General features: G+C 56.7%; 6 protein-coding genes and 1 long non-coding RNA gene across 20 annotated transcripts; 4 read left to right on the top strand and 3 right to left on the bottom strand.

Moving 5' to 3' along the window:
* Positions 1-262: 262 nt before the first annotated feature.
* On the top strand, positions 263-4,914 carry GFAP (glial fibrillary acidic protein). The gene is made up of 9 exons (XM_065650867.1): positions 263-717; positions 1,101-1,161; positions 1,855-1,950; positions 2,012-2,173; positions 3,064-3,189; positions 3,402-3,622; positions 3,810-3,853; positions 4,503-4,588; positions 4,873-4,914. Exons 1-9 carry the CDS (start codon positions 263-265, stop codon positions 4,912-4,914), a joined length of 1,293 nt encoding a protein of 430 aa, XP_065506939.1.
* Positions 4,915-8,196: 3,282 nt separating this feature from the next.
* On the bottom strand, positions 8,197-9,438 carry FAM187A (family with sequence similarity 187 member A). Its single transcript, XM_065651358.1, has one exon. It carries the CDS (start codon positions 9,436-9,438, stop codon positions 8,197-8,199), a length of 1,242 nt encoding a protein of 413 aa, XP_065507430.1.
* A 2,044-nt stretch (positions 9,439-11,482) lies between these two features.
* On the bottom strand, positions 11,483-15,546 carry CCDC103 (coiled-coil domain containing 103). The gene is made up of 3 exons (XM_065651264.1): positions 15,318-15,546; positions 13,599-13,731; positions 11,483-12,040 (listed from the first exon to the last, which is right to left on the bottom strand). Exons 1-3 carry the CDS (start codon positions 15,455-15,457, stop codon positions 11,582-11,584), a joined length of 732 nt encoding a protein of 243 aa, XP_065507336.1. The 5' UTR covers positions 15,458-15,546; the 3' UTR covers positions 11,483-11,581.
* Positions 15,547-16,419: 873 nt separating this feature from the next.
* EFTUD2 (elongation factor Tu GTP binding domain containing 2) lies at positions 16,420-42,157 on the top strand. Of its 2 annotated transcripts, none has more exons than XM_065650863.1 (28): positions 16,420-16,455; positions 16,778-16,883; positions 17,968-18,133; positions 18,588-18,666; positions 20,810-20,885; positions 21,857-21,922; positions 22,168-22,203; positions 23,077-23,167; positions 24,139-24,221; positions 24,668-24,834; positions 25,716-25,840; positions 27,430-27,493; positions 27,846-27,936; positions 28,390-28,525; positions 29,519-29,646; positions 30,630-30,823; positions 30,966-31,077; positions 31,277-31,417; positions 31,786-31,887; positions 33,356-33,438; positions 34,513-34,599; positions 34,877-35,003; positions 36,019-36,106; positions 37,072-37,190; positions 38,248-38,342; positions 39,121-39,274; positions 40,211-40,318; positions 41,513-42,157. In XM_065650863.1, exons 2-28 carry the CDS (start codon positions 16,779-16,781, stop codon positions 41,606-41,608), a joined length of 2,919 nt encoding a protein of 972 aa, XP_065506935.1. In that variant the 5' UTR covers positions 16,420-16,455; position 16,778; the 3' UTR covers positions 41,609-42,157. The 2 variants fall into 2 exon arrangements, with proteins under 2 accessions (XP_065506935.1, XP_065506936.1); XM_065650864.1 differs by having other exon boundaries at positions 16,441-16,483.
* Positions 42,158-44,873: 2,716 nt separating this feature from the next.
* Positions 44,874-69,060, top strand: GJC1 (gap junction protein gamma 1). Of its 11 annotated transcripts, XM_065650872.1 has the most exons (6): positions 47,192-47,396; positions 61,894-62,081; positions 63,483-63,933; positions 66,064-66,171; positions 67,660-67,735; positions 67,860-69,060. In XM_065650872.1, the coding sequence occupies exon 6, from the start codon at positions 67,879-67,881 to the stop codon at positions 69,058-69,060; it is 1,182 nt and encodes a 393-aa protein (XP_065506944.1). In that variant the 5' UTR covers positions 47,192-47,396; positions 61,894-62,081; positions 63,483-63,933; positions 66,064-66,171; positions 67,660-67,735; positions 67,860-67,878. The 11 variants fall into 11 exon arrangements, with proteins under 11 accessions (XP_065506945.1, XP_065506948.1, XP_065506940.1 ...); XM_065650876.1 differs by lacking the exons at positions 47,192-47,396; positions 61,894-62,081; positions 63,483-63,933 and adding exons at positions 44,875-44,945; positions 59,935-60,058 and having other exon boundaries at positions 67,663-67,735; XM_065650868.1 differs by lacking the exons at positions 47,192-47,396; positions 61,894-62,081; positions 63,483-63,933 and adding exons at positions 44,875-44,945; positions 59,935-60,058.
* A 7,320-nt stretch (positions 69,061-76,380) lies between these two features.
* LOC135998126 (uncharacterized) lies at positions 76,381-92,015 on the top strand. 2 transcript variants are annotated; one of them, XR_010607516.1, is made up of 4 exons: positions 76,381-76,529; positions 82,917-83,025; positions 84,038-84,182; positions 87,111-92,015. It is a non-coding gene; the product is annotated as an uncharacterized LOC135998126 (long non-coding RNA). The 2 variants fall into 2 exon arrangements; XR_010607515.1 differs by having other exon boundaries at positions 82,914-83,025.
* A 14,252-nt stretch (positions 92,016-106,267) lies between these two features.
* On the bottom strand, positions 106,268-118,354 carry ADAM11 (ADAM metallopeptidase domain 11). Of its 2 annotated transcripts, XM_065650848.1 has the most exons (26): positions 118,297-118,354; positions 116,565-116,746; positions 114,788-114,864; positions 114,224-114,290; positions 113,001-113,086; positions 112,853-112,919; positions 112,650-112,698; positions 112,486-112,553; positions 112,124-112,198; positions 111,972-112,043; positions 111,236-111,402; positions 111,075-111,159; positions 110,904-110,994; positions 110,747-110,798; positions 110,491-110,590; positions 110,093-110,164; positions 109,924-110,016; positions 109,702-109,782; positions 109,573-109,623; positions 108,017-108,080; positions 107,825-107,924; positions 107,630-107,749; positions 107,388-107,556; positions 107,197-107,311; positions 106,807-106,897; positions 106,268-106,372 (listed from the first exon to the last, which is right to left on the bottom strand). In XM_065650848.1, exons 1-26 carry the CDS (start codon positions 118,352-118,354, stop codon positions 106,327-106,329), a joined length of 2,298 nt encoding a protein of 765 aa, XP_065506920.1. In that variant the 3' UTR covers positions 106,268-106,326. The 2 variants fall into 2 exon arrangements, with proteins under 2 accessions (XP_065506920.1, XP_065506919.1); XM_065650847.1 differs by having other exon boundaries at positions 109,573-109,782.
* Positions 118,355-120,244: the final 1,890 nt, after the last annotated feature.

Genomic DNA, 120,244 nt, shown 5'->3' with positions numbered 1-120,244 from the left:
TGGGTCTCCCTCACACCCCAGCGTGTGCCCCAGGCCCCCCCAGTCCCCCCAGCCCCGCGGGGGGTGGCGGCGGGACAGTCCCACGCCACAGCGCCCGGGCCGGGTGCCAGGTCCATCCGTCCCCGCCGGGCGCCGTTCAGCCCGGCCTTTGTGTGGCCGCTGGCTCGGTGGCCCGTGGCCAGCACCGGGGTGGCCGCTGGGCCGGGAGCCCCCGGGATCCATAAAACCCCCCAGGCCGGGCACATCACGCCCACTCCTCGGCATGGAGAGCCAGCGGCTCTCCTCCTACGGCCGCCGCTTCGGCCCCGCCGCCCCGCTGTACCGGGTGCTCACCGCCAGCCCCCCGACCCGGCTCCGGATCCCCCGCAGCATCCAGCCGGGTCCCCGCGCGGGCTCGGGCAGGATGGACTTCTCACTGACCGCGGCGCTCAACTCGGAGTTCAGGGAGACGCGCACCAACGAGAAGGTGGAGATGATGGAGCTCAATGACCGCTTCGCCAGCTACATCGAGAAGGTCCGGCTGCTGGAGCAGCAGAACAAGGTGCTGGTGGTGGAGCTGAACCGGTCGCGGGACCAGGAGCCCTCGCGTCTGGCCGACATCTACCAGGAGGAGCTGCGGGAGCTGCGGCTGCGCCTGGAGCAGTTGGCCACCGCCAAGGCGCGGCTGGAGATCGAGAGGGACAACCTGGCAGAGGACCTTGGTGGCCTCCAGCAAAAGTAAGGGACTGCTCTGCATGGGGGAGTCTGGGGACAAGAGTGGCACCAGGACCAGGGTGGTGATAGGGACCAGGATCGGGACCAGGGTGGTGATGGAGACCGGGTGGTCCCCAGGAGCAGGGTGATGATCAGGGCCAGGCTGGTCACCAGGAGCAGGATGGCCCCAGGGACCAAGGTGGCCACCAGGACAGGAATGAGGGTGGCCACTGGGATGGTTCTCAGTGTGACTGGACCAGCATCAGGGTGGCCACTGGAATGGGAGCCAGGGTGGCCATTGGGACCAGAGGGGCGCTGGGGACCAGGGTGGTGACAGGGACCAGGAACAATATGGGTGGCGGCCTAACGAGCGCTGGTGCCTAACGAGCGCTGGTGTCTGTGCCCAGGCTGCAGGAGGAGGTGACGCGGAGGCTGGAGGCCGAGGGCAGCCTGGCTGCCTGCAGGCAGGTGAGGGCAGGGCCTGATCCTGCACCCCTTGCAGCGGGGGGCGGGCTGGGGTCAGCACCCTGGTGGGGACAGGTGGGGATGGGCAGGGACAGGCAGAGATGGAGAAGAATGGGCAGGGACGGGCAGGGATGGGCAGGGACAGGCAGGGATGGGGAAGGATGGGCAGGGACAGGCAGGGATGGGGAAGGATGGGCAGGGACGGGCAGGGACAGGCAGGGATGGGCAGAGGTGGGCAGGGATGGGCAGGGACGGGCAGGGACAGGCAGGGATGGGGAAGGATGGGCAGAGACGGGCAGGGATGGGGAAGGATGGGCAGGGACGGGCAGGGACAGGCAGGGATGGGCAGAGGTGGGCAGGGATGGGCAGGGACGGGCAGCGATGGGCAGGGGCAGGCAGGGGCGGGCAGGGACAGGCAGCGATGGGCAGGGATGGGCAGGGACGGGCAGCGATGGGCAGGGACGGGCAGGGATGGGCAGGGACAGGCAGCGATGGGCAGGGATGGGCAGGGACAGGCAGCGATGGGCAGGGATGGGCAGGGACGGGCAGGGATGGGCAGGGACAGGCAGGGGTGGGCAGGGACAGGCAGCGATGGGCAGGGATGGGCAGGGATGGGCAGGGACGGGCAGCTCAGGAGGGGACACCGCCACATGGCCAGTCCTTAGGACAGTCCCTCCTGTCCCCCTGCGGTGTCAGGACGTGGATGCTGCCGCTTTGTCCCGCCTGGACCTGGAGCGGCGGGTGAGGACGCTGCAGGACGAGATTGCCTTCCTGCACAAGGCCCACGAGGAGGTAATGGCGAGGGGGGGTCCTGGGGCATGGGGGGGACAGACTGACCCCGCTCTGTCCCCAGGAGCTGCGGGAGCTGCAGGAGCAGCTGGCGCAGCAGCGGGTGCATGTGGAGGTGGACACCAGCAAACCTGACCTGACGGCCGCCCTGCGCGACATCCGCAGCCGCTACGAGGCCATGGCCACCAGCAACGCCCAGGAGACCGAGCAGTGGTACAAGTCCAAGGTGCGGGGTGGGTGGCTCGGCTGTCCCCTCCCCGGATGTCACCTCAGGGCTGGGGTTGGGTGGCTCTGCGTGGTGGTGGTTGTCCCCTCGTAGGTTGTCATCGTCTTGGGGTGGGGGTTGGCCACCCCATGGTTGGGTGGTTCTTCTTGGGTTTGGTGTCCCCGCTGTCCCCGCTATGTCCCGTGTCCTGGTTTGGTCACCGTGGGAGCAGGGATGGTGAGGCACACGGGCACGGTCCCTTGGGAGTTGTGTTCACAGTGACATGGCCCATGCACCCTGTCCCACAGGAGCAGGGACACGTCCCCAGTAACATCCCGCAGCACCTTCCATCCCACCCTCAAAGCAGGAACATGTCCCCTGCCAGCAGGGATGTGTCCCACGGCCACTGCCCCGTCACCCCAGGGGAGCAGGGACATTTCTCCGTGACTCATGCCACACGGCCCACGTGCACTGTCCCCTCCACCCACAGGAGCAGGGACACATCCCCAGCACCATGTAACATTGGGGACATGTCCCCAGTGCGCTGTCCCTTCCTCTCGTGGGAGCTGGATATGTCCCCAGGACATGCCCTTCGGGGATGTCCTACGTGTCCCGTCCTACTGCAGGAACAGGGACATGTCCCCAGTGCCACACCAAGTGCACGTCCCATGTGCATCATCCCCTCCTGCCACAGGAGCAGGGACGTGTCCCCCAGGACACCCAGCACTGGGGACATGTCCCACGTGCGCTGTCCCCCCGCCCTGCAGCAGCAGGGACGTTTCTCCACATCATGTGTTACTGGGGCCACATCCCTCCCGTGAAGCAGAGCAGGGTCGTGTCCTCATGCCACGTGCCACCGGAACACATCCCTGCTGTGTGGTCACATCCCATGGCACGTGTCCCCCCCCCAGTTTGCAGACCTGACGGACGCGGCCGCCCGACACGCAGAGGCCCTGCGTGCGGCCAAGCAGGAGGCCAACGAGTACCGGCGGCAGCTCCAGGCCCTCACCTGCGACCTGGAGAGCCTGCGGGGTTCGGTAGGTGCTGGCTGTGGGGCACAAGGGGAGGGACGTGGCCTTGGGGAGCAGCCACCACCACGGGGATCCATGGCACAGCGGTGGGGCCACCAGCCAGAGCTGGGGGAATGGCTGGTCCCTGAGGATGGGCGATGGAGAGGTGCCATGGAGAGCCCTTAGCTCCTGGGAGAAGGTGGCCGTGCGGGGCGTCACGTCCCCCCATGTTCCCCCAGAACGAGTCGCTGGAGCGGCAGCTGCGGGAGCTGGAGGAGCGCTACGCGCTGGAGACGGCCGGCTACCAGGACACGGTGCTGCGGCTGGAGGAGGACATCCGCGGGCTGAAGGAGGAGATGGCCCGGCACCTGCGCGACTACCAGGACCTGCTCAACGTCAAGCTGGCCCTCGACATGGAGATCACCACATACCGCAAGCTGCTGGAGGGCGAGGAGAGCAGGTGATGGCAGAGCGGGGGGTCCATCCTGCTCCTCGGCCCATCCCCAGCCGTGGCCTTGTGGTCCCTCTGGGGTGTCCGACCTGCTTGGGGACCGTCCTCCAGCCCTCCTGCCCCAGCCCTGGGCAGGTGGAGCTGGGGGTGGGAAGCAGGAGCCCCCGCTTGTCCCAACGCCCCATCGCTCCTGTAGGATCACCATCCCCGTGCAGAGCTTCTCCAACCTGCAGATCCGAGGTGAGGCCACAGCCACGTGTGGGCCGGGGAGCTGGGGTGGTGGCACAAGCAGGGGTGGCTTCTGGGGTCACCATCTTAGCTGTCCCTGCCCCATCCAGCAGGACCAGGTGGTTTCTTTCTGAATGTCAAGGAACAGGGACTTGGGTTCTCCCAAGATGGGGGGAGGAGTGCGTCAAGGCCACATCCCCAAAACCGAATGTGTCCCCAAGGCCAATGATGTCCCTAAGCCTGACCACATCCCCATGTCCCCACTGTCAAACACATCCCCAAAGCCAATGACATCTCCAAGGCCAATAGTGTCCTCAGTGCCAACTGTGTCCCCAAGGACAGCCCTGTCCCCAAGCGCAGTCACACCCCCAAAGCCACCCATATCTCTATGGCCAGTCCTATGACAACTGTGTCCCCAAGATTAATCACTTCCCAAAGCCAGACACATCCCCAACGCCAACCATGTCTCCAACCCCATCCCAAAGGCCAACCGTGTCTCTGAGGCCAGCAGTGTCCCTGACACTGGCCATGTCCCCAGGGCCACCATCTCCCATGGTTCTGGGCTTTCCAGCCCAAACTGTTCCCCTTGGGCCCTTCCAATGGATGGAGGGGCTATACCCCAGTCACTGTGTCACCGCCATGTCCTGCCCATGTCCCCTAGAGACCAGCCTGGACACTAAGTCTGTGTCAGAAGCCCATGTGAAGAGGAGCATCGTGGTCAAAACTGTGGAGACCAGAGATGGAGAGGTGGGAAGTCCTCATCTGTGTCAGCCACGCTGCCTCTCCTCCCCGCCGCCTCCCCACGGGGTCACTCGTTGTGCTCTTGGGGCCACCACCCCTCAGCCCCAGGAGCAGCCCAGGCAGGGAACCGGTGATCCCAGTGCCCGGCCAGCGCGGCACGAGCTGGCTCTGCACCACGGTGGGGCTGAGCCTGGCAGCTCATAGAGAAAACCGTCCCCGTCCCTGTCCCTAAGCTCACTCAGAGCCCAGGAAGGCCCAGCCAGGTGACGGTCCCTCTCCCTCCCCTCCAGGTGATCAAGGAGTCCAAGCAGGAGCAGAAGGAGCTGCCGTAGGGCGGCTGAGCCGCAGCACCGCACGCTTGTAGCTGCAGCTCCGTAGGTCCTGTCCGATGCCGCGCAGGAGCCCCCGGCCCGCGGATCTCCCTCCCACCAACCCCTCACCTCTCCCACGTCACCCCGAGCTCTGGGCACTGTGGACCTCCCGCTCAGGGCTGGCAGAGCCCTGTCCCCTGCCAGGATGCTGCCTGTCCCCAGGGCATGGAGGGGACGAAGGTTTTGGGGCGGTACCCACGCTCGCCCCAGGTCTCCGGCTCCCCAGTGGGAGAGAGTCCATCCTGGTTCGATGCCCATGCACCAGTTGGACAAGATGACGGTGCCAAGAGCATCTCTGCCCACATCCCACCTCACTGCCCACCCTCTGGTCCCTGAATGTCCCCAGTGCACCCAGGCCCTGAGCACCCGTGGTGGGGGGCTGCAGGGTGCAAGGTACTGGCTGGTGAGGGACACGTCCCTGTCACCGAGTGCTGGGTGGGCTCAGCCAAGAGGCGCAGGGAGGATGGAGAAGCAGGGTGGTGTCAGGATGTGCCAAAGGTGACAAAATGGGGATAACGAGGGGTCATGGGGACACTGGAGTGTTGGCGGGGGTTGTGGGGCCGGAGCAGAGGTGGGCACAGCAGGCTGGGCAGCCTCAGGGGCTTCTCCTGGCACAGAGATACGGGGGCTCCTGACCCTCCAAGGTGTCGGCCACCAAGGTGTCCCCATGGCTGCGGTGAGGAAACACAGTCTTGAGGTGCTCGTGGTGAGGGGGGACACAGCTGTGGGCCAGACCCCTTGCCTGGGGGGTCCCACGCAGGTGAAGATGGAGAGGAGGGGAGTGCAGAGGAGGAGGAGGGTGCTGGGGAACCCGCGGGTGCTCTCACGGCCGAAGGTGCCTCCCGTGACCCAGGAGTGATGGGGAGGACAGACAGGGCCATCCCTGTCCTGCCTGATCCCCCCAGGCTCACACCAGCAGCTGGGGGGGACAGGGAGCAGGGCTGCCCCTGGCAGAGCCCAAGCCCACCCTTGGGCATTCGGGATGGGGTCAGAAGAAATCCCTTGTCCCTGGGTTACACGTAGCCCTGTCCCCCCATTTGTCCCCCAGACCAGCACATGCCACCACCCACCCAGTGCCATCACCCAGCCCGGGGGTCCCCACAGCCGTGTCCCCACCTTCCATTTAGTTACTGACCATGAGCGAAACCTGCCCTGATACCCCCAAACGTAGCGGCAACCACCCAGCAGCTTCTCGTACCCCGTAAGCCCTTCGGGGTGAGCACACGGGTGCCACTCGGATGTCACCGCCCTTGTCACCCCCTTCTCCCCCAGCTCAGGCGCTTTGCAGCTGCTGACCCCAGAAGGGCCGTTCCTGGGGCAGGAGACATGGGAGACACGGGTGCTGCCCAGGTTTGGCACCCAGAGCTCCGGGGCTCTCAGTTCCCCGCCAGCAGCCGCTGGCTGGAGCTTTGCAGCCCACGTTGCTGCTCAATTAACGCACTAACACCCGCGGCAGAGCGAGATGAGAAATAAAGCTAACGCAAGCGCTGTGCTCCCGCGGCCGTGCCTGAAATCGCCTCTTGCAGCTGGTACTGCGGGTTTTTCGGGGTCAGCCAGGGTGGTGACGCCCCTCGGGAGCGCAAACCGAGCTCAAAGTCACCAGCGGACACAGCCGTACCCCAGGGCATGGCCAGCGCTCCGTGGGTCAACACCCGCCAGGGATTGGAGGTGCAGGAATAACCCCCCGGAGCCGGCACCCGAGCAGCGGGTGGGAGAGACCCCCTTACCGGGAGAGAGGGAGAGAGCAGGGATCTGCTCGGGGTGTTCAGCCCCAAACACAGCTCCTGCCCCACATGAACCCGGGTTGTGGGTCTGGGCAAGTTCCTGGGATGGGCTGCGGCTGCCAGGGTTGAGGGTGGGTGTGAGATCCGGCACATCACAGAATCATTTGGGTTGGAAAAGCCCCTTAAGATCATTGAGTCCGACCATAACCCACCCCTGGCACTGCCCCATGTCCCTGAGAACCTCATCTCTGTCTGTCCAACCCCGCCAGGGATGGTGACTCCAGCACTGCCCTGGGCAGCCTGTTCCAATGCCCCACAGCCCTTTGGGGAAGAAATTGTTCCCCAGATCCAACCTCAACCTCCCCTGGCGCAACCTGAGGCCGTTTCCTCTGGTCCTGGCGCTTGTTCCTGGGGAGCAGAGCCCGACCCCCCTGGCTCCCAGCTCCTTTCAGGCAGGTCAGAGATCAGAAGGTCTCCCCTCAGCTCCTGTTCTCCAGCTGAACCCCCAGCTCCCTCAGCCGCTCCCATCACACTCGTGCTCCAGCTCCTTCCCCAACTCCGTTCCCTTCTCTCAACTCGCTCCAGCACCTCCTTTCTTGTTGTGAGGGGCCCAAAACTGACCCCAGGTGCGTCATCTACGTGGTTCAACACCAGCACAGGGTTGGACCCCCAATGCTGCCCCTGCAGAGACCAGGATTTCTCTTGGGAAAGCTGAAATCCCCAAGCCACATCCGTGGAAAAAGGAGCGGAGATGAGCCCCATGGGGAAGTTCTTCTCCATGTTGAGGAGCAAGTGACCACCTAAACCCTGCGGAGATGCCATCCTCTTTGGAGGATGTGCATAATAATTTTATGAGGCATAAATATTGACTCACAAGTCTGCGTTGAGTCAGTTGAGTTAAAAAAACCACCCAAAACCCAGAGAAATTTCTGAAGAAAATCACCAGATTACTTTGAAAATTTTTTCTTTTTGCCATCAAAAATGAAAAAAATGGTTAAACCATGGTTTTAAAAAATGGATTTGCTCCAGCTAAGGAGCTCAAAGGAACACTGAATGTTTTGAAACGCTGGCACGCTAAGTTCTCAGCAATGAAAAAAGTAAAATAAAGGGGTAAGAAAAGCAAGAATTAATTGGATTAAAATAATTTGGTGGATCTTTTTAGCAGCCCCTTAGAAAAACAGCTCTAATAAATCACTGATGCGGTTCGAGAACTCTGTAGAGCTTGGCCAGAAGATTTTGTAACAGCTCCAAGTATTCTTTTGAAAAGGACTGTATTGAGCCTAAAACCCTCCCCAAGCCAGCGGGAACAGCCATGGGGTGTGAAACGTCCGTCTGTCCCTCCAAACTGCACCAACCTGCAGCGCAGGGACTTTCCCACATCCGTCCTCGCTGTCCCACTCTCAACCCAAAAGGGAGGATGAGCGGGTGCTGGCGGCATTTTCATTTCTAGTGGTCAGAACATTGGAAATTTCTAATGGGAGGATGGTCCGAGGTGTAAGAGTGACCCGCGGTGGGGACGCTACGTTGCGGCACGGCGCCAGCACCTCCGCCAGCAGCAGCAGCCGAGGTGGATGGCGACAAAGACGGCGCCGATGATGATGTAGCTTCTGCCGATGATGTTGGCCGCATAGGTCGTCTCGGGGTCGTAGAGCGTCCGCCGGCGCCAGCGCCGGTAGAAGACGCTGAGCCGGAACCCGGCCACCATGGTGCCCTCCCGCCAGCAGAAGTAGGTGCCTCTGTCGGTGATCTTGACCCGCTGGATGTGCAGCTGGTTCCCGTGGTCGATGAAGATCCGCATGGTCCCGTTGACCCCGACGAGGAAGCGGGAACGGTAGAGCCGGATGGAGTTCTTGTCCCAGGCCACGGCGTGCTCCGGCCGGGCCCCCGGGCACCCGAGGATCAGTTTAGTTCCAACAGGCTGCTTGTGGAACTGCGTGGGGACGCGGGGCACCCAGGGCTTCTCACCCATCTTGGAAATGATGTTGGAAATGGTCTGCACGCCTTCCTTGGGAACCTCCTTCTTTTGGCAGGAGGTCAGGCAGCTCCGGATGGCCACCTCAGGTCTCCGGAGGTGGCTGCGGGGCCGCAAATGCCAGGGGACAGCCCCCGAGCCGCAGGAGGTGACGTTGGGGACAGCGGTGCGGTAGCGAGGGTGCAGCAGGGCGCTCTGCAGGTAGCAGAGCCCAATTCGCCGCTGCTCGCCTCTCACTCCGCAGCGGTCACACTTGGTCCAGTCCCAGAAGGTGGTGAAGAGGTTGAGGACGTCCTCCGTGGCATCGTCCTGGACGTGCTGGCCTCTGTCCACAAAAGCCACCACGATGCGCCAGGTGGGCTGCACGTCCACGTCGTAGCCATAGAAGAAGTCCCCTCTCTCTGTGCCGCACAGGTAGTGGCCCGAGTCTTTCTCCTGGGCTCGGAAGACAATGAGACTGAACATGCGGATACTGAAACGATTCAGCATGCTGCTGCCCGAGCGGATGTGGCCCGAGTCGACAACCACGGTGCCGGAAAAGTCCGTCAGGACTGAGGTTTCGTGGCCGCCCATGTTCTTCTGGAAGTACCAGACGACAGAAGAGACCGTTTCAGGTTTGCAGTTGCAGGGGAGCTCGAAGGTCATGTCGGCCAAGTACGCGGCGTTGTCGAACATCAGGTAAGAGGGACATGCCATCCTCGCAAACGTGTTTTTCTCTTCAGTTGCAAAGGCGTGGAGAACATCTACCATGCAGAGGAGAATGGTGGCTCCCGGAATCTTTGCCAGCATGGCACCGGGCGGTCTGTGCAGTCAGCAGAACCAAGAAGCCACCGTGTTCTCAGCGGGGACAGCAGGAGCCCCCGCGTGGGGTCGGCAGTGCCGGCGCTGAGCAGGGACAACACACACGTCACCTCGCTCGCCAAAGATGGGGTTTGCAAATGATCCCTCGCCCGCAGCGCACGTGGGTGACAGTGGGGATCAAACAGCGGCTGGAATATCCCATCCCAGCCAAATACCTGCGCGGATGGCCTCTGTCCTCCCTGGGCAGGCTGTGCCCCGGGACACGGGCTCCAGAACCTCTGCTCTGTCCCTGCTGCTCTAGAACATTGCTGTCTGTGCCCCGGACAACGAGCGGGCAGGTTGCTCACGCAGCGCAGCCACAGAGGGGAGATGCAGTGATGGGAAGTGTGGTGGGAACAAGGGAACCGCTGATGTCTTGAAAGACTCATGTGCAGTAAGTGTTAATTATTTCTCTGAACACAATGGATCCAGAGAAGACCCTCTTCCAACAGCAGCTGACGTCTGTAGCCAGAAGAGGTTTCAAACACGGTATTTAGACTTCTACACCCTCCCCGTTGGCTTTCCAAGGGTTTGTGTGCTGAAGACCCTCCGCACAGTTTGAGATTCCCCCTCTCTGAGTGGTCAAGCGAGGCGTGTTGTTCACATCACCCTTGCCTGAGACCAGCCCTGGAGACCTTCAACACCTCTTTCCTACACCGGAGATGAGCTGTTCGCTCCCCGCTCACTCTGCACGGACTTTCAACTCAGCTTTTGGCCCTTCTTGAGTAGATGCTCAGCTCAGACTGTTGAGAAACTGATCCCAGCTGGTCCAAGAGCTCGCCCTCCCGTAAATGTCCACACGCATTCCTGTACTTCATTTCTCCTGAGCCATCTCACCAAACCACAGGGATTTTGCCCAACCCCAAGCGATGGGGATGCAGCAGGCGCCTTCCGTCCTCAACACACGATGTGAGAACAGACCCTGAGCCTCAGGACTGCTGAACACAGGGTCGCTGCTCCCGCTGGAGCTGGAACAGTCGTGCCAGGGCTGTTCCTGCACCAACATCATCCATCCTGACCCTGGGAAGCTCCAGGATCTCAGTTGTTTTGTTTAAGACTTCAGCTCTCAGCTTTCTGCTGGTGTTATGCAAAGGCCAGAGGAACAGCACCACAACAGATTGCAAGGACACAAATATCCCCAAGATAGGTGCCACAAAGCAAGTGCGAGACCTCAGAGGATCATCCATGAGGCGCCCAGTGCTTTCTACAGAGAAGGTGGGAGAGGGATGGTCATAATCTGCCCGGGGCACTTGACCTTTTGCTCCTCTAGCTGGGTTTTGCAACAAAATGGACCTGACAGTTGTTTTAAAGCTGAATTCAAGGGAGTCTGAGCACTGTAACGTACATTGGGCTCCTCAGCACACTTGGGAGAAACTTGAGGATCCTCCCAGACCAGGATTGCAGGAGAGCTTGGTGGGAAGGTGCTAAGCTGTGCCATATGAGGGTCTCTGCAGCCAAACCAGCCAGGCTGCTTGATTTAGACACGGTATTAGGCAGTCCTGGAGTCTCTTTGTTGGACTGATGCCTGTCAGCTCTTTCTAAATCTCAATTTATGTGGCATTTCAGCAGATCAGGTACTGTCTGAGATCACAGGACCATAAGGGGACAGGATCTCAGAGGTTTACCCCATGCCTTGCTGGCTGGGGTAGAATAAGAAAAAACTAGCTGGTTGGATCAGTCCCAGCGTTTCCACTCCCATCGGCCCGTTCTGCATGGTCAAACACCAAGTGTCACTGATGACATTTCTTAAAACCCCAGAGTGACAATGGACAGAGACACAAAAGGGAAAGGACTATTTGCGGTTTGGTTTCTCTTTCTCTTTCCCCTTCCCTCGTTTGTTCTCCTCACGTAGGAGATTCTGACAGAGCTGTTCCGTGAGGACACCCTGCCCCAGAGATCACAACATGCTCCTCTCGGTAACCAACCTTTATTTGTGCAGAACTGTTGCTCTGGGTGGCTCCCAGGTACAGAGAAACACGCAGCAATGCTCCACAAGTATCTAATTTATTTGTCTTATGCGATATCTGATGCCAAAATCAAGCTTTGAGCCACTTTTTCATTTGTTTCTGCACGACCTGGGTGATTTGCTCCTTCAGTTGACCCGGTAACTCTTCATCAGCTCCATCACCATCCTTTCCTCGGTTTCTTTTTGCAAGCCGGTGTCGGTGAGGCGGGTTTCCCTCTCTGCTCCGCAGCCGGCAGGGCCAGTGGTCCGACCATCCCTGCTCACACACTGCAGCTTCCTGAATAACTCCCGGCTGCTCTCCTGCTCCGACTCGCTCAGAAGATCCACGTTTAACCCAAAGCGCTTGGTGCCCGAAAGGCTCTGTAAGATCTGAAGGATGGCGTCTCGGTCTTCACGACAAATGTTCTCTGCCAGCACCGTGAGGAATTCACCCAGGAGGCCGAAGCCCAAGTCAGCCTGAAAGATTCTGCCCAGGGCCTCCCCTCCGAGCTCAAGCAAAAGCTGGTATTTGTCTTTTCCGCTTTTTAAGCATCTGCGCCAATCTCTGTAAAATTCGGCGGAGGTTCTGGGCAGTTGACCCAGTTCCTGAAGGAAAAAATAGTTACTCACTTCCTTTTGTTTTGTTCCCACTTAGAGATTTTGATCACCCTCACTCCAATCAGCCCGTGGATGGTGGAGATGTTTTTAATACAGGCTGTGACAGCCCAAAGGGCTGCACAAAGCTTGTGAGGTGGCAAAATATAGAAAAAGACAAAGAAATATCAGGTTCCTCATAGAAACCAGAGAACTTGAGGAGAAAATAATGGAAGAATGATGAGACACGAAACCCAGCGTGGATAAACACAGAGCGGTAGGGGGGTAATCCCAGTTCTAACCAGACCCAGATCCGCTGCCCAACGTGGATCCATCATCACCACTTGGGAAGGGATCTGGAGACCAAGGTGGCTCAGAGAAAACCTCTGCTCCATCTCAAGCACCATGAAGTAAATAAAATGGGTGAGGAGATAAAATAGATGAGATGTAAAACCCAGAAAATATGCAGATGGTCCTGACACGCTGTCTCCTAACGCACGGCATTCGTACGGTCCGCGGCGGAGTTTGCGCTAAAAGAGCCAAGCTCAATGTGGCATCTCCAGATAAAAGGAAATCCTGTTTCATATAATAAGTAATTGAACTGCTGAACTCATCACCACTGATTTAACTGCCACACAGACTGAAGGAGGATTAAAATGTTTAGGCTTTTACACAGATAGTGAGAACAAGGCACAGCAACATCAGGCTGTGTCTAAACACGAAACAGAGAAGCCCTGGAGATCAGAGCCCAAGCGCTAACGGGATTAGGAACAGGATTTGCTCTGGGGAGATCACGGCTCAGCCCAAGCAAATGCAGAGCTGCCTAGAAGAGCTGCAAAAGGATCTCCTAATAAACAGTGAAATTAAATTCAGTGCCAAAAAATCCGTGAGAAACATCTATGGGGAAACATCCCTGGCTACATGTCCAGTGCCCGGGACCCTCCAGCGTGGGCAGAGCCCACAGGAGGAGACGGGACAGATGTCACTGGAATCACAATTGACCTGCATAGAAAATGTTTAGTCACTATTTCCCACAACTGAAGAATGAAGGAGCATCCAGTGAACCCACCAGGCAGCAGGTTGCAAACAAAACAGCACTTTTTGCATATCATACATAATTAAACCGTGGGGTGAAAAAGAACCGGCTGCGTTCACAGCAGATCTGCGGCCTGTGGCTCTTAAACACGATGCTCCAGATGCACAGCCCTGGCTCGCGGGCTCTGAACCGCGGCCAGCTGGAAAAGCGCGCTCAAGGGAGGGCGTTCTTCTCCAAGAATCTGTTGCTGGCCACCATCAGAGGCCGGGTGTTGGGAGCTCTGCTCCGGCACTGTGCAGCTGGGCTCAGAATCCCACAGGGTGAAGCAAACTCCTCGTGAAGCAGCTGGTGCTGCTGTTATCAGATGCAAAGTAGGGGCCAAGATGAAGCCCCGTAGTTCTCTAAACACCAGTGTTCCTGGAGACTCGGAGGGTTTGCTCATGTGTAGAGATAGTTCTGAATAATTCTTGCATTTTAAAATAATACCCAACTTATTCTGGAGTCATTTTTAGTCCCAGAAAGCGTCTCCCTCACCTGGGGTATCTCCACGTCGCTGGCTTGCGGGGCCTTGCCGTGGGCTGCACAGGGGTTCCACAGCACGTTCCTCCTCTCGCCCATCTTGTCCTTTTTCTCCAGGGGCTTCAGGTGTGAGGCCAGCACAATGTTCCTGTGGGCAGCAAGAGGGGATGGGGTACTCAGTAACAGCAAATAGTTGGAGGCTTTCAGCTTCTTCTCTGCAGCAATTTCTGAGTTTGGGCTGTATGTATCATCCAGAGGGACCTGGGCAGGCTGGAGGTGTCCCTGTGAACATCATGAACTTATAGAATCATTTCAGTTGGACGAGATGCTCAGGATCACCGAGTCCAACCATAACCCAACTCCAGCACTACCCCATGTCCCTGAGAACCTCGTCTGAATGCCTTTTAAACCCCTGCAGGGATGGTGACTCCAGCACTGCCCTGGGCAGCCTGTTCCAATGCCCGACAGCACTTTCCGGGAAGAATTTTTTCCTAATATCCCATCTAAACCTCCCCTGGTGCAACTTGAGGCCGTTTCCTCTCATCCTATCACTTGCTACTTGGGAGAAGAGACCAAGCCCCTCCACGCCACAACCTCCTTCCAGGTAGTTGTAGACAGCAATGTCTCCCCTCAGCCTCCTGTTCTCCAGGCTAAACAGCCCCAGTTCCCTCAACTGCTCCTCAAAAGACTTGTGCTCCAGAACTGAACAAGGCCAAGTGCAAGGTCCTTCACATGGGTCGGGGCAACCCCAGTATCCACATGGGCTGGGGATGGAGGGATGGAGAGCAGCCCTGCGGAGAAGGACCTGGGGGTGTTGGTTGAGGAGAAGCTCAACGTGATCCGGCCGTGTGCTCACAGCCCAGCAGGTCGATCGTCCTCTGGGCTGCATCCCCAGCCCCGTGGGCAGCGGGTTTGGGGGATCCTGCCCCTCTGCCCCGCTCTGTGAGACCCCCCTGCAGGGCTGGGCCAGCTCTGGGTCCTCAGCACAGGACACACATGGAGCTGCTGGAGAGGGGCCAGAGGAGCCCCAGAAATGATCCGAGGCTGGACCAGCTCTGCTGGGAGGACAGGCTGAGAGAGCTGGGGGGTTCAGCTGGAGAAGAGAAGCTCTGCGGAGACCTTCGTGCGGCCTTTCCGGACTTAAAAGGGGCCGAGAAGAAAGATGGGGACAGACTTTTGAGCAGGGCCTGTTGCGATAGGACAAGGGGTGATGGTTTGAAACTAAAGGAGGGAGATTCAGGCTGGACATGAGGAAGGAATTGTTGGCCCTGAGGGTGGTGAGAGCCTGGCCCAGGTTGGCCAGAGAGGTGGTGGCTGAACCATCCCTGGAGACATCCCAGGCCAGGCTGGACGGGGCTCTGAGCAACCTGAGCTGGTGCAGATGTCCCTGCTCATGGCAGGGGGGGCACTGGGGGAGCTGGGGAGGTCCCTTCAGCACAAAATACTCTGTGATTAATGAAGAGGTTAATAGTTTTGGCCTCCTTACTGGGGAGGGGACCGCACTGTGCAGAGGGGACAGCGAGCTATGTCACTGCTGTTCCACAGCTTGGCCACCATGGGGACGTGCCCTGAAGTTGGCAGAATCTGAGCTCCAACAGAACCAGCCCCAAATCCCGCCCGTGAGGTGGGTTGGCCCCGTGCTCAGTGTGACACTGAGCGAAGCTGCGGTGACAGCGGTGACAAAGCCCTTTGAGACCACCCAGCCTCCCCTTCCCGCCATGTCCCCCGTGTCACCTGAAGTCCTGGTAGGAGGGGACGCGCTGGCGCAGCGCCCGCAGCTTGGCCGCGTTCTCGCGCTCCTGCCGCTCGTCGGCCGCCACGGCCGCCCGCAGCTCCCGTGCCAGCGCCGCGGGGTCGGGGGCTCCGGCCGCCATCGTCACCCAGCGGGACCCGCAGGGACCTGTGGGGACACGGGGACAGGGTCACGCCAGGTGTGTGGGGACACCACTCCTGTCGCGACAGCCCTGTAGTTATCACGATAGTCCTGCCAGCGCTGGCCCCAGGGTCCCCGCTCATGTCAGGATGGTCCTGCTGGGGCTGGCCCTGGGGATCCCGCTCCTATCGCGATAACCCCGCACTTATCGTGACAGTCCTGCTGAGGCTGGACCCAGGGATCCTGCTCCTGTCGTGACAACCCTGTAATTATCATGATAGGCCTTCCGGGGCCGGCCCCAGGGACTCCACTCATGTCAGGATAGTCCTGCTACGGCTGGCCCTGGGGATCCTGCTCCTGTCGTGATAACTGTGCACTTATCATCACTTATCACCTGCCAGCGCTGGCCTTAGGGACTCCACTCTTATCGCGACAGCCCTGGCAGGCCACACACACCACCAGCCCCAGGGACCCGCACTCCTGTCGCAACAGCCCGGCCGGGCTGCGCATACAGATGGCAACAGGGAAACCTGCTCCTATCGCGACAGCCCCGCCGGGCCAGGCCCGCCGCCGGCTCCGGGGGACCCTCACTCTACCGTGACAGGGTCCCGCCCACCGCCTGCCCCAGGGGACCCTCACTGTATCGCGACAGGGCCCCGGGACTCTCCTCTATCGCGATATCGCCGCCGCCCCCGCCGAGCTCCCGCCGCGGCGCGCGGGCCCCTCCCGTCGCCATAGCGACCGGGCAGCGCGGCCGAGGCCCCGGTGGGGCTGCCCCGGCCGTGCCTGACAGAACCGGCCCCGCCGCCCCGAGCGGCCCTGCCCGGCCCGAGGCCACCGAGACCCCGCGGACATTGTTCCCGGTCTCGTCCGTGCCGCCCGGCTCTTTCCAGGCGGAAAAGGCGGGCGCGTGGGGCTGTGTCGCGACAGGCGGCGCGGGCAGCCCGGGGGCCTTCTACGGCAGTGTCGGTGGCGCCGGCGGCGAGGGCAGCGCGGCGGGTGAGAGCGGGAGCGGGGCCGGGATCGGGTGAGGCCGGGGGGGGCGGTGGAGCCGGGGAGGGGGCGGTGGCGGTGGCGGTGGCGGTGGAGCTGGCGGGCACTTGGCGGGCACTTGGCGGGCACTTGGCGGGCACTTGGCGGGCAGGCCGGGCCCTGGGGGCCGTGCAGCGCTCCGGGGAGCGGCGGGCGAGCCCGGGGGGTCGCGCACGGTGCAGGGCCGGGCCGGCAGCCCCGGTGCGGCGGCGGGTGCTGGGGGCGGCTCGGGGGACCCCCGGGTGCGCGGGGCAGAGTGTGCGCCCTCCGACCCTCCCCTGTCCCCCAGCATGGACACCGACCTGTACGACGAGTTCGGGAACTACATCGGGCCCGAGCTGGACTCGGACGATGACGATGACGAGTTGGGAAGAGAGTCCAAGGACCTGGACGAGGTGAGTGGGGGCGGTGTCCCGGGGGAGCCTCGTCCTGCCCGGGACCCCCACGGGATGAACACCACGGGCTTCACAAGCTGCCGGTGATTCCTTCCCCATGCTGGACTCAGATTCTGCTTTGAGGTTTTGTTCGGTGGTTGAGTTTGGCTCCTGAGGATCAGGGTGGGTTTGGTTTTTAAAGGATTCAGCAAATCAGTTTGTGTTGAAGGGCCCTTCCCAGCTCCCCCAGTGCCCCCCCTGCCATGAGCAGGGACATCTGCACCAGCTCAGGTTGCTCAGAGCCCCGTCCAGCCTGGCCTGGGATGTCTCCAGGGATGGTTCAGCCACCACCTCTCTGGCCAACCTGGGCCAGGCTCTCACCATCCTCAGGGCCAACAATTCCTTCCTCATGTCCAGCCTCAGTCTCCCTCCTTTAATTTAAAACCATCACCCCTTGTCCTGTCACAACAGGCCCTGCCCAAAAGTCTGTCCCCAGGGAAGGGAAACACAAAATTTTGGCTTGAGTCGTGGTTAGAACTTGGAGCTGCACTTGGCATTTTTATTTGTGTTTAGTGGAATGGAGGATCCGTACCCATTCCGTGAGCTCTTCAAGCCTTTAGTAACACGCACAACAGCACAGCAGAATTGCAGGGAGCTCAGCTCCTTGGTGTGAGGGGAGAACAAGACTCCACAGGCTCTAGAGTAGAGCAGGGAGGGCAGCAGAGGCTGCTCCACCACACTGGGAGAGCATTGAGCACCGAGGGAGCCCCATCTGGTGTCCTGTTCCTGCAGTTCCTCAGGGTTCTGTCGTGTGGGTGAGTGAGGGGTGGGAGTTGTTGCTCCTGCAGACCTCTCTGTGGATCTTCTTGCTGTTCGTTTTCAAGGTGCTGCTAAAATTTGGCAGGAATGGGTGTGTTCCTTGCAGAGGACACCTCTGCAAACCGCTCTGGGCTGGGTGGGAGGTGCTGGGGCCGCCTTGTTGGTTCCCCAGCTGGGTTTGTGTTTCTCTTTCCCCATACGACACCGAGCCTGTGCCTCCTGGGGTGCCCGGTGTTTGTAAAGCGCTTTGGTGCCGACAGCAGCTCAGTGTGAGCATTGGTTGCAGCTGGAGGACGACGACGATGATGATGACATGGGGGACCACGATGAAGACCACCCGGGGATGGAGGTGGTGCTGCATGAGGATAAGAAATACTACCCCACCGCCGAGGAGGTGTACGGACCCGAAGTAGAGACCATCGTACAAGAGGAAGACACACAGCCCCTCACTGGTGAGTGGTGGAGGGAGGAGAAGGCTCTTAATGGATCCTGGGGAAAGGGAAAATAGTGTTTCATTCTGTTATAATGCCCCTTTCGTATTCCCTCTCAGCCCCAGGAACGCGCAGACTCTTGTCTGTCCAGCAATGCGCAGATTAGGGCGCTTAGAAGTGCCAAACAAACTGCCTTTTGAACAACAGATATTGAAAAACGCTGGAAAGATGCTTAAGGAGAAATAAAAATGTGTTGAAGTCGTCTCATTTGACCCTTCTGTTAGATAATAAAATGGTTCAGTTGGAAGGGACCTGCAACAATCATCTAGTACAACTGCTATTATAAAAAAACTGAGAGAATCTGTCAGCTTGAAAATCGTATTTTTGTCTGCAAAAGTCTCTGTGACTGTTCCTGAGCCTGCTGGGCTCAGGGTCTCTGGTAACAGCAGTTTATTGTTCTTTCTCTTGTTTTCAGAGCCAATTATTAAACCTGTGAAAACCAAAAAGTTCTCTTTGATGGAACAGACGTTACCGGTCACCGTCTATGAGATGGAGTAAGTTGGATGGGGGGGGTTAACGCGTGGATGTTGGCTCAGGCCATCTGTGCTGCAATTTCCTCGCTGGCTGTTGTTTGCAGGCAGATTTCGGGGGGCAGAGGGTGTGTGCTGTGTGGGGGAGGCAGATTTGGGGGGCATTTGCTTTGTTTCTTACCAACACCAGCAGCAGAACTGAGAGTGCAGCCGTTTCCCAGATTTTAAATGAAAAACAAGAGGAAGACAATACAAGACCAACCATTTTACAGATATTTTTCCTCCACAGCTGCAGCATAAGGCTTATTTTTCTGAAATAGAATGTAAATCTTACCTCAACGACTGATCTAGAGCTTCATAATCAGAAACCCTCATGGTGCAGATTTGCCGAAGTTCAGTTTTCCTGACTGGCTCAAGAATATTTATACGGTTGGCATGTGGCACATGTTGTACTGGGACATTTTGGGTTGATCCCAGTGACCGCTGCCCTACTGCTGCCTTAAATTAATTCCCATTTATCCTGGAGGGCTTTCCGTGGGGAATTTTCACTCTGCTGGTTGTACGTACAGCCGCGCGTAGGTCAGCACGACGCTGCAGTGAATCTGCACCCAATCATCCCTTTGTGTTGTGCCCCACCAGGATTGGGAGGAAACCTCCTGGAAATAAATCCAAATGAATTTAAAATTCGAGACATCTCACGCAACTTTCATAAGGAATAGAAACACTTGTTTACTTTCTCTATTACAAATATAATCTCAGCGTCAACGTCGGCTTTTTGCCGATGGGTGGAGGGCTCTGTATCCTCGTGTGCGCCGCGTTTCTGTACGTTGTCTATTTGAGGATGAACAGATTGAGCTGCGTGAGTGTCTCGTTAGGCTCAGCTTTCCACACACCACTTCAGGGCTCGTCAGAGCTTTTTTCCCATTTTTAACAGTCGTCTTCAGGTGTAGATCCCAGACCTCGCTGCGTAGTGGTTCCCCGTGTGCCGAACACACTCCGGCGTGTGCAGTCACCAAAGATCCTCTTATTTTCCGGCAATAAAATTTTGCTGGAGTTCGTGTTCCGTCACTTGGATGCCCAGGACCCTTTTCTCCTTGGGGTCGTGTTCATCGATCAGAGATTTTTCGATTTGGCCAGATTTAAACCACAGAGCCCACTGGGGTTGATTTTTCTGAGCAGCCCCTTTCGCTCTTAGTGACCTCTCCTCTTTGTTATCTGCCGCCTTCCTGATCTCCATGTCCTCTGCTCGTTCCATCTGTAATTAATTCTTCCTCGTCCTGTTCGTTGCTATAAATGGTTTGGATGGGGCCAAGAGAAATTCCCTGTGGGACGTAGCCAGAAACCTGCAAGCTTGGTATTGATTTCCCATTTAGCCTTATTTTAAGACCAATAAGCAAGCTTTTAATCAGTATTATCATTGATTTTTTTATTTTTTAGCTCTTAATCAAGATGTTGTACGTTAAGGAGTCTACGGCATTGGTGAAAATTAAATCTTTTTAAACAGGAGATTATCTGACAGCACTTATTTTGTGCAGACCCACAGCAATATGCGTGTGTTTTATAGCCTCCCATTATTGTTTCGAGGAGTTGGTAATTTAGGATCTCAATTATATTTTGGCCGGGATCCAGACAGAAGTGACCGGCCCATCATTTCCCAGCTCAGTTATAGTTCTAAAAAGGTTTAAATTCCATTCCTGTTCCCTCGAGTCCCTAGTAACATCACTGTTTTAAGACCTGAAAAGCAGAATTAATGGCTCGTGGAGCCCCGTGGCCACTTTTTAAAACTGCGTGGGGTGCTCGTTATCCAGCTCTCTGATTAACTTGACGACCTGCCACTATTTGAGTGGAAGTATTTCATCATCTGAATATGTGGATGTGACTTTTGCTCTAATACTGAGTAGAAGAGATGAAAAATCTTCAATAATATTCCCTTGCTGGCAGTTTCACCAGCTCCGTATCCTCCCACCCACTGCCATCTGTCTGGGACTCCAACTCTCTCGTCCTTCCCATCTGGAAGGTGGGATTCGTCCTCCGCAGGGCAGCGCCGGAATGAAAATTTGGAGAGGATTCAGGGGGCACTTTGAAGAGAAAGCGGAGCTGAAATGGCACCTGCTTTTCTTAGATGCAGCAGAAGCCTCCAACAGTCTTTTGTGTTTTGTTTCTCCAGTTTCCTGGCAGATCTGATGGACAACTCGGAGCTGATTCGGAACGTGACTCTGTGCGGGCACCTTCACCATGGCAAGGTAGCGGGAGGACCCGCGGGCATCGGGCGGTTTTAACCATCGGTTTGGTGCTTGGACCGTTGCTCCTGAGCCCTCCAGCTCTCAGCAGCGCTTGCTGTCCGCTCCTCTTGCTCATGTGGTTATTTCATAGAATCACAGAGTATTTTGTGCTGAAGGGACCTCCCCAGCTCCCCCAGTGCCCCCCCTGCCATGAGCAGGGACATCTGCACCAGCTCAGGTTGCTCAGAGCCCTGTCCAGCCTGGCCTGGGGTGTCTCCAGGGATGGTTCAGCCACCACCTCTCTGGCCAACCTGGGCCAGGCTCTCACCACCCTCAGGGCCAACAATTCCTTCTTCATGTCCAGCCTGAATCTCCCTCCTTTAGTTTCAAACCATCACCCCTTGTCCTATCGCAACAGGCCCTGCTCAAAAGTCTGTCCCCATCTTTCTTCTCAGCCCGTTTTAAGTCCGGAAAGGCCACACTAAAGTCTCCGCAGAGCTTCTCTTCTGCAGCTGAACAGCCCAACTCTCTCAGCCTGTCCTCCCAGCTGTTCCAGCCTCGGATCATTTCTGGGGCTCCTCTGGCCCCTCTCCAGCAGCTCCATGTGTGTCCTGTGCTGAGGACCCAGAGCTGGCCCAGCACTGCAGGGGGGGGCTCACAGAGCGGGGCAGAGGGGCAGGATCCCCCCCAAACCCACTGCCCATGGGGCTGGGGATGCAGCCCAGGGGACAATCGTCCTGCTGGGCTGTGAGCATACGGCCGGGTCATGTTGAGCTTCTCCTCAACCAACACCCCTAGGTCCTTCTCCGCAGGGCTGCTCTCCATCCCTTCTTCCCCAGCCCCTCTCCAGATCCATTTGCAGGTTTTCTTTCATCCATGTGGAAATAATAACGTGCCCGACTTTCTGTGTCCTGCTGCTGGAGGGACGGGGTTGCACCTGTGTTTCTCTGAACACACTCACCTCCTTTCTCATGTGGTTTGATATTTTTCAGACGTGTTTTGTTGACTGCCTCATAGAACAGACACACCCAGAAATCCGCAAGCGCTACGACCAGGACGTAAGTGAGCTGTGCGTGTTCCTGCCCTGGAACACGGGTTGTGTTTTACACTCGGAGGGCGCAGGACTGTACGTGGGGAAAACAAGGTTTAGTGATAATAATGTAGGGTTGGGAAGCCAGAGCTCAGTCCTGATTCTGTCTCCGTCACCTGCCACCTTCACCCTGTGTAGAGTTATTGTGTTCTGCTTCGAACGTGATATTTGCTACCAAAATGTGATATACTGGCTTTTGTTTTGTCTTTGCAGCTTTGCTACACTGATATATTGTTCACAGAGCAAGAGGTGAGTTTTGTAGAATAAGCAGTGACTTTTATCCAGTTGTCTTATGCTTTACTCATAGTTAGTTACTGTTGGCAAATTCCTCTTCCATTTTAGCATCTTCTTGTGCTTTCCACATTTTGATTATTTTCTTTATCAATAAAATGATCCGCTCCTCTTGTTTGCCCCAGTAAGATCCTTGGTCCAACTTTGTTTCATTTCCTGCACCTCTCATCTCCACGTCTGATTTTATTTATCAGGACAACCTTTGTGATGTTGAAAATCTATAGCAGAGTTACCCCAGCATATGGGTAACTCTTATTTTCTTTGAGAGAAAGAAGTGGAAGGGGTTGGCAGCAATAGTGGCTGAAGAGAAAAACTATTATTTCAAAATAAAGATATTTCTCCTCGGTTTCCTTTGATGGGAACTCTTAGCTCTGCCTCCATGTGGTTGAGAATCTTATTTTGTCCTACTCGCTAAATATTGTCATGACCAGACCAATCCTATGAAGCATTTTTTTCTTTTAATCTTAGCACTTTACTTTATACTCTGGGTGATCAAATCTGCTGCTTTGTGGTAAAACTCGATAACAGCAGAAGTGCGAAAGCACAGAAAAAACAAGCATTTTCTGTCTCTGGGGTCGTGTCTCATACTTCCTCAGCTGAAATGAGGTGGAGATTGTGCTTCCCAGTCTGAACCAGTATGGATGGAGGAGCTGGGCTGGGGACCGCAGCGCTCAGAGGTTGTTACTCCTTCTCTGAGTGCGGGAGGTTGGGCTGTGTGGATGTTCTGTTCTCCATCTCTCTCATTTTTCCTTGGCCATCTTTTACATCTTTACATGGTGATGTGTTTTTGTTTTTTCTTTTAACGGATAATCCCGATTTCCTGCCTTTCAGAGGGGAGTGGGGATCAAGAGCACACCAGTGACTATCGTGCTGCCGGACACCAAAGGAAAATCTTTTCTCTTCAACATCATCGACACCCCAGGTGATGGTGTAATCCTGAAAATCCTGGTTTGGGATGCACTTAGCTGAAGGCAGCTCCATGTGTGGGGCAGATATGTGACTATATGAACCCAGATTTCTCATTAAGTAACCCCTTTGGTCCTCCGTATGGTGCCGAACAGAGCAAACACGAACAGGGATGTTTAATTAGGGTTTCAGAGAGTTTTTGTCTCAGTTGCAGGTTTGTGTAGTGTTGGCTCTCACAAAAACAAAGAATCTGGACCCTGAAGCCTCAAAGATACAGCTGGAAATGTCACTTGGGTGCGGTGAAACCCTGAGAAGTTTTTGTTCGCAGGTGCGAACGCATGTTTTGTGGTTTTTATAGATGATCCCAGCCTAGTCCTGAGCCTTTAGCTGAATTCCTTCTTCCAAAATCACTCCCAGCTGTAAGGACTGTGCAGCTGGCTCTTAGTCAGGCTTATGTCTCTGATTAGCTGACCTAATTGAGAGCTAATGAGGCTGAAAATGTGTTCCACTCAAGTATACAAGGAGCTGGATTTTCCAGGTATCACCATGCACAGCGGGAGCGGTGCTTTTTTTCTTGCCCCAGAGCGAGCCTCAGCAAGTTCCCTCCAGCCTCTGACAAGCTTCTGTGGGGGGAAAATAATCATGGATCAACTTGTTGTAAGAAACTAAGGCCAAACTTTAGGAAAGAGGGTCTTGAGACACATCTGTTGAGTTGCAGCTCAAGATGCGGGAGGTTAGAGCGCAGGAGGAGACTGGAGGGAGAGGCATCTGTTGTTCTTTGGTGAGAAGTCATCTCCCTCCTTTTCCTGAAGTACTTGCACAGAGCTGTGAGAAAAACAGTAACAAATGTGAGGAAAAGTGCCTCTTAAAGGAGTTGTTGTGTTTATTCTCAAAAAATAGCATTAAAGCTGAAGCAAATCCCTACCCCTCTGCGCTGCTGGCGTCAGGACTTACTCTGGTTCTCATCCTCGCTTTGTGTTTTTGAAGGTCACGTCAATTTTTCTGACGAGGTGACAGCTGGCCTTCGCATTTCGGACGGTGTCGTGCTCTTCATCGATGCGGCTGAGGGGGTGAGTGCCGGGTTCTCCTGGGTTAACATCCAAATCTCTTCCTCTGGAGTCTTTGATGGGTTCAGCTTTCCATGCTGAAGGGTTTTTGGAGGACGGTTTGGGAAGCGAGAGTGTTTTCCAGCCAAAGCAGCGAGTCAGGCCTCTGGCTTCTGCATCCAGGGCTGATGTGATGACCTATAGGCTGATTATCTAACTCATTTGCGTCTCCATCCCCAGGATACCTAAAATCGAGCAGGTTATTTATATCAGGGGTGTCCAAGGGGTAGAATTCAAGGAATTTGGTTGGGTTAGCACCTATTTCCGGAGGACTATCTGAGCGCTGGTGGCTGAGTTCAGGCTTTTCTGCCGCAGCGCAGTGTAAGGGTCGCTGCTTTGCCTGTCACGCCCCAGATGGCATTTTGCAGAGGGCTTTTCCCAGCGGTGTTGATGCTGGTTATTCCCCGCAGGTGATGCTGAACACGGAGAGGCTGATCAAGCACGCGGTGCAGGAGAGGCTCGCGGTCACTGTCTGCATCAACAAGATAGACCGGCTGATCCTGGAGCTGAAGCTGCCGCCCACCGATGCGTATTACAAACTCCGACACATCGTAGATGAAGTTAACGGCCTGATCAGGTATGGGTGGTGGGGATGATGCTTCGTTAGTGTTTGCTGTCCCTGTTCTTTTGCAGCTGTGTTTCTCTGCCTAAAACCCCACGAGTTTATCTCTTGATGTGTTGAATTATAGAAAACAGGGCAGAAGAATGACTGGAAATTCATCTTAGCCAAAATATTGAATTATACAGGAAGAGCTGATCCTGCCTGAATTCTGACAAACTTCTCGGGATCGGCTCTTTTTCCCCCCGTTAAAAAGTAGCGAAAGTGGACGTATGACCAGAGTGGGGAAATTCTGTGCTCCCAGATGTCTCAAATACACTGAGATTTTCCAGGCTGTATCCTTATTTTGGCTGTATCCTTATTTTGGTTGGAAGAGACCCTTAAGATCATCGAGTCCAACCATAACCCAACTCCGGTACTAACCCATGTCCCTGAGAACCTCATCTACACATCTCCAGAGATGGTGACTCCACCACTGCCCTGGGCAGCCTGTTGAACTCATTAAAACTGTTTCGACTCAATTCTATCCCTACATTTTTTGCCTTGGATCATCTTTTTCCTTGCTTGATTGAGCAACTTTGCTGCCTTTTTTTTAGGGGAAGAAAAACTCTTACCTGGCAAAAAATACAAAGCACTTGTGCTGGTAACTTTTTAGCTCTAGGTCTTTAAATATTTCTTTGTGCAACAATGCTTTGAGGTTTATACTCATAAAATGATGCCGACCCTGAAATTCCAATGGCAAGTAAACTGCAGCTGGTTTTAAGATGCTGTTTGGCAATGTAGAAGCCTTGCCTATCACATACTGCTGTTGGGTGTGGGAAGTGGATTTAAGTGTCTTCCTTGGTTTGTAACATTGATTTTATTTCTTTTTCTTGTCTCTGACAACTGTCTCCTCTCAGCATGTATTCCACCGACGAGAACCTCGTTCTGTCTCCCCTTCTGGGCAACGTGTGTTTCTCCAGCTCACAGTACAGCATCTGCTTCACGCTGGGATCTTTTGCAAAGATTTATGCAGACACATATGGTGAGGATTATCCAGAAACCTTGTACACTTTAACATCTCATTTCCTAACCTTTTTTTGGTGAGGCTTTCTGAGCCTTTCAGCTGCACAAACACGGCCAGTATGTGCATTCTTGAATTTCTAGGAGTTGAGAGGTGCTGCAGATCTGAGCCCTGGGTGGTAAAAAGTGAAAAATACTGTTCTAACTTGCTTTTAACTAGATAGTTTCTCCTGATAAATGTTTCTTGAGTCAGAAGCCAATATTTTATACATACCCTTAAGCAGCAAAACAAGTCCTGCTGTGGCAGTTGAAGGCAAGTGGCTGTGTCGTGCTTTCCCTCCTGACCCGAGCAGCTCAGGAGCGAAGCGGTTAAGCTCAGGCTGCCTTTTCACAAAAGCCTCCAGAGCCTGAGACTCAGCTGCAGCCGGGTGCAAGCTTGGCCCACAAGGTTTTGCACTCTTGCCCTCTTTCTTTTTTAAGAAACTATCTTTTGCTGGCTTTGATTTAATTTCCAGTTCCCCAGGTGCCCGCTCAAGGCAATATGCCGCTTGTAAAAGCAGAGCCTTGCGCTGGCGTTACCCAGCTGCGCGGCCCAGGCTTTTGAAGTCTCACACCGGGGAATTCGGGGTGATCTGCCGGAGCCGTGAGCAGGGGAAGGAGGATGTTGCAAAGCAGCTGGTTTAGCTCTGGCAGAGGAGCGAGCCTGAGGGGGATGGAGTTGTAGAGGTCAGGGACTGACGTGTCAGGGCTATCGTGCGTCCTCGTGAGTTTGGAGAAATAAATGAGCTCCCTGGTTGTCGCAGTGTTAACTCGCTGCCTGCGAGTGCAATGCCCCTTCTTTGCAGGGCTGATAAAGATGCAGGCGCAGTCGGAAGGAGACGTGATCCGCGTGGGGCAGACACGAGCCGAACGGGTGCTTGAAATCAGTAACGTTCGATTGTGGCCACCAGGGATTTTATGTGCAGCCACCACACTTCAACTAACATGAGTTATAAGAGTTTAACTGTCAAAACCGCAGCCACCGTGAAATTTCTTACGCTTGCACATCTGCCCAAAGCAAAAGCTTGTTTGGGAACTGCTGTAAATTATCACCGCTGTCTTATTCTTTGTAAATCTACCGTGACAGCCGAGCACTGCACTGTTCCTTCAGCGCTTGGGTATTGGGCTGTGTGCTTAGCGCATCAGCCGAAAAAGAGAAGAGAACCTGGAGATGTTCAGCAAGGCAGAAAACGCTTGCGATCAGCCTGCGGGGCAGATGGGGTGTGAGCCATCACTGCACCTTGGCACTGCAGCATGAGCGGCAGGAAAATGAAGCAGATGTAGCCGGGTTCCTGCAGCGTGGCGTCTGGCAGCCCTGCGCTTCTCGGCTCTAACCTTGGGTGTAATTAAGAGTTGAAATGTTCCTGAGAAGTCAGTGTGTGAACTGGCCTTGCTAGGCTGTTTTCTGCCCACCTGGTCAGGGCTTAATCATTTATTCAGAATTAGGACCAGCATTGGTCCATTAAATCGAGTCCTCAGGGTTGTTCTAAAAGCCTAAACCCAAAGACTTGCAAGATGAGAGAAATCCAGAGTCATCTGAGAGACTTTTGTCATTTGCTTTTTTCCCTTTAGGAGACATCAATTACCAGGAGTTTGCGAAGCGCCTCTGGGGTGACATCTACTTCAACCCGAAGACGTAAGGAGCCTGTTTAAATGTCTATTACTTTATTGCTCGTTTTTTCTTCCTTTCTCTGGAAAACGTGGGCAAGATGCCCACCCAAGGTCCTCTCCAGCCTGAGTTGTCCTGTGATGGAGTAATATCTGGGAATGGTTGAGTGAGGCTTCTGCTTGGTGTGAATCCACGTGGTTCTTTTGAATCCCGTAAGCGGGAGCAGAGCCTGCTCTGGCTTTTTTTTGGAGCACGTGTGACTCCTGCATCCGTGAATGCTTCCCGGGGGGACTGGGAGGGAGAAGCTGACCTGGGGAGAGCAGGGGCCGTGTTTGCAGTAGTTCTTGCTCCTCATGTCTCTCCTTTTGTCCCTCAACAGCCGCAAGTTCACCAAAAAGGCCCCAACGAGCAGCTCCCAGCGCAGCTTCGTGGAGTTCATTCTGGAGCCCCTGTACAAGATCTTGGCTCAGGTGTGTGCTGGTTCCTTCTTCCCGCAGCTCCCAGTAGGAGCAGCCAAGGGCTGAACATGATGCGATGGTGTGTCTGGTGCCCGTGGGACTTGCCCGTCCTGTTATATAGTGTGATCTTCACAGATTTCTGGGTTTGGAGTGCAGCAACCCCATAACAGCTGCTCCTTACAAATACATCCTTGCATTGCATGGTTAATAGAGCTGCCTTTGCTTTTCTTAGTGTGCCTTAATATCAGCCAAGTGATAATGATGATCTTAACGGTCTCAAAGATGATCTTAAGGGTCTCTTCCAAGCAAAATGATTCTATGATAGTTTGAACCAACCAGTTCTTGTGTGAGCACTAAACCAGAGCAGGTGAGGAGCCCCGAGGGTGACACTGGTGAAGCCGCGCCTGGGAGTTGTTGGCTCTGACACTGACAGTGAAGCTGAGAGCGGTGCTGCTTGTCTTGCAGGTGGTGGGGGATGTGGACACGACCCTGCCCAGGACGCTGGATGAACTTGGCATCCACCTGACCAAAGAGGAATTGAAACTGAACATTCGACCCCTCCTGCGGCTCGTCTGCAAGAAGTTCTTTGGGGAATTCACAGGTAAATGCTGTTGGTCTTCCCCTCCACAATCCTCCCAATACCCTCGTCTCACATCCAGCAGAGCTCAGGGCTGTGTCGTGGTTTAACCCGAGCTGGCAATACAACCACGACAGCTGCTCACCCACCCCCTCCCCAGCCCGCAAATAGGGGAGAGAATCGAAAGGGAAGGGAGAAACTTGGATTGAGATAAACACAGTTTAATAAAATAACAAAATACTAACATGCTACTAGTAAGTATATATATAATAGAAATAGAATATTTAAAAAAGGTCATTCCTCATGACCTCTGTCCACGCCGAGCAGCCAGTCCCAGGAAGCAGCACCTGGTCCTGAACAGCTGATCCCAAAGAGAGGAAAAAAAAAAAAAGAAGGCAGAAAGGCCCAGAGGCCTCTGCAAAATGGCAAAAGGCTGAACTGAACATCCTGAACAGAACTCCCCCAGCTCTGACAAAAAGAGCGAAGAGGTGAGAGAGAGACCGGAAGGTCCTGACTCTCCTTAAATCTGAAGCCTGACGCTAACGGGCTGGAACGCTCTCATTGCTCAGTCTGGGTGTCAGTCCAGCTCTGTCCGTCCATCCCCTTCCTCGCTGCCTCACACCTGTGGGCAGAGCTCAGAGTGTCCTTGGCTCTCAGACCAGAGCAATTAAAAACATTAACTCTGTGCTGGGCTGTTATCTTCTTGTTCTCAAACTAAGTCCAAATAATGACCATGAAATAGGAAGGTTCCTAACTGCATGAAGAAAATTAACTCATTTTCAGCCAAACCAGCACGCTGTGTTGCAGCCAGGGGGGGCTCACTTGCACAGACCCCTTCTCAGCTTTCCAAATGTAAAATATTAAACCATTTGCCCAAAGCACAGCTTGAGACACTGCTCACATCTTCCCCATTGCTGTGTGCGCACTGCCGTCCGAATGGCTTTGTCGTGTGTTTATTGGAGTCCGTTTCTTTACGCTGCTTAATTGTGTTCTCATGAAGCATTATAACTTTTCCAGGCTTTGTGGACATGTGTGTGCAGCACATCCCTTCCCCGAAGGTGGGAGCCAAGACGAAAATCGAACATACCTACACCGGTGGCGTGGACTCTGATCTAGGGGAGGCCATGAGTGAATGCGACCCTGATGTAAGGAAACTCTTCTGCTTTGCTCTGCGTGTCCCAAAGCATGGCAAATACGCCCTCCTCCCATTGCCCTAACAGGGCAGCTGCCTCCCAGCAGCCATCTGCACACATCTGACTGCCAGCGTTTCGAAACCTCTCATCCGATACTGAAACAAATCTCTTTGCTCTGAGAAACTTGCGCTGCCTGCCAGGGCAGCCTTGAGAGAGAGAATTGTTTGACAGTGTTCAGAGAGGAACTGCGCTGGGTCAGGACTTCAGAGCACGTGGGAACTGCAGGGTGATTTTGTGTCCTTTTGCTGCCTTTTTGTCCCTTTTCCTTGAAGTTTGATTCTCTCTCCAAACTCTGAGAAAACGGATCTGAACTCTCCTGATTAAAAATAACCCGACGTTAGTTAGTCAGCACCTTTCGCATCAAAGCCTTGTGAAAACCTTCCTCCTCAAACAGCTTGTGCTGAGCTGTCAGAGTTGTCTCGAGCCACCAACGCCAGCCAGCAGCTCAGTGAGGAATGTGCCCCTGGCTTTTGCTCTAATGTCTGGAGAGAAAATGAATCTCTTATTTTAATGAGTTGGGATTACTCATGTAAAACTAAACAGTGGTGACTGTCACCAGATCGCCAGTTGTCGAGTGACCTTATGGGACATAGAGCTACGATCTGCGGGGGCTCGGGTGCTCTGCCCTGAGCTGGTTTGCAGGCCAGCAGGTGACATTTCTTCTCCTGGCCTTGTCCCAACCACTGTTTTCTGTTCCACAAGAGGGAGGGGAGCTCCAGAAAAATCCACCAAAGCCATTCCAGGGTCTCCGTACAGGGCAAGGAGATGTAAGGCTTCCAGTGAAAGGAAATACAGGACTTTGCAAGTCAAAAGGGGTATTTCTAAATTCCAGCCTTTTAATCCTTTTGTATCCATGAGTCCTACCAGGTCTGTGTCTGGTTTTTGACTGACTGTATTTTGAAAGAGGTTTATTTCTCTCTCTTTTTCCTGAAAAGGGTCCACTGATGTGTCACACAACGAAAATGTACAGCACAGATGACGGCGTTCAGTTCCATGCCTTTGGCAGAGTGCTCAGTGGTACCATCCACGCTGGGCAGCCCGTGAAGGTCCTCGGAGAAAACTACACCCTGGAAGATGAGGAGGATTCCCAGATCTGCACTGTCGGACGCCTCTGGATCTCAGTTGCGAGGTGGGTAAAGCTCTGGTGACTTGTTCCTTTGGGAGAGGAGTTCCCTGGAGTCGTTCCTGCTGGGAACAGGGACAAGGACAGCACTGCAAGGGCCTGAACCTGGCAGCAGCAAGCGCTGCAGTGACAGTCTCCGGCTTTTTAGGTACCACATCGAGGTCAACCGGGTTCCTGCTGGCAACTGGGTGCTGATTGAAGGAGTGGACCAGCCCATCGTGAAGACTGCGACGGTCACGGAGCCTCGGGGCAACGAAGAGGTACGGTGTGTGGCTTACGGAGCCGAGGTGATGGAGCACAGCCCAAAAGCTCCAGTGCTGAGGTTAAAGAAACCTTGTCTGGGAGGAGCGAGGGCACAGGAGCCACCAAAGAAAAGAGAGCAGCTTCAAATGCTGCGTCTGACTCCAGCGGCCAGTGAACGATGCAGAGATCCAGCTCTTTGTCCTTATCTGGTTTCAGGCTCAGATCTTCCGTCCTTTGAAGTTCAACACCACATCCGTCATCAAAATCGCTGTAGAGCCCGTCAACCCCTCGGAGCTCCCCAAAATGTTAGATGGTCTCCGCAAAGTCAACAAGAGTTACCCCTCGCTCACTACCAAGGTATTGCTGGTGTACGTGTGGCTGTTTGCACCTCATGCTGTGGGCTACCTTGTAGCCTGATCTTAAAAGTAAATATTTTTTTACTGTGGCTTGGTTTCTTTGTTGTGGGTTTTTTCATGCTGTTGCAGTTGATCTCATAAATCATGTGGAAATAGCAGAAAACTGTAAATCTAGCAGAAAACCACACCCCTTGCTGTGCCAGGGAGCACATCAGCACTTTCTGCTGGAAAGGGCTGTGGGAGGTTTCCTTGGGGGTGCTCTGATCCCAACCAATTTATTTAAAGCTGATCCTTTCTCGGGCTTATGTAGGAGCCTGGAAGGGCCCATGAGCAGTGATGTTCTCAGTGAAACCCTCACTTGTCTTTCAGGTGGAAGAGTCTGGGGAGCACGTGATCCTGGGGACCGGGGAGCTCTACCTGGACTGTGTGATGCACGATCTGCGCAAGATGTATTCAGAGATTGATATCAAGGTGAGGAAATGAGAAGGGTTTTTGCAGCTGGGAAGTGGGTTTTGTGCCCTTATCTCAGAAGAATGGGAAAATAAACCGAGCTGAACATACAATATGAATTTTTTCAGGTCCTTTTAAAAGGAAAAAAAGGGCTGTTAGGATGCAAGGGCTGTTTGTACCAGCACTGGTGTGGCCAGCAGGCCCAGGGCAGTGACCGTCCTGTGCTGGGCTCTGGGGAGGCCAAACTGTGAATCCTGGGGGCAGTTCTGGGCCAACCTGCCAAGAAAGGCCTTGAGGTGCTGGAGCGAGTTGAGAGAAGGGAACGGAGCTGGTGAGGGGCTGGAGCACAAGTGTGATGGGAGCGGCTGAGGGAGCTGGGGGTTCAGCTGGAGAACAGGAGCTGAGGGGAGACCTTCTGATCTCTGAACTGCCTGAAAGGAGCTTGGAGCCAGGGGGGTCGGGCTCTGCTCCCCAGGAACAAGCGCCAGGAGCAGAGGAAACGGCCTCAAGTTGCGCCAGGGGAGGTTGAGGTTGGATCTGGGGAACAATTTCTTCCCCAAAGGGCTGTGGGGCATTGGAACAGGCTGCCCAGGGCAGTGGTGCAGTCACCATCCCTGGAGGGGTTGGACAGATGGAGATGAGGTTCTCAGGGACATGGGGCAGTGCCGGGGTAGGGTAATGGTCAGATTCAATGATTTTCAGTGTTTTCAAACCAAAATGATTCTACGATCTTATTAAAAGTAACTTTACAGCCTGAAAGACTGAGGGAGCTGGGTGTCTTTAGCTTGGAGAAGAGGAGACTGAGGGGTGACCTCATTAATGTTTATAAATATATAAAGGGTGGGTGTCACGAGGATGGAGCCAGGCTCTTCTCGGTGACAACCAATGATAGGACAAGGGGTAATGGGTTCAAGCTGGAACACAAGAGGTTCCACTTAAATTTGAGAAGAAACTTCTTCTCAGTGAGGGTGACGGAACACTGGAACAGGCTGCCCAGGGAGGTTGTGGAGTCTTTTTCTCTGGAGACATTCAAACCTGCCTGGACGCCTTCCTGTGTAACCTCACCTAGATGTTCCTGCTCTGGCAGGGGGATTGGACTACATGATCTTTGAGGTTCCTTCCAATCCCTAACATTCTGTGATTCTGTGACTCTGTCAGACTAGCGTGACTGAAAGCCTGAAAACTGGCTTGGACAGGAATGTGTGAGCATGTTCCAGCTTTGTGTGTGCTTCAGCCATTGCCTGGCTGGCATCAAATAAATGAACTGAGCATAATTTTTCATACCTGGAATTAGTTTTAAATGTTCCTGTCTTGTTTGAATGAAGGAATAAGTAAACCTGTTTGTGCAGGCCTCAGTGGGTCGCACACGGGGCTGATTAAAACCCTGACAGATGAACCAGCTTTTTCCCGTAGGTGTTCAAAGGTTTCAAACAGTCTCTTCAAAACAAAAGCATACTTGACAGCCTCACAAACGTTGTCATTATCGCAGGTTGCCGATCCAGTCGTGACATTCTGCGAGACGGTGGTGGAAACGTCCTCCTTGAAGTGCTTTGCGGAGACACCCAACAAGAAGTAAGAGCCCATGGGTGAGCTGAGCGGTGGAGATGGGCAGAGTTCAGTGGAGACTGGACTTCATCCCCTCCCCAAACTTTTCATGAGCAAAAACTTTGCCTTCTCTTATCCATACTTCATCTTGAAATGGATTTTCTTCCTTCCTGGTGGTGCACTGGGGTTCTTCCTCCCCCAGCAAAGCATTAGGAGTTGAATGTGTTTGAAAGAGGGAGGCCTGGAAGGGAAGGTGGGCTGAATAACCAGGGTGAATTCTAGGAGCACAGGAGGTTGTAGCATAGAGGGGGTTGGTCTCTTCTCCCAAGGAACGAGCACCAAGACGAGAGGAAACGGCCTCAAGTTGCACCAGGAGAGGTTGAGGTTGAATCTGGGGAACAATTTCTTCCCCGAAGGGCTGTCGGGCATTGGAACAGGCTGCCCGGGGCAGTGGTGGAGTCACCATCCTTGGAGGGGTTTAAAAGGCGTTTAGATGAGGTTCTTAGGGAGGTGGTTTAGTGCTGGATTTGGGTTATGGTTGGACTTGTTGATCCTGAGGGTCTCTGCCATATGCTGCGGATGGCTCTCCTGTGTTCCCCTGTGGTTTCTGGTTCTTCTCACCCTCTTCTATTCCGACACACTCTCTCCATGTTTGCAGCCTTATTTCAGGGAGCAGAATGGTTCCAGTCTTAGGTCAGGCTTTGAACTGTTGGACACATGGAGCGAGCTGCTCCGGGGGCCGGTTCCTCGCGTTGGTGGGGTTCTCCAAGGCAACATCCTGCGTGTGGGACCCAGCGAGCACTGGCTCTGATAGAAACATATTCCTGGCCCACAGGCTTCCTTGTCCAGCCCGGGCGAGCGCTGGACACCTGGCAGGAGGGACAGAGCCGCACTGTCCCTCAACAACCTGGAGCTGAACAGGCTTCAGAGAGCAGTTGTTAAGCGCCCGGGCTGTCTTTGCATGCAAGACGGTAACAGCGAAGGACACGGATGGCTTCCTCTCCTTCGCTGTGTTCCAGGCAGCATGCCGTCCCTGAGGTCCTGCCAATTACTCCCATTTCGATCATCCCGCAGACTAATTGCAACTGTCTCTCTTCTCAGGAACAAGATCACGATGATCGCTGAGCCTCTGGAGAAGGGACTCGCGGAGGACATTGAAAATGAAGTGGTCCAGATAACATGGAACAGGTGTGACCAATCTGGGGAGAGCAGGAATCATAGAAGCAAATAATTGGGGGGATAAAAAGGGAATGTGGCATCTGCAAGGTGCTCGGTATCAGCCAACAGCTCTAAGCAGGAGTCCTGGTCCAATATTCCTACCAGGTATTCCGGGATCATCCCTCTCCAGCAAATTATTTGCTCCACGTAAAATCTGAAGCGTTTTATGCCTGAAGGGAACAGGGATGTAAATATGTTGTGAGTGCAGGTCAGATACTTGTTTCCTAAAGTTTCTTCTCTTCTACAGAAAGAAGCTGGGTGAATTCTTCCAGACCAAATACGACTGGGATTTGCTGGCTGCCCGTTCCATCTGGGCCTTTGGGCCAGACGCCACTGGTCCCAACATCCTAGTAGACGATACGCTGCCCTCGGAGGTGAGAAACACGGGCGGGGGGTTGTGTTTCAGTGAGACATTTGTCCTGCTCCTTCCAGAACCTGCAGCAAGGCCCCGATGCTGTTGGAGTGCGTGGTGGTTTGGCAGGTCTCAGATCTGCTGTGTTTTCTCCACCGTACTCTGGTTTGCAAATACTCTTATTCTTCAGGCATTGCTATTTGGGCCAATGTCCTCAAAACCGGCAGCTAAATGTCCTTCCTTTCAGGATCCCTGTTTAGGACGTTTCTTTTCCCTAGATTTCCCAATTTAGAGACTCAGGCATGGATTCCAGAAACTCTTCCAAAATAAATAATTTTTTTGCAAGGTAGCTCAAGCTGGGACCTCAAATAAAGAGAAGCTTATGCAATTATACCCCTCCAATCCAAGCCTCCCGCCCCGCTGTGTGTCACTCCAGGCCAATTGCAAAATTAGAGTCTGGAGTCTCCCCATTCTTCATTAATGTCTTCATTTTCATCAGGCAGGCAGTCCAAGTCCTGACCTCCAGCTGCTATTTTGCACCTGCACCTGGAGAAAAATAAGTATTGACAGTAACCAAAACATTCTGGTTTGTCTTTTTTTAGATGCTGTTCTGTTCCTTTACTTATCTCCAGGGATGTGTCTCCCCTTATCTTCTAACTTGAACCACTCTGAGGCCTTTTTTGCTTAATGAAGCAGGAAGTTCAAAAGTTTACAGCTTGCAGTCTAAACAAACTTACACTAAGTGAATTTTATATAAGCAGTTTCTAAACAAGTTCTGTATGAATAATTCAATAAGCTAAGGCAGTCAGTTCCCTAACAATTACCAAAATACGGACTCGTTTAATTTGTAGCATAGATGCCGAGCTCTGAAGATGATGCTCCTGAGCTATGAGAGGGAGGGATGGGCGCTGGGGATGTGGGACGTCACTGCTGCTCTTCTAGGAACTGGCCGTTAAACACCAGGGTCTGTCCATTGCTGCCTCCCGATGCAGGTGTGGTCTCTGAAGCTGTCTATCTGTCTGTCTATCTGTCTGTAGGTGGACAAGTCACTTCTGGGCTCTGTGAAGGACAGCATTGTGCAGGGGTTTCAGTGGGGAACCAGGGAAGGGCCTCTCTGTGATGAATGTAAGTAGGACCTGGGGAGAAGTGGAGCTAATAATGTACTTTAAATTCTTCCGTCTCTTAAGAGTTCAAGTGATTTTACTGGTGTGGTCCCTCAGTCATAGAATCACAGAATATTTTGTGTTGAAGGGCCCTTCCCAGCTCCCCCAGCGCCCCCCCTGCCATGAGCAGGGACATCTGCACCAGCTCAGGTTGCTCAGAGCCCCGTCCAGCCTGGCCTGGGATGTCTCCAGGGATGGTTCAGCCACCACCTCTCTGGCCAACCTGGGCCAGGCTCTCACCACCCTCAGGGCCAACAATTCCTTCCTCATGTCCAGCCTCAACCTCCCTCCTTTAGTTTTAAACCATCACCCCTTGTCCTGTCGCAACAGGCTCTGCTCAAAAGTCTGTCCCCATCTTTCTTCTCGGCCCCTTTTAAGTCCAGAAAGGCCGCACTAAGGTCTCCCCGCAGCTTCTCTTCTCCAGCTGAACACCCCAGCTCTCTCAGCCTGTCCTCCCAGCAGAGCTGGTCCAGCCTCGGATCATTTCTGGGGCTCCCCTGGCCCCTTCACCAGTTCCCTTCACACGCCACAGCCAGGGACGGCACTGGGGATGGGTGATAAGGGAGATTTAAGATCCTCCCTGTTTTGCCTGGCTGCAGTTGCCACCCAGACACTGGCATTTGCTGTCTGCCTGCAAACCAGGGCCTGGTAGCTGGCGAGCTGGCTCCCTGACCTCGGCTCTGCTCCTTGTGTAATTCAGGTGCAGATCACTGAGCACCCTGCAAGATGCACTGCCGAATTGTTCATGTTCGATGTGCAGGGTTAGGACGTGGTCATACTTTCCCCGCTGGGATTAAATTTAGGAGAACTCGTGTGGCTCCAAGTCTGTCCGGATGTTTCCCGTGTCTCTGGGCATGCACAGTTGGTGCTGGTGTGGCAGAGAACATCCTCCTCAAGTCAACTTACTGTCATTCTGCCCTTCCCCAGTGATCCGCAATGTGAAGTTCAAGATCCTGGATGCAGTGATTGCTCAGGAGCCCTTGCACCGGGGCGGCGGACAGATCATCCCGACGGCCCGCAGAGTGGTCTACTCCGCGTTCCTGATGGTGAGGACCGTGCTGTGCGTGACGGAGACCGACCCTCGCGCTGCGCTGGCTCCTGCGGGCCCCAAGGAGCGCGGGTGGCACGTGTGCTGCCGTATCTGCCCCAAAGACGTCAGTTTAAACCGACTCATTTAGTAGGTCAGAGAGGTTCTCCTGCCCCTCTACTCTGCCCTGGTGAGACCATATCTGGAATATTGTGTCCAGTTCTGGGCCCCTCAGTTCCAGAAGGACAGGGAACTGCTGGAGAGAGTCCAGCGCAGCCACGAAGATGCTGGAGGGAGTGGAGCATCTCCCGTGTGAGGAAAGGCTGAGGAGCTGGGGCTCTGGAGCTGGGGAAGAGGAAACTGAGGGGTGAGCTCATTCATGGGGATCAATATGGAAAGGGGGAGTGTCAGGAGGATGGAGCCAGGCTCTTCTGGGTGACAACCAGTGATAGGACAAGGGGCAATGGGTGCAAACTGGAACACAGGAGGTTCCACTTAAATATGAGAAGGAACTTCTTCCTGGTGAGGGTGCCAGAGCCTGGCCCAGGCTGCCCAGGGAGGTTGTGGAGTCTCCTTCTCTGCAGACATTCCAACCCGCCTGGACACCTTCCTGTGTAACCTCATCTGGGTGTTCCTGCTCCGGCGGGGGGATTGGACTGGATGAGCTTTCGAGGTCCCTTCCAATCCCTAAACATTCTGTGATTCTGTGATTCATTCATCCATTAATGTTTCCAGCGCCCTTGTGGGCTGGCAGATGGGTTTTCCACGCCGTCATGTTCCAGCCGGGCTGCAAACTTGCGTGCATCTGCTCTGTCTCCCATTTTTGCTGCTGTTCGGCTTGCTGGGAAGGGTGGGCGTGCGGGAAAGGGAAGCATATGACTCACAGCCAGAAGGAGAAAAGCTCCTTTCAACGTTTGTTTCATGTCGGTTTGGGCAGCTGTGGGGCCGCAGGAGCCCTTTCATCCCCAGACAGGCACCGCCTTTGACCAGAACACACCAGTCCCTGACTTTTAATTGAACCCAACGGTGTTGGTGCTGCTGGAGGCTCAGTGGCTCGTGTCCATTTGTCCCCACAGGCCACCCCTCGCTTGATGGAGCCCTACTACTTTGTGGAGGTGCAGGCTCCCGCTGACTGCGTGTCCGCGGTGTACACGGTGCTGGCGAGACGGAGGTGAGCTGTGGGCTGCTGTGGGCTGCCAGAGACACTCATAGTCCTGGCGCTGCTTGTGAAGTGAGGGGAGAGGGGGAAATCTATATGAAGTGCCCACTCAGAGCTTGTTCCACTGATCGCAGCCCCTGTGCCATGTGGGGAGGGGGCGCCCAGGGTCACATGCAGCCTGTGGTTTGTGCCTGGTTCTTCCCAAGTGCCAGAGCGGGGGAGATATAAAGGGACATGAGACCCCACAGGAGCAACGTGTTCAGCTCTGGGTCCCCAGCACAGGACACACATGGAGCTGCTGCAGAGGGGCCAGAGGAGCCCCAGAAATGATCTGAGGCTGGACCAGCTCTGCTGGGAGGACAGGCTGAGAGAGTTGGGCTGTTCAGCTGGAGAAGAGAAGCTGCGGGGAGACCTTAGTGCGGCCTTTCTGGACTTAAAAGGGGCCGAGAAGAAAGGTGGGGACAGACTTTTGAGCAGGGCCTGTTGCGACAGGACAAGGGGTGATGGTTTGAAACTAAAGGAGGGAGATTCAGGCCAGACATGAGGAAGGAATTGTTGTCCCTGAGGGTGGTGAGAGCCTGGCCCAGGTTGGCCAGAGAGGTGGTGGCTGAACCATCCCTGGAGACATCCCAGGCCAGGCTGGACGGGGCTCTGAGCAACCTGAGCTGGTGCAGATGTCCCTGCTCACGGCAGGGGGTTGGGATCTAGATGATCTTTAGGTCCCTTCCAACCCAAACCATTCTGTGGTTCAATGACACACAGGCAGACTAATCTCTTGACATGTTGACAGAGGCCACGTGACACAAGACGCTCCGATCCCGGGCTCTCCTCTCTACACCATCAAAGCCTTCATCCCGGCCATTGATTCATTTGGGTTTGAGACAGACTTGAGGACCCACACCCAGGGACAAGCTTTCTCGCTCTCCGTCTTCCACCACTGGCAGGTGAGTCCGTGCCCTGGTGAGATGGGAAGAGGGACACGGTAGGATCAGGCAGAGCTCAGTGCCACAGCTCACAGGGCAGGACAACTTCTCTGGGGAACATCCCCAAAGGATCTCGAGTTGGGGAGATTTGTATGCTGCCTGTTAAGTGTCTGCCAGAAGCCAGGAGCTTTATTCTGAGTCACATCACCCTTTGTCCTAGCGAGGGAGCACTGAACGCTGCTGCTTGCTGAGCATAAGGGTCCTTTGGTGCCTGAAGAGAGGACATCCTTGTCTGGGAGAGGAGAAGCTGTTCGGGTGCACTTGGTGCTCTGTAGCCTGGGGAGCAGAGCTTGGAGCAGGGTTTGAGAGATCGTTTTCCACACTTTGACGTTGCCTTTCAGACAAGGCTTTTTAAACCTGTGGAAAACAGGGTTTTGGATGGATCGCTATCCTCTGGTTTCTTCCCTGACTCAGGCAAGTCGAGTCTTGCAGGAGCTGCCGCTGCGAGGTGCACAGCTGCTCATGGTGCAGCCAGGAGAGAGCAGCAGCAGCGACTCAGCCCCCAGAGCTGGTGTAAAGGTCAGGATATAAAAGCCTGAGGCTTGGCTCCGAAAGAATAAACACACCTGACTTCTCGAGAGGGTTGCGCTGACTGCGACCCGCGTGGGGTGTTTGCTTAGCAGGTTTTTAGAGGTCTCGGTACAGCAGCATGTGAGGAAGGTGGGATGTGTTCTTGGCTTGGGTTAGTAACACTGTATTAGTGACTTCTCGCAGGCACGATCACCAGTAGCGATGTGACAGTTTTTCTGTGCCAGGAGAACAGATGGGGTGTCGGGGCTGTCACACCGAGGCTGGGGCTGTCCGCTGGGCCCAGGGTGTTTCCCCCTGTAGTTCAGGGTCTCCAGGAGGTTGAACCGTCCCCCAGCATCGCTCTCACATCCTGGCGCTGTGTTTCAGATTGTGCCTGGTGACCCCTTGGACAAGAGCATCGTCATCCGGCCCCTGGAGCCCCAGCCAGCCCCACATCTGGCCAGAGAGTTCATGATCAAGACCAGGCGCAGGAAGGTACGTTCTGAGAGTGATCTCTGTGGCGTCCGTCTGTCCACCAGTACCAGCAGCTGCGCTGTTGCAGTGTTGTCCATTGGCTATGCCACGTCCCCTCTGTGTTCCCAGAGTGGACCAATGTCCTTTGTGCACCAGGACTTCCTTCGCTCTTGATCCCCCCACTGCTGCCTGTTGGTGCCTGTAATCGTCCCATGAATCAAAGAATCATTTTGGTTGGAAAAGACCCTAAAGCTCATCGAGTCCAACTATTCCACAGCCCTGGCACTGCCCCATGTCCCTGAGAACCTCATCTCCGTCTGTTCAACCCCTCCAGGGATGGTGACTCCACCACTACCCTGGGCAGCCTGTTCCAATGCCTGACAGCCCTTTCCAGGTATCAAGCTCCCCGTTGGGAGGGCAGGGAGCTGGTACCTGTGATCAGCAGCAGCAACCACACATGGCAGCTTCCCGAGAGACTGGGCTGCATCCCCAGCCCCGTGGGCAGCAGGTTTGGGGGGATCCTGCCCCTCTGCCCCGCTCTGTGAGCCCCCCCTGCAGTGCTGGGCCAGCTCTGGGTCCTCAGCACAGGACACACATGGACCTGCTGGAGAGGGGCCAGAGGAGCCCCAGAAATGACCCGAGGCTGGACCAGCTCTGCTGGGAGGACAGGCTGAGAGAGCTGGGGGTTTCAGCTGGAGAAGAGAAGCTCTGGGGAGACCTTAGTGCGGCCTTTCCGCACTTAAAAGGGGCCGATCAGAAAGATGGGGACAGACTTTTGAGCAGGGCCTGTTGTGACAGGACAAGGGGTGATAGTTTGAAACTAAAGGAGGGAGATTGAGGCTGGACATGAGGAAGGAATTGTTGTCCCTGAGGGTGGTGAGAGCCTGGCCCAGGTTGGCCAGAGAGGTGGTGGCTGAACCATCCCTGGAGACATCCCAGGCCAGGCTGGACGGGGCTCTGAGCAACCTGAGCTGGTGCAGATGTCCCTGCTCACGGCAGGGGGGGCACTGGGGGAGCTGGGAAGGGCCCTTCAACTCAAACTGTTCTGTGATTCAAGCCACTGATCAACGCCTGATCCCTTGCAAATTCTCCTACCTCCTCTGAAGCCTGAAAATTTCTCCCACTGTGGGACAGCAGGGCTTTTTGTGGGATCTCTGCCGCAATGGCTGATGAGTGGCTGGAGGAATAACCTCTGGTTTTGCGCTTACCCTGCAGGGCCTGAGCGAGGACGTGAGCATCAGCAAGTTCTTCGATGACCCCATGTTGCTGGAGTTGGCCAAGCAAGACGTCGTCCTCAACTACCCCATGTGAACGTGCTGCTGCGGCGTGCGGGCTGACCTGAGTCCCGCCCGGTGTCTGTCTGTCCTTCCCCAGCCCGCTTGCCCGGCCCTGGCTCCTGGAGCTCGGGGCACGCAAGGAACCACTCCTCAGGTCGCTCCTTCACGGCTGTAGAAGTCCCTGCGCATTTTTGGGCTGTGCACTCAGTGCCTGCCACCTACGGGGAGCAGTCCCAAGCGCTGATACTTTTTGTGTTATTAGTTTTCAGCTGCTGTGGCCTCCAATGAGGAGATTTTCCCTTTTTCTCTCCCAGGCACACGGGTTATCCCCGGCTGCAGCAGAGCAGTGTGAATATAATGTCAGGATTACTAAGGACTGAGCCTAAACATGCATCAAGCATTTCAGCTTTTTGCGAACCGTCTCCTGGCTGCCCGAGGTGTTTTGCCTTGGGCAAAGCACATTTTTGGGCAGCTGAGGGAGGTGGGGATGCTGGAGCGAGGGGAGAGACAAATGTGGCTTTTACCTTTTTTTGTACACCTTTCCTGAACCCTTGTAAACGTTTAATACAAAATTCCAGGTGGAGCTTTGTCTGATTGCGCCAAGAGAAAGCAGCGCTGGGAGGGGCTCTGCTGTCACCGGTGCTCAGAACACACACTGTCCCCATTCCGCGTGTCCTCAGTGCTGTCCCCCCTGCGAGGGCTCCGTGTTCCCCCGTTCAAGGGCTCTGTGTCCCCCCCAAGGGCTCTGTGTCCCCCAGCCATCCCAGTCCCACCTACAGTAGCCACCTCACCCACCAGCCCAGGACACTCCTGTCCCACACTGAGATTTTTCTTCCTTTCTCACTGGCTTTGGGGCTTCGACCGTGTTTTCAGGGCTCTCACCAGCTGCTCGTGCTCCCTGCTCTGCGTCGGGACTCAGCTCTGTGTCCCTCTCGAGCTGTGCGGTGAAACCAGGGCTGGTTCACATCTCCTGGGGACGTTTACACCCTCTCTGTCCCCTGGCCCTGCTCTGCTGCTCCAAGGTGTCCCTGGGCTTGCTCTCGTGCCGCCGTGCTGAATTTGGCCACGGCTGCCTGGTCCAGCCCAGCTTCACCTCTGGGAACCTGCCCCAGAGCATCCCCGCGCTCACAGGGGCTTGGGACGGCTCATGGGGCACATGGCACCCCAAGAGCAGAAGGTAAAGCTGAGACGCCCCCCCCTAAACCTCCTAGCCACTGGTGGAAACTGGGAGGCACTGGGCTGACATAGGCATTGGGGGATAGGAAGCAGCACGGGGAAAGCGTGTCCAGCCGTCCCGCGGCGAGCCGCGTCTGTGGAAACTGGATATCGCGGGGGGATAATTTGGGCCCCCACCCACTGGTGGGGCTTGGAAAATGGGGAGGGGACAGGATTTCCTGCCGCTGCAGGGACACGAGGTCACCCCTGTGTCCCGGTGGGAGGGCACGCAGGGCTGGGGGGTCCAGCCCTATCTCTGGGCTCGGCCTTTCCTGCGGGCAGGGCTGGGGGGTCCCCATCACCCCCCACATCCGTCCTGGCACCGCAGCCTCGGCGGCGGCACGTCCCCCCCGTGCCCTGGCGTGCAGCGGGTTCAAGCCCTGCCTGGTGCAGGGAAGAGCTGCCGTACCCCCCAGCCAACCCCCCTGCAGCCTCGTCAGGGCTGTTTTCATCTCCCAGTAGATCCCAGTGCCAAACTGGGCCCCTGGGGACCAGGCCAGGCACCTCTGGGAGCTGCGCAAGCCCCGAATTGCTGCAGCAGGTCGGTGCCCGCGGGGCCGGCAGCGCTCGGTGCTGCACAGCACGTCCCCACGCTCGGGGATGCGACCCCGGGGCCAAGCGCTTGGCTGCTCCGTCCCATTGCAGCGAGGGGTTTTGTCCCAGGAAGGGGACACGTGTCATCGTCCCAGGGTGGCTCTGATCCCAACCCTGGGCTCTCCGGGGCTGGAGGGTCCCACGGGGGCACCTGTAGCCATCACCGCTGGTCACAGATGGAGCAGAACCGCAGGGCTGCGCTGCCCGGGGTTCCCCACGGCTCTGGGCACCCCGGGGTGGCAGGACACACGGGGTGGCGTGGGAAGGAGCCGGTTCTCATGCGGCTGTTCCAGCGGCTGGAAAACGCTGACCCGCGGTGGAGCCCAAACCCCAGCCCTGCGCGCGGGCTGGGAATTTTCCGCGGAAGCAGCAGTTCCATGGGAACGGGGCTGCACGTGGCCGGACTCCGACCCCGACCCCTTCCCAGGCGAAGGACCCGTGCTGGGTGCAGGGCGCCCCAGGGTGGGGAAGGTAAACTGAGGCACGGCGGCACGGGACCTGCTGGCTGCATCCTCGGCACGAGTTCATCGGGGATCAGCGCCAGGACCCGCCAAGGGGGCAAATACCCCATCCCCAGTGGGGTGACAAGCAAGGAGTGACGCTGCACCGACCCCTTGTTCCCCTTTGTCACCATCCCCACTGGTTTCACAGTCCCTGAGGGGACGCGCTGCCCTGGTCCCAGTGTCCTTGTCCCCATCCTGCTCCTGGTGTCCTCATCCCTGTTCTGCTCCCAATGTCCCCATCCTGCTCCCTATGTCCCCCATGTCCCCATCCTGCCCCCAGTGTCCCTGTCCCCATCCTGCTCCCTATGTCCCCCATGTCCCCATCCTGCTCCCTATGTCCCCCATGTCCCCATCCTGCCCCCAGTGTCCCTGTCCCCATCCTGCTCCCTATGTCCCCCATGTCCCCATCCTGCCCCCAGTGTCCCTGTCCCCATCCTGCTCCCTATGTCCCTCATGTCCCCATCCTGCCCCCAGTGTCCCTGTCCCCATCCTGCTCCCTATGTCCCCCATCCCCACCCTGCTCCCTATGTCCCCCACCCTCATCCTGCTCCCAGTGTCCCTGTGCTTGTCCTGCTCCCTATGTCCCCCATTCCCACCCCACTCCTGGTGTCCCTGTCCCACAGCCCTGCTCCCAGAGCCCCTGTCCTGCTCCCCATGTCCCTGTCCCCATCCTGCTCGCAGCGTCCTTGCCCCTGTCCCGCTCCCAGTGTCCCCATCGCAACCCTGGTGTCCCTGCCCTTGCTCCCCGTGTCCCCGCTCCGGAGGGGACCCCTCTCCCCCGCTCTCTGAGGCCACCGCTCGGTGTCACAGCCGTGTCCGTGTCCCCCCGCTCCGCAGCGCCACGCGTGGCTGGTTCCCGCCCCCTCCCCCGTTTCCGGGCCTCCCACGCGTGTCACCCCCGGGCGGCACGTGGCGGGCGGGTGGGTGGGCTCGCAGGGCGGGCGGGGGCGAGGCGGCTCCGCGCATGCGCCGCGCGCCCCCCGCCCGGGCTCGGCGGCGGGAGCGGGGGCGGCCCAGGGGCCCCGGCGACCACGGGCCGGAGCCGCGCGGGGCGGCGGCGTGAGTGGAGGAGACCGGGGGGGAGACACCGGGGGGAGACACCGGGGGAGACACAGCGGGGGAGACACCGGGGGGAGACACCGGGGGGAATGAGCGGGGGCAGGCGGGCGCTGCGCGGCCCCGCGGGCTCTTGAGGGGCAGCGGAGCCGCGCGGCTGAGGGGAGCTGGGGAGCCGGGAACTCGGAGGGAGCCGCGGGCCGGGGGGCACCGAGCGGCGGCGCTGGGGCGGGGGAGAGCGGGCGCCCGCGGGCTGAGGGGCCGCAGGGGGCTGAGGGGAGACGGGAGCTCTCGTGGGAGCCGCGGGGCTGGGGGGGGCGGGGGCAGCGGCGCTGAGGGGCCCGAACCGCCGGGGGCTCAGCGGCCTGAGGAGCGGCGGGAGCTCTGAGCGCACCGAGCCGCGGGGTGAGCGGGACCGACCGAGCGCCCTGGGGCCGAGGGGAGGCGGGAGTTCCGAGGGCAGCGAGCCGCGGGGCTGAGGGGAACCGGCTGCTCTGGGAGGAGGCGGGACCCCGAGTGCAGCCGCGGGGGCTGAGGACACCGAACCGCGGGAGACACCGAGCGGGGCTGCGGGAGCTCTGAGGAGCCGCGGGCTCCGGGGTCACCAGCCCCGGCGGCTGAAGGGACCGAGCCCGGGGGGCTGCGGGGCGCTGTGGGAGGAGGCGGGATCCCGAGCGGCCCCCGGGGCCGGGGAAGGCGGGAGCCGCGAGGGGCCCGAGGAGCCGTCGCGGCCGCGGAGCCCCCGGCGCCTCCCGCGGGGCAGGGCCACCCCGAGCCCCGCTGGGTCCCCGCCGCGGGGCCGGGCCACCCCGAGCCCCGCTGGGTCCCCGCCGCGGGGCAGGGCCACCCCGAGCCCCGCTGGGTCCCCGCCGCGGGGCAGGGCCACCCCGAGCCCCGCTGGGTCCCCGCCGCGGGGCAGGGCCACCCCGAGTCCCGCTGGGCCCCCGCCGCGGGGCAGGGCCACCCCGAGCCCCGCTGGGTCCCCGCCGCGGGGCCGCGCGTTGCTGATGTGCCCTCCCCAAGTGTCGGAATGCAAGCCCTGGTCGCGGCTTTCTGCCATTAGAGAGGAGCGTGCTGGGAGCGTGCAGCCTTCACTGGCAAATTTTGCTTTTTGCTGTGACGGTGATTGTAGTTCCGAGTAACGGGTATTTTTTTTTTTTTTACTTTGAGAGACACCAGCTGTGTGTCCCCTCGCTAGCGAGCGCTCCTGGCACAGGCGGCTCAGCCGTCCCCTGCTCGCCCTGGCAGGTCCCTGAGTGTTGGTCACAGCAGCACACGCTGTTGTAGCACCAACACGAGCAGAGAAACAAACAGCTCCTTGCTCTCCTTGAACAGATGAACAGTTATAAAGCTGTTGATAACCTGAGTTGACACCGTCTGGAGCTACAGCCGCACAGTTCGACGTGTCCATGTGCTCCATCTGAATGCAGAGCACCAAGAGGAAAAATCCACCCTGCTATTGGATAACGAAAGTTTTGGCTCCCTTGGGCCGAACTTTCACAAGAATGACATTTGTACGGTTATTTTCACTGGCTTTTTTTAGCCAATTCTCTTTTCTACTGGCAGGAGTTAGTTCTGAGTCTCTCTGGTCATTGCGACCTTGAGTCCCAGGGTAGTGCTGGTTTTGTTCCACCGTCAGATTGTTTACAAATGGGAGATGGCACACAGAGATTTAATTAGGGCATGGATGTACCCTATGGATTCTCGAGCAACAGTTGGTAACCCCGGGCTCAGCATTTTCAGTTGGTATTTAGAAACAAGAGGAAGAACAAAAACTTCGCATTTGACAGACAGCTCATTATTCTTGTTATTATTTCCATGTCTTCTGCCAACTGTAAGTTGAGGATAATTGGTAGAAAAAAAATCTGTCCCTTTCCGTTAGAATCCATTTCACGGTCATGTTCAGCAACCCAGTCCGGTTACCAAACCCCACCTCTCTTCAGGCCATTTAGGAGGGGAAAGCTGCTGTTTTCTGTCAGGACTTGTGATTAGGAAAATGAACAGTGCCCTTTTCTCTCGTTTTCTGTTTTTTCCAAGTATATTCTAAAGTTATGCCTGTGCTTTCCTGGGGGAACAAGTAAAGTCCGATCTACAAAGTGGGGTATGTAAGAAACCGAATCTCCAAACACACAGGTAGTTTGAGCCTTATTCCTTATTCTCCCCGTACGCCTGTGAACAGCTGGAAGTCCCGCGTTTCCAGTAATCCTCATGTTAACTCCGGCTTTCTTGCGGTTCTCCAGAGGCAGGAGGGGACGCGGGTTGTTTTCCCTCTCGCGGGGGGCTCAGCGGTGGGTGGGGTGACCCAGTGCGGTTTTTGGTGTGTGACGTTTGCGGGCTGCTCCTTGTCCGGCCTCCTCCTCCCTCTGGGCAGCGGCAGAAGCTCCTGACAGTGAAGCCGGATGGTTTGACTGAGCGGGATCCCGCGCGGCCGGAGGATTCTGCCCATGTCTGCGGGTGAGGTAAGAGGATGGCGACCCGGAGCGAGGGGAAAGCGGTGACTTGAGTGATTTTTCTGAACTGAAATGGGACAAAACAGAGCAAGGGACGCACATCAGCACGCTTTGACCCAGATTTTTGAAGGTTTGTGTTTCAGATCAGAGTTAAACTTGTTTTACAAGACCCTCTCTGTTTTTTTTTTTTTTTTTTCAACTGTGGTGCTGCTTGTTGTGGCTGCTGGGGTTCACCACCCAGCTTCTCCTCCTCGCAGTGGCTTCTAAAACTGGCTTCATCACATTTTAGATCACTCAGAATGGTGAAAAGTTATTAAAATTGGAATGGCTGCCTGTACCCTTATCAACGCGACTACCTTTAGTGCTGCTAAGACTAGAATTGCAAGTTTGTATTATCGCTGATGCATCGGAGTATTCAATTATTGCTAACAGACAACATTTTCATTTAAAAAAACTAAGTGTGTCGTTAGTTGATGCAACAACATTATTTGGTTTTTTAAAGCAACTCCTAGGTCTGAATACATGATTATAAATGACGAATTGTCATTAAATACCTGCTATCTACATTTTTAGCCCTTCATTAGTGATTATTTTTGCCTGTTATTTTGAAGCAGGCATCCGAGTCAGCACAGATAACCTGCAAGTGATGCCCATATCTGTAAATAACTGAAAAATTGGAGTCACAGACTGTTATAGAAGAGCCCCAAAGGGGTCAGAAGCCGTGCTGACGGTGAGGACTTGCGGTCCCGTCCGTCTCCTGACAAAGGGAAGGTTAAAAGAAAACTCGATAACAGTTTATTTTTGTGAGGACAAAGGTGTAGCAAGGCAACTTTAGACCCATGTTAAGAATTTAGTGAAGATTTTAGTACTGTACAGTTTTGATTGTAGACACAGTTTTTGTAAAGAATTTTCTGTGGTTCAGAAGGTAATTGGTTTGGAAACTGTTGCGTAGGCGAAACTTTATCTTATTAGAAAGTCTTTTTCTGGCTTTAATCTGTATGTTTTATAACTGACAAGGACAAGATTTGAGAGGAAAAAAATCTTAGAAACTGTGAAATCTAATTGCTGATGGAAAGTTTGTGATGAATTCTAACACAGACTTGTTGACTTGGTAATTTACTGACTGGCAGCAACTTTTGTAAGTCTAAAAAAAACCCCCAAACTCTCTTACGCCGTCGCTTTTTGCTGAGGATGAGCTCCCGAGTGCTTCTGCCGTTGTGTGTAGGACCAACAACCAACCCAGAATCGCTGTCATGAGTCGTTTAATGCTGAAAGCACTGACGTGGCGGGTGAGTTCCAGGCTGGGAGCCGGAGCCTGCGGGTGCTCGCGGGGCGGCCGGCGCTTCGTTTGTGCCCAAGCCGCGATGCCGGGGGCGAGGACACGTGCTATCGCAGAGAGCTTTGCACCGGCTGCTGAAGCACAGCGGGATGTGTGAGCTGGGAACCCGGGCAGACTGTGCTCACCAGGTTCCGTTTGGGTGATTTGCCAGCGTTCCGCTCGCTGTCGTTAGTACCTGCGAGGGGTCGCGTGGCTGAGAAAAGTCCCCAAATCAGTTGGTGGCTTCACTTTTAACATCGAACTGGGCAGAGGGAAACGATGTTTTGGCTCTTTCCTAAAGCCACTTCAGATTTTTACTCTTTTAAACACCAGCAATGCACAGCGAGGTGCGGCGGTTATGCCTGAGCCTTATCGCTCAGCCAGGATTCTCGGCAGAGCCGGACAAATTTGGACAAGAGCAACAATCATTAAATAGTTGGAGTAAAATCCAGGGCAGATAATGGAGCCCTTTGTTGTCTGGCCCATGGGACGGGCGCTGCTGGCTCGTTAGGAGGAAGGTGATCCTCTCTTCCCACCCTGTTTCCAGCTTTTGTTTTTTGTGCTTTGTGCTCCAGATCTATTTATTTTTAATGTGGTCAATAGGAAGTAAATTATTCCCGTGAAAAAATCTCCATTAATATTCCCTATTGCTTTTCTTTAACACTGCTGACGTTTATGGAGAAACACGTTCCGTCCCAGCATCCCTGCCCAGCACAGACTCCCGGAATTACGGATGCATCTCCAAAAACACATCTCTGGATCACAGCCCGATCAGCCCCTGGCCATGCAGGGAAACGATCCCGTTTGCCGTGCTGTGTGAGTTCATTTTTTTATTGCAGGACCCCACGTTGTTATCGGTCTTTCCAGCTGGTCGTTGCGCTTCCCGCGAGCAGCAGGACTGGAATTCCACTGTCCTGTATTTATGCCGTGTAATAACATGCTGTGCTTTTTTTTTTTTTTGACTCACGTTGAAGTTAGTAATGGCCAAATTCTATTAAACCACATTTCACTTGCTCTGTTCAGCATTGCTCAGTGTCTAAATTCTACCACTGAAAAAAACCCATACTTTAAAAATATCTAAATTATCCACTGGCCACTCTTCGTCATGGTTTTGGTAGCTGCTTTCTTTCTGTTAAAAGCCACAAAAATGAATTTATCTTCAAAGTGCTCCTTAGAGGGGAAGAAGGAGACGTTAGGTTTCCTTTTCCGACCTCCTCATACCATAAATATAAATCGTTATCACTGCTTGGGCAGTGACGCACAGTTGTCCCCAAATTGTGGACTATCTGGAAGTTCTGGCTTGGATTTTTAAAAACTTGGCTGTCTTTTGTGTAAAAGATTTTAATGTGAAAGTTCCTGGATGCGCTCGGGGCTAAATTGGCATACGGCGATGTATGGCTGGGCGGTTATGATGTTACGGGTATTTCTGGAGAAGAAAATACTGAGGAAAGTAAATTCTGTTGGAAAAAGAAATCCCTTTTCCTTCTGCAAGTGTAGGTGACTCAGATCCATACCTCACTATTGGCTAATAATTCCTTAATGATTACATCGCAAAGAAAAACCGAGTCTCTAAGTAATAGCACAAGTTACAAGGTTTTCTGACTCTATAAATAAAAAGCTATATTTGGAAGGAAAGAAAAAAAAACTAATAGTGTATTTATGGACAAAACTGTATCAAGGGAAATGTGATGGAAAAATTGAGTCAGATGAGCTGATGTATGAGGCATTTCCCCGTGGAGTCATTGGGCTGAAAAATGTTTTATGTGCCTAAACTTGAACAGATGCTTCGACACACACACACACACACATACAATCCCAGTTTAATATTAGCAGTTCTGTTCATGCCACTGTGATTAATTCACGAACCAGCCTGGTTTAGTCTCTTTTCCGGGGGCTACGGGATATTTCCAGATCATCCAGGTACTTAAGCCTGTGCCTAACTGTGAATATGCAAGCGGCAGGGTTATTAGCAGGATTTCTTTCCAGTTTTACATTAGGCATGTGCTTAAATGCCTCACTGAGCTGAGATTTACATTTTTACACAGGAGTGAAGGATTTCTCCCTGTTACCTTGCTTGGATGAGAATCGTTGGAGTCAGCCAGCTTTTCTGCCTAAATAAGGACATGATACCAGCTTTCGCCTCTTACGGTTATTAGTTCCACCTTTTTGGTTACAAATTTGTCAGAAAACAATTCAGTGTGTGTGCCTGACCTGGTTTGAGATCCCGTTGCAGTACCGAGAGCAGACATCCAGATGGATGACCGGCAGATCGTGCCGACTGTTCTTTTTAGTCCGAATGTTGCGTTTGGCGGTGCTGGATCGGTGGCTAAAAGTCGCATTTTATGCTTTTCCTTTGAGCACCCGTTGCTGGGTTCTGCTCATCCCCTAATCCGCTTTCCTGGGGGTGTTTTATTTGCCTCGTAGATGCCTGTGTGCAGTGCGTCTCTTTTAAAAATCCCCAAAGCCCTCCCAAAAAATGCAACGCGTCAGAGGTGGTTTCCACTTTTTGATTGAGCTAAACTGATGAAGGAATGTGGAAAAATAACTTCTGGGTCTAAACCTGGGTCTGGCCTTGGGAATACGCGGTTTACGGGGTGAGCGGTGCTGCCTGTGGCATCGGGACGCTGTCTCCCGCTCGCGGGTGGTGTGTGCCACATTCAACTATAACAAGTATTATCTGTAAAGTTCTGTATCTCTCTCGTGCTTAAAATAGCAGAGAGCCTGGAAGGGCGATTGTATTTCTTGTGTGTAGATGGTTTCCATGCTGCCTTGAGGGTGAGTTAACTCCTGGAAGTCTTGGCTCGGTTACGGATCCAGCACTGACAAGTGACACCGTGTAATCCAGGGGCTGAGCTTAGAGGAACCTCTAGGCAGGCAAGGGCTGCTCCCAGTGTTAATACGTTCTTAATTGGCATAAAAATAATTAAGGTTCTTAATGTGTGTCTTGCAGGTGTGCTGTCTTGCATCCACCATCTCCTAAAAATTGAAACATCTCCTGATTTTCACGGTAAAATTATTTTAGTTGAGAAATGACTGAATTTTAGTTACAACAGACATTTATGCACGAGAGTTACTTAGCTGACATTCAAATTCATAGTTAAACTATTTTTAAAAGGAGAAGAATTTTCATAGTGGAAACTGCGATATTAAAACAATAAAATTGAAGTGTTTTGGGGGAAAGACACTGTGATCTTCCATGTAGCCATATGGAAATTATTCTTGATTCCTATGAAATCTTTGCTCCTTCTGGAGTTTACTCTTCTGGACATACCCAGCTTGATTTATATTCTCAGCCTGCTCTTGCTCTCTTTACAATCCGTGACTAAACCTCATCGATCCGAGTGTCTGCAAAAGCCGATTCCCCGAGGATTGTGCTGGAGAGTCATCAGCAGAAATAAATTGTTGCTGCTCTTCAAGTGTGCCAATTGCGAGAGGTTTGTCCAACAAGTAAACACCGCTTACCGCTCGGCTGTGACTGCCACCGATTAAGAACCTGAGGTATCGATTTCTTTTCCTTTCGGCTCCTGCCAGGGCATCTCTGTTAACTGATTCATGGACGTGCTTGTCCCGCAGCCCTGGGGAGATGCTCCCGCTCCGTGAGAACAGCCACACGGGTTCGGACTGGGTGTCCGCCTGGTTCCAGTCCTGTTCCTAACACAAAAGCACGTTTGAAACCTCTCTCAGCATTTTGACCGGTTTCTGCCTAGAGACCATGAGCCAGCACTGTGCCCTTGTGGCCAGGAAGGGCAGTGGGACCTGGGGGGATTAGAAGGGGGTGGTCAGTAGGTCAGAGAGGTTCTCCTGCCCCTCTGCTCTGCCCTAGTGAGACCACATCTGGAATATTGTGTCCAGTGCTGGGCCCCTCAGTTTCAGAAGGACAGGGAACTGCTGGAGAGAGCCCAGCGCAGCCACGAAGATGCTGAAGGGAGTGGAGCATCTCCCGTGTGAGGAAAGGCTGAGGAGCTGGGGCTCTGGAGCTGGAGAAGAGGAGACTGAGGGGTGACCTCGATCATGGGGATCAATATGGAAAGGGGGAGTGTCAGGAGGATGGAGCCAGGCTCTTCTGGGTGACAACCAGTGATAGGACAAGGGGCAATGGGTGCAAACTGGAACACGGGAGGTTCCACTTAAAGATGAGAAGAAACTTCTTCCTGGTGAGGGTGCCAGAGCCTGGCCCAGGCTGCCCAGGGAGGTTGTGGAGTCTCCTTCTCTGCAGACATTCCAACCCGCCTGGACACCTTCCTGTGTAACCTCATCTGGGTGTTCCTGCTCCGGCGGGGGGATTGGGCTGGATGAGCTTTCGAGGTCCCTTCCAACCCCTGACATTCTGGGATTCTGTGACTTACCCATCGGGTGAGGCACTGTGTCTTTATTTCAGTTTTTAAGGGGCTTTCCTTCTCTGGGCTTTTCCAGATTTTACAGCTCCCTGCCATCTTCCCCCTCTTGGCCTTTGTGTTTTTCCACTGTTCTTCCCACATGAGCCAGCCCGGATGTCTTCTCCGCAGAGTTCTGTTCTCTTTCCGTGACGGGATGGTGACGGTGATCGGGGCCGTGCGCCGTGGCCGGGATGCGGGTGAGCCGCGGTGCTCGCGGTGACAGAGCAGCGGGTGCTGTTCATGCGCTCGTCCTGCTCTAACGCTGCTAAAACGCTCTTGGCTTTCTAGACCGTGCCGAGCAGTGCTGGAGCTTTCACAGAGCAACTGACAGCCCCGAGATCTCCTGCTTGCTGAGGCCGTCTCAGGGCACATATTTTTTAGTGTGAAATCAAGATTTTTTTTTTTTTTTATTCAATGTTTGCATCACTTTATCTATGTGGAATTTCATCTGTCATTTTATTACCAGGTTACTTGGATCCATAAGGTCCTTCTGCTGTTCTTGATGGTTGTTTATCTTCCTTGCCTTGAGCGTTCCCATCCAGACCCTCGGGCACGTCCCACCCACCTCCCTGTTGCATTTTACTCAAACAACGTCCTGGTCCAGCGCAGGTCCCGGCCTGTGAAACTCCGCTGGGATGTCCCTCGGTCCCTCCCTCGCAGGAAATGACCGTTTACTCCCACTCTTTGTTATCTTTCACCCAGTTTATCTATGCAGGGACAGTCCCTTTTCTGGCGTCGTGCATGTACCACCCTTTGGTGTCCCTACAAGAAGCGTTTGATGAGCGAGACTCTCAAATCCGAAAAGTCCAGGTAGTCTGGTGCCTTTTGTGAGGCTGGAAGTCTGTTTTCTTCCCTACTATATCGTGTTTATATAGATACATCAGTTGTCTACTAATTCTAGTCTGTATGATGTTGTCTAATTAGCCCTGTGTGATGGCTGGGTTTGGAGCCTGCAGTTTACCGGGGTTTTTTCACAACCCTTGTTGTAGTTCTGGCGTCACTCTTGCCTCCCCGTACCAAGGCGATTTTAAGAAAGGCTGCAGCCAGGTTGGCTGTTCACCTCTGAGCTCCGTTAACCTCTTTGGTGAATGTCACCCATGCCTGCCAACCCTTTACTGTTCCTTTTGGCTCTCTGTCCTGTCACCTTCTCTCTGGTCACTTCAGTGTCAGCCAGCGTCACCGAGTCCCCAGACGGATGGGGCTGGCAAGGCAGCCGGCCCGTCTCTGGTTCTGTGAGTAGGTGTGTAAAGAAGTCAATTAATTTTTCCTGCATGGCATTGTCATCTCTTTTAGTAGCACTAAGAAATGAACGTGCTCCTGGTGGTGACTTTCTGCAGGGAGGCCCCCTCAAGGTGCGGGTAAGAAACTTGTGGATAAAAATCTTCACTTAACAGTATCTGAAGTGGTCACAGAGTGATGGGGAGAAACTATTTTAGTCAAGGGACAGATGGCAGCAGGTGGAGCGAGGGGATTGTCCCCTCTGCCCCGCTCTGTGAGACCCCCCTGCAGTGCTGGGCCAGCTCTGGGTCCTCAGCACAGGACACACATGGACCTGCTGGAGAGGGGCCAGAGGAGCCCCAGAAATGACCCGAGGCTGGACCAGCTCTGCTGGGAGGACAGGCTGAGAGAGCTGGGGGGTTCAGCTGGAGAACAGAAGCTCCGGGGAGACATTAGTGCGGCCTTTCCGGACTTAAAAGGGGCGAGAAGAAAGATGGGGACAGACTTTTGAGCAGGGCCTGTTGTGACAGGACAAGGGGTGATGGTTTGCAACTAAAGGAGGGAGATTCAGGCTGGACATGAGGAAGGAATTGTTGGCCCTGAGGGTGGTGAGAGCCTGGCCCAGGTTGGCCAGAGAGGTGGTGGCTGAACCATCCCTGGAGACATCCCAGGCCAGGCTGGATGGGGCTCTGAGCAACCTGAGCTGGTGCAGATGTCCCTGCTCATGGTGGGGCTTGAACTGGCTGGGCTTTGAGGTCCCTTCCAACCCCAACCATCCTGTGACTGTGAACTCGGCAGAGCAGGTACAAGTTGCCTTAGTGAGGGAATCCCCCAAACAGTCAGTGGTTCCCTGTTAGGAATTACCTTGCTTGCAGCTAATCTCCCTTTTCTTTCTGCAAATTTGATGCCATACAGCAGACGCTTTAGTATCTTTTATGTTAAGAATATTTTTGCAAGCAGACCTGCTCACTTCTCCGTTAGAAAATGGTCAAGCGCCTTCCACATACCGGTGACTTAACCCATCAGAGAACTGGTGAAGCAATAGTTGGTGATTATCTTTGAGTATGTACTGTGTCTGCATTTGGCACTAATGCAATCTAGACTGTTAACATTTTTTCGTCTCTATTTTGCATTTTCCCATGAATGTTTTATTCTGATAATGCAGGTGGGAAATCACGTGTATCCAAACTTGCAGCGTGGCCTTCACCAGGCTTGGGAGTGAACCAGGTTTTCCAAAGACAGCAGAGGCCACCAGTTGCTCCCTGAAAGGAGATTCTCTTGTTCATACAGGTTCTGTTGTTATATGCTCATCTTATTTTCTTTTAGTTATATGGAAAGTAAGACTTTTTTACAATCTTTGCTGTTCTAGATATTTTTCTAAGTAAGGTATTTTAAGGCCTTACAGCTGACCTGGCCAGTGCTTTATAATCCTGTTTGTACCAATGCCCACTTGGCATCGAGACAGCGAGTCGTGATTTCCCTGTGGTTGTGCTAAATGGTGGTGACCCTCTGTTTGGAGCTTGAGGAGAACATGCACAGAACAAGCATGAAAGTATCTGGTGACAGACAAGATGTGACCACCTTCCTAAAATCTTGAAAGCTTGGAAATAAGAACCCAAGGGAACTTGGCTCTGTCACACAGTTGTCCCTGGAGTGTCTCGTTGTGTTTTTTTCCATCTTCAGCAGGACCAAAAAGCCATATATACCGTAGCCCTGTTCCTTTGCAGCCTCATATCAAGTCGCATGCCTGGCTTAAGCAGTTTATGTGCATTTTGGAGACCAATTTCCTTAAATTTGTTGCTAATTTTAATAATCTGTGTTGATAATAAGTCCAAAATACATGGCCATGTAAAGCAGTCAGGTGGCAAAAGCCAACCCTGCTGCTACATTGTGCTTGGTGAAGTGTGCAGTTCTCTGTGCCGTGAGGCATGGTGGGAAAAGGGCTTGGAGCTTCCTCTCATAAAACAGAATTATTTGCAGCAATTCTCAGAAGGAAAAACCCCAGTTGGTACATGTGTCATCCCAGCTGTGCGGCGGAGCGGAGGGAGTTCAGTCAGCGAGTGCTGCAGGCCTCCTCCCATGGGGGTCTAGAAAAGTATTCACGTCTTTCAGAAAATCACCATTTTGGGTTTCTTATTTCACTATAGGAAATCATTTTTTTTTCAACAAATAATTAACTTAGTTAATTTATGTGAGTATTTATATTCTAAATTTTATCTTTGGCAAAATAAAGCTGTTAAGTCTCCTGTTGAACTCAAGCTGGAGTCACATTTTCATGCCAGTATAGCAGTCTGCTCTGATTTACTACGCTCCCTTTCTCAACACAAATTGTACTTAAAACCACTTTACCGAAACAAAACTCTTCAATTATTTCCGCAGTTTAGTGGCACTCGAGAGAAGCTGAAGCAGCAGGAGAGCGAGCGCTTGCCTGGAACGCTTGTGTTTGCTGCTCTCGTGTTGTAGCAGACCCCTTGCCCTTGGAATGAGTGTCTGCAGCGCGCGGCCGTGTCCGCTGTCACCGCCAGAGTGCTTTCGATGGCGAGACACTTGTCCTTGGCCGTAGGTGTTTCCAGCACCGTCCTCACGGGCTGTTGTGCCATACAGGTAACCGACGGTGAGATGTTGCAGCCGCCGTCCTCCTGAGTTCAGCGCTTTCCTCCTAAAGAAATGCGGAGTTGTGGCAAGTCTCAGGGGTCTGCAAAGCTTTTCTGCTCCTGCGTATCTCAGCAGGTGGGAAGTCCCGACCGCGTTCAGCAGAGCTGTTCCACATGCTGGCTGTCCTGGAAAGCAGTTGGTGGCGAGGGGTTCAATGTCCTCGGCTGCCTTCTGAACATCCTTCTCTACAGAGCTGCTGTTATCACAGAGTATTTTGTGTTGAAGGGACCTTCCCAGCTCCCCCAGTGCCCCCCTGCCATGAGCAGGGACATCTGCACCAGCTCAGGTTGCTCAGAGCCCCGTCCAGCCTGGCCTGGGATGTCTCCAGGGATGGTTCAGCCACCACCTCTCTGGCCAACCTGGGCCTGGCTCTCAGGGCCAACAATTCCTTCCTCATGTCCGGCTTGAATCTCCCTCCTTTAGTTTCAAACCATCCCCCCTTGTCCTGTTGTAACAGGCCCTGCTTAAAAGTCTGTCCCCATCTTTCTTCTCGGCCCCTTTTAGGTCCAGGAAGGCCGCACTAAGGTCTCCCCAGAGCTTCTCTTCTCCAGCTGAACAGCCCAACTCTCTCAGCCTGTCCTCCCAGGAGAAGAAAAGGTTACATTCATTTGAAGAAAATGTTACATGAATTTGTTATAATTGTAGGGCAAGGCAGTGTCTCCTATTAGACCAGATCACAGAGCTGGGGAATAAAAGTCTTGTTGAATTCGGGTCACAGTGAGACAACTGCCACATTGCAGAATGGGTGAGTCGGGACGTTGTGGCAGAGCATGTCGTGGTGCGTGGTATCTGTTTCATTTACAAGCCATTCATGCTCGTTTTGGAGGCTTATCTGTGAAGCAAACACTATCATAGTTTCTTTTGACTGTCATAATATGGTGGTGGGTGAATTAGGTGTTCATCCCCATTAGATTGTATCCAGCTCAGCCGAGTGAGAGCATTTTGACGTACAGGAGCCGACAGAATTGCTCTCTTTTGGCTTCTCTCTCCTTTCCCGAAATGGCCACGAGAGTGATATTTGGGTCAGCTGCCTCCAGAGTGTCATTTTCTTTTGATGCTCATCCCTCTGAGCACATAGGAGGAGCCCGATGGGGAAGCGCTGAGGTGCTGTTGGCTGCAGTGGAGTCAGGAGTAGTTAAAGGGGTGTTGTGGTTATTCAAATCGCTAATCGCGTCAAGACAGGGAAATCTCTGCTGCTTGACTGCAACGGCACGCGAGAGAAGACGGCCTTGCCGAGACCTCACTGCGAGAGACAGGGACCCAGGTAAGCGCACGAGCGCTCGGCTGTTGCTCTCCAGGAGCACGTGTCCCTCCGTGGCTTTGCTGCGCACGTCACACACATCGGTGCTTGTGTGTCCTCCAATTTGCACCAGAGGCCTTTTAGGTCTGTCTGGGAAAATAGGATTTTTGCTTCTTTTCTTGCCGCCGTGCTCCGGGTCTCGGTGCAGATGTCCCCGTCCGTGTGTCTGCAGCATCAGGGAGGGCATCGCGCTGTGGGTGCCTTTGAGCGCACGGGTTGTTCTGTGCCCGGGCTGCGCTCTTCCCTGTGTCTCGGGGTGCACCCTGCGTGACGGTGTTGCAGAGTTTGAAGCCGGACACCGTCCTGCGGTTCCTGTCCCTTTTCTGTTTGCAAGCCTGAAATGAGCCGAATCGGTGGGATTTGCTGGTACGTGTGCGCAGTAACCCCAGCCCCGCTCTCCATCGCGCTCTGTCACTTTGCAGTGGTGCTGGTCGCTTAATAACCTGCTTTTTGTTGTCATCCTCACTGCATTTTTTCCATCTTTACCCTTCCGTTGCCCACAGCTGTTGAAATCACTGCTGAGAACACAGATGCGATAGTCAACAGTACAACATTTTAAATATTTTAATAATATATTGTGTTTATATCATGCTGATGCTAGTGGGAGGGTGAGTACCCAGCAGCAGCCCGCACTGTTTTGGACAGTTGTCCTGCACTGTGAACACACAGGATCTTGGGTCTCCGTGTATTTCAACTCCCTGTAACTTGTCCCCCCTCTATTATGTTCATTCTTAGAGGAAAAATTGCTTTGCTGCTGTCGTCCCAGACTCTTCTCAGTGGGCACAGACTAAAACACAGGAAGTTCCACTTAAACAGAAGAAAAACTTGGTTTACTGTGAGCGTGGTCAGACGCAGGAGCAGGTTACCTGGAGAGCTGTGGAGTCTCTGTCCTCAGAAGTATTAAAACCCAGCTGGACATGGAGCTGCCAACCTGCTCTGGGAGATAGAATTGGTAGTTTGGCCTAGTTTAAGCTACCGGTTGGCAGAATATTCTACATTTCTTAGGGTAATGCACATGGGTACGAGGGAACCTAGAGATTAAGTATCTTCAAAATATAAATAAGTGACTGAAGTAAATGGGTGATGCTCTCGCAGCATCAGACTTGTTGGGCATCTGGTGTGTTCGATCTCTGCGGTATTTTGGCAAGTGGTGACGCTTCGTATGTCTGAACCAGGATTTAGTAGCCCTGAGCTAAGGAGCACATGGGGTCTTATCAGATGGATATCTGGCTTGGGAGCGGCTCCCGGAGAGAACTCCTTGGTGTGTGGGAGATGTACGTGTCTGATCACCTCGTGGAAAAGCCCGTGGGATCCGCTCGGTGCAGAAGAGAGAATTGACAGCTCACCGTCGGGAGGGGTTTGTGGACCTGAATACACGCTCACACCGCGCTCCCCCAGTCTGATGGTCGTTGCACTCGGTAGGAACAGTCTCTCTTGAGGATGCCGTCCTGCTCTTTATTTTCTAAGGGTACAGATAGCAGTCTCTGGCTGTGCTGTCTGCACACAGCCTGGGCTGGCAATCCAAGAGCTCAGGTTTTGGTTAAACACATGGCCTTGATCTCTAAACAGCCGTGTTGTGTGGTGTCTCTAGTATGACTTGAAGTTCAGATGCAGACTCTTTGCAAAAAAAAAAAAGAAATTGCCGTGTACCTACTGTGTAATTCCTTGTTTTCAGTGTCCAGGTAAATAACGCGAGGAAGGAGTTTTGCTGTACATTACCGGCGCTTGCATAGCAAGGAACAAGAGCGGTGATGCTGAGGCCAAGAGCGGGGCTGGGTTGGTGAGTCATGCTGGATGAGGTCAGTTTGTACCAGAGCTTCTCAAATCATCTGGGCTTAGCAGGGTCAAACTGCATTGTAGAGAAATACTTTGAGGTGTGTGAGGCTCCAGAAAAGGGAGATGGGAGAGGGAATGGGCTGCGGGTCCTGGGCAGAGTTAACTCACAGGTTGGTTTGGAGCTCTACGGTAGCAGCTTCTCGCTGGGTGGGTTATTCCCAACCACAGGCTGAGCTGTGAAGGGTGGGGGGCCGTTCGTGTCGCAAAACATGAGTCCCGGTTCTGTGCTGGTACCACCGAGATTTGGTGGAGTTTGATTGCCCTTTGTTGCCCTGAGGATCGAGAGTTTCATTGCAAAGACTGTCAAACAGCGCACCGCATCTTGCCGTGTGATCTGCTGATCGCTTTATTTTCTCCGTTATTACATTTCCCATCACCAGCACAGGCATCGCCTGGGGCTTCTGTTTCTCGAGGAGAAACTTCTTTCCTTTGCGGTGCCAGAGCCTGGACCAGGCTGCCCAGAGCGGGTGTGGAGTCTCCTTCTCTGAGACGTTCAAACCCACCTGGCCCGACCTGTGTGACCTGCTCTGGTGACCCTGCGTGAGCAGGGCTGGGCTGGGGATCTACAGAGGGTCCTGCAACCCAACCAGCCTGGGGTTCTGTGATTCTGTACCTCAGGTCTGTAGGACAGGGCTGAAGAGCAGCCTGCTCAGGTTTGCTGAGCATCTGACAGCTCTGTCCCGAGTCACAGAATCCCAGAATGTCGGGGATTGGAAGGGGCCTCGAAAGCTCATCCAGTCCAATCCCCCTGCCAGAGCAGGAACACCCAGATGAGGTTACACACGAAGGTGTCCAGGCGGGTTTGAATGTCTGCAGAGAAGGAGTCACTCCAGAAATGCCAAACTCGGGCACTCGGTACCAGCCTCCGAGCTGGTACACCTCATTCCGGCGATCCGAAGGGATCCTGACTGCTGAGCGTGTACGAAGGGATTTGGGCTGACACAGACCCCAAAGCAGGGCTCCAAAAATCTGAGCTAACAGAGACTCTCCGGCCCAGCCTCTTGTCTCTACAAGCTTGGGCTCGCAGACGAACTTGCATCACCCTGCAGCTCCTCGGGGTGTCCGGGCTGTCCCCACAGACGCTGCCCCTCCGAAGTCGGGGTCTCACGAGCTCCGGGGTGTCCGCCCTGGGGACGATGCTTCGTGCAGGAGCATCATCGCTGGAGGTGCAATAAATGCCAGTTCTGGCCAGCATGAAACGCCACGATTTCATTTGAATCGTGTCACTGCGGGGGAGTGTTGCTAAAATTGTCACTTGGCTTTCCATGTTAGCGTTACCTAGAGGGCACACTGAGGCTGCTGGAGGTTCGTGTCTTATCTGCAAATTCCAGTTTATCTTTAAGCTGGATGCTCGGGTGGGTATATGTATGTTGATTTTCAAAAACATACGTATTTGACATCTTTATTTTTTTGACAGCACAAGAATCTTATTATTTCTCTACCTCTTACCCGTATTTTTTAGAGTTCTATTTATATGCTGCACAGGATCTGCGGTCTCATAATTCAATGAGGGGTTTTTTAGACTCGGGGGGATTGGTCTGGGGATCAGCAGAACCTCATTAGCCAGCCTGGTATTTGAATGCACCGTTCAGAAATTGTTTCCAAATTGACACTGACGCTGGGGCTTTTTCAAAACCACTCTCTGCTGTTTGCCACGTGAGACTTGCCAGATGATGGAATATTTCCTTGAAAAAGCGCTGTGTGTCATCCAAAAAGTCCCAGCCTTTTTGCTCCACAAGATTCTATAATATAGATGAAAAATATAATTCAGTACAGTTGTTTTCTTGTTCTTTTTCAGCCGCGCAGTGCTGTAAACACTTCTGAAAAGCAGAACGAAGTTGGTGGTGATTGAACCCACTGCCTTGCCGAGGGATGGAAGGGTGGGAGCGATGAATTGTCGTGTTCCGGGAAGATCCCGCATCCTTTTTCTCTCGTTGGGAGGACGGACACTGGAATTTCTGCGGCACGGTGCTCTGGGCATCCGCGGTGAGCTTGGACCTGGGCGGCGCTAGGTCTGGCCACAACCTTCTTTCTTGAGCAGTGAAGTCTTACTCATTTTTTCAGGTTAAAAAAAAATACTAAAAGCAAGCCCTGTGCTTTCTCAAAAGTAATTGAAAATCATGCAATTTCTTACATTTCAATGTAAATGAGATTGGAGTGAATAATGCTGATTATTCATTCATCCTAATTTAAATCCTATTTTAATTAGCCTGTGGGCCCAATTTCAGTTTCATGCAGCATGAAACCTCTTTTGATTATCAACAGAATTGCCATGTATTCTTGAATGGTTTTTTTTCTGCTCAGCACACATCTTTTTGAACTGCTTAAAAACAAAACAAAACAAAGAGATCGTTAATAAATTAATCAAATTTCATTAGCATGACACAGTAGGATATATTCGAAGGAGGAAAACAAGTCTTCCTGTAAATATATTCCCCTTAGGGGGCTGCCTTTTGGCTGCAAGGTCTTTCTCCTACATATGCTGTTTGACACAAGAGGTGCTGGTGAACTATGGAAATTCAGAGAGGCGAGAGCTCCGGCTGCGTTCCCCGCCGGGCGCTGCCATTCAGGCCCAGCTCGGCTGGGGCTGGAGCGCAAACCCCCCAGGGCTGAGCTGGGGAGGGTCGGTGACCAGTGAGCCGAGCTGGGGAGGTCACTTGTAGAGTCCTGCCAGCCGGAGGGACAGCACAGGATGGTTTGTGTTGAAGGGACCTTCCCAGCTCCCCCAGTGCCCCCCCTGCCATGAGCAGGGACATCTGCACCAGCTCAGGTTGCTCAGAGCCCCGTCCAGCCTGGCCTGGGATGTCTCCAGGGATGGTTCAGCCACCACCTCTCTGGCCAACCTGGGCCAGGCTCTCACCACCCTCAGGGCCAACAATTCCTTCCTCATGTCCAGCCTGAATCTCCCTCCTTTAGTTTCAAACCATCACCCCTTGTCCTGTCGCAACAGGCCCTGCTCAAAAGTCTGTCCCCATCTTTCTGATCGGCCCCTTTTAAGTCCGGAAAGGCCGCACTAAGGTCTCCCCGGAGCTTCTGTTCTCCAGCTGAACCCCCCAGCTCTCTCAGCCTGTCCTCCCAGCAGAGCTGGTCCAGCCCCGGATCATTTCTGGGGCTCCTCTGGCCCCTCTCCAGCAGGTCCATGTCTGTCCTGTGCTGAGGACCCCACAGAATCCCCTCCCTCCACCTGGCCCGGCTGCTTTAGTACAGCTCATGGTAGGACTGACTTTCTGGGCTGCAAGTGCACGTCATGTCCAGTTCTTCAAGCTCTGGTACCCCCAAGTCCTTCTCCGCGGGGCTGCTCCAGTTCCATCCATCCCCCACTCTGCTGATGTTGGGGTTGCACTTGGCCTTGTTGAACCTCACAAATTTCACGTCCTGCTTCTCCAGCTCCTGGAGATCCCTCTGGACTGTGTCCCGTCCCTTGTATCAGCCACACCCCTCGGCTCGGTGTCACCCTCAAACTCGCTGAGGCTGCGCTCAGCGCCGCTGTTCATGTCATTGATGGAATGACGTGAAACGAGTCCCGATGTTGTACATTCCCAAGGCTTTTGACATTCGACAGATGGAGTGAAGCTGTTCCTGAAACTCGGTGATTGCACGCTGCGCTGCCCTATAGGTACCGTACGTCTCTGAGTACAGACGTTGCTGGGAGCGTTTCACCGGGTAACGGCGATTCCAGCCGTCCCCGTCGTTCCTGTCCCGCTGTCCATCTCTGCCACGCTGCCACCATCTCATCCCAGGGCAGGATTTGAAGGCTGCTGCAGCAAACAGCTCCTCCGAGGTGCGGTTCTTCCCTCCTTGACTGCCCATCATGCTTCTGTGGGAAAACTGAAACGAGGTGAGATTAATCCCCTGTTTAAATTCACATTCAGACCCACACACGGGCTGGAGTGGGGAAGCTCCACATGTGAAAAACTGTCCACTGTGGGGGTATGTGAACAGCAGCCACGTTCAAATAACTCAAGAGATTTCCCGCAGTGAATCTCTAAACCTAAAGGCGATTTCTTTTTTCCCATGTACCTGCTCCACATTCTTCTTTATTCTTTCTGGACATCAGTGTCTGCAGAAGCTGAATGTGCAGGAGCCAGCTTGCTGTCAGGGATGAGCGTCGTGTTATTTGCATTGTAGATCCTGCCGGCTCCGAGCAGCCTCCTCCGCTGGAAGTGCCGGGATGAACTTATGACAAATACAAGGAATGAAAGTCTCTTTCAAATGCACTTCCTGGCATGACTTAAATTAGCTGAAATTGCTGACATTTTGCCTTTTTCAGATGCGTGTCAGTGTCCATAGGCTTTTATTTCAAACAATGGAAAATTATCGAGTTAAATGTTGCCAGAACAACAACTCCGGGAGACGCTGAGTGTACGTTGGGTGAAGGTTACTCGGTGTCTGCGTCCTGCGGTACGTGTGTTGTAAAGGCAGAAATGTGCAGCCTCTAAACTTAGATCATCGTACCGAACTGAGGGGTATCGCCACTTCAAACACTGTAATTCTGCCTGCAACTTTCTGCTTTCCTATTACGTTTAATTTGGATGGGCTGGACATTTCCAGTGAAAGAAAGATTTAATGACAGGTCATTTTGCTTGAGCCAAAATATTTCCTCAAAGACACATTCTTTTCCTGCTGGTGAATTCTCCCATATTTGTGTCTGTAGCTCTGCTCTGGGCTGAAACTAAATTTAGAATAAGTGACACTTTCTCATTGAAGAGAATCAGAGCTTTTCAGAAACTTATCTCTGCAGCCAGAACTCTCTAATTGACAGAAGTCTTGGTTCTCCAACACGTGTCTGATAACGCCGTCTGCTGCATCTGAAGGCTGTGATTAACGTAAATGCACACGGCTGTGCGGTCAGCGTCTGTCTGTGGGTTTCTCACGCTGATATTTATATAACCGGTGGAATCAGAGCGTGTGTTCCCATCTTTCTCCTGAAGCCGGGTCCAAAGCCGGCCAGATTTCCCCATATCCTGCTCTGAGCCTCCCGCGTCTCCCTCGGTACGGGTGGCAAAGTTCGGTATGCGCCAGGCACCGGGGTGTGGGTGCAGGTAGAAAACACACCTCGAAAAGCCGATAAATACAACGAAAAATGGTATTTATGAGATTAGATGTCAAGGCAGCAGCTCGTCTAAAAGCAGAGATTTGCTGTCCCCTCTCTTATTGAAACCAGCGCTCATTTCAGGCTTCTCCATTGTGAACTGTGGATGAATAAACCTGAACATAATCTGAAAATGTAAAGGCTGGTTCCTGCCTTTGTTCCAAATTTACACTGGCAACAGTAGTGAATTAATTTCAAATTTACTCCGTAGTTTACTTGTAGAAAATATTTCGCCCCTGATGTTTCCAGTGGGTGAAAATTAACCCCTTCTTAAGCTCATGCGGGTTTTGTCTCATTTTTAACTGATGAATTACGCCGTGTGTCCCGTTACCCGCCTGTGGTTGGCGATGGGATGGGCAGCTCAGCCTGGTGCGACCTGTGCAGCCCCCGCCCCAGGTTTGGGGTTCACTTGCCTTTTCCGTTCAGCGTTTTGGAGCCTGTGGGCACACAGGGTACGCCAGGCTCCCTTGGCCGCCCCTTCCCTCTCCTCGTCTGAGGGACCCCATGCAAAACACCGAACACACAAGCGTCTGAAGCTCCGTCTGTCATCTCAGTGCAGAACTCGGGGTTGCAGAGCTGGACTCGGGTGCCTTTCGGAAATGGGGGTTCAGAGTGTGAAGCCACCTGCTGTAAGGTGCTGCGTGGGGACTGGAACCCTCCGGCCTTTTTTCCTGTTAAAATAAGGGGTTTTTCAGCCAATTCTGTCTACGGCATAATGTTATGATTGCATAGAAAGAAGAGCTTCAAGCGTAAGCCTTGGGTTGATTGCCTGCTCGGTTCACAGCCGCTAGATTGGTTGATGGACCCGTAATCCTTTCTTTTCATCCCATGTTTCCCAGCTAAACAAATTGAACTCTCTCAATCTCTCACTTTTAGGCATCTTCCCCGTTCTTCAGCTGGTTTTGAGACAAATAGATTCCCTGTCGGATGTTTGAGCACGTTGTGAAGGATGCAGGCGCCGAGTGCTGTCTTGCTAACGAGGAGGTAAGATCAGCCTCCTTGCTCCTGTTTGCAGGTGACACAGCCAAGGGTTCTGGCTCTTGTTGAGATGCTCGTCCGTTTGCACCCTCACTCCCTTCCCTGCTCATATCTGGAGTAACTGCTCTCTCCTTAAAAAAATATAAAAAATAAAGGCTGCTTTTCTTTTTCTTAGCTGCATGTCGTCGTACGAAGCTCAGTTAAAGCCGTGGGTTTGTTTCGGTGGACGCAGCCTCTCGAGCAATCTGTGTTTTTCTGCATCGCCGATAACTCTGATCTTTATTTGTCCGCAAACTTCTGTGCCCTTTGCGGGTTTTGGCCGCAGCCGTTTTCCATCCATCTGGGGAAAATGCAGCCCAGTCGCCAGGCCCGTTCCTGGGCCTCGCAGAACCTGCTGTCATTACTCCAGATGCTTTAATGTCGGAATCATTGGTCAAGATCTTTGTTACTTTTCATTCACTTAATGTGGGCTTTTTTAATACCCCGTTGCACTATTTTTTTTCGCACGCTGTCATGAAGTAATAAATCAAATGTCCTACGCAGCCCATCCACATTATGTCTGTGCTGTTGCCTTTTCAATGCAACATTGAATTTCACCAGGACTGGATTACATTTAGATCCTTTAATTCTGTCTTGATTGCATCCACCCAAATTTCATTATTTTCCCCGTGAACAACTCTGTAGTTGTGTGGAAAAAGCTGAATAGTTGCAAATACCACTTTTCCTCCAGCCTCCTGGAACTCCTCCAGGTGAAGAATAAATCACTTTTTAGGTCAGAGTGCCAGAGATTTGTCCAGTTCTGGTTAGAGACCTTTGACCAAACGTTACTCTGTACAAATTTTTATTATTAACACATGTTTGATGTCATCAGAGGACTGGAAGATGTTCTTATCTCCTGCGCTATAAAAACATGAAACAGTTCTGTGCTCAGTATTTCACCCGTTTCGCTCGCAGGGCTCCAGGTGGGCCCGCAGCATCACTCGCTTCCCTTCATGCCAACACCTCACAGTCTTGCCAGCCCTGGGATGGGTTTTTCATTGTTACGATTGCAAATTTATATTGATTTCCATCTAATATCTCTTCTCAGATTTTTGACAGGTAACTTTTTAAAGCTAGATTTCCCTTCTCCTCCAAAAAACCCACTACAAAATACATACTAAAGTCTTTTCTGACCCTGGAAGGGAGATTTTTTGCTTCCCAAAGGGACAGAACCCACAGAACAGTTGGAGCTTCAGGCTTTACCAGGGCTTGGCCTCCTCCGTGCAGTTAAAATAAATCTCGTTTTTAGCGGTGGGACGTGGCCAACAGTGCCCATAAAATTTCAGGGAGCTTCGTTTTCGACCTCTGTGTTTTGGAGACTTCAGCCTCGAGTGTAAATATCTTTATTAACATTTGGAATATAGAGCAACCGCATCTTTCTCTTTTGCTCGGGAGAAGCTTTGGGAACATGTTTTTTTTGTGAAATGGCATTTAACTGCTACTTTTTTTTTGCAGCAGACTTCTCCAAAGCCTGCGCAAGAGACGTCGCATCTTCAAGCAAATTCTGGCAGCTGGAGTTTCCCGATAACAGGTGATGCTACGGACACAGTTGTGCATTGGTTGTAAAATTCTAGAGTTTTCTGACTGACGTACGCACGTTTGGGCTCGAGCCAACAAACTCACAAATCTTTGGGGGGGTTTTGTTTGTTTTCCAGATAAAATTATTTGACCACCATGAGTTGGAGTTTTCTGACCCGTCTGTTAGAGGAGATCCACAATCACTCAACCTTTGTTGGCAAAATCTGGCTGACGGTGTTGATTGTGTTTCGGATCGTCCTGACTGCCGTGGGAGGAGAATCCATTTATTACGACGAACAAAGCAAGTTTGTGTGCAACACGGAGCAGCCCGGCTGCGAGAACGTCTGTTACGATGCTTTCGCTCCCCTTTCGCATGTCAGGTTTTGGGTGTTTCAGATCATCCTGGTTGCCACTCCGTCCGTCATGTATTTAGGCTACGCAATTCATAAAATCGCCCGGATGGTGGAACACAGCGAAGCCGACAGAAGAATCCGAAGCAAAAGCTTTTCCATGCGCTGGAAACAACACCGCGGCTTGGAGGAGACTGAGGAGGACCACGAGGAGGACCCCATGATGTACCCCGAAATAGAGCTGGAGAGCGAGCGGGAGAACAAAGAGCAGCAGCCCCCGGCCAAAGCCAAGCACGACGGCAGGCGGCGGATCCGCGAGGACGGACTCATGAAAATTTACGTGCTGCAGCTCCTGGCAAGGACTACGTTTGAAATCGGCTTTCTGGTGGGTCAGTATCTGTTGTACGGCTTTGAGGTCAGCCCCGTGTTCGTGTGCAGCAGGAGGCCGTGCCCGCACAAAATCGATTGTTTCATTTCCAGGCCGACCGAAAAGACCATTTTCCTGCTGATAATGTACGGGGTGAGCTGCATGTGTTTACTTTTGAATGTCTGGGAGATGCTCCATTTGGGGTTCGGCACAATCCGGGACACGTTGAACAACAAGAGGAAAGAGCTGGAAGACTCGGGTACCTGTAACTACCCTTTCACTTGGAACACGCCGTCTGCTCCGCCTGGCTACAACATCGCGGTGAAGCCAGAGCAGATGCAATACACTGAATTATCCAACGCCAAAATGGCCTACAAACAGAACAAAGCCAACATCGCTCAGGAACAGCAGTACGGCAGCAACGAAGAAAACATCCCCACCGACCTGGAAAACCTGCAGAGGGAAATCAAAGTGGCTCAGGAGCGCCTGGACCTGGCGATCCAGGCGTACAACAACCAAAACAACCCTGGCGCTGCCAGAGAGAAGAAATCCAAAGCGGGTTCCAACAAAAGCAGCGCCAGCAGCAAGTCTGGGGACGGCAAGAACTCTGTCTGGATTTAACGTTGGCTGAGTTGAGATGTTGTGGGTGTTTTTTCTCCTAGTTTATCGTAACCAGCAACACCTTGAATAATGGCTTCCATTCAATAAATATTTGACTGTGCTTATTTTCAGGGATACCGTTGGCTAGTGATTCGACCTCTCAGAAAAGGGTTTATACGCGTATTCTGGGATTAGAGAACTTGATTCTTCTGCCTTCCAAGTCAGGAGACAAATAGGTATATTTAAATCATTCTCATTGAACGGTTTATGCTGTATGTACAGTATTATAGTACATTTATTATGCACAATTTTTTGTATTTGTACACTGGATCTCTGACGTTACACTTTTTTATATTCAGGAGGAGAAAGCAATGGGTAGCTGGTAGCGTTTTGCTAGTTTTATTACCATGCTCTGCAGTTCCGTCCTTGTTCTCCCTCGTTTTAAACATCCAACTTTCGATGCTGCGTTTCCGAAGTGCCTTGAACAAACAGACAGCACAGAGGAGCCTCCGGTCGCTGAAAAGCATTGGAAACCATCTGTGAGTGGTGCTCTCAACTCTGTCTTTTACAAAAATGACATGCTCCTTATAAAATGGAAGTGTTGTACTATAGCTAGTATGTATTACAGGGTTTTTTTTTTCCCCGTATGGAAAATTACTTCCAGGAAAAATGTACATTTGTGAGATGATTTGTGTTCAGAGAGCCAGCGTAACGCAGGGAGGGCTCAGACCTCCCTGCAAGCTTTATGCAACAGGAGGGAAGAGAGACTTCAAACTCTTGTAAAACATCCAAAAAAAAAGTAAATCGAAACTACTGGCTTCAGTAATTCCACAGATTTATGCGGTATCTGGTTTTTTGAGGCCTGTCGTTACATAACGCCCCGCTCCCCAAGGGCACAACGTCATTCCCATACCTTTTGGAGATGATTTCTGTCTTTTCCAAAATAATCTGCTGCGATGGAGTCACGGTGAGTTTGTTCCACTGGAGGAAGAACCTTCCTCCCCCCAGCCAGGACACACGAGCTGTCTGGAAGAGTTTTCGCAAAGCCCTTGCCGAATATCACTGAAATCGCCTTATTCCAGACCCCTCTTCCATCCATTATGTCCGAGGAATTTTGTTCAGACAGAGCAATATGTATAATTTAGATTTCTGCTAGAGAGACCGGTCCGATTTGGCATTCTGTGGTTTTGGCATTAAACTTGAATTTATAATTAGCAACAGGAGAACGCGGTATTTACTGCCTTTGGCGGCGTCTTCTTGGCAAGGCTGCGCATTAATGTTCGAGAGATGCTGAGAACTGGGTATGTTTTGCTACTATTTATAATCTATTCAGGACCTTGCTCTGCTCTCTTTATTTTTTGTTAGGTTTTCATGCATTTTAATATATTTTGGAGGGCCTGTTTGAAGCGGGACTGTTCATTTTCGAGGCTACCTCAGTCCTTGGTGCCCTCGCTGGGTCAGGAGCGGGATTGAGGAGCACACAGCTGAACCCCACTCCTTCCTAAGCCCAGGCTTGACCTTAAATTTAAACCAAGGGGATGCGAGCGCGCGCTTGCAGTTATCCTCTACCCGAGCGCTTGCTGAAAATAGGGATTTTGTTGAATTGTTCGCAGTGTGTTTTCCCTCTTGAGAGCCCAGGCGCGGATCCCGGCTCTGGTTTAGAGACACAAACCTGCCCAGAGCCTTTTTGAGCCCCGGCTTCTCCGCTTCGTCTCCAGCTTGCAAACCAACTTTCTGGTTTTTGTTTGGCAGGAACTCGTGGCCGCCGCTCGGGAGAGGAGCGACCTCTTTGTTTTATGCAGAAAAGTTTCAGGGCGCCGTCTGTAAGGTCAGTTTAAGTAGCGCAGTGTGTAAATAGCGATTTTTAAAAGCTGGAGGGCAGGGACAGGTAACTAGTGAGATGGGGGGAGAGGGAGTTGATTAACAGCGCTGCTCTAGTTAAACAGCAGTTGGAAGAGAAAAGCAGGTGGGCAGAGAGGCTTTGCCGGCAGAAAGCTGGGGGTGCGATGGAGAAATGGGTGGAAAACGTGTCTGAAAGCGCCAGGGAAGGGCGTTGGGAGCCGCGGGATCCGGCGCGTGGCTGCAGTCGCTCTGTGTCCCCGTCGGTCGCCGTTTCCCCAGGGGTCACGTTGCTCTTGACCCTTCACGATGCTTTGGGACGGCAAGAAGTGAAAATCCCGTCCCCTCGCTGCTCTCCGGGCAAACTGCAGCGATTTCATACGATTGGCTTCAAATAAACCCAGTTCATTTGCATTAGCCCTTTCCCAATTAACAATCTCACCCGTCACTGGCTTAAGTTACCATCTCAGGTCAGTCCTGTCAGCTTTTGTCCATAAAAAAATAAAAATCCTCCCGTTAGTGAGCAGAGTGTGTAGAATATTCCGATCCCAGTGCTGAAATCATTCCGAAAATACAAAGCAATGGAGCTGTTTCTATTACTACTTGTTACTTTTCATTTTGTGTATAAAGTGCACACTTTCTTTGAAACTGAGTGTTTGTTATTAGTAGACAATGTCTGTTAAAGCTCTAAATGTTCCTGTCTGTGTTTTCAGTTTCAAAGCATCAGGCTTGATTTTTCCTTTTGAAGAAACGATCTGTGCATTACTTTAAAATGCTCTCTCGCTTTGGCTTAATGCAGGCCAGTCCGGAATAAACCTTCAGAAGGGACTTTTGGGCAAAAAATACTGACCGGAACTCGGGTTTGTGTTGTCATTCTCTGGTTTTGGAAAAAAACCCCTATTAAATCCAGTGGATTACTCCAGTCTGAGTGAGACAGCTTCTTTTTTTCCAGCAGTAGAATCCGTGAGCGAGTGAAGGGGAGGGGGAGATTTGAATGATGCGTCCTGCAGCCACAACTTGGGATTTTTATATATTTGACCTTGTTTAGTGTAATAAAGAATCAATCAGCACCGACTGTGCCTTTCTGCTTGCGAATTGCTCTTCAGTGACAAGAACAATTGCTTTAAAAAAAGAAGAAATCTCTAAACTTGGGAAGTCAGACCTTGAGAGGGAAAAGAGGAAAATCTGCATTTCTGCATATGAATGAGCGTGTCGATATTGCCCAGTGACCCGTGCACATGAGCTGCCCTCGTTTAGCTGCGATTTTCTGAGGAGCACATGGGCGCTGCCTGTACAGACTGCCGCTCAGTGCCCGTCTGTTCGGTGACACATAAAGTGGCTTTTGTCAGCGTCCCTGGCTGTCCCCGCGCTGCAGATTCGGCCTCAGAATTGGGAGCGTGGCGCAGGGGCAGGGAGCGGTTTGCTGCGTTGTCTCACTGCCGGAAAGCCGGGAGCGAGATGGGTTTGGTGCTGCAGGCTTGGAATAAAAAGCTGTTTGTTCCGAGTTACAGAAAAACGCTGTGGAGAGGACGGTGCTGCTCCCCGGTGTCCCAGACCCCAGCGGTGGCCGGAATTGGTGTCGGTAGCCATGGCAGGACCCCGGGGTGATAATTCTGGGTGTTTTCCAGCTGTCGGGTACCCGATTGTCCATCCCAACGTCTCTGCAGACGGGGAAGCACGGACGGGGTCACGGGCTCCGTGCCCAGGCCGGGGAGCATCGGCTGAGGCCGCGGTGAGGGACCAAGTGCCGGGACAACCGGGGGGTACAGTGGGATGGGGCACCTGCTGTCCCCTCCACCCCTCTGCTCCCACTGTCCCTTCTGCTCCCGCTGTCCCCTCCGCTCCCACTGTCCCCTCCGCTCCCCTGTCCCCTCCACCACCCCAGGACACTGAACCTCGCGTTACCGTCAGGCGTGTGATTATGAGTCAGCGCGGAGCTACCGGCATCCAGCTGAGCACGTGCTTAAGTGTTTCGAAGTGCAGGAGCTTTAATTTAACGACGAATTTGCAGCGAGAAATCCTGAAACGCTTCAGGCGTTTACCCCTGACTGAAAAAGAGGGGACGGCTGCAGTGCCCGGCACCGGCAACGCGTTTCTTGGGAAATCGTCTTGTAGAAGCTGTTGTGTGGTGGCTGCGTTGGGTCTGGTGCTCAGGAACAGGCCGGGAGTTGCAGTCCCTGAGGTCACAGCTGGAATTGTCACCCCAGACGTGGTGCTGTCACCCCAGACGTGGTTCCATCGCCCCAGGGGTGGTTCTGAAATGGAGAAATAATGGCAGAGTCAATTCTACTGTTAAGCTCTTTCTTTTATTGACAGCGCTGGGGAGCATCCTCCATAAGTGCTCCAGCAACTGGATGCTCCTATGTTGCTTATATCCACACAATTATTGCATATCCATTACAATTTTGGGGAATTTTTAACACACGACACACCTGTACCAGGCAATGATTACATAAACATCAGCTGGAGAGTTATTTCATGGTCTTTGCTGCCATCTCGCGTCCTTTGACCGGTACCACATGCTCTTTCGGGGGTTTCTGGGGGTCTTCTCAGGTGTGCACTCATTGACCTCTCCACGTTGGCAGCTCTTTACACAAGTGCAATTAGTGCTCACTTACATAAGTAATTGATTAATTTCTTACTTAAAATGCACCTATTAATTTCTAGTTACACATAAGCCAAGTACTCTGCTTCTAAACAATATATCACTTAATCTTCTGTCTCTAGCTTGTCATGCAAGAGAGTCTAAGACTTGAAAAACACCCCTTCGTTTGGCAGGTGGTTAGAAAGCATGTACCCTGTCTATTCATTAATGATGGGTACGTCCTTTGCAACTTCATCACAGTATACATTAATTTGACAGCTTCTCTTCAGTTCCATCACCCCAGGGGTTGTTCTATCACCTCAGACATAGTTTCATCACTCCAGACATGGTTCCAACACCCCAGGGGTTGTTCTATCACCTGAGACATAGTTCCATCACCCCAGATGTGGTTCCATCACCACAGGGGTTGCTCTATCACCCCAGATGTGGTTCTGTCACCCCAGACATGGTTCGATCACCCCAGACGTGGTTCTGTCACCCCGGACATGGTTCCTTTGCCCGTGCAGATGCCGGCGCGGTCTGAGATGCTCCGGGTGTCTGACGTGGCCTCCAGCTGCCGCTTGGAGATGACGCGTCTCCCAGGGGTCCCGTGTCACATCTGCCCAGACGTGACCCCAACCCAGCACTGGGCTGACAGCTCCGCCTCTGCTCTGAAGTGAGGAGAACGCGACTTATTTTGTCCTGGGTATCGCAAGTATAAATCAGATCTCTGCAGAGCAGGGTTCCTGTTGGAAGCAAAGCTTCGAGGTTTAACGTGAGCACTCAGTGTCCCCGCCCATAGTGTAGCTCCAATCGTGTAGCAACTACACCATTCTTGTAGATCAATGTGTTAATAATTCAAGAATTCTTCATCCTGGGTGCATAAGTCTCCAGCTACAAGGTGACTTTCTAAGGGAGCCGATTATTGAGATGCACGCGCTCGCTTGGGGGATGTTTGCAGCGAATGGGACGTGCTGAGCTTTGCACGTTGTGCAGTTACGGTGACACAGTTCCTGAAGGACCAACCTTTCTTAAGACATAACTAGACAAAAACCACCTCTTTCATTAAGAGGAAACGGCCTCAAGTTGTGCCAGGGGAGGTTGAGGTTGGATCTTGGGAACAATTTCTTCCCCAAAGGGCTGTGGAGCATTAGAACAGGCTGCCCAGAGTAGTGCTGGAGTCACCATCCCTGGAGGGGTTGGACAGATGGAGATGAGGTTCTCAGGGACATGGGGCAGTGCCGGGGCTGAGAAGAGACCAACACCCTCCACGCTACAATCGCCTCTCCAATAATTGCAGTTTGTCAGAAGCCGTAAGTCCTGTGGCAGCTGCAGTTCAGCAGCGGGAGGAGCAGGAGGCGGCGCAACAGCCCCCGGCACCGGCCGGCAGCGTCTCAACGCCGCTTCTCTCCGCAGCTGCCCAGAGCCGCCGCCAGCCCACGGCCGCACCACAGGCGCTTTTCCTTCCACGGCGCCAGGCGAACGGATGGGGTTCCCTCCAGCAACGACGAGGGGAACTCGAAGGGAACCAGAACGGCGCCTACAGTTTTTTTTCCCCGGCGTTACGGGGGCTCGGGGCGATACAGGGGCTGCTGCTGGATTTATCGCCGCAGGTTAAACCCAGCCCTCCCCGCGGGATCTTATCCACCCTCTGCCACAACCACAAGGAGAATCAGCCCTTCGCTGGCTGCCTCGCAGGGGTGGAGGCTCCACTCGCATGGTTTTAAAAACACATAAACTCCCTCCTGCCCATGTAGAGTAAACACAGGGCTTAACCGCAGCGACCCCGACGCTTTGGCCTCAGCCTCAGCTGGGACCTGGTCCCCAAAACCTGCGATTTCTGTCTCCGTGACACAGCTCTGCAGGCAGAACTGCTGGGGGGTGAAGGAGCACTCGGGTTGGTCTGGAAACCGCGCGCTGTGCCGGTAGAAGATCCCGGTACGACGTCTAAACATTTAACGCGCTTGGGTTTGAACTGCGCGCGACGGTGGAGAGTCCAGCCCGTTCCTGCCGACGGTGCGAGCAGGAGCCAAGAAAGAGTTTTCCCCCAAACACACCGTGTTTTGGTGCATCTGCCCCGCGCCGACTGAGCCAGAGGCCGGGAAACCGAACCCGGAGCCCCAGAGGCTGCTCAGGCGGGAAAACTCAGCGAGTGGTTCGTGCTGTGAGGAACAGGGCCCTGGCACACGGACCCGGAGCCCCGGGGAAGCGGCTTTTAAACACCGAGGTGCCCAAACTTCCCCGTGCCCCATTTCCCCGGTTTTCCAGCACAGGCCGCCGCCCCCAGCCACCCGCGGGGCCCAGGGCAGCGCCCAAAAGCGGCCCGGAGCTCCTCCTGCTCCCGATTTGGGCCTGGAGCGCTGACAGACCTGGTGTTTGTCTTGAAGACGCCGCAATTAAAAGGCAAAATCACGAAATACTCGTTCCGTGGGTGCGGAAAAAGCCGCCAGCACCACGAACCGCCCCCGGGGTGCGGGGGCCGGAGCGGGTCCCCTCAGGGCGCCCTCACCCACTCACCCTCTGCCCGGCTTCAGGCGCAGCGCAGTGTCCCGCGCGCCTATTGGCTGGTAGGAAGCGTCGTCCTTCTCCCAGCCAATCGGCGCTGCGCTCATTGGGGTCCGTCCGCTCTCTCGAGCAGGAAGCGGGTGGGGACACGGACACCGCGGCCTCAGCGGGGGACGGGAAACAGAAACACAGGCCGCAACTCTCCGCCGCGGCGGGCGGCCCCGCACGGCTGCTCCGGTCTGCGAGCGCTCCCGCCCCCGAGCCCCGCCCCGGGACGCCCCCAAAGGCCGACGGGAACCGTAGTCCCGGTCCCGGCGCCGCCCGGGCCCCGCATGCCCGGGCAGACTACCGGTCCCGGCATGCCCCGCGGCCCGGTGCCCAATCGCGGCGCGCCTTGTTGCGGGGTGCGGCAGGCGCCGAGGCCCCGTTTCAAGATGGCGGACGACAGTGAGACAGCAGCGAGGCGGTCACGGGCGAGGCCTCCGCGGCCGTCGGCGGAGGAGAACGACCACGAGCACTGCAGCGACTGCGAGAACGAGGCGGAGCGCGGCTCCAACCGGGGGTGAGCGGCGACCGGGCCGCCCGGCGCGGCGGCGGCCGGGCCCATTGAGGAGGGCAGCGGCCGGGAAGTGAGCGGCGCCCCGCCCCGCGGGCGCACTGATTGGCCGCGGAGCGATATCCCGCGCTGCGATTGGTCGAGCTGCCCGTCAGTCTGGCGGGGGGGCGGGCCCCCTGGCTCCATTCGCGCCTGTGGTGGGAGCGTGTCCCGCAGCGGGATCGGGCCCGTCGTGCGCGGTTCCGCGGGGCAGCCGGAGCGGGGCCGTCAGTGCCTTTTTTTGGCAGAAATGAGCCCAAGTCGCAGCTCTGCCTGCCCTTGCGATAAGGCGTGTCTCCCCACGTTCCCCTGGGCCTCCGGCACAAGCCTTGTCCCCGTCCCAGCATCGGTGCACCGGGGGTGACACGTTGGGCACCTCGTCCCGCTCCCCGGAGCCTGTGGCCTCCCGTGGCTGTTCCGGCGGCCTGGAAGGAGCCCAGGCTTCTGCAGACCCAGCCCATCGTTATCCCAATGGGCAACCCCCGGTGTCGATCCAGGCTGGGGATGCAGGGATGGAGAGCAGCCCTGAGGAGAAGGACTCGGGGACACTGGGGGATGAGAGATCGGCCACGACCATGCGTGCTCACAGCCCAGCAGGTCGATCGTGCCCTGGGCTGCATCTCCAGCCCCGCGGGCAGCGGGTTTGGGGGGGATTCTGCCCCTCTGCCCCGCTCTGTGAGACCCCCCTGCAGGGCTGGGCCAGCTCTGGGTCCTCAGCACAGGACACACATGGAGCTGCTGGAGAGGGGCCAGAGGAGCCCCAGAAATGACCCGAGGCTGGACCAGCTCTGCTGGGAGGACAGGCTGAGAGAGCTGGGGGGTTCAGCTGGAGAAGAGAAGCTCCGGGGAGACCTTAGTGCGGCCTTTCCAGACTTAAAAGGGGCCGATCAGAAAGATGGGGACAGACTTTTGAGCAGTAAAGGAGGGAAATTCAGGCCAGACATGAGGAAGGAATTTTTGTCCCTGAGGGTGGTGAGAGCCTGGCCCAGGTTGGCCAGAGAGGTGGTGGCTGAACCATCCCTGGAGACATCCCAGGCCAGGCTGGACGGGGCTCTGAGCAACCTGAGCTGGTGCAGATGTCCCTGCTCATGGCAGGGCTGGCACTGGGGGAGCTGGGAAGGTCCCTTCCACGCAGACCATTCTGTGATTCTCTGATTCTGAACACAGCCCAGGGTTTCCAAAGCTCAGCTGATGTCCTGTGGTTTGAGGAGTGCGGCCTCCAGAGGTGCAGAATGGTGCAATAGCAGCAATGAGGCTGGGAGCCAACACACGCGGTGCGGCAGCTCCTTGTCTGGGTAGGGAAGATCTCCGATCCCCAACGTAGAACCTGCATTACTCACGGCCTTAATTAACAAGGCGCAGCGCTGCCTGGCCATGCCTGCGGTTTGCAGGAGGCTTCGTCCCCCTTCCTGACAGGTTTGCGTGCGGCCGGGCACATCAGCAAAGGCTTATGCCCCATCCCGTGTTTCCAGATGTTTCCAGAGGTTTTGCAGCTCGTTCTTTGCTCCCCTGATCCTCGCCGGCTGCTCTCCCTGCTCGCCCGGTGCCCCCGCAGCTGCTTTCCCAGCCCTGCTCTGTGGAGCCCGTCGGCTCCAGCAGCTCTTCCCTCCCTTGGCAGCTCTTGGAGCCCATCCCACCTGTCCAGCAACCAAAGCGAATAAAAGGTCACGGAAGAAATATCACAGAGGCTTTTTTTATGACAGCACAGATGCCCATTTGTATTTTATTTGCCTCCCGGGTGTGGCACCGTGTCTCAGTTTAATACGTTTAGCCGTGCTTGGGGGAGATTTTCCTTTTCTTTCCCTCTGACATGATTAGGTTTGTGGAAAGCAGAGCCAAGCAGAGAGGAGCCGCGGTGCTTAATCACAATTATCTCCCAGCCCGGCGGTCCAGGCTGCCCTTTGCCAGGAAATGTGTGTTCTTGAGCCCTCTTCATATCCTCGCGTGGGCATCGCACCTCCCGCAGCCCCGAGGAGTTAAAATGCGATTACCTGCCCCGACTGGGGTGAGCATTGAAGCGCAACAAGCTAACTGGGCAGCCTGGGAAATGCCCAGTACAAAATGACACGTGGAGAGTTCAGATCGCTGGGGAAATATCATTAAAAGCGTCACTGATGGGTACAGCGATAACAAGCGCGAGCCGGGGAGGCTTTGGAGCACTCTGGGAAATCTCTTGTGGCCCCAAAACCTCCTGGGAGATCCACCTCGGAGGGAGAAGAGGAACCGGTAGGAAAGGTGAAGGTTTTGTTTCTTGGCGCACATCAGTTGTGTTGATTTTGTCTCGTCGCGCTGGGGCGAGGGAGCGTTTCTGGTCACTGTCCCCACAATCCAGGCAGGGTTTGCGGGCGGCGCTCAGAGTCCTGCTCTCGGACAGGATCTTGTCGCTGGATCTTGGCTCTGAGCTTTAAAACATAAAAGCGTTACTTAGTGAGAGCAAAACTTCCCTTCCTTTTAAGGCCGGGAAAGAGAAATTGCGTTTCCTCCACCTCGGCGCTGGGCAGCGGCTGCACGGCTCTGGCTGCGGCGTCCGAGGGGGTTTCCCAAATTAAAAAGATCCTGCTGCTGTTTTTGTCCTGCTTTCCTCTGCCTGCACTTACACCTCAGGAGGGTGTTCCTGGGACAACCGCCTGCGTTCTGACACGGAGAATGTAGTTGTTAGTGTTGGGTGGAGCGCGGTAACGGGGTCTCTGCCTTGGGACCTGCCCGGCCTGGGCAGAGCCTCCTCCCGCTCCGCCCTGACGAGATTACAGCCCGAGGATCGCACCCGATTAGCCCCAGGTTTGGCAGGAGGATTTTCCGGTGCCTAAATCGGGAGCAGAAATCTCCTGCGGCTCATCTGCCGCCTCTCGAGGCGCAGGAACCGCAAAGTGCACCAGCCCGTGTCCGAATCCGCGTTTCCAGTTTGCGTTTTGAGGAAGAACCGGCAGCTTTGGTGCCGTTCGCCGCCTTGGGTGTGAGACGGTCTGAGATGCTGAGCGCGGTGTTTCAATTTCTGTAACAAAAGACACTTTTCGATGGCAGCAGCACGTGCGCTGTGGGAAATAACGCTCTGGGATCAGTGACGCATCAGCGGGTGCCGAGCACCAGTTCGTTACTGGACACATCTGGTGTTTCCCACCTCCGGAGGGGCCGAGCTGGTGGGGGACGGTCAGTCCGAGCAGGTCTCGCCTTGAGCACCCCCGGCTGGTTTATTCAGGTGCTTCTGAAAGTCTAATTTTGGGGTCACCGGGGTTCTGGGTGTTATTTTCTGTGCGGGGGTTGGCACCAGCTCCTTTCCCTGGGGCTCAGGCCCCTCTGGAGCGGGGACGTGGGAACGGCCGTGATGGCAGCGACACCTTTTCTGGGAGAAGGGAAAAGTGTTTTCCTTGCTCAGAAGACGCGCGGGGCCGTCCCGGGGGTGACGGGATGACGTTTCGTGCCCTTCTCCACTCGCTTTATCTCTGGGAGCAGCTTGGGCTGTGGAGGAGATTTGGAGGAAAACGCTGCGAGCGCAGGCGGGTTAACCCTCCCCGGGGGAAACCGGCTGCACCGTCACATCAGCTGTGGGAACTGGGATTTTAACTCATCCCCGGGACACGACGGGACGTTGCCGTTAATTCAGGGAGCATCTGAGTGGCTGCAGCTACGCTAGAGCTTTCCTAAGTGGACCTTAAAATAGAAAATACCTCTAACCATTGCTTCCCTAGGTGTAGCAAGACAGATCATCAGGTTTTCCATCGTTTTCCTACGTTTCCTTTGCTGGCAACTCCTCTGCCAGGTCAGGTTTCGCCTCCTGGCTGGAGCTGGAACACAAAACCTCGTCCCACCTCCCGCCCCCTGATTTCTTCCAGGTCACGCCGCTTTGTTCATAAATCAGGGAGCACTTTTACCTGCGAGCCCGTCGGGGGTGAGGCGATATGAATTGGGCTGAACTCATTAGCGGCAAGCTGAGACTCGGCAGCTCTGATTTATGGAGCAAAGCGACGCCGATTGAATACACGGGGGCTGGGGAGGATTTTGTTTGTTGCATCTGACACCTGCAGCATCTCAAAGCGAAGGTGACCCGAGAAAACACGTCCGTCTCCCTTGGAAGGATGGTGTCCAGCGTCTGCCCTCGGACGTGCTCGCAAACCCCCCTCGCGCCATCGGTTTGTGCTGGTGAAACCGGTAAGAAATCAGCCGAAGGAGTTTATTACAGCTTCCCAACGGATGGTTTCGCTCCTCCCAGAGCTGGGATGCGGCCAGCCCGGCTGGTTGGGGATCCAGCGCTCGCCCGAGCTCCTCTGCAAGGAATTAAAAAAATAACACGTTGCGCATTTGTCACCACAATCGATAGCGCTGTCAGCGCCGCTTTGCTGTAATTACTTTTGCTGTCGCGTCAGAGCTGGCGGATGAAGGTAAAGCCCTTTCCCGGGGTGGGAGGAAGGTGAATGTCCCCCCCAGGAGGGTTCGGCAGCGCCGGGGGTGCTGATCCCCACAGAGCTGCAGCTTTGCGGCCTCTCTGCTCCGCTCCGAGCGCTTAAAGCGCTTCTGGAGAAGAGGGGGGGCTGCTCCTCCAGCCCCTGTTTGCGGAGCAGCTCGTCCTGCGTGACGCGTGTTCCCCATGCCCAGCAAACGCTGGGTCCCGGTGTTACACCTGGCGCGCTGCTGATAAAGGGGAATCTTTTCCCTGGCAAAAGCCGCTGCTGTTGGGGTTTTGTCTGGAAGAAAATCTTCCCCCCGTGGCTGCTCCGTGTCCTGCAGACCAGACGTCGCTGCTCCGCGGGGTGACAACTGCTCAGCACGTCGGGTCTCTGCACCGCGAGCATCACCGTCCGCAGGCATCCCTGCGCCTTCATCTCCCCCCAAAACCATTTCTCAATCTGCTTTTCCTGGTTTCAGAACTCACTTGCTGCTCAGCCCGGGGATTTTTATAAATCCCGTTGCCCTCCCAACTCTCTCCTTTTCCTGGCCTTGCTGAAATAAATAGTTGGACGCTGCTCCAGCACGCTGCTTCTTCCTTTTCTCTGCTGCACCCTTGTGACTGCTCTCATGTTTATAAAGACATTCAGCTGGTCTGGGGTGCAAGGAAGGAGCTGCCTCTGTATCATAGAGTAAAAAAATTCACCAGCTTGGATCCCCGAGCTGAGATTTGGGGAAAGAAGAGGACGCGGAGGTGCCGGTTGATGCTCCTGCCCCGGACTCCCCATCGCTCCGTCCTCTGCCCATCAAGCCAGACACGAGTTATCGTCCTCAGTGGAAACAGAAGAGAGAAGGTGCTGCGGTTTTCCTGCAAAACAGACTTGTCACCGTCAATAGGGACAGAGCTGAGCGACGCTGGTGACACAAGCGGTGTCCCCCAACTTGCTCTGCAGAAGGTCCCTCGTGCTCACAAAGCGCCTGGGGCTGGTGTCCCCATCTCGTCCCCTCTCGTCCCTCCGCTCGGTCCCGCTCCAGCCATCTCTAGGTCTGAATTTCCACCTGATCCGTGACCCTGTTTTGGGGAGCGGTTTGGGGTGTCCCAGCTCTGCAGTGGTGACATGGCCTGTCCTGCGTCGGGGTGTCACGCAGGGGGAGGTCACACACCCGCTGTGCGGGGACGGGCACCTCTCCCATGTTTGGGGTCAGGTCACTGCCGGACGGGCCTGTTGGTGGGCACAGGGTTTAACGCCCGCAACTGCTTTGGGGTGGCTGACACCTGGATGTCTGGGGGTGCCCTGTGTCCCTAAGGAGCCCTGCCCTGGTACGGGTGCTCCCCACCCTGTGCTCCCAAAGAGATTTGCTGCTCAAGTCTCATTTTTCCAGCTCTGCCATAACAATAGAATAATTTCCCCATGTAAGAGCCGCCCGTGTCCCTGCAGCGTCACCTCTGCAGGTGGGTGACATTCGGCGCAGTGTCCTTGGCCACCAGCCCCTCCGTGGTGCCTGGACCCGCTGCGGTGCTGGATCTCCAAGGCTGGAGCAGCGTTTGCTGCTCCCACATCCGTCCTTGGGCTCGGGGAGGAGGAAAATCCCTCAGCTGAGCATCCCGGCTGCTCCGTGGAGTGGATTTGAGCATGTGGGGCTGAGCGGGGTGATGTGACAAAGCAAAGACATCGAATCACAGAACGGTTTCGGTTGGAGGGCCCTTCCCAGGTCCCCCAGTGCCACCCCTGCCATGAGCAGGGACATCTGCACCAGCTCAGGTTTCTCAGAGCCCCGTCCAGCCTGGCCTGGGATGTCTCCAGGGATGGGACATGTGGCTGCACTTCTCACCTGCTGAATATTCCTCCTCTTGGAGACTGGGACTCAAAGCAGGGAGCTTGTATTTTCTTTAGAGAGCTTTGAAAACCCTATAAATGTTGGGTTTTATTTTTAAGAAAAGGCTCTAATGATGATTCTTTTATCCCCTAGCAGCTTGAGTCCAGCAAATGACAGCGGAGCCAAAAAGAAGAAAAAGAAACCGAAATGGTAGAAAGAGAAAGGAGGAGATCAGCCCGACCAGGCTCAGGACCAGGCAGTGAAGGTGACCGAGCCTTTCCCAGCGTCACTGTCCCCACCGCGGCCAGCCCTGTGCTGAACCTCTCCCGTGTCCCTCAGGGCAAGGAAAGAGTCTCCCGCTCCTGGTTTTAGGCACTTGGCTGCTCAAAATCTTACAGTTTAGAGTAATTTCCCAGCCTGTGTTACCCCTCCTGGCTTTGTGTGGTCCTGACTGGCAGCCAGCGCTTCGGGAAGGAGCGTGGGACCGTTTGTCCCTCAAGGTTTGTCCCTCGCAGCGCTGCCAGTCACCCTTCTTGTCCCCTCTGGTCCTGTGGCAGGAGACACCACACACAGATCTGCACATCAGCAGAGGCTGTTTTCTGTCCAACATCTGGTTCCCATCCAAATATTTCTAGTATTTTGTCCTTCTGACCGTGCAGAGCGTTAAATTTGGGCTTTGAGTGTTTCAAACTGACTTCACTGGGAATCGGGGAGGAGCTGGGGGTGTGAATTCACCTGCCGAACTCTGCCTGGGGAGGAGGAAGACGAAGGGTCCTTCATCTTCACTCAGCCTCTCCACCCTGCCCTGATCCGCGATGCCCAGGGACTCCTCTGGAAGCTGCACTTTGCAGATACGGATCCGGCTTAGATGGAGGAGGCTGAAGGGAGAGAAAAGCCACCGCAGAAAGTCCAGACACCAGGTAGAGGTGACCCGGGGTATCCCTGTGTGGGTTTTAGCCACAGTGAAGCAAGGAGGTTTGCTCTTGGGCTCACCGTGCCCTTCTTAACTGAAACTTAAAGCATTTTATGGCATTTCGTCTACCCCTTTGACCCAGGAGTGCTTAGAAACCAGGTGTAGGTGTGTGGAGGTGCCTGGTGAAAGGGTTTGTCCATCCCGTAGGGGGTTGTGAGAGGGTCTGGGCTGGGGAGTGAGTTTTCTCCCTGCTCAACCCTTCCTGGCAGGCTCAGCTCCTGCTTCCCCTAGTGAGGAGCTGAAATACAGACCTGCTGGCTCAGCTCCCTCATTTTGTCTCTCCACCTTCCTTTTGTGCCCTCAGGTGAACTCGTTACCTGCCGAGAGGATCCAGGAGATTCAAAAAGCCATCGAGCTCTTCTCAGTTGGTCAGAGCCCTGCCAAAACCATGGAGGAAGCCAGCAAGAGGAGCTACCAGTTCTGGGACACGCAGCCGGTGCCCAAGCTGGGTACGTACAGCCTCTCGCCATTCCGTGCTCCTTGGGAGAGGCCTTGTGGTCCCCAGGCTGCTTAAAGAAGCCCAAAGAGGCACAGAGAAGCTGATCTCTGGCCAGCAGGCAAGTCCTTGTCCTATCTGGGCCTCAAAGGCATCAGCGACACTTGTCCAGCATTCAGTGTCACAGACTGAGCGGCCGAGAGCTGTGCAGGCAGCTGGGGATGTCGAGAGGGACGAGGAGGCGTTTCTGACATTGATTTGATGCCTTCTGCGTTTGGGCATCCCGTAATCTCAGTCTTCAGCCCTTGGGCTGGGTCTCCCCAGCCCTCTGTGCCCACGTTTCATGCAGGTGTTGCCATCCGTCCCCTTGCCGAGTCCTGGGGACGTGGAGCTGCCCAGTTCCCCTGTCTGGGGGCTGGAGCTGCCCAGCGAGGGCTCCTTGCCGGGGGAGGTGACTCGGGGTGCGATGGGGCCCGGAGCCGCTCAGGGAAGCAGGTCCAATGGGCTGAGCTGCCACATTTTCGTTTTGCTGGGCTCACATCAGCCTCTGGCACAGGCAGGCGCTGGGGCTGAGCTGGGAGAGCCCGGGAGGCACAAACCTCGCGAGCATCTGCACCCCCGAGCTGCCGCGTCCCTCTGAAGATGGGGAATCCTGTCCCTTCGTCCCCTCTTCCCCCTGCAAACAGCCCGGCTGTGCTTCCCAGGTCCAGCCCTTTCCCCCGTTTGCTCGTGCCGCTGTCAGCCTGTGTCACCGGTGATCTGCTGTCGGTGACGGGCGATTCTCAGTGCGGCAGGAGCGTTCAGCTGAGCAGGTCTGAAGGGAAGGGGGGTCGCTGCCGCAGAGCTGCGGGGCTGGAGGGCGCTCATCCCCAAGCTCATTGCGGCAAACCTGCAGCGCTCCCGGGGCTGCTTCACTTCATCTCTGCCCCTGCATCCCCCAGCAAAATCCACACAAAGCTCAGGACAACTAGAGAATGAGTCCAAGCCCGTAGTTTCTAGATTTACCCAAAGCTTGTCGTGGCTTCAGATCGGCTTCTCTTCAGTAATTGCGTTCATGGGGTTGTGTCCAGCGCCTCTTGCTGGAAATGCCGCGTGTGATTCCCTTTTCACATCAGCACCAGCCCAAGGCTTTTCTTTGGGCTCAGAGACTCTTTGCTGGGGACGACGGTCTCAGGTTTGTGAGATGGGACGGGGTTATGTGAGACAGCACAGCCTGATCTGCGCCTGCTGGAGAGGGGCCAGAGGAGCCCCAGAAATGACCCAAGGCTGGACCAGCTCTGCTGGGAGGACACGCTGAGAGAGTTGGGCTGTTCAGCTGGAGAAGAGAAGCTCCGGGGAGACCTTAGTGCGGCCTTTCTGGACTTAAAAGGGGTGAGAAGAAAGGTGGGGACAGAGTTTTGAGCAGGGCCTGTTGTGACAGGACAAGGGGTGATGGTTTGAAACTAAAGGAGAGAGATTGAGGCTGGACATGAGGAAGGAATTGTTGTCCCTGAGGGTGGTGAGAGCCTGGCCCAGGTTGGCCAGAGAGGTGGTGGCTGAACCATCCCTGGAGACATCCCAGGCCAGGCTGGACGGGGCTCTGAGCAACCTGAGCTGGTGCAGATGTCCCTGCTCATGGCAGGGGGGGCACAGGGTGGGCTCTGAAGGTCCCTTCAACACAAACTGTTGTGTGACTCTATGACGGTCTCAGCTTTGTGCTGGGAGGATCCCAGTGAGAAGTCACAGGGTTATGTGAGACAGCAAAGCCTCATCTTGTGTTTGCCCTTTTTCCCGAGGATCCTGAACATGGCCAACATCATTTCTGCTTGTGTGAACCCTGGAGGAAGGGGAGAACGTGTCTTCTGGGGAAGGAGAGGCACAAAACACCCCGCTCCTCCATACACCAGCGTCCCATGGTCCTCATGCAGGAACATGCTGTGGCACTCGGCATCACGCACATGAGGCTGTTTGGGGTCGGGTAACAAAAGCGCAGTGGGATTTGTGGGCTGGATTTCAGAGCAGTTCAGCACCTGCTCAGAACAGAGAGGACGGCCAAGGGTGAGCGTTTCTGGAACCCGCCCTGGCGGGGTGTGATGGGGGCAGTTCTTGCTCTGGGCTTCTCTTCACCTCCTCATTGCCTGGAAACCTTTTCAGCCCCTTTTTAAAGGAATTCCTAATTATCACGGCTCGCTTCTCTTGGCAGGACTCAAGCAATGCCACTGTGTTAACACCCCTAAGAAAGCCGGTGCTCAAACCAACATCTCTTGGCTGAATCAGGGGCTTTAGGAGTCGGTGGTTTTGCAACAAAAGTTGTCTTGTTCGCTGCAGCTCTTCTTGGAGTGCAGTGGGAAGGAAACCCTGACGCTTGGCAAGTGCCGGGGCCAGCGCTGGCACGAGAGAGTCGCTCTGCGATGGGACGGCCTCAAGTTGCGCCAGGGGAGGTTGAGGTTGGATCTGGGGAACAATTTCTTCCCCAAAGGGCTGTCGGGCATTGGAACAGGCTGCCCAGGGCAGTGGTGGAGTCACCATCCCTGGAGGGGTTGGACAGACCAGAGATGAGGTTCTCAGGGACACAGGTTGGTGCCAGGTTTCAGTTATGGTTGGACTCTATGAGCTTGAGGGTCTTTTCGGACCTAAATGATTGCATAATTTTGTGATTGCGTGTGGACCTGGAGGATGTAGCTCTGAAGCTCTGAGCAGTTTGGTCACCTCTCTGCTGCCCGATCGGTTCCGCCGTTTCCCATGGAAGAGGAGTTTTGCTTCTCTGCCCCTGTGTCACACTGAACACGTGGCACGTCCCAAACCAGGGGGTGCAATGGTGACCCCCGGCTGCCCACACTGGGGACCTGGGCTGGGAGATGGTGCTGGGGAGTGGGACACCTTGTTCACCAGATCGAGGTGTCGTGGGGACTTGGCCTCAAACAGCAGAAAGAAGCTTCATGGCTCCTGCTCTCTCTTCCAGGAGAATTGGTGAACACCCACGGTCCCGTCGAGCCGGACAAAGACAATATCCGTCAGGAGCCCTACACCTTGCCCCAGGGCTTCACCTGGGACGCCCTGGACCCTGGGGACAGAGGCGTGGTGAGTGCAGGCAGCTCCGCACACGTGTTGGGAGGACGTCTCTGTTGCACGGTCAGTGTTCCATGTTTGCACCGCCAGCGATGGTTTTGGGGATGGAAACGTGTCTGGTTTCTCACGGGGATGAACGGGGGCTTCTCCACATGCCCTTCAAGCAGAAGGATGCCTGAAGCCAGGAGTTTTCCCTTAAAAAGACCCTTCAGACCATGACCAGCACCCTGGGAGATGACCTGAGGGCAGGAGGACTGACCCGTGTGTCCTGCTCCTCACCCCGCTGCGAGCAGGGGGACATGCCGGTGACAGGGACGTGGCTGCCGTCGCTGCGGCCACATGAAAAGTGTTGAAGGTTCCATCTCAGGGCAGCTGGGGCGTGTGATGGCTGAATAACCAAATTCCAACCTCAACCTCCCCTGGCGCAACTTGAGGCCGTTTCCTCTGGTCCCAGCACTTGTTCCTTGGGAGCAGAGCCTGACCCCACCTGGCTCCAAGCTCCTTTCAGGCAGTTCAGAAGGTCTCCCCTCAGCTCCTGTTCTCCAGGCTGAACCTTCAGGTCCCCGGGTGAGGTTGTGGCTCCACAAGGCACAGGGGGTTGTTGGTTGGATCCAGCATCTCCAGTTCCAGTGTTTATAAAAGGAAGGTGAAGTGGACCATGGAGGCCACGAGGCCAAGCAGGGGGAAGAGAGGAGCTCAGCACGCCAAGACAACAAGTGAAACTCTTGTCGATGACACAAGGAGCAAAGCCACAGAAGGATGTCGCAAGGAGTGACAGAACTACAGAAAATCAGCATCTCCTGCGCTTGGCGAGCAAGAGGGTTTGGCTGGTCGGGTCTCCCAGGGACAACACGCCAACCCAGAGCCTGGCGTGACCCAGGAGGTGCTCACACACAGGAGCAGCCCCAGCCCTGACTCCAGCTGTGGATTTTACCAGCAAACTCAGACACAACCTGGGGGCAGCATCCAGCTGGGGTTTGGGTGCCAAGCCCAGCTCCCAGCTGGCACAGGGACACAGCGATGAGACTCACCTGGCTGCACCACCCAAAACTTCCCCATCTGCATCCCTAAAGATCTCCCAAGAGAAACAAACACATCCCCAACACTCCAGAACACCCCATAACCCCCTCAGCCCCGCCAGAGTTCCCCTGCACAGTCTGGAGGTGCCACAGAGATGCTGGAAACTGGTCTCACGTCCTCCCAGGCTGCAGTTTGGCTGCCGGGAGACAGAGCCAGCAGCGGGAAGGGCAGATTTCCAGCACAACTAATGGATTCAGGCAGACAGGGATCCAGCACCCACCGAGCAGCCCAGCTGGGAAAGTGTCCAGACACCTGGATTTCCCCCTGCGCGCAGCAGCGGGCACGGCACCAGCTTCAGACTGAGATGACAGTCAGAGCCCCGTGTCTCCCTGCACAGCCGTGACGGCCCTGCTGATTCAGGGAAGGGCCTGGCTGGAATGGAAATCAACTGGTGGGTGTGTGTAGGACAGCGCTGAGAAACCAGGGGGACAATTTATGAGGAGTGTAATTTCTGCATCAGGGGTCAAAGACAAGGATGTTCTGGTCAATGACGTGCAGGACGGAATGCGCGGCCCGATCTCGCTCGCTGGGGGCGGCGGCCTCACGTGGACCAGCACAGACACGGTGCCCTCGGGAGGGGAGCCCAGCGCCATGAGGGCGGGGGCACTGGGAACGGTACTGGCTGGAGGACACGGCTCTGGGCCTGAACGTCCGAGAAGGACACGTGGAGATCACGGCTCTGGGCTCCAATGTCCAGAAAGCCTCCCATGCGGTGCCCACGGCAGTTGTAGTCCCGCCGTGCTGCGCTGGCCGCCGTCTTTCCCCACTGCCCCATCCCCATGGCGGCTGTGGCTGTGGGGCGATGCCGTGGGGCGATGCCGTGGGGCGGGGGGGCTGTGGGCGATGCCGTAGGTCCAGGCTCAGTCTGAGCAGATGATGAAGCCGGAGAAGGTGCTGTACTTGTTGTTGTTGCCACCGTGGGCTTTGCCCCCGTCCAGCTTGATGAAGACCTCGTCCCCTGCGTCCAGGTGCAGGATGACGCTGTTGCTGGCGTAGTCGTAGTTCTGGTCGGCGTCCTGCGCGATGGCGCTGGCCCGCACCTGCGCAGGGGACACCGTGGCACCCGCCTCAGGGGACACCCAGGGGACAGACCCCCGGAGGTGTAATTCCTGTCCCAGTGCTGAGGGGACACGGCAGAGGACGCTGCTCACAGCACGGGGGGCAGCATGAGCAGAAGCCGTTGATGATCATCCCCCTTCGCTCCGGCTCAGGTTTTGGGTACAGCCTGTTCCAGTGCCTGACAGCCCTTTCCGGGAAGAAATTGTTCCCAAGATCCAACCCCAACCTGGCAGCACAGCAGGTACACCGAGTGTGGCACTATGGGGTCTGGATCAACCCCAAACCTTAGTGACGGTGACCTGGAGGTGGAAGGGGACATGGCTCGGGCACAACGTACCTCCTGGTAGGAGACAAGGACCTCGCAGCTCTTCTCCTCCTTCCTGGCCTCGATCTTCTGATAGAGCTCCAGCATTGTGAGGTACATGATGCCAGGGCTTTCCTCAGAGCCCAGCATCGTGTAAGTTTTTCCTGCTCCAGCCGCACCATAGGCAAACACGGAGCAGAAAGGGTGGAGGGTTGAAACGATTGTTAATTAATGGGAGCCTCAGCCTGTCTCCCCATTAGCAGCACCCGGCACTTGGCAACTCTCTCATTTGAGGCTCCTGAAGTTATTTTATGCAGATAAAGACATGAGACACGCCTGCCAGGTGGGCACGGTGACAGAGCAGCCTTCAACGGCTCACAGAGCACGCAGAGAGCCAGGAATAGCATCCTGCGGTCCCAGCGCCTGGCCCGTGATGAGACAGGAGAGCAGTTGTCTCTTGCTCACTGCCTGCCTTGCACAACTGATGTGCTCGTTAAGCCGCTCAGCTGCTGACAGCCTGCGAACAGCACCAGGGGCTGTGGCGGCGGGCGAGGAGCTTCCAGGCCCAGCTTTACGGCACTGCCAGCCTGGGAGATCTCACAGGGGGCACAGCAGCCCCCAAAACACCCCACAGCTATGGGGACGGATGGGGCAGGAGCTCCTGCACGGTCCGACGGTGTTTCTTACCGGAGCAGTTGTAGCCGCTGAGCACAGTGTCCAGCAGCCCGCGGGTGGTGTGCTGGAAGACCTCGTCCTGTGTGGCCCCCTCCCCAAACACCCGGTCAAAGACAAACTTCATGTCCTTGCCCGGGTGCTTGGGTGCGCGGGTGGGCAGCGCTGCCGGGGGGGCCGCCAGGCACCTCGGGGTCGAAGACGACGATGTTCTGGTCGATGACGTGCAGGACGGGATGCGCGGCCCGATCTCGCTCGCTGGGGGCGGCGGCCGCACGTGGACCAGCACAGACACGGTGCCCTCGGGAGGGGAGCCCAGCGCCATGAGGGTGGGGGCACTGGGACTGGGGACGGTACTGGCTGGAGGACACGGCTCTGGGCCCGAACGTCCGAGAAGGACACGTGGAGAACACGGCTCTGGGCTCCAATGTCCAGAAAGCCTCCCGCGCGGTGCCCACGGCAGTTGTAGTCCCGCCGTGCTGCGCTGGCCGCCATCTTTCCCCACTGCCCCATCCCCACGGCGGCCGTGGGCACCGGGCCGGGGCAGCCTCTGAGGGCGGGAGAAGCGGCGGTTCAAGCGGTGTCTGGTGGAGAGGGCCCAACCAAGGGCCCGGGAGTGGCTCAGGGGCCCGGAGTGCGCCCCAGTGCCAGCCGGGGTGGGTGGCGGCAGCCACACCAGCCTTAATGGCGGCCGTCTCCTCACAGCCCCGACAGCCACGGCCAGAACGAGCCTCCGCTCCCCGGCGGCCGCCTCATCCCCGTTAATTAGCGCTGAGAAACCAGCGCTGAGGACCCGCCGGGTGCTGGGGGTGGACACCTGCACCCTGTCCCCAGGGCCCCTCACGTGTCCCCACTGGCTCCCGTCCTCTGACCCCACCGCAGCCACAGCAGTGGCCGGTGGCCCCGGGCACCCGCTGTCACCTCTAATTGGGCCACGTCCTGTCCGCAGTGGGGCTGGGGTCCGTGGGGTGATGCTGTGGAGTTTGGGGTGGTTATGGGGCAATGCCGTGGGGCTGGGGTCCGTGGGGTGATGCTGTGGGTCCAGGCTCAGTCCGAGTAGATGATGAAGCCGGAGAAGGTGCTGTACTTGTTGTTGTTGCCACCGTGGGCTTTGCCCCCATCCAGCTTGATGAAGACCTCGTCCCCTGCGTCCAGGTGCAGGATGACGCTGTTGCTGGCGTAGTCGTAGTTCTGGTCGGCGTCCTGCGCGATGGCGCTGGCCCGCACCTGCGCAGGGGACACCGCGGCACCCGCCTCAGGGGACACCCAGGCCACACCCAGGGGACTCCCAGGGGACCGGCTCATCCGCCGCCAGGGAGACCGCCCGCAGCTCCGGATGGCACAGGGTGTCCCCGGTCACCACTCGTGGGTCACGAATGGAGGTGGCTTCTCCGAGCATCACTCGGAGCCTTTCCCCGGGCCGGCACCCTCAGATGTGGGACCACGGGTCAGGTGTGGGACCACGGGTCTGGGTTGGGATGTGGGACCTCAGCTCAGACACAGGACCCCATCTCTGGGTTCAGATGCATGATGACATCTCGGACACGGGACCTGCCTCTTGGTTCAGATGCGGGAACACAGCCCAGACCCAGGACCCCAACTCCGGATTCGGATGCAGAACCACGTCTCGAGCACAGGACCCTGTCTCCCTTTTCCTTTTGGGAAAAGACCAAAAAAAAAAAAAAGGCAATAAAAAATAAAATTAAACCATTTGTATGGAGAAAAAATGGCAAGTGGCTCCTGCCTTGACTGCGCTCCCGGCTCGGAGGTTTTCGGAGCCGAAGGGTGACATGCAGTGGTCACGCCAGGGCTCCTGCTTACCCCCACCCCTGGCTTTTTTGGGGGTTGATAACTGAGTTTTGGGGTTATTTGGTGTCATATGCCCCCAGGACGGGGATGCGCCGCGGGGCTTGATGCAGGGAGAAAATGATGGGAAGCGGGAGCGGGATGAATCCCGGCGAGGACACCGGCTGCGGTGACACTGAGGGGATTGAGCCCAGGTGACATTTTGGGGGTCGCAGCCACGTCTTGTGCCTTGAGTCACGGCCGGGGGGGACACGGTGTGGGAAAGGGGCAGCACCCAAAAACCACCGGGCTCGAGGGGCCGTGTCGGGATGGGGAGGATTTGGGGATGGTGGGTCTGGGGGAGATGGGGGGAGGGATGGGGGGACAGGAATGGAGCAGCCTTGGGGTGTCCCCCTGTGGTGTCTTCTCGCCGCCCGGCTGGGGAAAGGGACATCTCTGCTGAGACAGCGGCAGCAGAGCTGGCTCCGGGCTGGGGTGCAGCACCCAACAGTGGGGCAGGCGCTGTCCCCTGCAGTGTCACTGCATGGGGCATGTGGCACTGGGGGCTGTGCAGTGACAGTGACACTGTGCCATACACAGGGACCATGCAGGGACAGTGACACCAGAAGCCATGCAGTGACACTAGTGACACTGATGCCATGTCATGACACTACACTCAGCCCCCCCACCTGTCCCCCTCTTGGAGTCCAATCCCCCCTGGGTATTGGGGCCCCCACCCTTGGGGACAGTCCCCAGCGGGGGTGTCACCCTGTCCCTACAGCCCCGTGCGGGGGGACCTGCCAGCTCCACGACATCTGCACCCGCACCTGCCTGGTGGGTGCCCCGAGATGGGTGCCAGGGATGAGGTGCACTGGAAATGGGGTGCTCTGGGGAGGGCATGCAGCGGGAGGGGGACACTGGGGACAGGGTGCAGCGGGAGGGTGGCCGCTTGCCTGTCACAAGTCCCCGCCAGCCGCAGTGTCATCGATCCCATTTGCAGCAGGTAAATATTTGGGGCGTGCAGTGCGGGGGGGGTCGCTGCTCACACAGCCCCGATCGATGGCAGGAGGTGTGGCGAGCAGAGGCGGCCTCGGCGCAGGGCCGGGGGACACGGCGGGGCTGGGGGATGTGGGGATGCTGGGGGACACCCTTGGGTCACCCCCAGCACCTTTGTGTCTCCCCCAGCACCCATGTCACGAGCGCAGGGGGCTCGGCCAGGGCGTCCCCCCCATGGCGGGACACGCGCTGTCCCCTCCACGGCCAGCGATGGAGCTGCCGATGCCACAGAGCAGAGCCACCGTCACCGGGGGAACAGCTGTGGCCTGGGCCATGTGGGCACCGCCACGGACACGAGGTGTCCTGCCAGCGTGTCCCCAAGGGTGGGGGTGGCTGGGAGTGGGACCTGGGGTGGTCCAGGGGTGCTGGGGTGATGCTGGGGCTGGGTGTCACACGGCACCCATGAGGGACATCAGCACCCACAGGGGGACATCAGCACCCATGGGGGGATATCAGCACCCAGAGGGGGGCATCAGCACCCATGGGGGGATATCAGCACCCATGAGGGGACATCAGCATCCACAGGGGGGACTCTGTGTCCCAGCACCAGGCTCTGGGGTGGGTGCCAACACGCAGCCCACCCAGAGGACTCACCTCCCAGCTCAGCCCCAGGCACCCGGCACCCCCAAAGCGGGCACCCGAGGCCAGGCCAGCCCCGGCGACACCCTGAAGAACCAGGGAGTGGCAGCGGGACAGGGGTATCAGCAGGTGTCATGGAGGCACCCCAAAATAAGTTTAGGTGGACAACAAGGTCCAAACGAAACTTCATTCTGGCCGGAAAAGTACCGCCGATAAACCGATTAGAAACAGGGTTTATACAGTGAGTTAGCACTCCAATAACATAAAATACAGGTTCGGATATTAGGTTAGGAGATTATTTGGGGTGCAGCGAAATAAGAATAATGACGATCCACAGCGTGCATACACGCACTCACAAGAAAACAAACCAGAGCCCTCTCTGCCCCGTTTTGCCCATAAGAGAGAAACACTGGCCTACTGCAGCCAGGACTTCACACTCGTCTGTCCCAGATGAGGAATTTACACTTGCCTGTTAAGGACTTATTAAAGCATATATTCAGTAATTTATCACTCACCCCCACGCGGAGGTGAGGCGCTCCCCATCCCGGGAGGTTACGGCTTCTCTGTCTAAGGGGAGGGACTCGGGCAGCACGGCAGACCCGCAGCTCCCAGGAGACCACACAAAGGGCGTCTCCGGCGGGAACCCCATTTATCGTTTGATCAGATCTGGCTGTGGGCATTCCAGAAGCTTCTCGGCTTCTCTGGGCTGTGGGCGCTCTTGGCCCCTCCTCTGCTGATGAGCCTGCCCAGGACTCTGGGTCTCACAAAGAGCCGTCAGCTGCCCCATTGAAGGTCCCAGTTCTGAGGGGGGGATGTGCAACCGCCACACAGCAGGACAGGGGGTGACAGCAGGACAGGGGTGACAGCAGGACAGGGGTGACAGTAGGATGGGGTGGTGGCAGCAGGACAGGGGGTGACAGCAGGACAGGGGTGGCAGCAGGACAGGGGGTGACAGCAGGACAGGGGTGGCAGCAGGATGGGGGTGACAGTAGGATGGGGTGGTGGCAGCAGGACAGGGGGTGACCCCAGGACAGGGGGTGACAACAGGACAGGGGTGGCAGCAGAACAGGGGGTGGCAGTGGGACAAGGGGGTGGCAGCAAGACAGGGGTGGCAGCAGGGCAGGATGGTGGCAGCAGGATGGGGTGGTGGCAGCAGGACAGGGGGTGGCAGCAGGACGGGGGGTGACAGTAGGATGGGGTGGTGGCAGCAGGATGGGGGGGTGGCAGCAGGACAGGGGGTGGCAGCAGGACAGGATGGTGGCAGCAGGATGGAGGTGTCAGCCGACATGCCCGTTGCCGATACGCAGCCACGGCCCCCCCAAAAGCTCGTGTCGGGGGACGCTGGGGAAAAGCCCAAGCGTGCTCACCAGCTCCGCTTGCGTGCGGTGAACTTTACCCAGCGCAGCCGTGACCCGGCATCCCAACGAGCTGGGAACGGAACAGAACCGGCAGCGCTCGCAGGCGCGGAGCCGCGGGAGCCGCTGCGATGAGTGTTTTATTAAAACGGAGGGGAAGAGCCGGCACTCGTTTCGCCCCGGGGAAACCGCCCAAGGAAACTCAAACAGCAGCAAATGAGGTTGGGTGAGGCGGGTCCCAGGTGGCATCAGACCCTGAGATCCAAACCGAAGGTGACGCACAAGCGGTGACAGCAGAAACAGAGGGTGAGGACACCTAACCCAGGTGAAACGAGGGGCCCAAATTCACCAGAGTCCCACCGTACGGACCCACAGCAGGTGATGAGGAGTTAAAGCAGCTTCTTCGCTCCAGGTTTCCCAAAGCAGAGTCTCAGGCACAAATTCCAGAGATTCCTCTTAAATAATTTATCTGAAAGGTGCAGCAGCCGGTGCCGCTGGAGAGAGACTCCGAACAAACTGAGAGATTGGTCCACGAAACGCCTTGTGCCTTAATGCATTCAAAAAAAAAGAGGGTCCAAATATCCAAATATGAAAGGTGGTTGTAGCATGGAGGGGGTCGGGCTCTGCTCCCCAGGAACAAGCACCAGGAGCAGAGGAAACGGCCTCAAGTTGCACCAGGGGAGGTTGAGGTTGGATCTGGGGAACAATTTCTTCCCCAAAGGGCTGTGGGGCATTGGAACAGGCTGCCCAGGGCAGTGCTGGAGTCACCATCCCTGGAGGGGTTGGACAGACGGACATGAGGTTCTCAGGACATGGGGCAGTGCCGGGGCTGGGGGAATGATTGGACTCGATGATCCTGAGGGGCTTTTCCAACCAAAGTGATTCTAGAATCCTACAGCGGCACAGAAAGGAGCTCGGGGGCTCCTGCTCCTTCGGGGCTTGCCATTCATTTTCTCTGTATCAGAGACTTCGAATATCAGTATCAAATACCAGATATAATCGCTTGGAAAACGACATTTTGTTTTCTACAACGTGCCATTATCGTCCTGTCAATTCTGCGTTGATAGCCGAGGAAAAACACCTGAGCAGGGGGATTTACAGGCGTCCGATCGCTGCTCCTCGGCGCCGTGGAGCAGTTTCCGCGCCGTTCAGACGTTCTGTCCCTGTCCTTCTATTTCCTCCGTGCGGAGGAAAGCCTGGCCAAGCCGAACCAGGCGCTGCGAACCCCGTTTCTCCCTCGACGTGGCCACGGGTGGTCTCGATATTGCAGTGGGAGCTCGGATCCCGGTCTCTGGTGGTGAAGGGAATTTCTTGAACCAGCGGTGACCAGTTTTAGCTTTGTCATGAGGACTGGGAAGCGTCGTGCCAGCTCCTCAGCTCTCATCTTGCCCTTATTTAACGATATATTGTGGCTTAAGTGAGTTATTTTTTTCCCCCTCTGAGTATTACTTATCACCAGACATTCAATACTCCCATTAATTAATATTTGCCAGGCTTTTTATATCTTTTTTTTCCATAAACTTGGAATCACCTGAAAATCTACTGCCCTGTTTCCCCAAAAGTAAGACAGAGTCTTATATTAATTTTTGCTCCAAAACGTATTACTTTTTTACATGTATAACTGCCTGGACACTATTTAAATTGACTTTTTAAATGAACTGTAACTAGGGCTTATTGTTGAAGTAGGGCTTATATTCCGAGCATCCTCAAAAATCCTGAAAAATCACACTAGGGCTTATTTTCGGGGTAGCTCTTATGTTTGCAGAAACAGGGTATCGGAAAACTTTTTTAAAAGCCTGTTCTGTATGGGAAATGGTTTTGGTGATACATCGATACTATCAGGTGTCAGTATGTACGTGTGTATCCGCAGTTCTCATCGCCTTTGGCTCTTATTCCCCCTGACTTTTTTGGGGGTGCGAACGTGAGGGGATCTGACCCGCGATACCTGAATTTAAACGTGACGACTCCAAGCCCTGAAACAAAATTCCACTCCCTTTTAGTATTGCTGACGGCAATGTTTTTTTTTTCTCTCTGAAGCTGGTATTTTGACGTTATGTACAAAAAATTCAAACTCGATGCATTGTAGAGATCCTTCGAGTGTTTGCATTAACCGGAATTGCACCAGCGACCAGAGTAAGTCCCGCTGGTGTGCACGGGTGGTGGTTTATCTGACGTGTAAAGCGTGACTCAGTTAAACTGGGGCCCATTAGTCCCCCACGTTTGGTGCTAAACCCGTTAACGTTGCCAAAGGTCTTTGGGGGAGCTGCTGCAAGGTCGGTTTGATCCGTCAGCTGCACACGGAATTCCTCTGGGAACGCAGCGTGCGCGATTAACACGTCGGTTCCCCGGGAGTGTATTTTCCATATTCTCCGTGAGAAAATAGATAACTTCGCGCATATGAACACGTGTAAGTGACTTTAAGGTGGGAAAGAGATACGGAAATGTGCGGCGAGGGTCTCTGAAAATTCGGGCTGGATTGAGCTGGTAAATTCTGTGATGAGATACACGATGCAGAGAAGGAAAGTGCTAAATGTGAATGGAAAATGAGTTTATGAAATGAAACGGGGACCACGGTGGTGGGTATAAAACCAGCCGCCTTGTCCTGAACGTCCAAAGCGAGACAGAGGGCGGGCGGGCGAGATTCACAGCTCGGTCCCCCAGAGTGTGATATTTCCGAGAAAACTCAATCTGCCCTGAAGGCTCCAGTGTCCGCCCGTCTGTCCGATAACTCTGTCCCTGAATATTTTTGCCTGATACGCTGAGGGAGGGCAGATCGTTGCTGGAGAGTCGTGGGAGGGGACGAGCTCAGAGGAGTCACAGGGCTGTGGAATTAAACCCTGGTTTAACCGGTGGCTCCAAAATCTGGGTTCTCCTCACCTTTTCCAGCTCGCCGGCGCAGCAGCGTTATGTAATGACCTGGTTATTTTTTTAACAAAAAAGTTCGTTTTGATCCTCTGCAATGCTGGGGGTCTTTTGCATTTCTATTTGTGCACGTATTTCGATGTCCGGTAAGGAAAGAGCAGATCACTGTTATGACGGAAATCCCAGAAAAACGCTGGTAGCTGGTGCCGGGGTGAGGAGATCGTTACATAAACCGCTCGGCCCCGGAGTGCTGCAGATACCCTGGAGAGCCAGATCCTGAGAGACTTCAGAGCTAATTTAATAAATTGCTGTTTTCTAGTTACGCATTTAAATTCTGACGGAGGACTAGGGAGCAAAGCTCAGGAAAATAGACAAAAGGAGGCTTTTCTTTGTCAGATGCCCATTTTGCTCACCAGTCTCTGATCCCTGACTCCTGCGGTTTAATTTAAGCTAACAAGGGCTTAATGTGCGTGCAATTACAGGCGGGTTCGGCGGGATACGGGGATGGTGATGCCGGCGGAACTGAGAGTTCAGCAGCCGCATCTCTGCACCAACGCGGTGAAACGGGCCCACGGGGATTCTCCATCAAACCCCATTAAACCTGGATCGGAGCCGCCGGGCTGCACCGGCGATCGGCCGCGGGTTCTGGTGGGTTACGGCTCACCGGCTGCAGAAATGGGAACCCGAGCGTGCAGGGAACGCTGATAAAACGCAGCGGCCGGGGCGGCCCCCGCCTGGGGTGACACGGGCGTTGAGCTGGGAAAGGCCGGCCGGGCAGAGCAGTCCGTGTCCCAAACAGCGCAGATCGGTTCTTAAAGGGCGTCTGGGAATTTTGTTGTGCAGTTCAGTCATAGCAGACTCCAGGAACTGGGTTTCCCCCATATCCCCTGGGATATCCGCACCCTCCCCGCGGAGCTTCGGCCGTGCAGCCCAAGTTCAAGCGCACCAAGGCGTTCGTTCCATCGCGTTTTCAGGGCACTGGTGTCTTCTGGGCGAGAAAAGCTCCTTCCTTCTCAGATGTGGAGATGCTGGGCTGTGTCTCCAGTCCACGGCCCTCTCGCACACGAGCGGTTGCCGATGTGACCGTGCTTTGGCACACGAGCTGCCCCGATGTCCCCGGTGTCCGTGTGTCCCTGGCTGCAGCGGCTCCCTCTTGTTCCCATCTGGGCTTTGGCTGTGGCGCCGGTGCCCCGGGGCTGCTCTCAGCCTGGGGGCTCAGCTCCTCTTTTCTTTTTTATTTTTTCCCTTGATTTTGAGGGTTTGGTGCTGTTATCGTGTAGGAGGGGAGATACTGAAGCAGCCACGGTGCACCCGTGTTGGGGCTGGACCACCTGCCCATGGGAGCTCCCTCCACCTAACTTGTTAACCCTCAATTTTTAAACATTATTTTGATGTGCTTCTGGTTTGCGTGCAGGCTTGGAAAGTCTGTTTTTTTGCTCACATCCATAGTCTCTGCTGTTCAGCGTTCCCTGTTGCCATTAGAAATCGTGTCAGTGGTGTCTCACATCGGTCAGCAGAACCATAGAATCATGGAGTCATAGAATAGTGAAATTGTTTGAGTTGAAGGGACCTTAAAGCCCATCAGTGCCCCCCCTGCCACGAGCAGGGACATCTGCACCAGCTCAGGTTGCTCAGAGCCCCGTCCAGCCTGGCCTGGGATGTCTCCAGGGATGGTTCAGCCACCACCTCTCTGGCCAACCTGGGCCAGGCTCTCACCACCCTCAGGGCAACAATTCCTTCCTCATGTCCAGCCTCAATCTCCCTCCTTTAGTTTCAAACCATCACCCCTTGTCCTGTCACAACAGGCCCTGCTCAAAAGTCTGTCCCCAAATTTCTTCTCGGCCCCTTTTAAGTCCGGAAATGCCGCACTAAGGTCTCCCCGCAGCTTCTGTTCTCCAGCTGAACAGCCCAACTCTCCCAGCCTGTCCTCCCAGCAGAGCTGGTCCAGCCTCGGGTCATTTCTGGGGCTCCCCTGGTCCCCCTCCAGCAGCTCCATGTCTGTACAGGCTCCTTTTGGCCATTTCTCGGCCGTTTGCCTGCAGAATTTCTCCTTGGTGACAAAAAGGTGAATTTCCCTAAAACCTCCGTGTACCAAGAATTGGACATGGAGCGGCACAGCAAAGACTCGCTTTGGTCCTGCTCCGGGACACGCCGTGTGCCAGGGGACATCGCAGGAGAGCCAGAGCAGATTTAACCCTTCCCATCCCCTCTGTCCCCTTCCGTCCCCCCTCCAGACCTGTTTCCTACCAAGAACTGGGGGTGACACGGCCAAGAGAAGTCACCGCTGTCTTCCAGCATCGTCACTGCACTAGAAAGCGTCTGTTGCTGAAGGGTCTGTGGCCGGAGTGCACTGAACAGGGCAGGGACAGACGGACAGCGGCTGTGTCACCCTCCGGAGGGTTTCCCAGCTGGAAAACGCGTGTCCTGGTTTGTGGTCAGAGTGCAGCTCAGGTTCTTCATTTACTTGTGTGGAAACGAGGATGCGTTTTTTTTTTTTCAGCAAAGCCGATGTTTGGGGTGATACTTTCTCTTCCCCGTGATTTATCCCCCCAAAGCAAAGTCCCTTCAGGACATTTCCCCGCTTCACTTCACGCGGCGGCGTTGCCTCCTGACCATCTGACGTCTCCCTCTGCTCTCAGAGCCCGGCCCAAACGTCCCCGCTTGCTGAGCAGCACGGGAGCGAGAGCCCGTTGCGTCCCTCTGCTCGAGCAGCTGCCGCTCGCGTGCGGCCTCACGGGCCGGGGGCTCCGGCATGAGCTTCTTCCTTGCGCGCCCCCTAAAAGCAAGACCTGCCTCGTTAGATTATCGCTGAGAAACCGCAGCCAGATGGCCAACCGTCAGCTTCGGCAGGCGAAGGAGCGGAGATATTTTAAGTTCAAGTGTTTCCCATTATGTAATGGCACAGACACGGCGGCGGCTGTGGAAGAGTTGGGTTTGTTATTTCTTTGGGTTTACTAACGACGAGGGATTTACTATTGTTTTTTTTTTTTTTTTTCCCCAGTGCAGGTTTTTAACATTGGCGGGACCCACCCTTAGACGCCCATTGCTGTTTTCAGGAAAAAAGAGGGGCAGATGATGAGTCTTTGAGCTCAGAACGCGGCAGCTGCTCAGCCAGATGCGTCCCCCAGCCCTCGCTCCCGCGGGCCCTCTCAGGTGTGCTCGTCACAGGGGACGTGTCACACCGGGGTCAGGGACCTGGGGAGCTCCCAGAAGCCAGTGCCGACCTCACAGCGTCATCAGGGGAGCGTCTCGGCGCCCGGCACCGAGATGGGAGACGGCGGCTTCTGCCCTGGGCGATGTGGTTGATGTCGGCTCTGGGGTCCCCAGCGCAGGACACGCACGGACACTTCCACTTGCAGTTGCAAGGCTGCACGGCTGATGGAGAGGTGAGAGGAGCTTCCTTCGCGATGGCGTCACTGCCCAGTAGGCAGAGAACAAGCTTTAAACCAGGATCTCCCCTCTGCGGCTGTATCTCATCTCCCTTGTGTCTGGGGAGGTGTAAATCCACAGCGCTGTCGTCACTGGGGAACGCCACAGTCACCCACTGTGTGGTAAACTGAGGCCGGACGTTCAGTCTGTCCTGGTGAAGCTCCTTGGGTCTGGAGTGATTTTTGCCAGCGAGGGGAAATAGGAGCTTAGGGAGGGGATTGTCCCCTCTGCCCCGCTCTGTGAGACCCCCCTGCAGTGCTGGGCCAGCTCTGGGTCCTCAGCACAGGACACACATGGACCTGCTGGAGAGGGGCCAGAGGAGCCCCAGAAATGACCCGAGGCTGGACCAGCTCTGCTGGGAGGACAGGCTGAGAGAGTTGGGCTGTTCAGCTGGAGAACAGAAGCTCCGGGGAGACCTTAGTGCGGCCTTTCCGGACTTAAAAGGGGCCGAGAAGAAAGATGGGGACAGACTTTTGAGCAGGGCCTGTTGCGATAGGACAAGGGGTGATGGTTTGAAACTAAAGGAGGGAGATTGAGGCTGGACATGAGGAAGGAATTGTTGTCCCTGAGGGTGGTGAGAGCCTGGCCCAGGTTGGGCAGAGAGGTGGTGGCTGAACCATCCCTGGAGACATCCCAGGCCAGGCTGGACGGGGCTCTGAGCAACCTGAGCTGGTGCAGATGTCCCTGCTCATGGCAGGGGGGCACTGGGGGAGCTGGGAAGGGCCCTTCAACACAAACCAGTCTATGATTCTCTGGGTTTCTGATTCTCTGATGAAACTGTTGGGTTGGGATCAGGAGAAGGAGTTTGAGGACAGCAGGAACAGTGCAGTGTCCAGACAGCCTGTGCTCCGTGTTTCGGGGCAGCTCCTCTCCCAGGTCGAGGAGCTGGTGATGTGGTGGGGGAAGCCAAACAGGAGCTGGTGAAGCTTGTGAAGGAGCGAAGAGGCAGCCTGGGACATCGAGCTCCTCTTGGCGCTGGATTCTGCTGCTTCTTGTGGTTTTTGTGGTCCGGGGCAGGTGGCCAAGGAGCAGCTCCCGTGTGCCAGGCACGTCCAACCCCTCCGTGGCTCCTCGCCGTCCCCAACCGCCCCGGCACAGGTGGTGGTGCCAGGGGCAGGACCCTGCCCAAAGCGAAGGGTGAGGGTCCTGTGTGACCCCACGGGGCTGCAGAGTGGAGCTGGGCCAGCCAAAACTCCTGGGGTTTGCCCTCCTGACCCTGAGGGCCCTGAATAACTCAAGGTTCAGCAGCAGTCCGTGCATCTGGAATGTTTCTGGCTCACTCGGCGCCCTGGCATCTAGACGCCAACCCAAAATAGCTCCTCTCTGAGCTGCACCGCGGTCGTGGCCAGTGGCAAATCCACGGCTACAATCCTTAAGGGGTATAGAGACGTCTCCACTGCGATGGGCTCACAGCATAACGGGGAAAACCAGCGCTGTTTGCTCCAAGCCTTGCCCTGCAGGGGATGAAACCACGGCTGAGCAGGCTGTGAGGATGGGGGTGCCTCCTGCCGCAGCCCCCCAGCTCAGCTGGGGCTCACCCTGTACTCGCTGCCGCGGCCGGAGGTTCCTCCAGCATCTTCCCACCCCGTGGGGGACAGAGCGAGCGGGTGATGGTGGTTGTTTCAACAATGGGCTTCACCCTTCCAGAACCAGGAGAGGCCCCTGCCGGGGGCGGCAGCACCCCGAGGAGCTCCTGGCAGCACAGGGACCGCAGGGACACGTGTGGCCCTGGAGCATCTCGGGGATGTCCGAGCATCTCCAGTGCTGTCCAGTGCAGGCGTGCGTGGACTGGACTGGGGGAGCCCTCTCGTGGCTGATCATAGAATTATAGAATCATTTTGGTCGGAAAAGCCCCTCAGGATCATTGAGTCCAACCATAACCCAGCCCTGGCACTGCCCTGTGTCCCTGAGAACCTCGTGTCCGTCTGTCCAGCCCCTCCAGGGATGGTGACTCCAGCACTGCCCTGGGCAGCCTGTTCCAATGCCCCACAGCCCTTTGGGGAAGAAATTGTTCCCCAGATCCAACCTCAACCTCCCCCGGCGCAACTTGAGGCCGTTTCCTCTGCTCCTGGCGCTTGTTCCTGGGGAGCAGAGCCCGACCCCCCCTGGCTCCAAGCTCCTTTCAGGCAGGTCAGAGACCAGAAGGTCTCCCCTCAGCTCCTGTTCTCCAGGTGGTGTGCTGCTCGGTCTGGCCGACTGTGCCGGTTGGTCCAGTTGAGCCGAGTTTTGCCACGCCAGGCCTGGCTAAGCTTGGCCTGGGCTGGCCCCATGGCAAGATGCTGTGTCCCTGTGGGTCCCTCTGGGAGAGGAGGACCCAGCGCTGGTCCCTGTGGGCAGGTGGGGACATCTGCCGGGGGTTGCTCACCCCTCCGTGAAGCCAGGACCCTGTGCAGACCTAACGCAGCCTGGGGCGTCCCTGGGAGGGGACAAGGACCTGCCCGTGTGTCCCTGCAGTGGGACACTAATGGCTCTTGTGTCCCACAGATGTGCAAGGGACCGGTCCCCATGCTGGGACAGTGACTGGTGTAACTGGTGGGACAGGGATGGAGCCGTGGCCTCGCGCTGGGACCGGTGCAGGACTGACCAGCTCGGTGCAGCCACGTGTCGCCAGGCGAGGCAGAGTCCCCAGGGAGGGAGCGCGGTGGCGCTCGCCATGTGCCGTCGTCTCCATACGGCGGGACCCCTGACTCAAACAAGTCAGGACAGTCCCAGCCCTTGGGGACAGGCCAGGCCACAGTGAGGACACGAGGAGGGTGTCGGTGGGATGAGGCAGAGGGACCCGGGACCCGAACATCCTCACGGATGCCACTGGGGAGGCTCGTGCCTGCCCAGCGCCGTGTTTCCGCCCGGAGGAAGGCAGGACCCCCTCATCCTTTTCCAAACCTTTATTGTAAATAAATTCTGCGACATTGCAGGAGGCTCCCGGGGCCGAGCAAGGAGCCTGCGGTGGCTCCGGCATCGGCAGCTCCGGCGCGTCCCCAGCGCGTGCAAAGCAGGGGACGAGGCGCGGGCATTTTGGGGGGCGGCGGAGCCCCCGCCCCACAGCCCGGGGCCCGTCCCGGTGGCGCGGAGCGAGGCGGTGCGGGGTGGCGAGCGGCTGGCGGGGAGGTGGCGGGGCAGGGGTTTGTCACCGCCCCGGTGTGCTTGTCCCCCGCCGTGTGCCGGGACAGGGCCCATGGGCGCAGCCCGCTGGGGGGTCCTGGGGGGCTCTGGAAGCACTGGGGACGCCCCCCGTCCTCCATGGGCCCTCCCCGGCGCGGCCGCAGCGGCACCAGTGGCACCGCTTGACCTTACAGCGTTAAAATCCTTAAGAAAATCCCAATATTTATATATATATAATAATAATGTCCCCATACCCAGTGACAATGGTGGCTTCTTGCTCTGAAACAGGGGTGTCCCCTCACCGCAGGGACCACCCCGGCACTGTGGCTGTGACAGCTGTGGGGACATTGTGGTGACAGTGACTGAGACTGGGGGGGGGTGAGCGTATTGGTCCAAACTCCCCCGTGCGCACGGTGGCCCCAGGTCCCTGTGTCCCCCGGCCCATCACTGATGTCATGCAAGGAGCCACCCAGCCAAGCTTGGGGACATCCAGCCACCCCGTGTCCTGCTGTCACCTCCCGACGCCCTGGCACACTGCTGCCCTGTCCCCTGTGCGGTGACACCACAGCCAAGGCACCCATGGGTGCTGTGGGCGCTGTCACACAACGCTGAGGCCACCGTGTCCTTGGCCCTGTCTGGGCTTGGGGACACCTTGGTCACCTCCATGGCAAAGGGACGCAGTGGCAGGCGGGGACACTGGGTGAGGGAAGGGATGGAGGGGACACCCCTGCCACGGGCACAGGACGTCATCCCCTGCTGAGTGTCACCAGGGGTGTCCCCCCTCTGACGCTGAGTGTCGCCAGTGGTGGAAGGGGCCCATGTGGGTTGGGTGGCCCCACGGAGCCGCCCCGTGCAGTGGCATGTGCCACGGGGACGGGGTGACACTTCCCACCCACCTGCCATGGGGATGGGGGGACACAGCATGTGCCACCCAGCCCCAAGTGCCACCGGCCGGGGCTCATCCTGTGCCCCAGCCCCAGGGTGGGCCCCGCTGTCACCTGCCCCAGTGCCACCAGTTTGGGCTTCACCGGCCAGGGTGACAGCCTGGCACCCATGGGTGCCCGTCCCCACTGCTGGGGACATTGGGGCCACATGGCCATGACATGGTGGGGCGGATGATATTGGGGTGGGTACATCTGGGGGTGCAGACCTGGCCCCCCAGGATGTGGTACTGGGGGTGGGGGTCACACAGCTCCCAGGGCCTGCACTGGGGGGGTACCGGGCTCTACTGGGCTATACTGGGCTATACTGGCCGGCCGTTCGAGGGCCCCAGGCCCCAAAGCTGGAAGATGCTGGAAGGGCTGGGGGGGGATGTGGGGCTGGGGGGTCCCGCTCACCCCCACAGGTACATTCATCCCGGTGCCGGGGGGGCCGGGGGGGCCCGTACATTCGTGGCGGTGAGGTGGGGGTCGGGGTGGGGGGGCCCGGGTGCCCCCCCCGCTCTCCTCCTCGGCTGCACTCTCCCCGTTTAATTGCTGTTAATGAGGCGCTGGCGGGGGGGTGTGGGGAGCAAAGCGGCCCCGCTCAGGCCCCCCCGGACCTGCAACACAGAAGTGGGGGTGCGTTTAGTGGGGGACGGTGACACTGGGGGGACACATGGGGGGACACTGAGCCGAAAAGAGCCAGCACGGGGGGGGGCTGCTGCCGGGCCCCCCCCCCAACCCGCTGCCTCTTTAGAGCTGGACGGGGGCACAGAGATGGAGACAGCACGGCCGGACACACAGCGACACGGACAGACGGCCCGAGCGGGGCTCCCACGCCGTCAGGCTGCCGGACGGTGACGGTGACAGTGACGGTGACGAGGAGGAGATGATGGGGGGGGGCGGTTACACTCCCTGCTGCGCCGGGTCGTACCTTCCGCGGCGGATGTTCCTTGGGGGGGCGGCGGGGGGAGAGGAGAGGAGCGTTAGTGCCACCCCCCTGTCCTCGCAGTGTCCCCGCCGTGTCCCCGCTGTGTCCCCCACTGTGTCCCTGGGCCCCCAGGCAGCAGATGAGTCCCAGTGCCAGGCAGGAGCACACCCCCCCCCCCCCATGCTTGGGGACAGACATGGCCAGGACTGAGCAAGGTGACAGTGACCCCTCCCAATGCCACATGCAGGCAGGGACATGGGGACCAGGCAGGGACATGGGGACCAGGCATCCCCCACCCCCAGGGGACCACAATGAAAGTGACACCCGACTTGGTGGGTGGGTGGCCGGGGTGTCCTCAAGTGGGCAGAGGCCTGGCCCTGGCATGGTGACAATGCGTGGGGGGGACATGGCCAGTGACAGCAGCAGAGGGGACGAGCCATGCGGCGGCCGCTTACTTAAATCCCCAGCCTGTCCCCCCCAGGACGATGGCAGCCACCAGCACGGCCCCCGCGATGGAGCCGATAATGATATTGGTGCCACTGGGACCTGTGACAGAGGGGACAGGGAGGAGGGGACAGGGACACATGTCAGTGGCGGAAGGGGGACACAAGGACATGGCCCCAGAACTGCGGGGACCTGGGAGGGGGGACAACACCCAGCGGTGCCCAGCTGAGCTGCGGCACCGGGGACGGTGACACTGGGTGGGGGGACGGTGACACCAGGGGGATGGTGGCACTGGAGAGATGGTGACACCAGCCACCCTGGGGGTGGGTGGGGACAAAGTGGGACACCCCAGCCCGTGAGGACAGGGACTCGGGGACCCCTTCGCCATGGGGCACACGGACCCTTGTATCGCTCGGTCTCCCCCGTCGGCTTCGGCTCGGGGATGGGGTCGTACACGCTGCAGTCCTTCCCCGTCCACTCCGCCCGGCAGATGCACTTGCCCTCGTTGCTGCAAACCTGCGAGGGGACAGTGTCACCCCCCTGCTGCCGTGACATCCCCCTTGTCCCCTTTGTCCCCTGCCGTGTCCCTCACCCCGTGGTCAAAGCAGATCTTCCCGTCCCAGCTGCCGGGGCAGGAGCTGAAGTTAAAGGCGCTGGCTGGAAGGCATTTGTGGTCGAGACACAACATGCCGGGCCCGCAGGGCGTCCCGTCCTCCACGTAGCTCAGGTCTGAGCCGTCCACCAGCTGCACGTGGCCTCCCCTGCGCGAGAACAGGTGACACTGGGACCCCCACGGCCCAGGGACGTCCCCGTCCCCACGGCGCTGGCACCCACCTGCAGTCCACGTAGCGGTTCTGGTGGAAGAAGGTGGTGGTGGCGATCTCGCCGCTGAGCTCGCCCAGCCGCGGCGCGCCCGAGATGTTGGCGCAGAGGAGGAAGCCGCAGAGGACGTCCCTGCGAGGCAGCGCTGGCATCACCGGCGCGGGCGGGTGGCACCCGGGAGGGGACACGGGGGACGGGGTCACTCACTGCTTGTTGCACTGCAGCCAGCCCGGGCCCTCGCGCCCGCAGTTGCCCCTCTCGGTCCCCTCCACGTTCAGCTTCTCATAGCAGAAGCGCTCGGCCGAGCCTGCGAGAAAACCGGTGTCACCCGCTCATCACCCGCTGTCACCCACTGTCCCCCCCTTGCCCTGGCAGAGCCCCCCCAGGGCTGGCACTCACCGCGGCCCCACAGAGCGTTGCATTGCCGGTCTCTGGTTTTGCAGCGCCCACCGTAGCACCGGCCCTGGGGAGTGGGGAGGTGGTGACGGGGCTGGGGGGGCTTCACGCGCGAGTGCAAGGACAATGACCCCCCCTACCACACACGTGCTTGGCCCTGGGGCCACCGCCCCACCGTGCACGGGCAGGGAACAGGTTTGCGGGAACCAGGGAGCCATGGGATGCAGCCCCAAGCATGGTGCATGTGGTGGGTTTGCACGGTGCACACAGCAGGTTTGCATGGTGCATGTGGCAGGTGCACATTGGAGTTTTGCATGGTGCATATGGCAGGTTTGGACAGTGCATGTGGGAGTTTTGCACTGTGCACATGGCAGGTTTGCATGGTGCAGGTGGCAGGTTTGCACAGTGCACGTGGCAGGTTTGCATGGTGCATGTGGGAGTTTTGCACTGTGCACATGGCAGGTTTGCACAGTGCACGTGGGAGTTTTGCACTGTGCACATGGCACGTTTGCACGGTGCATGTGGGAGTTTTGCACTGTGCACATGGCAGGTTTGCACAGTGCATGTGGGAGTTTTGCACTGTGCACATGGCAGGTTTGCACAGTGCATGTGGGAGTTTTGCACTGTGCACATGGCAGGTTTGCATGGTGCAGGTGGCAGGTTTGCACAATGCACGTGGCAGGTTTGCACGGTGCATGTGGGAGTTTTGCACTGTGCACATGGCAGGTTTGCATGGTGCAGGTGGCAGGTTTGCACAATGCACGTGGCAGGTTTGCACGGTGCATGTGGCAGGTTTGCATGGTGCACATGGGAGTTTTGCACAGTGCACATGGCAGGTTTGCATGGTGCATGTGGCAGTTTTGCATGTGCATGTGACAAGTTTGCACGGTGCACATGAGAGTTTTACACAGTGCATCTGGCAGGTTTGCATGGTCACAACAGCCAGTGCACATGGACGAGGGCGGCCGGTGGGGCCCATCACTGCGCGTGCATATGCACAAGGCAGCAGCACATGGATGGGAAAAATGGCCAGGTCCAGGGGCCAAGGCCACACAGACACAGGGAAGTGCATGGCACAGGGACCACAGCCCGGCTCGCACAGCGTGGTGATGATGAACCAGCGCCTGGGGAGGGCTCAGGGACTGCGGCTGCTGGGGATCCAGCTCACCCCAAACCCCCTGGATACATGTGCAAGCTCGGCTGTGGCTGCAACTGCGGACATGGCCAAGCACCAGGACACTGGAGCCCACAGGGACCTGCTGGAGCTCAAGGGATGTGTCCAAGCCCAGGGGATGTGCCCAGGCTCCATGGGGACGTACTTGAGTCCCATGGGACGTGCCAGAGCACATGGGGATCTGCCAGAGCCCACAGGGATGTGTCCCAGCCCCATGGGATGTGCCTGGGCCCACAGGGATGTGTCCAACCCCGGGACATGCCCGAACTCCATGGGACATGCTGGAGCCCCAAGGGACATGCTGGAGCCCCACGAGACGTGCCTGAGCCCCGCGGGATGTGCCCGAGCCCCATGGCCGTGTCCCACCACGCCGGGCTGGACTCACCTGCTCATTTTCACAGAAGTATCCGTCCAGCTTGTGGAGGTTGGGGGGACACTGGGGGGGACACGGAGGACAGGTGACACCACACAGCCCCACAGTGTGTCCCCCCGTGTCCCCCCCAGCCCGGCTCACCTGGCTGGAGTCCCCGGTGCAGGTCTCAGGGATGTCACACTCGTTCACAGCCTCTCGGCAGGACACGCCACGCGGCTCGTACTGCGCCGGGGGAGAAGCGTCAGGACCCCTGGCACAGAACCCCCGGCACAGAACCCCCGGTACCGAACCCCCGGTGCAGAACCCCGGCCACGCGGGGTCCGGCCGTGGGGGACACCGGCTCCGGCCCCCCCAGCCCCGCACCTTGCAGCCCTTGCAGCACAGCCCGTCGCTGCACATGGCGTCGTGGGTCAGCGTGCACTTCTTGCAGCAGTTGCCCCCGCTCTTGGCGCACTCCTGCCGGGACAGCAGTCAGCACCACGTCGGCCCCCAGCACCGCACGTCACCAAATGTCACCCCCCGCCCCGCTCACCGCCAGTGAGCCGCAGTCGCACTCCTCGCCCGCCTCCACGAAGCCGTTGCCGCATTCTGGAGGGTCCAGGAGCTGTTGGGACCAAGGACAAGGGGGACAAGAACTCTTGGGAGTGGGTCCCCAAGCCGGGTGCTGCAGCGCTGTGGGTGCTGCGGTGAGTCCCCCCTTTTTGAGCATCACATCCCTGGGGGGATGGCAGGACCCCCAAACCGCTTGTGTTTTGCCGTCAAGGGCGAGGGTCTGACTCTGTCCCCCACTGGGTTTGACACCAGCGCTGTGACTTTGGACGTGGCAGGGGCTGGGGGGGACCATGAGTCCCAAGGGACTTGCAGAGCCACCTCCGGGGCATCGCTCCCCGCTCTGTGACGGTCACCCCGAGAGGGTCGAGGGGCTGTTACCTTGAGGGGTTTGTTGAAGAGGCAGCTGCCGCCGCCGTCCTGCAGGAACTGGTTGTACTCGTCGATGCTGCAGCGGGAGAACTTGCGCGGGAGGTAGTACCTGCGGGGCGGGGGCCACCATCACCCCCCCTGCGCCACCCCGCCGGGCACGGCTGTCACCCAAAACAGGGCAGGACCTTCGGCGACGTCCCCGCTGGCTGCGGTGACGCGTGGCACGCGGGGGACGGTGGCAGTGCCACCCCGAGCGGGCACCCACCCTGTGTCCTCCATGATACAGCCCAGCCACAAGTCCGGACAGCGGCAGTCCCCTGGGAGAGAGGACAGGGGCTGGGGTGCCGCTGTCCCACCACCAGCTTGGTGGCACTGCAGGGTCCCCTCCTTGTCCCCATCCCGCTGCTGGGGGTGGCGGGTACCTGCTGCCGTGCGGTGCTTGTTCCACATCATGCCCACGTTCTGCCCCAGCGTCTGCGCCAGCGTCACCGCCATGGCCGCCACGTTGCCGTACTGCACGGGAGGGATGGGGCTGTCACCGCGGGGACCCCGCTGTCCCCAGCCCGCTCTCCGGGTGGGTTTGCAGCACCCACCTCATTGACGCCCCCGGCGCGGGCGGGCGAGCAGATGCCCCCAACAAAGGCAGCGCCGCTGCGGCTGCTCTGAAACGTCCGACCCCTGCGAGGAAGAGGACGGTGGGGACAGGGGACAGCAGCGCCCGGCCCCGGAGAGGTGGCGCGGCCGCGGTGCTCACGAGAAGAGGTGGACGGTGTCACTCTGCTCCGCCAGCCCCTCGCGCCGGTACTTGACGAACTCGTTGAGGGTCTCCAGGGAGTCCTCCCCCACGCGGATCCGGTCCTCCGAGGCCCACGTCTCCATGGCCACCAGCACGATGCGGGTGTTGAGCTGCTCCTTGTAGATCTGCAGGGACGAGGGGACGGTGCTGGGGCCCCAGCGACAGACCCACCAGGTGCCAAGGACAAACCCCTGAGGACAAACTCTCCAGGGTCCTACTCACCAGGAGCTGGGGACAATGTCCCCAGGGACAAACCCACCAGGTCGCAGGGACTCACCCACCAGGTCCCACACACAAACCTCCCCCAGGGACAAACCCACCAGGTGCTGGGGACCAAAACCCTGGGGACAAACCCACCAGTGCTGGGGACAGTTCCCTGGGATTCAAACCCACCAGGAGCTGGGGATAAACCCTCTGGTGATGAGCCCACCAGGTGATGGGGACAATCCCCCCAGAGATGAACCCATCGGCTATGAGGGACAAACGCCACAGGGACAAATGTCATTAGGGACAAAGCCACCAGGGACAAACCCACCAAGTACTGGGACAAACCCATCATGTACTGGGGACCAGCCCCTCAGGGACAAGCCCACCAGGGGCCACCCTCCTGGAGACAAACCCACCAGTGCTGGGGACAGTCCCCTGGGGGACAAATCCCCTGGGGACCAACCCCCCGGGAGCCAAACCCCCTCACCATGTCAGCCAGGTTGACCACAGACTTGGCAAAGTTGCTGGTGAGAACCACGGACTTGCGGAGCTGCAGGAACTGGGGAGGCACCAGGGGCCAGGTTGGGCTGGACGGGGTCACCGTGACCCCCACCCCACCCCTGGGACCCCCCCGTTTACCAGCTGATGGTCATTCACCACGGCCAGCTCAATGTACTTGGTCTCACTGTGAACCGTGTGCTGGGCTCGGCGGACCTGGGGCAGGAGTGCAGGGTGAGGATCCGCCCGCTGGGGGACAGGGACGGGACTGTCACCCCTTTTGTGGCTGCCTGTGACCCCCCAGGGGTATTTGGGGTGCACGGACCGGGGGAGCCGGCCGGGTGGGCTTGGGGATGGATCCCCTTGGGCTGCGGTGTCATCGGTGCTGCGGAGCATCCCTGAGTCCACCAACCAGCCCGGCTGCACCGTGGATGAGTGGCAGTCAGAGGCCAACTAGGGTCAAGTGTCCTTGTCCCCTGTCCCTTCCCGGTGTCCCCGCTAACCTGCCGCCGCCGCCGCAGCTTTGGTAACCCGCCTGCGAGGTGCTGGTTCAGCGCAGGGAAGAGGCAGCCTGGAGGGAAGGGACAGAGGTAACGGGGCATAGGACACGGGGCCACCAAGGCCACTGTCACCAGTTCTTGGGGACGAGCTCCACGCAAAGGCTCACCTGGTTGGGCACAGCTGGGGACACGCTGGATGACGTGTGGTCGAAGGCCCTGCCGTGAGGACACGAGTGTCACGGCCACACGTGGATGTGACAGCGTGGAGTGGGGACAGCCACGTCCCCATGGCTGTCCCTGAGCTGCAGCCAGACCCATTCGGCTGCAGTGGGGAAACTGAGGCAGGGACAGGGCAGGTGCCACCGCTCACCTGCCCGTGCTCGGCGCCCGCCCGGGGCTCGATCAGGTAGGTGGCTCGGCCGTCCGAGAACACCCCGCTGCAAAGAGAGACGGGGTGATGGGGCACAGGGGGTGCAGCCCCCCCCGGCCCCACCGTCCCGCCGGGTGTGGGTACTCACCGCAGGCCGTGGCAGCTGGAGAGAGCCGCGAAGGAGCGGGGCTGCCCCCGGAGCCGGCCCTGGTAGTAGCAGTGCTCCCCCGCACCCTGCCAGAGGGGACAGGCGCTGAGCCCCCGCACGCTGCCCCGCGCCCCCGCCTGTCCCCCCACAGCGTCCCCAGGCACCCGCACTGGGGGCTTTGGGGTTCGCTGCCTGTCGCCCCTGGGGTGCATTTGTCACCCAGGTGGGCACCCAGCGCTGTCCCCGGCAGGGCTGGCAGCCCTCGCCGAAACACGCTGGGCAGCACCCGCTGCCCCAGCACCCACAGGAGGTGGATCCCCCCTGTCACCCATGGGGCAGCACCCCAATGCATGGGCTGGGCACCCCAGGGGCAGGGGCACCCCAGGGGCACAGGGACACCCCAAGACGGGGTGGTGGGGATGCTGAGCTGCTGGTGTCTGATCCTGGACATCTGTTGGACTGAGAAATCTGCCACCGCAGCCCCAGAGCTGGCACGGCATGGCACAGTGTGACAGAGAGTGGCATGGCATGGCGTAGTATGGCATGGTCCAGCACGGCACAGTGTGACACCTCATGGCATGGTACAGCGTGGCATGGCATGGTGTGACAGTATGGCGCAGTGTGACAGTTTGGCGCGGTGCGACAGTATGGCGCGGTGCGACAGTTTGGCACGGTGTGACAGTACGGCACGGTGTGACAGTATGGCGTGGTGTGACATTATGGCGCGGTGTGACAATATGGCGTGGTGTGACAGTATGGCGTGGTGTGACAGTATGGCGCGGTGTGACAATATGGCGCGGTGTGACAATATGGCGTGGTGTGACAGTATGGCGCGGTGTGACATTATGGCGCGGTGTGACAATATGGCGTGGTGTGACAGTTTGGCGTGGTGTGACAATATGGCGTGGTGTGACAGTACGGTGCGGTGTGACCGTATGGCGCGGTGTGACAGTTTGGCGCGGTGTGACAGTTTGGCACGGTGTGACAGTACGGCGCGGTGTGACCGTATGGCGCGGTGTGACAGTTTGGCACGGTGTGACGGTATGGCGCGGTGTGACCGTATGGCGCGGTGTGACAGTTTGGCACGGTGTGACAGTTTGGTGCGGTGTGACAGTATGGCGCGGTGTGACAGTTTGGCACGGTGTGACGGTATGGCGCGGTGTGATGGTATGGCGCGGTGTGACAGTTTGGCGCGGCACAGCACAGCACGGCGCGCAGCTCACCGTGCCGTGGCTGCCGTTGCTGCCCACGCCGACGTGTCGCTCCACGTAGTGGGAGGCGATGAGGTGGCTGTGGGAGCAGGGGGTGAGAGGCCACGGGGTGCGGAGGAAGAAGAGGAGGAGGAGGGAGGTGGCAGCAGCCACGGCCCCAGCAGCAGCACCTCGTGGTTCACCCACCCACGCACGGGGCGTCACCCAGCATGGGACCCCCCGCTCTGGGTGGGCGCTGGGACCCCACGCGCCCCTCTCCCCCGAACCTGCAGCCCAACGGAGCTGGGATGGCCCCGCACAACCCATCCCCAGGGACCCCCGGCCCCACCATCCCCTCCCTCTGCTGGGGGGACAGCAGCAGCCCCACAGCAGGCATCCCCAGCCCCATGGTGGGTGTCCCCAGCCCCACAGCAGGCATCCCCAGCCCCATGGTGGGTGTCCCCAGCCCCACAGCAGGCGTCCCCAGCCCCACAGCAGGTGTCCCCAGCCCCATGGTGGGTGTCCCCAGCCCCACAGCAGGCGTCCCCAGCCCCATGGTGGGTGTCCCCCACCCCGCTGGGACCCCCATGCGCTCACTGGTTCAGGCGCAGGTCGAGGGTGAAGGCCGAGCCGAAGGCGTGCACCACGAAGCTCACCCGCGCCAGGTGCAGCCCCTGCAAGAGAGACGGAGCCGTCAGCGCCCCACGTGCCGCCTGCCCCCCCAAGGAAATTAAAAATTAAAATGATTAAAAAACCCCAGCCAAACACGTAGCCTCTAAAAGCGCACTTCTATTTTTAACACCCAGAAATTCAACGAAAAAGAAAACACGGGGTTTTTTGCCCCACAATCATCACTCTGGCAGTGCCGGGACGGCACCCGCATCCCGTCGCCCACCCCCTCGGGAGCCGTGCTCGGGGGCTGCTGGAGCTCTGCCCCCCGGCAGGCCCGGCTGTGCCGCCGCTCCTGACCTAATTCCTGCGGCAGCGGCCGCGCTCTGCGGCGCCCGAGACCCGGCGAACTCGCCGCACGGGTGAGCGCCCAGCTCCAGCGGCCTGTCCCCTCCTGGGGGGCCCTGTCCCCTCGCTGGGCCCCGGGCGCCGCTCCGGACGGCGACAGGGGGACAAGGACTCGTTTGCCACCGCGCAGCACCCTGGGGAGGGGCCGTCCCAGCCAGGACCGTGTCCAGCGGGTCGGGCAGCGGCCGCAGCAGCTCCCGGGGCTTTGCCGGTGCCGACCCAACCCCGGAGCCCCCGGGATCACAGCCGCTCTGTCCCCCGCCGTGTCCCAGCTTAACACCTCCCGACAACCCGCCAGGCCGGCAGCGGCCCCGCCGCCCCGGCATTTCCCAGCGTCCGGTGGTTTTACTTAATGCTGGGTTTAAATCACCTTTGTGGCAATTGCGGCTCATTATTTCGCCTTTTATCCGGCGAGGACGGGGGATCAATGCGCATCGGGCGCCGCAGACGCCAGCACCTCTTTGAAAGCACCAACCCCTTCCCCATGCCAGGTGGGACGTGGGTGCCGGCTCCCCAAAAAGCTGGGCAAGGCAGCGGCCTGCCCGGGGTGAAGGTCACGGCCGGTGCGGGTGAGGGGGGACAATGGCTGCGGTTTGGGGACAGCAGCGAGTGGGACATGTGGGGCTGCTCCCACGTGGCCTGGGGAGCCAGGAACCCGTTCATTCCTCAGGAGCCCTGTCTGCTGCCTCCCTGCCCGCTCCCTGCCCGTTCCCTGTTCCCTGCCCGCTCCCTGCCCGTTCCCTGCCCGCTCCCTGCCCGCTCCCTGCCTGTTCCCTGTTCCCTGCCAGTTCCCTGCCTGTTCCCTGCCTGTTCCCTGCCGGTTCCCTGTTCCCTGCCCGTTCCCTGCCTGTTCCCTGCCGGTTCCCTGTTCCCTGCCCGTTCCCTGCCCGTTCCCTGCCTGTTCCCTGCCTGTTCCCTGTTCCCTGCCTGTTCCCTGCCTGTTCCCTGCCCGCTCCCTGCCTGTTCCCTGCCTGTTCCCTGTTCCCTGCCTGTTCCCTGCCTGTTCCCTGCCTGTTCCCTGTTCCCTGCCCGTTCCCTGCCTGTTCCCTGTTCCCTGCCTGTTCCCTGCCTGTTCCCTGCCTGTTCCCTGCCCGCTCCCTGCCTTCCCACTCTCATTTCATCTCTCCAGCGCCCATACACACCCATACCCAGATTTAATGGGATTTTGGGGCACACAAGGGTGCCCCACTGTGGGGATGGTGGCCGTACTGTCCCCAGGGGCTGGTGGCTCCGGTTCAGATGCCAGTGCCCACACGTGTGCCGGGGGGGGCCGGGCTGGCAACGGCAGCTGCCGGGGGAGCACCCACCCAGCCAGGGACCCCAGAAAGAGAGCGGGCTGGGGGGCTGGTTCACTTACGGGGCCTCCTCCTCCTCCCGGCTCATTCCGGACCCTGGTGTCCAGCTGGTGCTTCGGCACTTCGCCCCCCGCGCTCTGTCCCACCAGCCGGCTGGGGAGGGTGACCTGGGAAACCACCCGCCCGTCCTGCCAGCCGGCACGGGGGGGCCTGCGCGGCAGCGAGCCGGCCTGCGCCGCGGGACCTGCGACAGGGACCCGTCACCGCGGCGTGCGGAGGGGACATGGGGGCTGGGGACACGGAGGCTGGGGATGAAGAGGGCTGGGGACATGGGTGCTGGGGACAAGGAGGGATGGGGACAAGGTGGGATGGGGAGAAGGAGGGATGGGGACAAGGAGGGATGGGTGTGAAGAGGGATGGGGACATGAGGACCGGGGACATGGGTGCTGGGGATGAGGAGGGATAGGGATGAAGAGGGATGGGGACACAGGGGCTGGGGGCATGGGGCCTGGGGACAAGGAGAGCTGGGGACACGGGGGCTGGGGATGAGGAGGGATGGGGACATAGGGGCTGGGTGTGAAGAGGGTTGGGGACATGAGGACCGGGGACATGGGTGCTGGGGACAAGGAGGGATGGGGACAAGGTGGGATGGGGACAAGGAGGGATGGGTGTGAAGAGGGATGGGGACATGAGGACCGGGGACATGGGTGCTGGGGATGAGGAGGGATGGGGACATGGTCCAGGGGTGACCCAAGTGTGGCGTTGCATCCCAAAGGGGACATCCGTGTCCTGGAGGGGATACCCAGGGGCCATGGAGGGTGGGTATGGGGACATGTCCCGGGGTGGATGGCTGGGGGATGCGGGAGGGACACCCCGGTGTGGTGGTGTGTCAGGAGGGGACACCCAGGAAGCACGAGGCGGGATGTGGGGGACCAGTATGGGGACACACCGGGGAGGGGAAGCAGAGGGGGCTGCAGATACAGTGGCACGTCCCGGAGGGGACAGCCAGGGGACACTGGTGGCTGGTAAAGTGACACATCCCAGAGGGTGGCACCCAGGGGACATGGGGGGACCCAGGGGACATGAGGGGACCCGTGAACGTCATTGCACCTGGACGGGGCGGGGGGGGGGCGCTGGGCACGGCAGCACATCCTGGGGGGGACATCCAGGGGACGGGGAGAGCAGGGATGGGGACACAACCCGAGGGGACACCCAGGGGACATGAGGAGCCAGTCCGGAGACAAAACACAAGGGGACGTGGAGGGCTGCGATGGGGCCATCTCCTGAGGGGACACCCAGGGGACACGGGGGGCTGGAAGGGGGACACCTCCTGAGGGGACACGGAGAGCCTCTATGGGGACACCCCGCAGAGGGGACACTGAGGGGACAGGAGTGCTGGTGTGGGGACACCTCTGGACGGGACACCCAGGGGCCGCGGCCCAAAGGGACACGGAGGGCCCTATAGGGACATCTCCGGGGCGGGGCGGGGGGGACACCAAGGAGACACGGGGGCGCCGATGTGGGGACCGTCCCAGCGGGGACATCAGAGGCTGCGGTGGGGCCACCTCGGGAGGGGCCGCCCGGGGGACAGGGGTCGGGCCGGCGGGGCGGCAGGTGCGGGGCGGGGGGGGGACGGGGACACCCGGCCCCTCCCGGGGCGCTGCGGGCCGGCGCTGCGGAAAAATGTGTCGATGCAGCGAAAAAGCCGCAGCGGCGGCGGGGCCGGGAGCACGGCCGGGGCGATCCCGGGAGCGGGGCGATGGCGGCGCCGGGGGAGGCGGCGCCGGGACCTACCTGCCCGCGGGGTGAGCGAGAGCAGCGCGGCGAGCAGCCAGCCCCGCAGCGGGCTCATGGCTCCCTCATAATCCGAGCGCGGCCGCGCCGGGCCCGCCGAGCCGGGGTCCGTCCTGCCCGTCCTGCCGCTCCCTCCGCCCCGGGCCCGGGCAGCAGCGGCCGGCGGGCCGGGAGCGCCGCCCCTGCCCGCGCACACGGCACCGGCCCCCCCGGCCGCCGCCGCCACCGGCCCCGGCAGCGCCCGCCCCGCTCCGCCCCCGCTGTGTCCCCCCCGCCCCGGCTGCCGCAGCGCCGCTGGCAGCCCCGCGGCATTGCAGAGCCCCGGGATCGCCCGCGCTGACCGGGAGCGGGAGCGGAGCCCCCCGCTGGCATCCCGCCCCGCTAACGGATTTCCCCCGGTGCCACGTCCCGAGCCGGCACCGGAACCTCGCCAGCCCGCACCAGGCTCCCAGGCTGGTACCGGAGCCCCCCGGTACCACAACCCTCCCTGATAACGGAACCCCCCCGGTACCACATCCCTCCCCAGTACCGGAGTCCCCTGGTGCCAAATCCCTCCCCAGTACCGGAGCCCCCCGGTACCACATCCCTCCCCGGTACCGGAGCCCCCCCAGTACCACATCCCTCCCCGGTACTGGAGCCCTCGGTACCACATCCCTCCCGGGTACCACAACCCTCCCTGATAACGGAACCCCCCCGGTACCACATCCCTCCCCAGTACCAGAGCCCCCCCAGTACCACATCCCTCCCCGGTACTGGAGCCCTCGGTACCACATCCCTCCCGGGTACCACAACCCTCCCTGATAACGGAACCCCCCCGGTACCACATCCCTCTCCAGTACCGGAGCCCCCCCAGTACCACGTCCCTCCCCAGTACCGGAGCCCCCCGGTACCACATCCCTCCCCGGTACTGGAGCCCCCCGGTACCACATCCCTCCCTGATAACGGAACCCCCCCGGTACCACATCCCTCCCCGGTACTGGAGCCCCCCGGTACCACATCCGTCCCGGGTACCACAACCCTCCCTGATAACGGAACCCCCCCCGGTACCACATCCCTCCCCGGTACCGGAGCCCCTGGTGCCAAATCCCTCCCCAGTACCAGAACCCCCCCGGTCCCACATCCCTCCCGGGTACCACAACCCTCCCCGATCACGCAGGCCCCCCGGTACCACATCTCTCCCCAGTACTAGAGCCTCGCCAGCCCCCACTGGGCTCACCAGCTGATACTGGACCCCCCACCGGTACCCAGCCCCCCAGCCAGTAAAGGGCCCCAACCCATCAGTACCGGACCCCCCCAACCAGTACGGACCCCCTCAGGACATCCCCACACCAGTACAGACCCCTAGCTGGGACTGGGGTGCTCCAGCCAGCACAGACCCCACCCCGGCCAGTAAAGGGGCCCCACCCACCAGTACCAGACCCCCCCCCTGTCAGTACTGGACCACCCCAACCAGTAGTGGACACCCCCACACCAGTACAGACCCCCAGCTGGGACTGGGGTGCTCCAGCCAGCACCAGCCCCAGCCAGTACAGAACCCCCACCACACCAGTACTGTCACCCCCAGCCCCTACTGAGCCCCCCCCCAGCTGAAACTGAGTCCCAAACTGGTCCCAGAGCCCCAGCCAGTACTAAAGCCCCTCCAGACAGCACTGGAGCTTCCAACTGGTACTGAGGCCCCAACCAGCACCAGAGCCCCCCAGCTGGGACTGAAGCCCCCCAGCCAATACTGAGCCCCCCCAGCTGGTACTTGGTCCCCAGCCAGTGCTGGTGATGGAGCCGGGGTCCCGGGGCAGGGTGCTGGAGCTGGGGGTGCCGCAGCACCTGGGGATGGTCAGTCCTGGACCTGTCACCCGTGGGTGGCTGCTGTCACCGGGGGGGCTGTGCAGTCCCCACCCACAGCCCAGCAGAACCCCCAGGAAGTTCCAGAACCTCTTGGGCTGCCCTGATT

This window comes from Caloenas nicobarica, chromosome 24 (assembly GCF_036013445.1).
Source record: "Caloenas nicobarica isolate bCalNic1 chromosome 24, bCalNic1.hap1, whole genome shotgun sequence".
Taxonomy (NCBI): Eukaryota; Metazoa; Chordata; class Aves; order Columbiformes; family Columbidae; genus Caloenas; species Caloenas nicobarica.
This window is presented reverse-complemented; position numbering and strand designations above follow the sequence as displayed.

Excerpts from the sequence above, each read along its gene's own strand:
- GJC1 (XM_065650873.1), top strand. The coding sequence starts at position 67,879 with ATGAGTTGGAGTTTTCTGACCCGTCTGTTAGAGGAGATCCACAATCAC.
- FAM187A (XM_065651358.1), bottom strand. The coding sequence starts at position 9,438 with ATGCTGGCAAAGATTCCGGGAGCCACCATTCTCCTCTGCATGGTAGAT.
- EFTUD2 (XM_065650863.1), top strand. The coding sequence starts at position 16,779 with ATGGACACCGACCTGTACGACGAGTTCGGGAACTACATCGGGCCCGAG. Across the intron at positions 25,841-27,429 it reads GATTTATGCAGACACATATG|GAGACATCAATTACCAGGAG; the intron begins GTGAGGATTATC and ends TTTTCCCTTTAG. Across the intron at positions 35,004-36,018 it reads ACGATACGCTGCCCTCGGAG|GTGGACAAGTCACTTCTGGG; the intron begins GTGAGAAACACG and ends ATCTGTCTGTAG.
- ADAM11 (XM_065650847.1), bottom strand. The coding sequence starts at position 118,354 with ATGAGCCCGCTGCGGGGCTGGCTGCTCGCCGCGCTGCTCTCGCTCACC. Across the intron at positions 113,087-114,223 it reads GCAACGGCAGCCACGGCACG|GGTGCGGGGGAGCACTGCTA; the intron begins GTGAGCTGCGCG and ends CCCCTCTGGCAG. Across the intron at positions 112,699-112,852 it reads CGGGCGCCGAGCACGGGCAG|GGCCTTCGACCACACGTCAT; the intron begins GTGAGCGGTGGC and ends TCCTCACGGCAG.
- CCDC103 (XM_065651264.1), bottom strand. The coding sequence starts at position 15,457 with ATGGCGGCCGGAGCCCCCGACCCCGCGGCGCTGGCACGGGAGCTGCGG. Across the intron at positions 13,732-15,317 it reads CCCTCCTACCAGGACTTCAG|GAACATTGTGCTGGCCTCAC; the intron begins GTGACACGGGGG and ends TGCTGCCCACAG. Across the intron at positions 12,041-13,598 it reads GCGACGTGGAGATACCCCAG|GAACTGGGTCAACTGCCCAG; the intron begins GTGAGGGAGACG and ends TTTTTCCTTCAG.
- GFAP (XM_065650867.1), top strand. The coding sequence starts at position 263 with ATGGAGAGCCAGCGGCTCTCCTCCTACGGCCGCCGCTTCGGCCCCGCC. Across the intron at positions 1,951-2,011 it reads TGCACAAGGCCCACGAGGAG|GAGCTGCGGGAGCTGCAGGA; the intron begins GTAATGGCGAGG and ends CTCTGTCCCCAG. Across the intron at positions 3,190-3,401 it reads TGGAGAGCCTGCGGGGTTCG|AACGAGTCGCTGGAGCGGCA; the intron begins GTAGGTGCTGGC and ends ATGTTCCCCCAG.